General features: G+C 36.5%; 1 protein-coding gene across 1 annotated transcript; it reads right to left on the bottom strand.

Moving 5' to 3' along the window:
- Positions 1 to 22,733: 22,733 nt before the first annotated feature.
- On the bottom strand, positions 22,734 to 138,157 carry LOC150081487 (pre-mRNA-splicing factor RBM22). The gene is made up of 9 exons (XM_090379322.1): positions 138,031 to 138,157; positions 134,194 to 134,247; positions 104,251 to 104,413; positions 82,220 to 82,320; positions 70,191 to 70,363; positions 57,253 to 57,453; positions 50,237 to 50,481; positions 42,609 to 42,737; positions 22,734 to 23,195 (listed from the first exon to the last, which is right to left on the bottom strand). The coding sequence occupies exons 1-9, from the start codon at positions 138,082 to 138,084 to the stop codon at positions 22,948 to 22,950; spliced, it is 1,368 nt and encodes a 455-aa protein (XP_090235448.1). The 5' UTR covers positions 138,085 to 138,157; the 3' UTR covers positions 22,734 to 22,947.
- Positions 138,158 to 144,179: the final 6,022 nt, after the last annotated feature.

The following is a 144,179-nucleotide window of genomic DNA, read 5'->3' as shown; positions in this document are numbered from 1 at the left end:
CCCGAAGAAGTGCAGCCACCAGCCAACATCCATTTACTGTCCAACTTGAGACTCACAGAACAAACTTTTCATCTTCCTCGTTTATTCATTCAACTGCCATTTCCTGGAACAACCTTCCTTCATACGTATTTCCTGAAAATTACAGTCTACGGATGTTCAAGTCCAATATCAACAAATATCTTCTTTCATCTTCTCAACCTCCAACCCAAGCACGATACTAAGTACTATAGGTTATAATACCTCTCGTGTTTGGGGTTTACATAAAAAAAAAAAAAAATCATTTACTGCTATGGTTGAAAATGCTCACTCTTAATTTTGAGAGTTGGACAGACAACTTGAGTAGTTGAGACCCACTAATTTTCGTAAAGTCAGAGAAATGCTAATAATTTATTGTAATTTTTCTCTTTAGTGGATCTGCGATCTCATTATGGATTTAAAATAAACTTTGTGGATTTTTTCCAAAAAGGATAGTATAGGCTATTTTTGGAATATAAAATTTTAGAAATATATATTTTAAGGCAGAATTCTCTTTCCTGGTAATTCTCGTGTACTTTCGAATTACACCTCACCCGGATGCAGCCATTTCTTCAGAAATGGTTGCATCCGGTTGAGGTGTAATTTGAAAGGTGTTGAAATAGCATATATCTGGAAGGTGGATGAAGGAAAAAGCAAGCTTTTGTTCTAAATGTCTCCCTTGCAAGGATTTAGGACAAAAGCTTCCAAAACTCTGGAAGTTTATATTTTAAGGAGACTTCCTTATGGTCCCTCCCCTTCAGAAAATCATGGTGTAAAATGTGACAAATTTTTGAATTTGGGGATTTTTCTAGTTTTGTTTTGAATGTGCTTCCCCTCCCCCCACCCACCCCAAATAGATTTCAAGAAAAAAATAATTTTATCATTTTGGCTGCTCGCCCTGCACTCTCACTGCTTTGTTATAGTGTGTTTAATAGTCACCCTTTCCTTTACATCGTACTTCAGTCAAATATTACAAGTACTAATTAATAAAACTAATTTAATATTTTTATAAAGGTTTCCACAGTAAGAACATGATATATTATATATTTTGTTTTTGCAATTTTTTTCATGCTGTGCATCTAGCTTAACTCTCTGTCAACATATAATACACCAACAACATTAGTAATAATAAATAATTTTTATTTTAAAATAAATATTTTTTGTTTTAAACATATCACTTTTAATTTGTATTTCTTTTTAACTTCTAGAATGTTGTTCAGGCAGAAAAAAAAAAAAAAAAAAAACTTTGCCTATAACATTATAGTGTTTGTGATATGATAATAAGGTATAAATTTTACTGTGTTCTGCTGTAAGCCAAGAAACTTTTATATAAACCCTCATTAACTTATTACAAAACATTAGAATCAAAAATGCATCATAAATATAGAAACATGTTATGTTTACAATTCCTAAAATGGGTGTATATTTTCACTTCATTGAATACAATGGGGGCCAATATTTCAATATGAAGTAATTTTTTTAGAATAAATCCTGAATACTGTTCTTTTTATTTAAACATAACCCCATTCTTTGGCTATTTTTTGTTTTGTCCAGGCAATGCTTGAATACATGATAAAAAAATTCACTACATGACCTTTGATTAATTACCAAGACATCTCCCTAGATCTCATGTAGAGAAACCTGCAATATGTTAAAAATTTGATGATTTTTATCATTCATCTCCTTTAAGTACCACTCCCCAGTCACATTTTTACATTTTAACCTTTGAATAAAATCTAATCTTAAATTTTTTAATTTAATAGATTGTTTACGTTTTTTATTCAATGTACTAATCTAAATTTTAGATAATTAAAGCACATAATAAATAAATTTGAAGCAATCTGAAGAGTCAATCCCTTTGTACATAATACTTTCACAGCATAGAAAATTTCTAGAAGAGCAGAAAAGGTTATTACAGTGTCAAATAGTGTGCCAAAGCACCTCATTCTAGGTGAGAATGAACATATATTGGGTAAGATTGAAAATATTAGCTAGAATTTTTTTTATTCTCTGAACACATTTTTAAAAAATTATTGATTTCCAGCATATTAATTTTTGTTTTTATTTTTCATAATGATCATCAGCTTCATTTTATACCGCGAAATGTGGTTAAACCTTGACAAAAATAATATATATATTTTTTTTTTTCAGAGCTTAAAATGCTTTGTATTCTTATTTATATGCTGAATTATGTATTGGTCCCATGCAGAAAATAATCAATGTCATGAAAATGATGCTCCAAGACATCTATGCTATGCTAAGTAATTTATTTTTTTATATATCTGGCAGATGTATAAAAATATTCCAGTTAAAACTTAGCACAGCAATGGCAAACAAATGGTCCACATATGGAAATATATTGGCACATGGATATTCTTGATAGTTTATATTATTAAAACATTTATTTGAAGACAGTTTTCTCACTTATCTAGCATGAAAACTGATGCAATACAGCCAACAAAGTTCTCATTAGAAACTTTAAAGTATTTTTATCTTTCTGCAATATCAATAAGCTATCAATTTTAGTTTTGGCATATACGAGGGGGTACAAAAAGATTGTACTCCTACTTAGAAATAATAGCCCTAGAAAGGTGAAACTTCACAGGAACTTTAATCCTTTTCTATGTACTCCCCATGTATAGTAACACATTTCTCCCATCTATGGATCAATTGTTTAATGCCTTGATCATAGTAGTCTGCACTTTTTGCCTGAAACCACGATTCCACTTCGTTGATGACTTCCTGAGACGAATCAAAGTGGTGTCCATGCAATGGTTTCTTCATTTCTTGAAACAAGAAGTCTGACGGTGCTAGGTCAGGAGAATAGGGTGGGTGTTGCAGTAGTTCGAAGCCGCACTGTGGAACAAAGTTGGTGGTGGCAACAGCCATGTAGGCTGACAAAGATGGACACCTTTGGTTAACATTCCACGCCTTTTTCACCTTCAACGCATCATGTAACTTTTTAAAAAGATTTCTGTAGTATTCCCCAATAAGCTTGGAATCACGAGGTAGGTAATCCATCAGGATAACCCATTTTCTGCCCAAAACATGGATATCAACTTCTTCTCAGATGGAGTGGTCTTTGCCTCTTTGGGAAGTGTGCTTCCACTGGTGTGACAAGTCTTTAGTCTCCAGATCATACTGGTACACCCAGCATTTGTCACCAACTGATCAAAAAAGTTCTCAAAATCTGCATTACACAAATTCAACAGTTGGTGAGAAGACTGCATTCGACATCAGCAACCTTGGAACTCACCTTAGACGTGCAGATTGTCATGTAAAATGCTGTGGGCAGATCCATAATTAATTCCCACTGCATTTGCAATGAAATGTCACATGTCTGTCATTCAGCACAAGCTGCTCAACCTTTGCAACCATCTCACTGTCTGTGGATGTTCATGGCCTTCTTTCTCTTGGCTCATCAAAGACATTTGTACGACAGCACTGGAACTCCCATTTCCACTTTTTTTATGGTGTCATAGGGTGGACAATTCTGTCTATACACAGCTTTCATTTCTTTGTCAATTTCCTGAGCTTTCTTGCCCTGCAAATGCAGGAACTTGATTACTGCTCGATACTCCACTTTGTCAACCATAGCGGGTTCATATGTTCTACAGCGTATGAACTTTTTGATACCCTTTTGTAGAGTATAAAAAGTTTACCATTGCTGACATGATATGTAATGCTACATCATGGAAATTGGTGAAATAATGAGCACTTAAACCTGAGTGGAGTGTAATCTGCTTTTTAATTTCTTAAAGAATTACAGATTATTCTCAGATGTTTTGTGGTAATTTCTGTATCACTTCTTCAGAGTCTGTAAAAACAGCAGAACCGGTAAATTATGGTTATATGATTTACGTTAAGTTAATTTTGATTTCACATTTATATGTTAAGGTTAATGTTTAGTCTTGAATTAGTTACCAAATAGCTATTAGCAAACATCAGATAAAGAATTAAGTTTTAAATAATTTTACATTAGCTATTAATTTGGTTAATCAGATTAAAAAATCAGTTAACATTAAGTAAACAGATAACGATAAATACTTAGTCCTGTAACATTGTCCTTACAATACCATCAGCACTGCATACCAAGACAGTGGTTTACAGTTCATTATGTACACACGTTCTCTACTGTACTCTTAAATGAAATCTGGAATTAAAACTCAGGTTAAGGTTTCCTGGGGCCAATATAGGTTGGTTTGTTGCTGAGGGTAATTAGAATGAGAGTAAGGATTTGGATGTTGTCAGATTGACATCTGTTTGACGGCTAACCTTTGAGCAGCTTAATTGTGTGGGTGGGTTCAAGATTACATAAGAAGGGGGGGATTGGAGGTTGTTTTTTTTGGGATTTACTTATTACGGTTCTTATTTTTATCTGCTTTTTTTTTAAAATGTGGTTAATGACTATCTGCATGCCTTTGTTTCAGTTAATATTGTTTATACCGATAATAAATGATTCTTTATATAGTCTGCATTTTCTGTATATGTTAGTGGTTAGGACTGAGGTGTTGAAATCCCACTGGTGATCCTTGCATCAGGCAGGAAAGCTCGATCCAATTTTGTTGTTTGACCATAGGCTATTCGTATTTTTGTTCCTTGATTCTTTTGCACAATCTTATACCGGTTTGTCCATTATATGATTTTTTGCAGTTCTTTGCATTGTAAATTGCCACCAAGGATGTTTGGTGGCAAGAGCCTTTGTCAGGAGAGGTTTCTTATCATATTCTTAATGGGATTCTTGTAAACCTGGTACATAACTAATTTTTGGGCTGTTTTTAATCTGTTCACTAATTTGGGGGGATGGAATGGTAATGTACTCATTTTCTGGATCTTTGTTAGATGACTGTATCAAGATTTCTCTTTTGTAGTTTTTTTTTTTTTTCCCATTGAGTTTTTGTGGGTACCCATTATTGCTAAATATTTGGGAAATTCTGTTGATTTTTCAATTGAGTGCTTGATCTTTACATAGTTTTGTCAATTAATCAATTAAATTCATTAATCTTATTAATTTTCATTGTCAATCAATTAAATTGTATTTAAACGGAAATCATGCCCCAGACTAGACCAGCAAAGCAATGGGAACAAGGTAGTGGGAGTGCAGTAGCTTGGGGGAGAAACAAAGGGGCAATTCTCCAACGCATCACAGCCTAAAAAAAATGTGCAACTTGTGAAATGTTTGCAGATTTTCTGGAACAGGGACATTATCTAGCCAAGGAGAATGTCTTTGTGCATGCTAGGTGCAAAGTGTGAAGAAATTAGGTGCCCTCTCAGCATTCTGATGGAAGGCATCTATGAATTTGAAGAGTAGGGTTGATAGCCTTGAAGGAATTAAAATGGGGGCGGGGGCATCAAGTGCTCAGCTGCCCAACTCAATGCCAGATCTCACTCTTGTGCATCAGGCAACACAGAGGCAATCTTAAAGGCAAAATGCACTGGTCCCACAGCAGCTAGTTATTGTCGGTGACTCTATTGGCAGGGAGACAGGAAATATATTGTGCAAAAAGGAAAGGTGGAATAGGACCGAGGTATGTTTGCCAGGGTCTATATACTGGCTGTAGTGGCACTGTGTGTAGTGGCTGTGTTAAAATGTTCTGTTATATTAAAATTTGGTGGTTTAAGCATAAAAAATTGAAAATACATCTTACCATACAGAAGAAGAGGTACAGAGGATTAATTAGACACATTTTATATCTGTGTGGTAAATATTTAGGCTCTAAGATTAAAATAATAGTTTTAACGGTTAGCGCATTTGAAGAACACAGAAGATTATGCAGCAGTTAATGTTATACGAAAGGAGTGTGTAAATTTGAAATACAGGAACAAATATTTTAAAACATAAGAAATGTATTCATTTGGGGTTAAGACTGTGCGGATCAGCACGAAAATATGTTTACGGTAAGGAAACATTTTATGCTTTGGGAGAAAATTATTTTAAAATATATTCAACATAATTAATTGGAAATATTGGACATTAATTATACATCGAAGAAGAGGGATAATAGTGTCACCTTATGAATAAATTCACTAACTGAAGAAATAATAATTACTTGTGCAAATCTAATGAATAATATATATCCGTTTATACATAGACAACCTCTGGAAACAAGACAAAAACCAGTTGTAATCAGCCTTCTGCACTACTTGGGGCTCTGCTGTAGTCACCTTTCCTCTTCAAGAGCATCTTGTGGGATGCACGTTGACTCTTCCTATGATTAAAGCTGGCCCCTTTCAAAATCGGCCATGTGGTAGGCAATGGCATACCACCACATTATCTGACGCCAAAGAGACCATAACAAAACGAACTCCAAAAACTGCTGTTAAAGGAAGACCTGCAACTAGGTGGAAGGTAGGATCAGTGAACTTTTGGGCGTGTCATTTTGCGATGCTGCTCGTATAGCACATGATCGATGGAGGAATTTGTTGGTGGCCACAGCAGCTCCTCAGGGAACTATATGACTGGAAGAAGAAGTCTGTCAGGAGCAAAAGCTGATGACATTGTAGAGCAGATATCTTTTAAGGGCAAAAAAAAAAGGTGATATTGTTGGCACTAAAAACATTAAGAGTAGATCTGCAGACTTACTTAACAAGTACAGGTCAACAGTGAAAAAAAAGTCATGAGTTATGGTTAAATTTGAGTGTCTGCAATTATGCGTAGACACGATTGGAGGGATTATATGATGAACGCCTTGTCAATCAATTTGTCCCTGGAGAGACTGTGACACTAACGTTATGAAAACTAGTATGGTTCTTAAATCTAGAAACTAACCATTACTTGCCATAGAAATAATAAAAGTAAACTAAAAACCCAAGAATGAAGTTCCAATTAGTGAAACTGGAAGAAAAAAAACATTGAACAGTTCAAAAAAAATATCCCCCAGTATAGCTGAAAATATTCTGCAAAAGGAAAGGCAGCACAAAGAATGGATTATGAAAACATTTCACTGTATATGATAATTCAGTGCATGACATTTCGCTATGGCAATTTGGTGAAAGATATCTGGTGAATTCTATATATGAGAATTTGGTGTATGACAAAACAAGACCAAAAATGCAAACCTTATTGTGCTGTAAACGGTTAATTTAGTGATCACGGTAATTTTGATGGTATGCACTCAATACCATAGTTCCCTGTAATGTTTTTCTTCAGTACACAGAATGAGTACTGCTTTGCACACTTACTTCATGCCATTGTGCAGCTGGTCACCATACAAAAAAAAATTAATGATTGTTATGTTATAATTTTTGAAAATAAACAACTTAATCTATAACTATTAGTTTAAAAAGATTTCATAAATATAAAATTAGTGTTATGAAAACCATTCTTGACATTTTTAACAAATTTTATAAATTACAGAATGAACAATCAGAAAGCAACCCTTGAATCACAGAATAAATAGTTACATTAATGCGCTAAAGTCTCAAGTCAAGACGAAGACTTGGAAGACTAGTACTACTTATTTCCAGTAACGCAAAAAAATTTAATTAGACTTTTTAAATAGGAAAGCTTGGTGGGATTTAAAATAAATTACTGAAGACCTATTGACTTTTATTAAGCACAAAATTAGTTTTTTAATAAAAAGTAAGGATAGAATATACACATCAATCTTTCCTTCTATTTATTTAATAAATATTTTCACAGGTTTTATTTTACAAAAATTCCAATTTCATTGACACATTTTAGATGTTTTATACATATGCATGTCATCTGAAATAATATTATATACAGAAAAGTTACTACACGATAAAGGCATAAACATTTCTACCTGTGATTTTTTTATTCACCAAATTCACAAACAGAATTCATTTATTTTATATGCAAATGAAAAATTACAAGTAATAATTTTATTAAAACTCCATACTTAAAATTATCTATATGAAAGAATCATTTATTTTTAATTACAATACCACTTGAGGTAGATGATTCCTGATTTACATTTTTTCAGTAATATAAGACCGTGCGATTTCTTATCGTGAGGGCTAAGGGTACATTTTCCCCAAAAATAATTTTTTGAATTGTTTATGCTCTGGTTCTTTTGAGTTTTCCTACACATATGGTTCCTAACAGATATAAAGTATAATTTATATTCCGAGTAACAGAAATAAGAAAATCTTCAAGAGAAGGAGTCACTGACAGGCTAGGACCCAGGTGAAACATCTGCAGCTGTATTCCAAAATGCAGTTGTATGTGTGTGTACAAAAAATTTATTATGTGTACTCCCAGAAACACTACAGTTTGGAGGGATCCATGCTCACAACCCTAATTTTTGCACCCGAAAAATTAGGGTTGTGAACATATACGTGTAAAGCACTTATTGTTTTCACCATATCTGTCTGCCTGTAATACCACTCCTAGTGGATGGATTTTCATGAAATTTTATATTTTGCCTCTTTAGAAAAATTTGTCAAGCCTTCTCATATTTCATTAAAATTGGACAAATAGAAATCTGACCCCCCCCTCCAAAAAAAAAAAAAAAAACCCAAAACCAATTATGCACCGAACCCCCTGGATACCAACCAATCCACAGACATGGCATAGCAGGAATATGTCTGTCCATATTGCAAAGTTGTTACAGTATGGACAGACAGTCATGATGACGATAACAGGTACATACACACTTTCCAACTTGCCCATGAGTAACATTGGGGTGAATATTTTTACACAAAATAAATTGATTATAAAAAAATTCTTTTCTTTTTTTTCCCTATTATTTTCTAAATTTCTGCATTCCTCCTGTCTAAGTGAACAAATTTTTTCTCACAAACAAAGAAAAATTTTGTTCACGAACCCAAACCTTTTACTTCATCGATTTTCTTAATTTCTGGTCTATACGTGAGCACAGAATTCTCATACATTGAATTGTGTCATACTCAACAAATTTTTCCTACACCACTGTCATTCTGTGATTTTGAAGAAAGAAGAAACATATAAAAAATAAAAGAGCAGAGGAACTCAGAAATGCATACAAGAATAAAGATAAACAGGAAGTATAAAGAAAGACAGATGGAATTTCCTGCATGAGGTATGTAGAGTAGAAGAGGCTGCAGGTAGACAGTACATAAGTAGACTCTTTCAAATAACAAGAATATTATATTTCTAGAAACATAAAGAGTAAGGAAGGAAAAATCCTAATAAACAAGATAGATGAAGTGAGTATTTTAACAAAAATAGTCAATAATAACCTCAAAACATTAGCTATCCCAGAGTATCCCTGTATACAACTGAAGATAATGGATAATATAAGCATAATGAAAATTTGGAGTGCATTAAATAAAGTTAAAATATAATAAGGATAGCTGGATTTGATAAATACACTAGTAGAAATGGTGAAGGCAGATATAAAATTAACCATGAACGATATTTTTTTTAAATCACATATTTTCATCTGTGTTACAGAATTGTAACACAGATGAAAATATGAAGGGAAAAAAAAAAAAAAAAAAAAGAGATAAAACTATGTAAAAACCAGAGAGGATTAATGCTTCTAAGTATTGTAGAAAAAGTATTATTAAGAAAAATACTTGAAAGGATGAAGCCAGAAATAAAACAACAGGTTTTGCATTTATCAAATTGCAACACCGAGAATAACCGAACAGCCACTAGTTTTATTGACTTTGAAATGGCATTTGACAGCATGAATAGGGAAGCAATTTGGAAATTAATGAAATATGGGCTACCATATAAAATTATCAACCTTGTAGAAAAAAAATAATAAGAGTGTTATTAGCATGCTATACTGACAACCAGATTAAATGATTTAAACTTTGCTGATGATATATGCATATTAGCCTGAAAGCATCAAAATATGCAACAAAAAATAAATAAAAGAAAAGATAATGAAAATTAACCCACAAATAAACAGGATGGCAACAACTGGTTGTTGTTGTTGTTGTTTGGTTTTTAGGAGCATTAGCAACTAAGGCCATATTGCTCCGGGATATGCGGTGGTCAGTCCCTGACCTTTCCGCATCCTCCGTATTTGGTGGTGACAGGCTCGAACCCCGGTCTAATCAAGAAGCGTGTGCTACGCACTGCTGCTCCTTCCCACCTGGCTACGGAGGCGCCGCAACAACTGGAGAAGAAACAGTTGAGGAAGTTAATACCTTTATATTTTTGATGTCAGCTTTTGGCAAACACAGAGGTATGGAGAATGAAGTAATGAACAGAATACAAAAAGCATAAGTGGCATATGATATGATGAATAATAAATGAAAGTATTCAATTATACAAGATATAAGTAATAGAAACAAAATTAGACTATTCAATACAAACATAAAGCCAATACTGTTATACTGATGAAGACCCAAAGGATTAATAAGTGTTTGCAAATAAATGTATGAGAAAAGTACTAAGGATATAGTGGACAAAAAAAATTAGTAACAAAAGGCTATGGGGAAAAGATGCCACTCAGAATTGAAATTACAAAAAGGAAATGAACTGTTCATGTGTTAAGAAACCTAGATAAATGGATTGCAAAGGTAGCATTAGAACAGAATTCACAAGGCACACATAAAAGGTGTAGGCCTAAGATGACCTGGAATAAGGAAAGAAGAACAGAATCTAATCCAGTGGAGAGCTGTCCTGGAAGCTCAAAGTGGAATGAAAAGGATTAAGTACAATTATTTCAATTGCATAAAAAATTACCTTGAAAAAGTGTACACAGCCCACAATTTACGCATATAATATTATACAGTTGTGCCCCCGTATCCACTGATTCAGTTACTTGCGGTTAACCACAGAAGAAGAAAAAAAAACACGTGCTACTCACGTGGCCAATACGATGCTTCCCTTTATTTTTTTTTTACAATGTCGCATATGATTTGGTCACCAACATTATAATGGTTCATTAGAGATTTAACAGATGCACCGTTTTCAAACTTTTGAATAATTTCAAGTTTTTGTTTAATTTGAAAGCACAACTCTTGCATTTGCCTATCATTTTCGCGATTTCTAAAAAAAAAAAGTTACTATAAAAAAATTCTGACATTCCTGACATAAATAACGAAACAAAATTTGTCCTTTTGCGGTGCAATGCACTAAATCAAACTAAACATTTGGTCTCTTCTTTTTTTCTCTTTTTTTGTTTGTTTTGAGCGGTAGGTGTGAAGCCAGCGGGGACTGCAAAATAAGAGGTACACTAATCTCCCAATGACGACTTATAACGCTGCTTCTTGTCGCTTATTTACAACTTGCAAAATATCTGTTTATACCTATTCTAGTTATTACTTGAATTTTATGATTTCTCGTTGATTTTTTTTTTTTTTTTTTTAAATTTGGAGTCTTGAAGTATCCTGGTTAAAAAAATCTCAGTAAATCGAGTCTGCTGTATTTTATTATTATCGTATTTAATGTTGGTAATGTCTGTCTGTTTAATTTATCAATTAAACATATTATTATACATAAATACGTATAATAAATTTAATTTATCAATTAAACTTTATTATACGTATGTATGTACAAGAAAATCACGTTATATGTGGGGACAGCAGATGTTTGCTTATTTCTGCAGTTTCAGCCATCCACGGTAGGTCTTAGAACGTATCCTCCGCAGATACGGGACTCTTACTGTGTGTATATATATACATACATACATATGTATGTATGTATGTATACATATATATAGATACATACATTATCATTCCTGACAGGGAGTTTCTTTTAGCCATATACTGTACAGAAGAGCTTTGATCAACAATACTGTTTTCATCTTATTTTTGTTTTCCAGTCATTTTGGGTTTCCATACTGTTCACATACATGACTGTTTGCATGGCTGATTTTTGTTTACTGTATATGTGGGGACAGCAGATGTTTGCTTATTTCTGCAGTTTCAGCCATTACTACAAATCGTATCTTTTTTTTTCCCCCCCTTAATGGACTGAAAAAGATCAAGTGAGTCAGCTAGAGCTAATAATGTGAAGGTGTAAAGCTATCAAAAAACTTTTCACTGGAAAGCAAATTGGAGATTCTAAAAAAAACTGGATTCAGGAGGGTGCTAGATTTACACTACACTTAATGAGTTTAAGTGATCTTAAAATGAACAGTATTGCAAGCTTATTATAAATAATGTAAATACATAAGGTTTGATAATTTTAAGGTAAATTTTCTTGCAAAATTAATATATTTAAAGGTTAAGTGTTTCTGCTACATTTAATATTGTTATATAAAGAAATGATGCTTAAAAATCAGCCAGAAATGTGTGTCACGCAAGCCAGTTACAATTATTTACATTATATCGTGAATAAATCTCTCCCACTTAACGTAGATCCATTTAGCACACTATTTTTATGGCTCCAATTAAGAGTGTTACAAAGTGTGTAATGCTAAGTATGTGATAAGGCATATAGAAGGATAGGTACAAAAGTAATGCCCACTATTTTTTCCCTCAGAAAATTTACTTCCTACAATTATGCCTTTTACATCAATTAATCCTCAATCATTAATAAACACAGTTCCACTAAGTCACCATCATTTTCTATGCACTTCTGCCATCTCTGAGTCAGACGCTGTATTCCAATCCTGTAAAAGTCTTACTCTTGCTCCGGAGGGCTTTGCGAACACTGCTTGAGCTGGTCTGAAAAATGGATTCCATAGAGTGCATCCTTCAGCAGGCTGAAGATGTGATAGTCGAAAGGTTTGTTTGTTTGTTATTTGGTTTTTAAGGAGCATTAGCAACTAAGGCCATATTGCTCTGGGAATATGCGGTGGTCCTTCCCTTGACCTTTCCGCATCCTCCATATTTGGTGGTGATGGGCTCGAACCCTGGTCTAATCAAGAAGCGTGTGCTACGCACTGCTGCTCCTTCCCACCTGGCTACGGACACGCTCAGTCGGAAGGTGCAAGATCTGGGCTATGAGAGGGCCGAGAAAGAACAGTGCACTCCAGTCTGTGCATGATGGCTACCATCATGCACAGACTGGTGTAGAGTCATATGTTGTCATGGAAAAGAAGAACCTCATTAAGATTTTTGTCCGGTTGAACTCTATGGATGCAGGCTTTCAACTTTTTCAATGTTTCCACATATCGATCTGATTTGATTGTGGTGCCATGCTCCAAGAAGTCCACAAGCAAGACCCCATATTTGTCCCAAAACACTGTCACCATGACTTTACCAACAGAAGGATGTCTTTTGAATACTTGTGCAGTAAATTTGATGGTGCCACTCCATTGACTGTCTCTTCGTTTTAGGGTCATATGGTGGATCCAGGTTTCGTCACCTGTGACTGCGTGAAAGGAAAACCTCTACTTCATTTTCTTGTAAATCTGAAACATTCACCATTTGAACTATCCATGTGCTGCACTCACGAGACCAATCACAGTGCCACTCAGCATGGTGAAACTAGAGATCTCTCAGTGACACACGAAATGATCTATGGCACCACATGTGAAAGAAAAAAAATTAGGAGGCATTACTTTTGTACCAGTCCTCGTACATATGTAGCCTGAAAAAGGTTAATAGGCAGCAACTGGCTGGGAACTATTTTTATATGTATAACAGAACTTATACATTGTACCTTTCTTTCTTTCCCTATGTTTGTTAAATGAGAACAATAACATTTCATTCTTGAGTACCACCACATGATAGCAAGTCTGGCTTTTTCATCAAATGTAGGTTTTTTTCAATTTCTGTCATTGATAAAATATTTTAACTGACCAATCAATATACAATTTCTTAAAATAATGAAGATAAACAAAAGCTATTATCACAATTATAGAAATATTTAGTTACGCAATGTGGTTAATAATATACTTATTAAAATACAGTTTATGACTGATTATTAGATGGCCTACAACATGCAAACACCCCATAGTTTCATAATTTTCTTTTGGAAATACTAAATGGAAGCAGTCTGGTCTTCAGACTGTTGTTTCTGATTAGTTACCCAAGAATGCTATTGGAGCTGACATTCGGGTCCCACTTGTACATCAAGTGGGGCTTGAATGATCTGGATAGAAGTATGGTCATTTTGCGATAACCAAATCCTCTGCTAGAACTTTTGTAACTGAATACACCAAGTGCAATGTACAAAACACTGCACTTAGTATACTGGAGAAGACCACACAAAGAAATGACCAATCCTTTCTATCACTGACAAATACTCAGTAGTAGATGACCTTAATCACTTGGTACAATACCACACTTGCTTACTGGAAGTTTGAAGTAGTGAAACTCATGTTTAGTCTCCAGAGCAATGTTCTAGCAAATCCATCTCTTCTATCATGCAGTATAAGTGATGTCCTTTAAGGTTATAATGGGCATTATGGCAAGGTCTAATATTCTTTACATTTCAAGGGTACAGTTTTAAAAGTTTTCAGACTTTCTGCTATACAGTTCACTGGACTGAACCTATTGGTAATCCTCTAAGGAGCACTTGGAACAGCTAGCATATAATCTCACTGCCTCTATTCTGCCAGTAAGTGAGTGGAGGGAGTCTGAAGTAACATGTATGTCACAGTCACATTATATTATATCAAAGAGCTGGGTATAATCTTGCTGTGTGTAACCAATATCCAAAAATTCATTAATTTATACATTCCCCCCCCCCTCCTACTTCTATTTATTGAATAAACCACAACTAATGGAACAAACTTATCTGAAAAATGATAAACCTTGCAAAAAAAAAAAAAAACTTCCTCATTCATTGCACAAATATATATGTAGTCTTGGTTCTAATCTCAATGATGTCCATTTCTACATATAATCTTCCAAGCTTCACGTACAATTCCCTTGTTGAAGACTTCCTCATCTGGACTAACAGTGAGGTAATTTACCCCTGGCGATTTCAAAGTTCACAAATTCAGCTGGCTTCAATTTTCTAGTTACAAGGGCCAAGTTGATCGGAATGCTCGGGCTTGTGTGATTGCTAATGGCATTACACAACTTATTAATCTACTTGACAGAATACCAGACAATCCTAACCACACATCTCTGATCTTTTTCTCACCAACAACCTTTCAAAGTACACAGTCAACGTTAGTGGTCTTTTAAGCATTTTAGATCACAACCTTGGTGATGGTCTCTTCTCCAATGAAGCCTCTCTCTCGCCCATCCTACGCCTTGTGTCATATAGCATTACAACAAGGCAAAATGTGATGGTGCTGTGTGATTTCTATTCCTTGGTTGAATTACTGCTTAAATCTTTTGAATCTCAATGCTTGTTCAGTAAAATTATTCTCGTACAAATGAAATCTTTTCCACATTCCACTCTAAAATCGTATCCTTCATATAAACTTTGGTTTATCAATGTGTTATGGCTGTTCAAGATAAGAATGTAACATGTTGCAGTGGCTTATATCTAAATCCCCAGCTTCATTTTCTGCCTACTCTAAAGCTTGCAGCAATTGTAAAAGTTATTAATCAATCCAAACTTGAGTTTGAAGAGGCTAAGGTAAAAAGTTTGCTTCTTATTCAAAAGGTAGTTGACCATTCTAGTCTCTTGTGAAAGCTACTGGCTGCAACTTTTGTCTGTTTGTTACAACCCAATAGTTCTATTGTATTCTCAGCTAAAGATACAGCATATTTATCAGCATCTTACTTTTTTTTTTTCTGACTCTTGTATCGATGATCTTGGTAAATCGCCTCCTGTCATACAAACTGCACTCCACTCAACGCCTCCTGTGATTTTTTGAAAGGATGTTAGAATTCTGAATGCTAAGAAAGCTGATGACAAAGCAGAATGGTAAGAGAGCTGTCCTCAAAACCTGCACCTTTGAGCCTGCTCCTGTTCTATATCATATTTTTATACTTTCTTATTCCATTGGTGTATTTCCTTCTGCATCAAAATTTGCTCATATCCAAACAGTTCCTAAAAGTGAATGACAAATCCTTTCCAATTATTATTCCATTGCACTTACCTTTACTCTCTACAAAGTAATGGAGAAATCCATCCAGCTCCTAAATTATCTAGAGACCCTCCATCTCATCAATAGGATTGTCATTGTCAATCCACTGGTGATATACTGACTTATGTTACTTCAATGCTAAAGTTTGGTGAAACACTGATGTTGCTATTAACGTTTTTAAGGCTTTTGATCATGTTTAACATAAAGGTCTTATAAAAAAACTCCCATCTTATGGATTGCTGACTGTTTCTTGCAATGGGTAGCCAGTTTTTTCCCTGGCTGCTCACTGTGGATGATAGTAAGTTGCTTTCTATTTTCTAACTTCTTTACTAATGCTAGCATTCCACAAGGTTCAATTTTTTTTCTTACTCTTTTTGCATTGTATATTAACGACTTTTTTCCACTGACTCAAACTCCATCCACCACTAGTTGCTTAAATTCTGATCTTCTGAGAACTTTCCAAAGGGGTGAAGAAAATTTAGTCAACCTCAATCCTTCTAGAAGCCCCATTTTTACCTTGCAAAAAAAAAAAGTCTACCATTCCTATCTCTAATATTGCTTCCTTTGTATAAAAAATAGAAAAAAAAGTTTTCATTTGGCTATTTATTAACCCAATTGCCCTTTCAGAAGAGGGCAACTGGGTAAATAAATGGCCAGTCAATCACAAATTCTCTTCACTTTGTCTGAATGCATATTCTACATATACTTCCATGTTCACTGTTCTGAATTGGCATCTGTAATTCTCCACTCTCTGCCAAATCAGTCCAAATATGTTTCAAACAGTCAATATCCTTTCACCCAACTCCAAACTCACAGAACCAGCTTTTTCTTTCCCTCATACTTCTCTTTACAGAAACTTAAGTCTAGTAATGACAACATAATTGTCTGCTTTTTTTTTTTTTTTTCATGAAGAGGGAAAAAAAAAAGAAAAAAAAAAAGCAGCTAATGTGTTTTCTAGGAACATATCTACGGTGTCATGTAATACATCATCTACCTTGCACTGATAAATTTTTATTGTAGCAATTTAAAAACTACATGAAAACAGAAGCTTAGTTTCAACGTTTAAACCATTATCCCGAGCATAAACAACATATGCATACTGGCATAGTCACATAGTCTATGGTTCTGGTGACAGTGTATACTTCATACTGTCACTGTTCTGGTCATACTGTTACCATTTCAGCAAGTTGATCAATGCTTGCCATCTTTTTCAAATGTTTCTGCTGAGATTGTCTGTGCTACAATTAGCTCAGATATATTTATAAATTACAGCTTCAATGAGTGCCTACTACTTAACACCTTGCAATTTATAACAACATAAGCTGAAGTAATATATGTGTGCCAGAGGTGCCTAACCTTTTCCTGCAGAGTGCCCTATATTATGTTGGAAATCTCACCTAGTGGGGATCCAGAAATACAAGAAATACAAGAATCAATACCCTCTTCCCATACACACCGATCCATGCCTAGTGCCAAGAAATGCTTTTGCTAAAAACATTTAAAAAATGATATCAGTAACTGTTTTGGGGGATGCTTTCTAAATATTTTTGGTATGTGGAGCCTGGAATCTTGCTCTGCCTCATTCAAAAGGCTGCAATTAATTCTCTGCCTGAACTAGAACTGTTGTTCCAAATCATTCCCAAATACATTCAGCTGGATTCAGATTTGTTGTTGTTATTTGGTTTTTAGGAGCATCAGCAACTAAGGCCATATTGCTCCGGGGATATGCGGTGGTCATTCCCTAACCTTTCCGCATCCTCCGTATTTGATGATCACGGGCTCGAACCCAGGTCTAATCAAGAAGTGTGTGCTACGCACTGCTGCTCCTGCCCACCTGGCTACGGAGGCGCTGGATTCAGATTTGGCTCTAGGATGGAAATGGAAAATTCATCACATTATTCTCCTCAAAATACTAGTGCACTGACTGTGCTTTTGTCATAATTATATGGCTCCTCCAAAGAAATGTGATAGTGCCAGTAAGACAGAATTATTCAGAATAACATTAGACAGCTGCATTATAGTTTCATCAATGAAAACCAATGGACCAAGTCAAACCCCAAAACAAGCCTATGTATCATCACATTATCATTATCTGAGTACTATAACTACCGAACTTCATTTCAACTGCAACTGTTCTTTGGGCAGGTGCATCCATCTGATGTCTAGACTGTGTAGCATGATTCATCACTCCATACCATGTTCTCTGCCTGTTATAACACCAAATGCTTTCCCTGTCTACACCAGGTGGTGACACGCTTGAGTGAGAGGAAATCACTAAGGGAAGCCTTAGTGATTTCCTCTCACTATCCATTTCAACTAATGACATGCCTCTGGGGCCATTAATGGTGTCAACCCAGCTTAAGATGAATGGTCGTGATATCTCCCGTTTTCCACCGGTGTACAATGTTCCCAACAGTTGATTTTGGGTATCCTATTCTTTCTGTTATTGGCCTGAAGCCATGCTTGCTGTGTAAAAATCTGCTACTGCACCTATTGTAAAATGACACAGTCCTTTTCGCATCCTATTCTGTTCTGTTTCATCTATTTGTCATTGAGTGATACATACAGTCTTTTATATTCTACTTCTAATTGTTACTGTCAACTATCTGTTACGTGCTTTCTGGAATTAACTATTAATTGCCAGGAATGAGATAATTCAATACATGTTGGAGGATTAAGTGTGTATTTTTGTACTTTTAAATAAGCAGCCATTTCTTTATTTGTGCATATCACTTATGCACTTTTGGATTAATGTGCATTAAAACATAACGCAAGTGACTTCACTGTGATGCATGGTGGTATTTTATTGATTTTGAAAGTTTCTTAATTGGGTTAGCATGCCACTAGAATTTTATTATGAACTGTAATTATTTTTTTATATATTGTAATAATAAAATATAAAATTTCTTTAATGACTCGGTCTTCTTCAGTGTAGAAAGCTAAAACAGGTAAGCAGGTTTTACTTTGAAGCTGCATGCTTGCTGATATCAATGAAACTCGCCCTATGATATTATTGAACAGTTTGTTAATAATCAAATTCTGAGATGATGCATATCTCTCTAGTTGCTCCTAATCACATGGTGGTATTTTACTGGTCTTCAGTTTAACTAGTAAAATACCAACACGAGTTTGAGTTAAAAATAGCTAAAGGTTAAATAAGTCAGTGTGCTGCATATAGTGTCAATATTTACAATGTTCTTCTGTAAATAGTAACTAGATAGTATGAACCAGAGCTCTAATGCTCAATACGTTCTATGTTGATATCAATATTTGTAAAATAATAAGAGAAGTTTACCTCAATATGATACGTAGAACACTTCTGTATGATACTCTCCAGAAATTAAAACGAAAACAATTTAAAAAGTCAAAAAACTTACATTGCAGTCGAAAATAATTAAAAATCAATTGAACACAATTAAAAATCAATTTAAACACAATTAAAAATTAAAAATTCAGTCAAAAATTAATTTAACAAAAAAAATTGCAAAACGATTTTCCTTCCTGAAGCTGACAACGCTTTTCAACCGTATGTCATGATCATAGGAATTTTTCATTCAATATCAATTTTCATTCCTGTGATCACGACACACAGCAAAAAAAGCATTGTCAGCTTCAGGATCGTTTTGCAATTTTTTTGTTAAATTAATTTTTAACTGGATTTTTAATTTTTAATTGTGTTTAATTGATTTTTAATTATTTTCGACTGCATTGTAAGTTTCTCAATTTTTTAAATTGTTTTCGTTTTAATTTCTGGAGAGTATCATACGGAAGTGTTCTATATATCACATTGAGGTAAACTTCTCTTATTCTTTTAGAAGTAAACAGTAACTACAGCCACTCCCCGATTAACGTAAGGGTTGTGTTCTGCAGAACTCTACATAAGTCGGAATTTCCCCCATGCTTGTGTAGCACTTGCTGAATTGATTGAATCAAAAAAAGAAATATTTGATGAACATGTGAACAGAATTATTTATTGTATTTATTCAATTTTTTTTCTCCTGTGCAGGAAAAATTACAAAAGCATGCAATTTAAAAAATTATAAAATTACAAAAAAAAAAAAAAAAAAAAAAAGAGAGGAGACAGGCATAATGTCAGTAAGTTTTACCTCTTGAGCATCGTTGCCGGAATTGACGTCTTCAGCTGATAAGTATGCTGCTGTGGAGGTTGAGGGTTGTGGAGATTTAGAAGGGGTTTGCCACTCAACCTTATGAAAGAACATATTAATGGATGACTGGACGGCTTTTCTTTTCATCATAGATTTCTTTGTAGCAAGCAAGCATATCATTCACCCCTCTGTTAACTTTTAAGAATTGTTCGCTATCAGGATCCATCTTCTCAAACCTTGCCATTGCCGATGCAATTTCACGAAATGCCATTGCCATCTCTCTGGTGATGAAGCGTCTCAGCTCCTCATTTGGTTCATCTTGAGCCTCGTCAGCATTTTCTTCTTTCAATATTGCTGCTTGCCAGTCAGTATGTTATTCGTTAGATAATTCCTTCTCTTCTTCCTCTATTAACTCCTCCACATCTTTGGCATCAACCTCTAACTGAAGTAGCTCTGCAACCTTTACAATCTTATCTGTAACCTCTTCATATGATTCGTCTTTTTCAAACTTTTTGAAGCATTTTATGTGGCATGGGCATATTTTCTTCCATGTGCCATTTAAACAACTTTTAGTAATTTCTGCACAGGACTTATTAATGTTTAAGATGGCATGGTAAATATTGTAAGATTTCCAAAAAGTTTCTTAACGTAAAATTTCTCTCACCATCTACTGCAGACAATGTCTGAGAAAATGTGTGTAAATAATATGCTTTTAAATTCAAAATAACATCCTGAACATAACACCTTCACTCATCCATAGATTGGATGAGTGAAGTCGTGTTTGTCGGTAGAAATATGACTCTCACGTTTGAATTGAATTGAAATAATCTATTTGTGTAGGATGTCCAGGAGCATTATCTAATAGAAGCAAAATCTTAAAAGGATTATTGTTCTTGTCTTTCCAATAATTTTCAACCTCAGGAATGAAGCAGCATTTAAACCAATCCTCAAAGAGAGATACTGTTATCCATGCTCAATGTGCATTGAGCATGGATAACAGCCGAACCGTGCATTTTCGATCTGGTTTGATCGGAAATACACGGTTAGGCTGGCTTTATTGATGCACAAGGATTTCCAGAATGGTACACAAGCAGTGGTATTAATCTGTAATCTCCCACTGCATTAGCCCCAAGCAAGAGCGTGGCCATATCTTTTGAAGCATTGAAACCTGGCATTGTCTTTTCCTCTTTGGCAATGTATGTTCGATACAGCATTTTTTTCCAATACAGAGCAGTCTCTGTATTGGAAAAAATCTATTAATCTCGTCAATGTTAAAAATTTGAAGCATTGAATAGCTGCCTTCATCAATAATTTTTTCAAAAACATCACAACATTTCTCTGCAGCAGCAGAATTGGCACTGGAAACTTCACCGCATACTTTAATGTTTTGGAAACCAGCATGATACTTGAACCTCTTAAACCACCCGTTGCTTGCCACAAACTTGGCTTGGGGTTCGCCGTACTTATCCTTAATACCTTCATAAGTACTTCTTGCTTTTGCTTGAATGGCTATTGGACTCAGGGGCACTTGCTTCTGAATCTGATTTTCCATCCATATTATTAATAGCTGTTTCATCTTCAATATAGCACCTGAACACTGTTTTGTGAGCACTGTTGATCTTAAGTGCATTGATCCTTTAACATGTTCTTTTATATGCACACTGTCCTTTAAAATAGTATTCACTGTTGAAGCAGCAAGACCTAATTCCTTTGCAATAGATGACAAACTTTGTCCTGCTTCGTACTTAAATTATTTTCATCTTCATTTCTAAATCAATTTTGTTTTGTTTCCTGGCACTGCCACCACTTGCACTTTCTGTTGGCCCCTTTCCCTTCATCATTGTAATACATAAATAGGAATGAAGAGCAGTTTCTGAAAACTTGTTTTTTATATGATTGAAGATTTCAGTGAAGAGGAACACATTTTTTTTTCACGATAAAGTGTATCCCTCCATTTATCCCTACAGATGCAAAATACATTTCCATATTTTTTTCAGTTCGCACTGGCTGGCAAAAACTTACATAAAGTTGAATTGGCGTCAGTAGAGTATTACATAAATTGGGGAGTTCCTGTATATTTATTAATATTAAGTTGCAACTTTATAGTTTTTTTAAATTGTAACAGTTAAGTATGCTTTACTGTGAATAACTTGGGAAGCAACACTTGCTTCCCAAGTTAAGTATGCTTTTTGCTTCTCAAACCAGCATGATCATTGCATTTAATAAAACTCGTGCTATTGTATGTTACAGAACAGTTTATTGATAAACTCTTTGATGCAAGTCTCTCAAAATAAATATGTTGGTAATTGCTTCAGCAGCTGTCATGCTGATTGCTGCTGAAGCGATTACCACCTTGACAGAGTGCGCCACTGCTTCTAAATCCTTATAAAATTATAGTATTGACTTCATTTCAAAAACTATTTTTCTTTGATTAAAATCAGATAGCTGAATACTATGTACTTCATTCATTCTAAGAGATATTAAATTAAATAGAACAGTTAAAAATATAAAAGCTCTTAGAGAAAATTATGACAACTGTGTATATCTATTAATACTTTATGGTTAGACTTATTATAACAAAAAAAAAATTCTCTACTCCTATACTAACATATTCACAGGTTTCTGTTACCTCAAAGCAGTTCAAAAAATTTAAAATATAAATGTTTTAAAGTACTTAAAACAGTTATGAGTTTATAAGAAATTTGCTAGGTTTGTTAGTTCAGAATATTTTGTAGAGAAATTATCAATGAGCATCAATAGAGAAATTGAATGCAATGTGCATGCACTGATATACATCTGCAAAACCACTGCTACTTTATTATATAGGGCAAATGCAGCCAGTATTAAGGATTAAAGTTACACAACTTTTGTTGTGTGTTTAAATAAAAGATATTGTTTCATATCAATGTATAACATTGTATTTTATACAAAATTACTGTCTTTTCTTTTTACATAAAAGTATGTATAAAAACAACTAATTTACATTATGATCCACATCCTGCTGAGCCCATACGTTGTGGATCCTGTGAAGGATAATGGATTCCTGGTCTGATGGTACCTGCTAGTGAAGCCTGAATTGAAAGGGAAGGAGCTGGAAGTGGTGGTGGTGGTGGTGGGGGGAAGGATCCAGGAGGACGAAGGCCTGGTGGTGGATTTGGAGGTGGTGGTCCAGGTGGTGGTACACCAGGCGGTCCTATAAATGGTGGAGGTGGTGGTGGTGGGAACCGCAAACCTTCAAGAAATATTTTCATTATTAATGAGTTGGAGTTATGCAATTATTAAAAATACATTAAATTTAATTTAGAGAAACTGTATTATAAGTGATTATAATTCCCCACATGATTAACAGTTAGCTACTGTATACTGCTTATGCCTAATTTGTTTTGTTGTGATTAAAACAAAATGAAATTTTTATGGATTATTAAGCACTAGGCTGCAAAAATTCAAACTGTGACACAAATTATTGCATTTGCATCATTATTATAACATCTCACATTGTGAAATCCTTCACGAGTTGCCTGTCTCTTAAACTTCAAGCAAGTAATGCTTCCCTAATAAAAAGTCTACTGTTATTTATTCTCAGTTGAGTACCACCACCCAGACGGCATTGTTTAATGGCTACTTCGCCATGCATTGGCAGTCGGATAGAGCTGACAACCCAGTCATTATTATTATAACATCTCATATTATGAAATCCTTTAAAACATGAGATGCTTAATATACAAACTTTGATTTTGAAAATTCAACTATTAATTAACGATGCAAATGCTTCATTAATGCAAAATGCTATCACTTGTGTCAGTTTCAGTTTTCATAGTTTGAGAATTTACAGCCTTAAAAAAATTCATTAGTTTAAGATATATACCTTTGGGCATCTCTCATATTGTATAAATAATTCACAATTGGTTTACCAGCTCTTACACCCTGGATAGCTATTTGCCCACCAACAAATAGCCTAGAATATTCGGGGGGGGGGGGGGGGGTATTACTCAACTGATAATATGTAACAATAGACTTCTCTGTTGGAGAACCATTACTTATTCCAAGCATAAGAGACAGGCAACTTATGTGAAGGGTTTCACAATATGAGATATTGTAATGATGCCCAATATACAATTTGTTTTAAAAATTCAGCTATAAAAATAACTTTTTTTTTGTATCAGAAATATAACAAAATTAAACACTACTAACACCATGTATAAAAATTGTTTCAAATAAATGCAAGAAATAATGCTAGAGGTGCTAAATGCAGTCTGCATACAAGCACAAAAACCAAATTAAAGCTACATAGTGAAGAAATGAAATAAAAATACTAAAGTTAACAAGCAAGAGCATCCACACTCCCAGGAGAACACAGAAACATGGAATCCTGCACTGGAAAGGCACAACTGCTGCCTGAAACGATGCAAGGATCCCCACCATAATTAATCTGGGGGGGGGGAGAAGACACCTACTAAGAAAGAAAGATAATAAACAAAAAACAATTTCAGGGAATCACAGTGACCATCAAGAAGTATCAACCACTGTGAAAATTCTCAAGCACTCGCTCAGATTTCTGTGATGGCCTGCTAAATTGGTAAAATGACCATGGATGCCCCATTCTGAGTGATAAAGACAAATTCAACAGAAAACATTCCTTAACCCTTTTTGTTAGTGGATTTCTGGACCATATGCATGTGAGCTAGAGTGAATTTGTAAGTTATTAAAAATTGAAAAAATACATATATAAATGCTTGTATATATTAATTTTTTTTTCCTATTTTGATTTTTACAGCATTAGAGCCATCAAGTTCTGGATCTGAACTCCAGAGAATTTCTTCACTGTTGACTTGTGTAAGCTCACAAAATCCTGAACCTTACTGAAAGGGTATGCCTCCATACACTGATTTTTGAAACTCATAATTATAAAAATGGTTACTGTTACTATTGATGAATTTAAAATAAATGAGTTAAGTCATCAAATGTGTACAATCTAGAGATATCAGAAACATGGTACCAATAAGACATTAGGGATGCAGAATTTGGATATGCTGAGTACAGTGTATGCAGAAAGATGGGGGGATATGCTCTTGGTTAAGAAGCACACAGACTCTATGGTAGTGCACCTGATTGACACAATGTTCAATCATTTGGTATAACATAAGCACTGGAAAAACAAGTGAGAGTAGGAGTTGTTAAGGGTGAAATGACTTTGATGAGTAAAGTGAACAACTATACAGACAAATAGAAGTGGGCCAGCAAATCAGAATGTCTTATAATTGGGCACTTAACTTTCCAGATATTGACTAGAACTTGTGGGTTGATCACTCACATAATAACAGCACATTACTGAATTTATTGGATGACTGTTTTCTACAGCAGCATGTTTAGAAAGGCAACAACAATAGAAAGAAATATTCTTCATCTGATTATCTCTGATCAGCACAATGTAACTTTATATATATATAGATACAGGGTATCTCAAAAATATTGGTACAAACGTTTAGAGGAGGTAGGTAAGATCTAAAGGAATGTGAATCGCATAGGAACCCATAACCGGAAACGTCATCGTAAGTCGGTAGATGGCACGGTAGTCGCCGCACGAAGAGCATGCATCGATATATGAACTGTGAGCTGGCAGACATGCACCTAGCATATGGATTAGCAGAGGGCAATGGACGAGCAGCTCAACGAATTTATGGAGAACGCTTCCCAGACTGACATGTAGCGGACCGCCGTTTGTTTGCGCGTGTGCATCAAAATTTGTGCGATTATGGGTCATTTAGAGGTAACAGGAGTAGTGCGGGCAGACCACGTTCAACGCGAACTCACGCCATGAAAGAAAGTGTGTTGAATGCTGTCCAGAATAATCTTACTACCAGCACACATGCTGTTGCCTCTGCCTTAGGAGTGTCTCATTGCAGTGTACAGCGTGTCTGGCACGACGATTTCTTACACCCTTTTCATATCCAAAGGGTTCAGTTACTGCTCCCCCAAGATCATCCTGCACGTGTGGCTTTTGCGCAGTGTTTCTCCAAGAAAGTGTTCAAGACTTGAATTTTCCAGCCTATGTTTTGTTCACGGATGAGGCTTATTTCACTTGGGAAGGCTTATTCAATCAGCACAATGCTCATGTGTGGGCTCATGACAACACACACGGTGTGCGCCCCCATGCGGCACAACATCGCTTCGCAATAAATGCGTGGGCAGGTATGGTCGGTGACTGCTTAGTCGGCCCATACCTGTTACCATCCCCCATGAATTCCACTAAATATCGGATCTTTCTTGAACAAGTTCTACCAGGGTTACTTGATGATATTCCAGCAAATGTGAGACGCAACATTTGGTTTCAACATGACGGAGCGTCTGCCCATTATGGAAGGTGTGTTTGTGACCATTTGAACAGGCGTTTTGGGCATCGATGGATTGGCCAGGGTGAACCCGTTGCCTGGCCCCCACGCTCACCTGATTTATCGAGCCTTGATTTCTTTCTGTGGGGGGCCCTCAAATCTATTGTGTATGAATTGCCTGTGGAGATGGAAATGGATCTCGTGGCGAGACTCATCTGCGCTGCTGCTACTGTCAAAGAAACTCCAGGTGTGTTCGACCATGTCCGCCAATCCATGCTGCATCGGTGTCACGCATGCATCGTATCTCATGGTGGAACCTTCGAGCATCTGTTGTAACGTCATGAAATGCATCCATCTCATACTCCATTGTTAATATTATGTCAAATAAATGTTTGCCACTAATTGCTGTCTTGTGTCTCTGCTACTACTTTCCCGTGATGTTTCCGGTTATGGGTTCCTATGCGATTCACATTCTTTTAGATGTTACCTACCTCCCCTAAACGTTTGTACCAATATTTTTGAGACACTCTGTATATATATGTTTTAAAGGTAGCAACAGTTTAAAATATTATTAATAATAGAAATAAAAATAAAAAATAATAATAATGGATTATGGACCTGGGACACTGCTATATGCAGAAAGTACCCAACGACCATAATTTCTACATAAGTTAGTAGTCGTGATAGGCAACGTGCTAACGTTACTTGACTGGTAACGCTAGCTATGGAGAACAAAGGGCGAACAGAACTGTGATTGCAATCATGGTGAACAAAGCCAGGAGCTAAGATAAAGGAGAAGTAATAATGAATAATAAGAAATAATAAGAATAACTTAGTGCTGTCCATCCTGTGATTTCAGTACCTTTTTCGAGGGCCAGCCGCAGAAATCAAAGGAGGAAACAGCAATAAGTGGTTATAACCTCTGTTTCTGATATGAAGTACAGCCCCACGTGGTATACTATCATGTAGGTAAGGTTTGTTTAAGCCGGTTGAAATAATTTGTTTAAGTCGGTTAAAATAATTCGTTTAACTTTAATACTAATATTGATAATGCAGCGCTGTATTTCATGGCTGACTCGACAGAGGTTGGAAGTAAAGAATAACAAGAATAAAAGGAAGGAAGGGATAACTTACAAGCAATAAAAGAATAACAAGATTAAAAAGCAAGAAAGGGACAACTTACATGTGGTCGTAGCGATCTGTACTGTTGTGGAGAAATAAAATGTTTAGACTGAATGTGGGGGCTCTGGTATGTGGTATAGGTTAGCGACCCCTGGTGTAAGGAATCGGGAAAGTTTTAAATAAAATAAATTAATTAATTATGTTGGGTTAGTTACCCCTTGTGTTTTAGGTTGGAGATGTATTCAAATGATTTAAATAAATAAATAAAGTAAGTTAAGTTAAATTAGCAAAATAGTAAAATTAAAATTAATATAGCCAAAAATTTTGTTATGAAATTTAAAGGGGGGGGGGGGTGTTACCGAACGCAATACCCGAGATGCTCCTTTTCTGCTTTAAAACACTTTCCTATACAAAGTTCAGCAACTATATACCGCTACTTTGATAGCCATTTATTCCTTTCTATCTTGAGACGCATTCCTTCAAACTTTTAACCACCCCCCTTTAAATTTCATAATAAAATTTGGCTATATTAATTTTAATATTTTGCTAATTTAACTTAACTTATTTTATTTATTTATTTATTTAAATCATTTGAATACATCTCCAACCTAAAACACATGAGGTAACTAACCCAACATAATTAATTTATTTTATTTAAAACTCTCCCGATTCCTTACACCAGGGGTCGCTAGCCTATACCACATACAGGAGCCCACATTCAGTCTAAACATTTTATTTCTCCACAACAGTACAGACTGCTACGACCACATGTAACTTGTCCCTTTCTTGCTTTTTAATCTTGTTATTCTTTTATTGCTTATAAGTTATCCCTTCCTTCCTTCCTTTTATTCTTGTTATTCTTTACTTCCAGCCTCTGTCAGGTCAGCCATGAAATACAGCGCTGCATTATCAATATCAAAATTCAATAAATTATTTTAACTGACCTAAGCTATTTATTTAAACAAAAAATATTTTAACTGACTTAAACAAAAAAAAAATATATTTTAACTGACTTAAACCTTACCTACATTATAGTATACCACATGGGGCTGTACTTCATGTCAGAAACAGAGGCTATACCCACTTATTGCCGTTTCCTCCTTTGATTTCGGCGGCTGGCCCTCGAAAAAGGTGCTGAAATCACAGGATGGAGAGCACTAAGTTATTCTTATTATTTCTTATTATTCATTATTACTTCTCCTTTATCTTAGCTCCCGGCTTTGTTCACCATAATTGCAATCACAGTGTTTGTTCCTTTGCCCTTTGTTCTCCATAATTAGTGTTACCGGTCAAGTAACGTTAGCACATTGCCTATCATTTTATTTAATGATAGGCAATGTGCTAACATTTAATGATAGGCAATAGGCAGTGGAAGCTAGCGCTAACCACTGTTACTTTTGCTTAGACTACCGTGACTGCATTTACTATCAACTACGCACATATGCCTAATAATAATTATAGCTCTTTCTCTAATTTAAATTTAAATTTTGGCTATCCGTCGGGCTAACAGTCATCTTGCCAGCTTACTGCTAAATTTGGGATTAATCAACATAATTTTATTCTCGTCACTACTTTTTGGCTCTATCTTACTATTTTACATACATTTGGACATAGTATGCTGGACGATGACTACAGAAACGGATAGCTCGTTAATTATGGTTGATACATTGAAAGGGTTAGCCCTCGAAAAAGTCCCTTTCAATGTATCTCATTGCCATAATTAACATTTTAATGGTATTTTTTATATATTTTTATAATTTATTGCTTATGTCATGGCATATATTTATATTTTTTCCAGGTCACGTTGGGTACCCGCAATGGTTTTTGGTTTACCTGATAAGCTAGTATATCATATTTTACCTTTAAAAACTCTTACCACTATTAACTTAACTCATATTCATATATATATATAAGTAACCCTTGTATAAAACGGTAGTTAGGTTCCTACAAAGTCTCATGTAATAAGAAACCATGTTATATGAGACTAAGAACCAGTACAAAAAAGGGGATTACATTCCAAAAGCTAACAAAAATACACCATTTTTTAAATAACTATCGGAAACTTAATTTTTATTAAAAATAGTAATAACTGAACAAATGTCTTACAAACTGCGATACATATATGCCAGATAATGTAAGTTCGTTTAATTTTCTTCCTCTTCATCTCTGCTAAGCACAATCAAACAAGAACATTTTCTCTGTTGCAGAATATCTTCACCTTCTGAACTTCTGCTCTCTTTAAAAAAATCAGTAATCTGGGTTTGTTTGCTTTTGCTTGATAGATCTTTGTAAATTTCATGGTATGGAGCAAAGCATTTTTGTACCTCTCTTTTGAACTTTGTGCTCCTTTTAGTCGAGGATCTGCATTCAATAAATAAGATTCTAATTGCTTGGCTGTTTATGCCTTCTCATATTTATGGAGGCACTGGTTAAAGAAGCACTGCAGGATCATTTAGACAAGACTTCAGTTATAGCTCGGACACAGCATGGTTTTGTTAAGGGGAAGTCTTGCCTGACCAATTTGATTGGATACTATGATGCAGTCACAAAAGAACTGGATGCAGGGAATAGCTTTGATATTATATACTTGGATCTTAGAAAGGCTTTTGATACTGTTGCACATGGAAGACTGCTACACAAATTGGAGCAGTGTGACATTGGAGGCAAATTGCTGCTATGGATAAAGGGGTGGTTGAGGGGGAGAAGACAGAGAGTGGTAATCAATGGACACTGCTCATCGTGGACTAATGTTATTAGTGGAGTCCCTCAGGGCTCAGTGTTGGGTCCATTATTGTTTTCTGTATTTATAAATATATTGATGATGGTATATCAAGCTTAATGTCCAAGTTTGCAGACGATACAAAGGTTGGCAGGGTTGTCAAGGACACTACTGACACTATGCTGCTGCTGCTGCAACAGGATCTGGAAAGGTTGAGGGGGAGAAGACAGAGAGTGGTAATCAATGGACACTGCTCATCGTGGACTAATGTTATTAGTGGAGTCCCTCAGGGCTCAGTGTTGGGTCCATTATTGTTTTCTGTATTTATAAATATATTGATGATGGTATATCAAGCTTAATGTCCAAGTTTGCAGACGATACAAAGGTTGGCAGGGTTGTCAATGACACTACTGACACTATGCTGCTGCTGCAACAGGATCTGGAAAGGTTGAGCAGATGGGCTGAGAGGTGGCAAATGAAGTTTAACATTGACAAATGTAAAGTACTACACATGGGAAACAGCAACCCCAGAGCAACGTATTAACTCTGTGGTACTACACTGACAGTGGTAGAGAATGAAAGGGACTTGGGGGTGATTGTGCAGGCAGATATAAAGTTCTCTGAGCAGTGCAGACGGGCTGCAAGAGTAGCTCATGGAGTATTGTCAATGATATACAGGAATTTTTCCAGCAGGGATAAGGAGGTGATTATTCCCTTGTATAAGGCAATGGTCAGGCCACACCTAGAGTACTGTATACAGGTCTGGAGGCCTCATTTCAAGAAGGATGTTGTTATGTTGTTGTTATTTGGTTTTTAGGAGCATTAGCAACTAAGGCCATATTGCTCCGGGATATGCGGTGGTCATTTCCTGACCTTTCCGCATCCTCCGTATTTGGTGGTGACGGGCTCGAACCCCGGTCTAATCAAGAAACATGTGCTACGCACTGCTGCTCCTTCCCACCTGGCTACGGAGGCGCCGTTTCAAGAAGGATGTAGAGCTGCTGGAATGAGTACAGAGAAGGGCAACAAGATTAGTGAATGGAACAAAGGGGTGCTCTTACAAAGAAAGGCTTAAGTTTTGCAAATTACAGTGTCTGGAGACTAGGCACCAGCGAGGTGATCTGATAGAGGTGTATAAAGCCTTGAATGGTTTGAGCATGCTCAATGCTGATGGGATTCTTCCTCTAGCTCAGAATAATCACCTGAGAGGGCATAAATTCAAATTGAGGAAAGACAGATGTAGGACAGACGTGCGGAAATTTGCCTTTAGCCAGCGGGTGGTTGGTTGGTGGAACAGACTTCCATCCCTTGTCGTGGAGGTTGATAGCCTAAATAAGTTTAAGGCTCAGCTGGATAGGTATTTTGAACGAACAGAGGGGTGAAGTGGAAGTGGGTTTTTTTTTTTGGCTGATGCTGCATAAGCTTGCTTTCTTGCATCAAATGCTTCTACTAATGCTAATGCTAATATGCTTTTTAGTGTTAAATTTGGAACTTCAGAATTTTCATCTGCATTATCATCCTCTGAATTGATTTGGTAAACTCCAATGACATTTCCACCAAATCTGCTTGCCAGCCTCTTTTTCTATCTGTAATTCTTGAACATCTTTAGTAGTCATATCATCAAAACCTTCTCCTCCTACTGACTTAGCAAGTTCTACTATCACACCGATTCCATTTTCTGCCGGTTCGACCATATTTCCTGAATGAACTGACTTTGGCCATACATTTTGCCAACACGCATTTAATGTTGACAGTTTTACTTCTTTGAGCAATAAAGCTATGATTCTGATACAGTCCACAATTGAAAAACATTTCCATGCCTCCATCACTTCAATAGATTCGGAATCAATTTTTCCAAAATCCATTGTAACGATTTTCTAATGTAATGGGTTTTGAAGGCAGATATAATTAATGCCTTGATCTAATGGCTCAATTAAAGAAGTTGTATTAGGTAGTAGGAACATTACTTCAATGTTTGGATAACTTAAATCTTTTGGATGGTCTGGCACATTATCCAATAGTAATAAAACTTCAAAATCTAGATTTTTTCTACGTTAAATAGTTTTTCCACATCTGGCATAAGACAATTTAAAAACCATTCTTTAAATAAATCGGCAGTTACCCAAGCTTTTTTATTTACACTTTTCATTGCACAAGGATTAGAGGATCTATAAACTAGCATAGGTTTTATCATATAATCTCCTGATGCATTACTGCACGTAAGCAACATTACACATTCTTTTGATGCCTTAAAACTTGGTGCAGTTTTCTCTTTTTTTTGTAATAAATGTTCTGTTGGGCATTTTTTTTTTTTTTTTCACCAAAGACCTGATACACATAGTATGTGTATCTGTGCTCTTCAATAATTTTTTGAAATTCCTCTGCATTCTTCTTTACAGTTTCATTATCAGCCAAATTCCCTTGAATTCTTATGTTATGTAATGAGAAGGGGTTTTAAATCGCTCAAACCAACCTTTATTGGCAAATAAACTCTGGATTAACAGAAGATTCTCCATTTTCTTTTAAATGGTTATAAATTTTTAGTGCCTTTTGTTTAATTACATTGCCATCTAATGGGATCCATTTTTTTTACTGCTATTGTCAATCCAAATACTGAGTGCTTTTTCCATTTTCTCAATTATTGGTGTTGGAGAGCTGTCATATTTGCAGAAATGAAAGATCCTGCAGCAACAGCAGTTCTAATTTTCTGTTCATTTTTATTGATGGCCCAGATTATTGCTTCATTTAAATTTAAACTTTTTGCAACCTACGATACCTTTTCTCCTTTTTTAAGACGATCCAAAATTTGTATTTTTGATTGTAGAGAAAAAGTTCCTTTTGAGCAGTGCTTTTTTACTTTCCTCAGGCATAATTTAGGGGTGGAATTTAATTCACAACAAAGATTATTCCAATACAGTTTTTAAGAAGAAAGTTTAGTAATACATACCCCCCAAAATTTATAAACAATCAAATAAAAACTAAAATAACCTTACAAAACCTCAAAAGTCATGAACTGCATGCTTCAAAGTCACAATTTTTTATGATCTCAGACAAGCACAAGTTCAATAGCACAGAACCTAACATTGGGATTTCCCAATATTTTTTTTTTGCATAATGGCTAGCAAGTCAACAGCAGTGATTCACATAAAAGAATGGAAATGTTTAAAAATTAAATCCAACATAATAGCAGGGTTTACCCTCACAAAAGCTCAAAAATACCATATTATGCAAGGTTTGTTGCAATTCTCTAACCATGTTATAGTAGTAGTATAGCATGTTATACGAGTTGTGTGTGTGTGTGTGTGTGTGTGTGTGTGTGTGTGTGTGTGTGTGTGTGTGTGTGTGTGTGTGTGTGTGTGTGTGTGTGTGTGTGTGTGTTGTGTGTGTGTGTGTGATGTAAATGTTTTCAAACCAGTTTTGAACACTGATTTCAAATATGTTCTCAGTTTTTTTCTGATACATGCAGTTTACATAGTATGACTGCTAATAATCAGTGCAAGTTAATAGAGATGAATAGAGATGATTTTGTTACAAAGCACGAGGCTAGTACAATTAAATTTTTATCATTTTTACAGTTTCAATCCAATACACTGTATACACAGTTAAAATAATGTAGTACACTATTTTAAAAAATATATGTACAGTGGGGTATGCTAGAATGAATGTAATTGGTTCTAGAACCTTGTTCATTATAGCATACATTGAAATATATGTATTTAGGGGTAATCCATTCCAAGCCCTCAGTCTAGAGCAAAGTTACCATCCAATACAACGATTTAAACAGGAAAAATATAATACAAAATGAAAAATATAAGTGTAAAAATAATATATAAAATTAATTAATTTAACTTTTATACACAGTACATAAAATTTGAAAAGCATAAACTATATTCTCCCAGTGAAAATATAAACAAACTTTCCCTAATAAAAATCATAAAACCTAGAGATTTGCTTTGCGACCTTGTGCACTTTTTATTTCTTCCTTGTTTTTTGAAATTGTACTGATTGTTGATTTAGCCATATTCAGCACTTAGATCTCCTACACTTTTTCCACTTTCTCGCTTGGAAATTATTTCTTTCTTAATCTATAAGTTAATTAGCTTTCTCATGGCTAAAATTATATAGCAGAATAATTAAAAAATATATTTTCACTGCTAAAGGACAAATAAACAGATAGCTGACACTTACAAATGATAACAAAGATGATAACTGATGCTCTAGTCAAAGTGGGAAATTAGAACGGGAAGCACTCTAATCAACACATCATGCACATGTGCGTGTTACGTCGGCTGATAGTATTCCTCCACGTTTGTTTTAGCATATCTGACTGTATTTAAAAAGTGCACTGTACACTTTGTATAACCTGCACAATATCCAATAAAAGTTTGTCAACATACACAAAACAATAACTTTTGTTTCAGAAAACTTTGTTTCCAAATAACCTTGGAACAGTGAGTGTTGAGGTTCTTGGGAAAGAAGGCTATATGTGAATGTAATATATGAATTTTCAGCGATATACAACATCCCACTGAGCAGTTTCTGTACTCCATCTTTTTATGTGTTTACCCACAAATTTACACAAAGATATTTGAAAGCCTGCAATGCATTTAGTTCTAAAACATAGAGGCATCACAAAGATTCCCTCTTTCATAGCACTAATCTTTGAAAATTTCTCACTTAAGTAATGAAATCCAAGACGATTTCATTAATGTGAAGTGGTGAAGGAAATTCTTCAATGGTTCCACTAATGCACAGGTTCCCAACCTTTCTCGGTTCACGGTGCCCTTACTGTCCCAGTAATTTTTTCACGGCACTCCTAGGCCAAAAGAAATACCTAACACAGTGGTTTTCGACCTTTTAATATGTACCTATATAAAAATTTTATTCTTTATATAGAGGTATTAAATAAAGATCAATTATAGATCACCACAAAATTAAAAAGATACGGTACAATGGATATTGTATCGTACCCTTTATATTGTACCCTTTTTATAATGAAATAAATATATAAATAAAAAAAAAATAATAATAGCTTTAAGTAACTTAAACCCAAATTACATGGCACCCCAAGAATGTTGTTGTGGCACACTAGTGTGCCGCGGCACCCCGGTTGAAAACCACTGCACTAATGGAACATGCTGCACACTATTTGTTCCTGGCTTATACATGCTTTGAATTTTCTCTTCTAAAGACAGCAACATCTCATGTAATGGTTTGCAGTAGAACAGCTGTCCCATAAGCATAAAAAACATCAATATTTTGTTAACCCTCCTTACATGCCCATTAACATACCAATAACCATAAGGTCATTGCAGATATTCCATCATTGAAGTGCTTTGAGTAGTGTCTTCAAGTTACAATATATCTCTTTTCTCTAAACAGAGTGGGCAATGGGAATGGATAGATGGCTTTAAGTTCCTCTTAAGCAAGATAACAGCTGTGAACTTCACTATGAGGAGATGATGAAGAGGCACCATTCATTTGCATCATTGTTTCTAGGGAAGTGTGACAATTCCCTTAAACTCCGTTAGTATCATGGCAGACCATTTACTGTGAATACTGCCAAAACTTGGTTTCTTTTTTTCTCATAGAGGTACTTGGGAAGTGTTTTTGCTTTAGTCTCAAGGTGAGAAGTTTGACTTTATCTTTGGAGAGGGCTAGATTTCTAATGAGGTGACTCAACTCATTTTTATTAAACATCTCCGGCTCTTCGTTGTTTGCGTACTCATGATATGGAGGTACCAGAAATGGCATTTTGTCATTGTGAGAAATTGGTCTCATCACAAAATCCAGGTTTAGATAAACAGGCTTGTGCTTATTCTTCACTGAGAATACAGTTAAATTCATATTACAAAAGTAGCAATCAATATTACGGTGTCTTTTTGTGCTCTTGTGTCCTCCATATGGCAAATCACTTCAACTTTTTTCTTTAGTTTGATCAGTCATGTAATTCATTTGAACAAATAACATGTGGTGCCCATGCCTTATTTTGGTCCACTAGAGAACAGCCAAAGTATAGTGGTAAATTTTCTGAATAGCTGTTGTGATTTAGTTAGGAAAGGGGTGCATGCACACACACATACATACACACCAGAATTTGTTAAATTTTTACACTTTTGAGGCATGCTGATATATTCAAACAATTAAATAAACACAAATGTATAAACAATAACAGATAAATAATAGTTATATTCATGTAAGTTGGCTGAATAGGTATGTGAATAATATAATCAGTCTCAGCCCACATTCGTTCACATAATTGGTTCATCACAGAAACTAAACATACTAGGTGAAAACCAAAATCAGGTTTGGAATAAGCATCCAAAGATCTATCTAGTCCACATATTTTTCTTTTTTATGAAAAATCTTTCTTTATTCATGTTATCAGCAGACTCTTCAAACATTAAGTATCTCCAGATAAAGGACCTATTAGGCAGCAGTGATTATAGGCATTATAGCCAGCGCAGCTTATGTGCCACTAAACACATGCATGCACACACGCGCAGTGATCATACTATATTAATATCAGAGTTACTTAAAGGTAACTACTGTGAAGGAATTTTGCTGTTGTAAAAGGTGACTGCAGTGGTCTTAGACAGTTTTTAAATTCCTTTCAGCAGGACCAACTGCAAATTCTAAATGGCAAGCATTCAGCAAAGTAAACAGGGCTCTCTCATTAAGATGGCTTTAATTGCTGGAAGTTTTATTTAAAGATACTTATAATCTGGGCATTGTTAGGGTCTCAGAAAGACTTCATCTCAAAATTTATTTTGTATTTTTCAGCTACTGTTTTGTCTTTTAGGAAAGATGGATCATATGAGATTGATGCACAATGGTGAGCAAAAGATTAAGCAAAGATGTTTGCTATATCCTCAGGAAGAGGTCAATGGTTACAGTAAGGTATCTAATTTTTTACCAAATAATCCTGTATCTGTGTCTTTGGTGTCAGGAGAGGAAAAATAAATCCATGATTCTTCCTTAGCTTTCTGTCCAATGTAATAGGCATGTGCTTTAAATTTCTTGTAATTTATAAGATTGACTGTGGTTGGATTCTTTTGAAACTGATTCCACACTTTGCTCTTTTCTCTCTTAATAGCATTACATGCAGAATTACACCAGTAGTTGATGTGATTGGGTATTTTATTTGAGGTTTGCAGTATGGTAGCAGCTACTAATATTTGTTCTGTAATATGTTCAACGCATCATCTATAGATTGATGCTGAATGAGATGAACATCTAGTATAATGCTGGATGCATGTTTATTCCTGTCCACTTTAGAGAATTTCCATTTGCCTGACTGCTTACTGGTAAGTTATTCCATGGGCAGAGCAGAGCTTACAGATTATAGGGAAAGGGTCACTGTTTAATGGATTGTCTAAAACTCCAATAAGTCTGGAAATAACGTGGGGGAAACATATTAATAGGTCTATAACAGATATTGAGCCTGTCGGAAATGACATAGGCAGGAGAGCTTGTCTTTAACAGTGTGAAGTTATGCTTTTCAAGAAAAGACCATTATGTGTTCCTGGCTGTCTGTCTGTCTTTAGTGGTTCCCATTAAATTTTGCACAACACACAGAAAGGCATTGGTAGCAGTAGGATAAGATTATCTACAAGGTATGGCTAAAAAGAAATGAAATATTTTTTAAACCATTTATTATTTTAAATACAAAAATTTCCACATTTATCCCCTAAAAAAGAACTCTCCAGCTTGTGCCTATTCAGCATTCCATTCATTCATGAGGATCTAAAACAGCAGCGTAAGTACTTGGAAGATACCACCTTTAATTGCTGCATTTGTTTTTCTCAGTATGACTATACTTAGGAGGGTAGGAAAAAAATGTCAGATTTTTAATCACTGATTAACAGTTAATGTGGGAATATTATTTTTGAGGATCACATGACAGGTTTATCCCCACCATTGCTGAGTTAATATAACTGGATAGATCCCATCAGCCTCAGGTGCCTGATTTACAATTAGTTTCAGCAAATTCTTTCACTTTCTTCTGTTATAACAAAAAATCATTTAGCTCCCAGTTAACTAGGTGTACTTTTTGGTGTTCCCACCCCAAAAAACTTCATGTGAATTCAGATGTAAAATATTTATTTAGTTTGTTGGCAACCTGAATAGAATCATCAATAATTATGCCATTAATATTTAGTAGGCCAATGTTGTTCATTCCTTTCCTTCTAGCATTAATATAAACAAAGAATTCTTTGCATTCTTAGTCAAGGATTTCTCATAGTCTGCCTTAGCTTGCCTGACCTATTAGTGTTGTGGCTGCAGACTAGTTTGTACTTTCTGTAGGATTCCATGTCCCCTGATAATTTATAATTACACCAAGCCATGTAGTTTTCTTTGGCACTAGTCTCATTAGTTCATCTGATATCCATTTAGGTCTAAACCTCGGTTAAGACTAATCTTTTAACTAATCTCTTAGTTTATATATAAAGATTGGTAACTTCTTTGATTACTTCCTTGAATAACCCTCATTTAGAATTTGTAGTTGGTAACATCACCCAGCTGGTTCCGCTGAAAGGAATTTAAAACTGTTTAAGATCACTGTAGTCTCCTTTACGAAAGGAAAACCCCTTCCCCTGACAGTATTTATATCTATTTATATCTTTAGGTATATCCCACATCAATATATTATGATCGCTGCCACCTAATGGTTCTTTTATCTGGATATTCTTAATGCATAATTAGTCACTGCTGACAATCAGATCAAGAGTATTGTTTTCTCTTGTTGCTTCTCTAATATGCTACTGTAGAAAACAGTCATCCAGTAAATCCAGAGAATTTCTGCTACAATGTGAGTGACTAACCCACAAGTACCAGTATATATATGGAAAGTTCAAATCACCATTATAACACAATCTAATTCTGGCCTCTTTGTCTGTAAAGCTATTCATTATATTCATCACAGTTGTTAGGCCTATAACACACCAAACTGTTTCAACACTGCATTGGCCACACACACACACACATCACCTGGGTACATTGCCTTAGATTCTGTGCTTCTTAACCAAGAGTATTACCCTTCCTTCTGTCCTTCCTATACACAATTGTACTCACCAATTTCAAATTCTACATCTTTTATGCCCGCGTGGCACCATGTATCTGAAATCTCCATTATATCCACATTTGTTAACTTAACCAATACTTCAAATTCACCAAATTTACTAGTTTATCACGTTTACTATACTCCTAAGCATTAGTGTACAAGCAAGCATATATGCACCTGTTCATGCTTTTAGTAACCTTAACATAACCCAGTGGTCTCAAACTCAAATTGCGTGCGGGCCGAATGCACGATCTGAAAGCAGCTGACGGACCGGAATTTTTTTTTTTAACTAAATGAGAGTGAATATATATATATATATATATATATATTGCACTGTACTTACCCCCTAATGTATGGATACCACCCCTTTATAACCTGGTGTTATGTGTTTGTGTGTGTGTGTGTGTGTGGTGTGTTGCGTGTAAGTTTATAATAAGTTTGGAAATTCTCTTTCTCAACCTGTTCTCTTTCTTTTATTTATTAAATTTTTCTTCGACACACACAGAAAAAATACATATGTTTGTATGTAAATAATTATAAACTTCTTTATTTCTTATTACAACTTGACACTTGATGGCGTTTTGATTCTGATAAAGTTTGTAGCCTTGGAAAAAAATTACTAGAAACTATCTTCATCACGGATTGTAGATGCTCATCGGTCAATCGGGTTCTTTTCTTAGACTTATTAATTTTCGACTGCGAGAAAAACTGTTTACATATAAATGTACTCCCAAACAAAGCGATTATTCTTATTGCAAAAATTTGTAACTGAGGGTATTTATCTTTTGACAAGTACGAATAAAAGTTAATCAAATCTGTATCTTCAAATAAGATTTATATCACATTGTAAATTAATTAGCTCCATTTGTAGATTTTCTGGTGTGTTATTCACGTTTGTTTTTAATGGTAATGAAAATAATGTAAAATCGGACTCCAAATCATTAAAATCTTTAAATCTTTCTTCAAATTCTTGTCGTAATAATGCTATTTTTCTTGCATATTCTTGAGATTTTTCATTTGAAATAATAGGGCAGGATTTAAGATGTAGGAAATGTACGAAATTTTTTGATTCCAGTTGTGTTTCCCATAATTGCAATTTAACTTTAAAAGCTTTAATACAAGCATACATGTCAGTGATAAGTTTATTCTTTCCTTGCAGCTCTTTATTGAGAATATTTAAATGGCCGGTTAAGTCAACAAGAAATGCTAAATCTGTTATCCATGTATCATTATGTAGCTCGTCAATGGTTTTATTTTTTTGTGTCATGAAAATTTTGATTTCATTTATTAAATCAAAAAAAAAAAAAAAAAAAACGTTTTAATACAGCTCCTCGACTTAACCACCTCACCTCGTTATAATAAATCATTTCTCCACACTCACTTTCAATTTCTTCAAGCAATGCAACAAATTCTCGATGATTTAGAGTTCGTCCACAGATAAAGTTTACTGTTTTAGTTACTGTTTCCATAACATTATCCATCTGCAAACCTTTGGCACAAAGTGCTTCTTGATGAATAATGTATAGTGCAAAAATTATTCTGAAATTTTTTTTCTTTCACTATATTTCTTAATTTTATTGCTACTCCATTTTTTTTACCAACCATAGCAGCTGCACCATCACTTGCAAATCCAACCATTTTATCCCGACTTAATTTATATTTATCTATTATAGTTTTTATTTCAGAAAAAATATCATGTGCGCCAGTTTTTCCTTTCATAGGAATTATTTCCAATAATTCCTCAATTACTTCAAATTCATCAGTAACACCTCATACGAAAACGGCAAGTTGTGCTATATCTGTGATGTCAGTACTCTCATCAACTGCTATTGAGAATGCTGCAAAATCTATACTATTTTCTTTTAACTGACATTGTAAATCACTAGCGATTTCGTTAATATGTTCCGCTACCGTGTTGGCTGACAAACTAATATTTTTAAATAATTGTTGTTTGTCAGGACAAAGAAGTTCAGCAGACTTAATCAAACAATCTTTTAAGGAATTCGCCATCAGTACATGGTTTTGATCGTTTTGCAATTATGTGTGCGAGAGCAAAACTTGCGTGAACTGTTGCTTCACTGGATCTATTTGCTTCAGTAAAAAAATTTTGTTGTCGTTGTAAGCCAGATTTCAGAAACTAACTTTTCTTCCCTCAATTTGCCTTCCAACATTTCAAATTTTTCTTTATGATTTGTTTCGTAATGGCGACGTAAATTGTATTCTTTTGGAACTGATATTCCCTTATTACAAATAAAACATACAATTTTATTGCGCAAAACACCACAAAAGTACATAATTTCCCATTTATCTTGAAAAACACGTCCTTCTTCGTCCACTTTTCTTTTACTCTTTGTTAAAGACATGGCTTGCAGTTTAATCTCTTAATTAAAATAACTATTATAATTTTACTTACAACTTTAATTTAACAAGATGAATTTTCGTATGAAAGAAACACTCAAAAGTTATGCACAATTCTAAATGATAGGTATTGATATAATGTAGAATCTACATTATATCAATCTACAATACCTATCTTTTATCGTTAGATCTACATTGTAGACCTAACAACAAGCACAAATAAACAGGTTTTATAAGCCATACGTTAGTTCATCTCCATCTATATAGCAATATGAACTGTGCAGCTGTGATTCCAGCTAACCAACTAGTGACTGACTCAAGGAAAATATATATCAGAAGTACCAACTCAATAGAAAAAATCGGAAACACCAGAATACTGAAGCGCCACCAACTGTTGGCTGGTGAACTAAATTACCGATTGTACCGACGTGGGAAGTTCTCCCACCTTACCCCAGTCACGTGGCCTGGCATACAAGCATACAATGACAAAGACAAAGCCCCAACCTTTTCATTCTATCTCTTTTTCCTTCACGCACATAAGCTTAGCCCATATCTCTAAAACTATAAGCACCGTATTTACAACAAATACATAATTGAAATGTATTCGCAGGCCGTGTAAAATTGCTTCGGGGCCAGATGCGGCCCGCCAGTTTGAGACCACTGACATAACCCATATATTTGCTTGTTGCATAATTATTTCCAGCAGGTCTTGTAATCTTCATACACCACGTTTCACGCTGCTGTATATCCAAATGGAAGCAGTGCAAGAATCACTTTCAGCCTGCCTCTGGCTACTGGTAATCTATTACTATTACTTTATGGCAATAAAGTACTGCCATAAATTTCACAGTTGTATCACAGTATTAGTAATGATAAAGTTAACAAAGTAACATACCAAGTTTGAATTATGTGAAACTTTGAAATAGCCACAGTAAATCCAATGAAAACGATGTTAAATTTATTTAGGTTAACATCAAAAATTGTACTTGTATATATTATGTTAAAATAAATATTTGTTCCCAAACAATGTCAGAAATAGCAGGGAATACTTACCAATTGGAGGAGGAGGACGGATTAAAGCTGGATGAGGAAGTGGTGGTGGTGGTGGTGGTGGTAAATTTGGAGGTGTAGGCGCCAGATTGAAATAATTGTTTGTTAATTCTTCAGGAGGAGGAGGTAAAGCTGAAAAGGAAGCAATATAGAAAATAATTAAACATTAAAAAAATAATAATAAAATAAAATAATAATAAAATAATAATAAATATTCAAATGAACGAAGCTGAAATAAAAGCAATATTGTAAATAACAAACTTAAACAAACAAAAAAAAAACAATCCATATGTTTCTCTTCTTATCTAACAGTCTGATTCCCAATATAATTCATTCCATTCTTCGCTGTGTAGTTCTCAGCTTCTCTTCCATTCTTTTGGAGTGCCAAAGTTTCATTTCCATAAGTCATGGTGGGGAGTATACATTGGTTCATTATTTTATGTTTCAGACAAACTGGGATATTGCTCTTCAGTATTTGACAATATTTCCTGAATACTATCCATCCAAAATTTATTCTTCTCTTGACTTCCAGCCATTTATCATTATTACAGCTAATAACTTGCCCCAGATAAGTATATAACTCCACCTTTTTTTCAATTACTGCTCCTTCAATCATTATGTCCCTTTCTGTGGCATACTTGTTTATCATTACTTTTGTTTTAGCCATATTCATCTTTAGTCCAAAATCCTTACTAACTCTGCATAACTGATTTAAGATTTTCCTCTAATTCTTTGGGATGGTGGCTTATGACTACAATGTCATCTGCAAATCGTAAATGGTTTAGGTACTCTCCATTCACATTGACTCCTTTCTGCGACCAGTCTAATCTTCTGAAAGCTTCAGAGATATTGTGTCTCTTTTTCAAACTCTTTTCTCGATTTGAAATTTCCCACTGTCTTTGTCTAGTCTAATAAAGAAGGTAGCGTTCACATATATTTTCTTCAAAATCATAATATATGGAGTACCTATGCCTTGTCGTCTTTCCAGTGCCCGAAACATTGCCTTATGCTGTATGGAGTCAAATGCCTTTTCATAATCCACAAATGCCAGGCATAATGGTGTTTTATATTCATTTGCTTTCTCCATTAGCTGTGATATTACGTGAAGGTGATCCATAGTTGAGAATCCTGTCCTAAAGCCAGTTTGCTGTTTCAGCTGATTCTCGTCAAGTATTCTTTATAATCTGTTAGTAATGACCCTTGTGAACAACTTGTAGATGTGGGATAACAAGCTAATTGGTCTATAATTTCCAATTTCTGATTTATCTCCTTTCTTATGCAGCAAAAGTATGATTGAATTATTCTACTGCTTAGGCGTCACACTTTTTCTAATGCATTTTGTGAAGAGCCTTGCCATTTTTTGTGTTATGTCTCTTCCTCCCAATTTCTTCATTTTCTTCAACGCCTGTTCTACCTCATCAGGAAGAATATCGGGTATGTCGTATGTGTTGCTAATTTGTGATCCATCTTCCCCTCTACTGGCATCATTCCCTCGCTCCTTGTATAATTCTGTATAGTAGTCTTCTGCTATATGAATTATGCCTTCTCTGCTATTTATAAGTACACCATCGCTGTTCTTCAGCTTCAGTATCATTTGTCTTTCTGTATTACTGCTCATAGCTGCTGATTTAAGTCCTTTGTTTTACCTTAATGCTTGTTCTACTTTTCTTGTGTTAAATCTTATGTCCTCTCTGAGCCTCTTTCTAATGGCTTTGCATAACTCAGTATACTCAATTTTCTCCTTGTCAGTGTTTATCTTGCTCTTCATTTTTCGCCTTCGGTTCATCATAACAAGTGTTTCTTCTCTAAATTTTTCTTCTTTGGATTTCTTTTTCCCTATAGGTTTCTTGGGCTTTATCAATTTCAGAAAGTTGTAATATTCCTCATCGATATCTTGGTCCTGAGCAGTCTGCAGAAGCTCAAACTTGTCCTTAAGTTCCAGTACATACTGCTCTTTCTCGTCTTCTGTTATCTCAAAGACCTTCGTATTATTTACTCGAGTCAGATTTTTCATTTCCTTTCCTAAATCTATATCAAGTGTGCATCTTACCATTCTGTGATCACTTTCAACATTTAACTTATTCAGGACAGTAACATCATTCACGGTATATCTTTTGTTAGTGAGGATGAAGTCGATTTCATTAGTTGTTAATCCATTTGGACTCTTCCATGTCCACTTTCTGTTCACCCTTTTCTTGAAAAAAGTGTTCATTACTGACAATCCTCGAAATTCTGCAAATTCCACAAGTCTTTCACCTCTTTCATTTCTTTCACCAATTCCAAAATTTTCTATAGTTTCCCTTTTTGCACTGTTTTGTCTTTTTCCAACCTTAGCATTGAAGTCCCCCATAATAATAGTATAGTGGGTTTTCTGCTCATATAGAAGACTCTCAATTTTGGTGTACATTTTCTTCAACCTCTTCATCATCATGGCTCGATGTTAGTGCATAAATCATTATAACCTTTAGCTTGTACCTCTTAGAAATCTTGAGTATTAGTCTTGACATCCTTGGTGATGTACTTTTGAATTCCAAAATGTTGTTTTTTATATCTTTATGGACCAGAAACCCAACTCCACATTTGCTCCTTTCACTGTTTTCATTGGAGTACAGCAGATTTCCACTTGATAAACTTATAAGTGATTCATTTCTTCTTCTTGTTTCAGCCAAGCCGCCAATATTCCAATTTACATTTTCTAATTCCTTTTCCAGCTCTATTATCCTGTCTTCACTGGTGAGTGATCTTACGTTGTAACAGGCCAAGTTCAGTTTCCGTGCATTGCAGCCTGGTCGTACCAAGAGATTCTTAGCACCCTCTGCTTCCACTCATCCTCTCGCTGCCATAAGAGGGGGAGTGAAAGCCGCTGGAGACTGAGGGCCATTTGTTTTGTCATGCTGTCGGGTTTGGTCTTTTCCTCTTAACGCTGACCAGGCGTCTTGAAGAGAACCACTCTACATGTTCGTTGCTGCCAAAGTGACGCAACAGGGCTTGCCATCAAGAAAGTGTGCATGAGTAGATTTTAGGGAGGCAGGAAAACCGGACTTCTCCTAAATCTTCTATAATAGAAAGATATTGGATCCATCAGTGTTTTAGTTAAACTTCATTAAATTCAGATAATTATGCAGACCATGAATAATGATAGTTTGTAAATAAAATAATGTATTATGAGACTAACTTCCGTCTCCTTAAATACTACTTAATTTACTTCATGGCTGTTGATGATATAAGGAAAATTAAATTGGAAGTATTACAGTAAACCCCCGCTATTTGCGGGGGTTACGTTCCTGAGAAATGTCGCGAATACTGAGTTATGGCTCCCATAATAATAAAGAGGTTCCGTTCCAAAGTATGAAATATATAAGAAAAACTAGTCTAAAATTTTGTCTATATATGTATTATATGTACCTTCATAATATGACTGTGTATATAGACAGTACATAGTTAAATGCAAGCATATGGCATCGAAATGAAAATAAGAAACAAGTTAATATTAAATGTAATATTTATTAGAAATTTCAAACAAATCTTTCAAACCAGGGCCTTTGCTAGCTAAAAAACTTATCCTGCCAGTGCTATCACCAGTTTCGCTAAAGTGTTGATAAAAAGAGTTTTGCCTTTTCACGAATGATGAGTGAACTTAATGGAATTTTATTTTGAGTTCGGTCTTCTATCCACAGATTTAAAGCCTTTTCCATTTTTTTTTTCTAATTTAACATCACGAGTTACAGAGCAAATTTTTGAAGCAATTAGCGCGTTTTCACGGACACTACGGCGGATTTTTTCTTCCGATTTTTTGATTGATCGTACCGTTGACTCATTGATTTTATAATGTTTTGCCACTGAAGAGACACTTTCACCATTAGAAATTTTGTCTAATAACTCAATTTTATTCGCTAATGTCATCACCTTCTTTGATATTTTCACATTTCCCTTGTTATTCGTAGCCATATTTTTGTACGGGTAAAAAAGAATTATCCATATTTTTGTACGGGTAAAAAGAAAAATAGATTTATCACTTTTATAAGCATATCAATTTATAAATTGATAAATTAATTCAATTTATAAGCATATAAATTAAAAGCAAATGACCAAACCTTCCATGACAAGCGCATAACACATACTGAACAACGATTAGCGAGAAACATCCACACTCGCGATTTTGTCACCCCTCTCCCCCCACATACTGAGCGCGTTTTGACCGGTGTGCAAAACTTAAGGACTATTTCTATAGGTTACAAGTTCAAAATCAAACGAAACAGCCTGTGGCGATATTTGCATAACTGTGGCCATTCAGTAGAAAGCTGGTGCACATGCAAAAATTTGAATCGTGATGAGAGGGCTCAAATAAACAGATAAAAGCAGAAGTTCAGCAGTTATGTGCAAATTACCGAATGGTGAGCACAATTGTTACAGACGTTCAATTGGTTTCATACAGTGCTACAGGCAACGAAATGGCCAGTAGACAACATCTGGATGACTTTACCCGGAATTGAACAATTGGGAAGCTTGAAGTGCGAGGAGTGTGGCTGCAGAGTTCGGTATCGCCCATAGCATCATCTCACGTGCGTGGTCGGCCTTCAGAACGGCAGGTACAGCTGTTCAAAGAAACAGCGGCAGTCATCCACAAAAAACAATGCCCAATGACGACCGCTATATACTACTACAAACTAAATGTGTGAAAAACTTAGAGAGTAAAGCAACAGTAATCTCATTCCAAGAAAGTTTTGTTTTGTTTGTTTGTTGTTTGGTTTTTAGGAGCATTAGCAACTAAGGCCATATTGCTCCGGGATATGCGGTGGTCATTCCCTGACTTTTCCGCATCCTCCATATTTGGTGGCGACGGGCTCGAACCCTGGTCTAATCAAGAAGCGTGTGCTATGCACTGCTGCTCCTTCCCACCTGGCTACGGAGGCGCCATTCCAAGAAAGAACCTTAAATGGAAGCCATGAACAGTGATTACTAAGTAGTGGAAATCCCATCAAATAATAGACAACTGTACAATACCTTTAACACAGACAGGTGCCAAGCAAATTGAAATTGAATTTATTTTTAATTGTAGAAGAAACTATACTGAAACAGTATTTGATGAAAAAGGGAGGTATATAATTATTTAAAAGCTTATTATAAAAAACTTTTATTGCTTTGCTGAAAAGGATATGGTTGCTGCATATATTGGCTAATCTGATAGCTTGAATACAAATAGTACTTTTGTGAATTTTATTGGAAATATTAGATTGCCAATTTGTGAGGTAAATGACCTCAAAGTTAAAGTTGTTTCTTTTGTCATAAATGTTAATAAGATTAGTAACTTCATCATTGCAGAGGGTAATGTTCAGATCAAGGAAGTTGGCCATGCAATTATCAACATTTTCTTTATTGAGTTTAAGTTCAGAGGGGTAAATATCTGCCTCTAAGCGTTCAAAGTTGGAATTTAAAACTAAGATGTCATCAATCAACACAACGGAAAGCTAAAAATTTTTTATTGGGATTGCTAGTAAAAAATAATTCCTCATAGTAGTGTAAAAACAGATTAGAGACAAGGCTGGAAATTTGTGAACCCATGGGAACTCCAATAATTTGTTTGTATGCAAGCTTGCCATCAAAAATAAAGTTATTGAGAATGCAAAGATTAACAAGGTTGTCCCAAGTGCTTTCGTAAATATTAAGTTTCTCATGGTATTTGTTAAACAATTGTTTTAGCACAAATCCAGTAGGTTAAATGGGATGGAAAGTGAACAGGGTTGGAGAAATCAAAAGTTTCAAACAGATTGGTTATTGTTAATAATCCAGGTAGTAGTAAGGTTGCTGAAGATTGTTTTGAGCTGTCTGAAGAATTGTTAGCAGGGTAGGTAGCAGCTACTATTTCTGGAACTGGTTATGAATCTGAACCCTACAGGTTTTTTGTGGAATTTGGCAATCATATAAAGGAAGGGAAGAGTAGAGTTTTGTATTTTGGTGTGCAGTTTTTTATGTAAAGCTATAAGCTTTTTTATTGTTGAAGCGTTTTTTTTTTTTTTGATTTGGTAGTTGTTGGCGCATCGGCTTCTGTGGCCATATTGCACCTCCCAAGGTTTTTGCAGTACTTTGATCCAAGCCCGAGGCGGGAATCGAACCCGCGACCTTGGGGTTGCCGGGCAGGTACTTTACCCACTCGGCTAGCCCGGTCGGCCTTTTGTTGAAGCAGGATTGAGACTGCATGGTATGTATGTGGAGCTATTCTCTATTTCAGATTTTAGTTGGTTGAAGTAGAACTGTTTGCAAAAGATAGTAAAGTTGTTGGATGCTTTGTCAACTGGGGTGATAATAAAATTGTCCTGTAATTCTAAAATATATTTTTTCAGATTGCAGAATGGAGTGTAGTGGTTATTGTCAAGTTTGTAGGACTTGGCAATAGCTATTTTGTTGTCTTGACAGATAATAGTTATCCAGTTTTGAAATGCTTCGTGTGGAATGGTATATTTATAAGGAAGCTTGTTGGCAAAATGTGTAAGGTCTAGATATAGTTTTTTGTTGATGTTATTAAGATTAATTCGATTAATGGGTCTGAATTTGAACCCTTTACTCATAGCTGCCTTTAGGTTACTGTCATTTATGATGTTTAGATTTCCAGTTATATGTCCATAATGTTGATCCACAAAAGGAGCATAAACTGGATTATTGCAATGGCATGGGAGACCAGTAAGAGATAAATTACTTAAATTAGTGTAGAGTTGTTTGTAGTTGCAGATTTTTAAACCTAATGGAGGGTCATAATTGAAACAGTAATGTATATCAAATTTATAGCAGTTGTTGAAAGGCAGTAGGTTATTGTGTTTGTTAAGAATAGAGGACCAAGGTATATTGTCAAATCATTTATGGAGAAATATAATGTTACAATATTCAATGCAGTGAGAAGTAATAGTTCGATTTCTAAAGAGACAGATGTCTTTTATAATGTGTTTAAGCTGTATATTGATAAACTCGAATTTATGGCTGGATGAGACAAGTGCTTTAAGCACAGATTTTTTAATGCTAAAAAGGAATAGGTAAATTTATGCAAATCAAGTGTAGTATGGTCCCATGAACTTAGGATATTAGAGAAGTTGAATTTGATATTTTTATATGGTTTATGTTTCTTGCTACCACGAGCATGTCTGTGAATTTTGTTTTTAATATACGACTGAGGTTAAATAGTTTATAGATACAGTGCTCGGTGTTCAAGGATCTATTGCAGCAGATAATTTTATTAAAGAATTTACTGTATTTTGGTGTAACCAATTGCACCTGTTTAACCTCTACTTCACTTCCACTTTCGACTATCCCTTAAACTTCTCTTAGTTCAGGCACCATATGTACTTTTCATTTCCATTTTCACACACTTTTATTTATTTTACAAACCACACACACACACACACACACACTGAAATATTCCCCACCCCCAAAACTTGCCTTCTAAAATGTGAATGCATTTTATCGTCTGTAAAATATGGCATATAAAAATTTATTCTTCAACATGGAATTCCAAGTGATGGGTACTTGCAGAGCACCAGTTGAGAAACACTGTGTAAGAGGGTTAAAATAATTATATACATAGTAGACAGTTACAACTTAAGCTATACACTATTTTCTGAAATATTAACATAAACTCTTACCACCCGGTAAGCCAGGAACAGGTTCCAATTTTTTCCCTTCACCCTCTTTAGCTGAAAGAACTGGAGTTTTCGCCTGAGAGCGACCCCATTTAATAGTTAATCGCCGTCCACACAGAATTAATTTATTAAATGATTTTTCTGCAGCTAATTCTGCAGCAGTTCTGGTTGTAAACTGAATAAACGCACACTGCTGTTTTGCTAGTAGTGTTATACATCTTATTTCACCATATTGGTAAAAATGATCCCTGTGGGAAGAAAATAAAAACATGTAACCATTTGCAAATTAATTATGAAGTAACTCTATTCACATATATATTACAAATTTATAAGTTTTGTATATACAAAAGAAAACAGGTTATAATGCTCATTATATTATTACTATTATTACATGGATTTTACAGTTACAAGTAAAATATCCAATCAATCTTTGATTAGCAAGAACAAAAAATAAATAATATATGCAAAATAAATAAAAAATAAATAAATACTAATAATACTTACAACCTTAGTAAAGTATAAGAAATAAAAAATATTTCCTACATAGCTAGTTAATTTCAAACTTGACACTACCAGAAAATGCTGTTCAAAATGAGGGCATTTTAGGAGGTATCACACATTCTTTTTCCAAGAATACAATAAATTCAGAAATGCAGATTTAAAAAGTGTGATATGTTATAAAACTTGTTCTGGTGACAGATGACTTTAATAATGGTTAACTGCTGCTTATTACCTTAGGTTGTTTGCTTCGCGAGGGTTTAGTGTCAAACAATGTGAACTACAAAATCATTTTGTAGTAAACATTTTTGTAATTAACCAAGAAAAAGCCATTTGACATTTTCTTGGTTTACTGGAAATTTTCTTATAGCCCAAGCTAACTTGTAAAATATGAGAGCGATACAGCTGTGTGATACGATATGCACTGTTATTTGTATAAAGTAAACCTAAAGTTATCTCAAAACAAAAATGCAATTTTGTAGTTAACACTGTTTGACACTAAACCCTCAAGAATATTTCTGTGGCAATAGTTCCAAGAAAGAATTCTTTGTTTATGGGTTAATGCCAAAAGAAAAGGGATGATGAAATAGACTTCAAGGCCAACAGTGGCAACATGATCAATAAATCATCTGTTGACTACACTCCACATTTATATCATCAGTAAATTTTGATGTCAGATTATCAACAACATATTACCATATAATTAATGAACTCTTAAAATGGAACTGATGAACTGAGCACTTTTTTACATCTACTTTTATATAGGAATGTATCTTTAAACCAGAAGAATCCAGTGTTCACGAGAAATTAGTGTTTATGTGTACAGGTAACAACAAGGTGTCAGGAGTAGATGGGATTGTGTTATGTTTACATATCTGTGGAATATTATGGGACTCCATAGTAATAAGTACCATAAATGTATGCCACATCTAAAAATTTCAACTCATATATAACCCCAAACTTTTGCCACATCTATATCAACGCATCATAAATAATCAATCTATATCAAACTTCTCTATGACAGCAGCCAAACCTCCCAAAGAGCTTCCTTATTTATTTCACAAATATACATGGTCTCTCAGTTCTAATCTTGTTGATGTTCATTTCCATCTGCAATTTACCAAGCCTCACTTGCTTTTTCTGACAGAATTCAATTACAATTTCAGTCAACCTCCCCTCACCCCCAAGTATATCTTCTCCAATATTCCTTGTCAGACTTTCTAATCTGGTATCTCCTCTTCCCTATCTCTTTAGCAAATCTCTTTGTCCCATTGTATAAATTTCATTACATATTTACATCATTCTTCCAATTCTACAAATCACCCAGAACTTTGAATTTAATTCTTTAACATTCTCATCAATCTAACTTTCCTAACAGAGAAGTTTTTTTATTTTATTTTTTCTGAGTTTAATGTTCAAAACACCAGCTGGTTTAAATTTTCTAGTTTTTTTTTTTTTTTTTTATGTAAATCCCAAACACAAGAGGTATTAGAACCTACAGTACTTAGTACCGTGCTTGGGTTGGAGGTTGAGAAGACGAAAGAAGATATTTGTTGACATTGGACTTGAACTTCTGTAGACTGTAATTTTCAGGAAATACGTATGAAGGAAGGTTGTTCCAGAAAATGGCAGTTGAATGAATAAACGAGGAAGATGAAAAGTTGATTCTGTGAGTTTGAAGTTGGACAATAAATGGATGTTGGCTGGTGGTGGCACGTGTTCGGACTGTTTTGAAAGAGAGAGCAGGAATTATAGAAGCCAATTCGGAAGAACAGTGCCCATGGAAGTATCTGTACAAGAGGCCTGCAGCAGAAACAGTATGTCTATGAGACAGCGAGGGGAGAGACTCTGTTAGAGATGAATCATTAATTAACCTAACTGCCCTCTTCTGAATGGAATCAAGAAGCCTGAGAGAGGTTTTGGGGGCACCACCCCAGATGTGGGAACAATATTCCATGGCAGGGCGGATTTGCGATTTATACAGAGTGAGTAGCTGTTTGGAAGAAAAGTAATGCCGAGAGCGCAAGAGAAAACCAAGTTTTTTAGATGCAGAGGAAGCAATATTTGTAACGTGCTTGTGCTCTAGCATACTCTCCCCACCCCATCTCCTTATTTCACTACATCAGATTACAGCAAGCAGCTGAAAGCTAAGTAATATATGAAATGATAATGATTCATGGATTCTCAGAATATTTATTATTTATATGGTAGATTTATGAATTGTGATTCTTAAGCAACTTCAGTTGCATTTGTAAAAAAAATTCTGAACATCTTCAGTTACATTTGTAAAAAAAAAAAATAGTTGCTTATTTTATCATGTACTTTAATCTGTCAATGGTAAACTTCGTTTTCCATCTCTCAGCCCATCTGCTCAACTTTTCTAGATCCTGTTGCAGCAGTGTACTGTCATTAGTGTCATTAACAACCATGACAAACTTTGTACCGTCTGCGAACTTAGACATTAAGCCTGATATACCATCATCAATATCATTTATAAATACAGAAAACAACAATGGACCAACACTGAACCCTGAGGGACTCACTAATAACATTAGTCCACCAAGAGTAGTGTCCATTGATTACCACTCTCTGTCTTTTCCTGCTCAACCATCCCTTTATCCATAGTAGCAATCTGCCTCCAATGCCACACTTCTCCAATTTGTGCAGCAGTCTTCCATGTGCAACAGATCCAAATATATGATATCAAAGTTATTCTTTGCATCCAGTTCCTTTGTGACTACATCATAGTATCCAATCAAATTCGTCAGACAAGACTTACCCTTAACAAACTCATGCTGTGTCCGAGCTATAACTGAAGTTTTGTCTAAATGATCCTGCAATGCTTCTTTAACCAGTGACTCCATTAATTTCCCTTGAACAAAGCAATGCTTCTTTAACCAGTGACTCCATTAATTTCCCTTGAACAAAGCAATGCCTCTTTAACCAGTGACTCCATTAATTTCCCTTGAACAAAAGTTAAACTAACAGGTCTGTAATTAGCTGTGTGTCTCCCTTTGATCCTCCTTTGTGGAATGGGGGTCACATTTGCACATCTCCAGTCCATGGGTACCTCCCCTGAGTCCAGGGAAGCTCTCATAATTATGGCTAAGGGTTTGCTTACTTGCTTTGCCACCTCCTTTAATATAACTGGATAGATTCCATCCACCCAGATGCCTTTCTCATGTTAATCTTCAACAATTTCTCCTCCACTTTACTCTCAGTTATTACAAGATTATCTAGCTTACTGCCAGAGCTGAATACACGTCTGGAATTCCCCTCCCTGAATAACTCCTCATGTGTGAATGTAGAGGCAAAATATTCATTTAGTTTGTTAGCTACCTGAGCAGGATCATCAACAGTTCAACCATCGATATCAAGTGGACCAATCTGATTCATCCCCTTCCTTCTAGAGTTTACATAAGTAAAGAACTCTATGACGTTTTTCTTTACATCCTTTGCAAAAGATTTCTCGTAATCTGCCTTCGCCTGCCTAACCTCCTTTGTAACTTGGTTACAGACCAGCTTATATCTATCATAGGCTTCTGTGTCACATTTTAATTTATATGTATCCCATGCATTTTTCTTTTCTGTCACATGTCCTAATTAGTTCATCTGACATCCATTTAGACCTAAATCTTGAACAATATTTCTTTGTTGGTATGAAAAGTCTAGTAGCTTCCAAGATTAATTCTTTGAATGCTTCCCCCATATTGAATTTGCTGTTGGTAACACCATATAGAATTTAAATACTGTCTCAGACCACCATAGTCACCTTTTACTGAAGCAAAAACCCCTTCCCTTTACCCTTGATGGTAGTTACCTCTTTGAGTAAATCCCACTTCAGCACACTGTAATCACTGCCACTTAGTGGTTCCTTTATCTACAGACTCTTAATGCATGAAGAATCACTACTGATAATCAGATCAAGAGTATTACTCCCTCTAGTTGCCTCCCGAACATGCTGCAGTAGAAAACAATCATCCAATAAATCGACAAAAGCCTTGCTAGTGTGTGAGTGACCAACCCACAAATTCCAGTCAATCTCTGGGAAATTAAAATCCAACATTATAAGACACTCTGATTTACTGGCCAACTGTTTCTCTGCACAATTGCTCATTATACTCATCAGATTCATTTGGGCTATAACACACACCTACTCTCATTTTTCCTTTCCCAGTGCTTATGCCACACCAAACAGACTCAACATTGCATTGTCCACCAACATCAATTGGATGCACTTTCTTAGATTTTGTGTTTCTAACAGCATAACCCCTCCTCCCTTTCTGTCCTGTCTATCCTTTCTGTAAACACTGTACTCCCCAAATTCCAGTTCTGCACTGCTTATCTGTGTGACGCCATGTCTCTGATATCCCAACAATATCTGCCTTTGATGTCTTGACTAGCACTTCAAGCGCATCAAATTTATTAACTATACTCCTAGCATTGGTGTACATGCAAGTATACATGCACCTGTTTCTACTCTTAGTTATCCTAACACAGCCCATGTATTTACTTGTTCCACTATGACTCCCAGCAGTCCTGGAAATCTGCATTGCCTTGCTTTCCAGGCTGCTGCTCAATTGCATTTCAATAGAAGTAGTGCAAGAATCACTTTTACCTCTGCCAGCGGCTACTGGTAATCCATTAGTCCGTGTATCCCCCCAAGCTAGCAGTTTTCCCACCCACCTAACTCTGCCTCGATAGCATCAGCAAATATTCTTGCACCCTTTCTATTTAAGTGTATCTCATCCCTGTAGAAGCAGTCTCTCCTGTTAACAAGCACAGACCAGGCTGAGAAAAATTCTACCTCTTGAGCCATGCACAATCTCTCCATGGCCGAACTGATTGACAAGGCTCTCATCATATACTCCCTCGTATCGTGTCTGGGCAAAATTGCAGACGCTTTCAAATCCAACCCTAACTCACGGCTTTTTTTCAGCATTGACTTGTACTTGTTAAGTAATTCCGCCGGTCTCCTACTCTTAATATCATTAGTGCCAACGTGTACAACAATATCAAATGTAAAGTACTACATATGGGAAGCAGTAATCCCAGAGTAACGTATAAACTCTGTGGTACCACACTGACAGTGGTAGAGAATGAAAAGGACCTGGGGGTAATTGTGCAGGCAGATATGAAGTTTTCTAAGCAGTGCAGATGGTCTGCAAGAGTAGCTCATGGGGGTCTTGTCAATGATATACAGGAATTTTTCTAGCAGGAATAAGGAGGTGATTATCCCCTTGTATAAGGCAATGATCAAGCCACACCTCGAGTACTGTATATAGGTCTGGAGGCCTCATTTTAAGAAGGATGTAGACCTGTTGGAACGAGTACAGAAAAGGGCAACAAGATTAGTGAACAGAACAAAGGGTTGCTCTTATGAAGAAAGGCTTAAGTTTTGCAAATTACAGTGCCTGGAGACTAGGCACCTGCGAGGTGATCTGATTGAGGTGTATACAGCCTTGAATAGTTTCAGCATGCTCAATGCTGATGAAATTCTTCCTCTTGCTCAGAATAATCGCCTGAGAGGGCATAAATTCAAATTGAGGAAAGACAGTGGTAGGATAGATGTGCGGAAGTTTGCCTTTAGCCAGCGGATGGTTGATTGAAGGAACAAACTTCCATCTGCCCTTGTAGAAGTTGATAGCTTAAATAGATTCAAGGCAGAACTTGACAAACATTTGGATTGTGGGGATGGGTGAAATAAGGGTTTCTTTCTTTCTTTTTTTTTTTTTTTTTGGCTGATGTTATATAAGCTTGCTTTCTTGCATCATGTGCCCTTGCTAATACTAATGCCAATGCTAATGAACACAGTTGTTGAAACTCTAAATACATGATCGAGTCTCTATTTACTCCTTCCTTAAAGATAATGTTAGTGCAACAGCACTTAAAATTAACTGCAGGATTAGTTTATGCATGTAAGACATTTTGTAGAAGACTACTGCCATTACTGGATCTGTATACTGATCAAATCTTGCTGCATCTATAGTTTGGTACAAAAGTAATCCAACACAAGAGAGATGGGGTTGAACTTATCTTGCCAACTCCAACTTTCTGTGTAAGTGTTCATTTTATTTCTGTTTTCAGTGGCTTTCATTTTCTTGACATGTACCAATACTGTATGCCAAAAAAACAAAAGAACCATTGTTAATGCAATGTTATTAAGATTATCAGTTAAAGTGTCGTTAAATGCAAATCATCACTACTGGCGATTTTCATTTCATTATGGGAAGTGTAACACTGTTTTCGAGTGGGTTTGAATTCATCTTTCAGTTCTACCATACTCTCCCAACCCCATCTCGTCCATTTCATTCATCAGATTACTGTATTGTATGTAATCCTATGATAAAAGTATACTGCAAAATGATATTATGACTTCAAACAGTTAGGAAATTTATATGAAGGAGAGAGGTAAGATAAAATATTAACACCTCATTACAGACAGAATAATCTGATTTTTTAAATGCCTAATTTAAATTTTAAAAAAATATATGATATTAAAAACAAAAGAGCAGGCTTACTGGAGTTCTTTATCAGTAATTCTGTCTCCAAGATTACCAACGTATAGAGTTGTGATAGTTCTGTCCTCAGGTGGATCCAATTTTGGCATTGCTGCTGCTCTCCGCAGCAATTTATCTGCTACCGGATCACTAATACCATAATAACGATCCTTAATATTTTGATCTGCAAGGGGATCATCAGGATCTGTGGGTTTTTCATGTCTATAATAATAGAAAAACAAAATCATAAATAACTTATCTATTATTCTAGATGCCTCAAAATACAGAATGAGAGAAACATGCAGGCTCAGTTGCAAAATAGAATGTGAAAAACACAGCACATTAATGAAATATATACAAAAATTACAATATGTGATGTATCAGAGAAAAACAAAATATAAATAACTTATCTATAATATTTTACATCTCAGAATACAGAAACGAGAAACATGCATATTTGGTTGCAAAACAGGATGTGAAAAACACTGCATATTAATGAAAAAAATAATGAAATATATATTTTATATATAAACGTGCCAACGTGTGATGTATCAAAGAATAGAAATAATGTCATACAGTTAGGACAGCCAAATCCTTCAACTCTTTTGACATAAAACCATCTAACATGGAAGATACGGATTCCTCTTCATTCTTCAGAGGAATGAAGATTCTTCATTCCTCTCATCACTACATGCCTTTGAATTACTGGACAACTTGAGATTTTAACAATTAACAAAACATTACAGAGTCCATGAATTCAGAATATAACAGAAGAATAGTCTTTGATGAATGTTCTTATAGAAATCACTAAATTAGGTTCTCTTATTAGTATCTTGCTTGGATTGCTCATCTCCTTAAGTTGTGCTGCAGCTTCAGAGGTAATAGTAATAGTGGCATGTGTTGCAAGAAAGCAAGTGTATGAGCTTATGCAGCATCAGCCAAAAAAAAAAAAAAAAAAAAAATACAAAACAATTCCCTCCAAATGTCCATCCAGGCCCTCAAATTTATTCAACCTATCAACCTCCACGACAGATGGAAGCTTGTTCCAGCAATTAACCACCTGCTGGCTAAAGGCAAATTTCTGCACATCTGTCTTTCCTCAATTTGAATTTATGCCTCCTTAGGTTCGTAATCTGAACAAGTGGAAGAATCCCATCAGAATTCAGCATGCTCAACCCATTCAAGGCCATATTACACCTCAATCAGATCACCTCGCAGGTGCCTAGTCTCCAGCTGCTGCTGCTATTTGCAGAACTTAAGCCTCTCTTGGTAAGAGGATCCTTTCATTCCTCTCACCAATCTTGTTGCCCTTCTCTGTACACGTTCAAGCAAATCTACATCCTTTATAAAATGAGGCCTCCAGACCTGTACGCAGTACTCAAGGTATGGCCTGACCATTACCTTATACAGAGGGACAATCACCTCCTTTTCCTTGCTAGAAAAATTCCTGTACATCATTGACAAAACCCCATGACCTGCCCTGCCAGCCTGTCTGCATTGCTCAGAAAACTTCATATCTGGCTGCAAAATTACTCCCAGGTCTTTTTCATTTTCTACCACCTTAAGTGTAGTACCAAACAGTTGGTACGTTTCTCTAAGGTTACTTCTACCAATATGCAGAACTTCGCATTTGGCAATGTTAAACTTCAGTCGCCACTTCTCAGCCCATCTGCCCAAATTTTCTAGATCCTGTTGCAGTAGCACACTGCCATTACTGTCATTAACAACTCTGCCAACCTTTGTATCATCTGCAAACTTCAACACTAAGCCTGATATACCTTCATCAATATCATTGATAAATATACAAAACAACTGTGGACCCAACACCGAACCCGGTGGGACTCCACTAATAACATTTGTCCACGAAGAGCAGCACCCATTAATTACCACACTCGGTCTTCTCCCACCCAACCATCCTTTTATCCATTGTAGCAACTTATTCTTAATACCATTCTGCTGCAATCTGTACAGTAGTCTTCCATGCACAACAGTGTCAAAAACATTCCTGAAACCCAAGTATATGATATCAAAATTATTTTTTGCATCCAGTTCCTTTGTGACCACATCACAGTACCCAATCAAATTTGTCAGACAAGACTTACCCTTAACAAATCCATGCTGTGTCTGAATTATTGCTGCAGTCTTGTCTAGATGATCCTGCAATGCATCTTTAACCAGTGACTCCATTATTTTACCCGGAACAGAAGTTAAACTAACTGGTCTGTAATTACTCGTGTCACCCTTCGATCCCCCCTTTGTGAATTGGGGAGACATTTGCATATCTCCAGTCCGTGGGGATCTCCCCCGAGTCCAAGGATGCTCTTATAATTATGGCTAAGAGTTTGCTCACTTCCTTTGCCACCTCCTTGAATATAACTGGATAGATTCCATCCACCCCAGGTGCCTTTCTTATGTTTAACTTCGACAATTTCTCCTCCACTTTGCTCTCAGTTATTACAAAATTATTAATCACCCTGCTACAATTTGATAACCTTCTGCCATTTTCAAACCTTAATAATTCCTCATGTGTGAATGTAGATGCAAAATACTCATTCAGTTTGTTTGCTATCTGAGCAGGATCATCAACAGTCGAAATTATTTTTTGCATCCAGTTCCTTTGTGACCACATCACAGTACCCAATCAAATTTGTCAGACAAGACTTACCTTTAACAAATCCATGCTGTGTCTGAATTATTGCTGCAGTCTTGTCTAGATGATCCTGCAATGCATCTTTAACCAGTGACCCCATTATTTTACCCAGAACAGAGGTTAAACTAACTGGTCTGTAATTACGCGTGTCACCCTTTGATCTCCCCTTTGTGAATTGGGGATACATTTGCACATCTCTATGGGGACCTCCCCCGAGTCCAAGGATGCTCTCATAATTATGGCTAAGGGTTTGCTTAGTTTCTTTGCCGCCTCCTTTAATATAACTGGATAGATTCCATCCACCCCAGGTGCCTTTCTCATGTTAATCTTCAACAATTTCTCCTCCACTTTACTCTCAGTTATTACAAGGTTGGTTGGTTGTTGTTGGGTTTTTTTGGCGCAAAAGCAACTTTGGCCATATTGCGCCTATCTATTAATGTTTAGTGACAAGGACGTTTCTATTTCTTAAATATGATTTATATCTGGTCAAAATATCCTATTAATTTTAAATATGTAAATATATTTTCAATGTTGGAGTTATCGCCTAGGATTTGTGATAAGGTCAGAGAATTTTGGAAATTTATAGGGAGATGGAAGGCTGATTGTCGCGCCATGCGGTATTGTGGACATTCTATAAGGAAATGTTTTACAGTGAGTTGACAAGAACAGTGAAGGCATTCTGGAGGATTTGCTTTGGTGAGTAAATAGTTGTGCGTAAGATGTGTATGTCTAATGCGTAATCTGGATATAATGACTTCTTCATGGCGATTCTTGCGAAGACTCGATTTCCATGGCTGTAGCTCATGTTTTATTTGAAACAGTTTATTGTTTAATTCATTTTGCCACATTTGTGACCACTGATTGTGGAGAGACTGTTTTATGATTAGTCTGTAATCGGTATATGGAACTTTGCAAAACCTTTGGTTTATGTTTGTAGGATTCTTTGCTGCTTGATCAGCTCTTTCATTACCTTCAATGCCTGTATGTCCTGGGATCCAACAGAATTTTACTTGCCTCATTTTGCTTTTAAGTTTCACAAGGTGAGCTTGTATCTGATAGAGAATGGGATGTGATGGAGTCTGTCTTTGTTGGAGAGCTTGTATTGCACTCAATGAATCTGTGTAGATGAGATGTTTTAGAAGAGGGGAAGAATCTATGTATTTCAAGGCCATTTCTAGGGCGAATAGTTCAGCGGAATAGCTACTGCATTGGTTTGGAAGTTGTTGTGAGAGAACAGTGTCTGGAGATACCACTGCAGCACCAACTTTGGTGTCTGTTTCAGAGCCGTCTGTATATATATGAAGGTATTCCGAGAACTGTGATGCGTGGGATGCATGCATCTGTTTTATGTTGACATTTGCCAGAGTGCTTTTTCCCCATTGTTGAAAATAAGTGTCACAGTTTGGCGTGAAAGTGTGCCATGGTGGAATACTTATGCTATTTTCCTCGTGTACATTTTCAAAGCTTAGGCCCCATTTTGAGATTGTTTCTTTTAGTCGTATTCCGGCTGGTTTATTTACTGTGGGTTTATTGCTGTAGAGGATTTCCCACTGTGGATTGAAGAGATACTGCCAAGTAGGATGGTGAGGAAGACTTCGGATTTTAATTGCATAGTTTAATAGCAGCATTTGCCTCCGGAGATATAATGAGGGCTCATGAGTCTCTGCATATAAGCTTTGTACTGGTGATGTTCTGTATGCACCTAAAGAGATTCGTAAGGCACTATGATGTATGGAATCGAGCCATTTGATGACACTTGGTCTACACGAACTATACACAGGGGTCCATAGTCTAGTCTTGATCTGATTATAGCATGGTATAGGTGAAGAAGTGTAAACTGATCGGCTCCCCACTTCATTGCAGAAAGAACTCTGAGAATATTTAGTTTTTTTTTGACAAGTTGTTCGGAGGTATTTGATGTGTTCCAAAAAGTAAGTTTTTTGTCAAGAATCAGGCCAAGGAAACGTATACTATTTGCTAGAGGTATCAGCTGGTTTTCTAGTTTTATTTCTGGATCTAGATGCATTTTTCGTTTTCTACAGAAGTGTACAGCTATTGTTTTTTGTTCTGATAATCTGTAGCCATTGTTTTTAGTCCACAGTTCTATTTTGTTCACTGCGCTTTGTAATTGTCTTTCTATCATGTTCATGTTTTGTGAATGGCACGAGATAGTAACATCATCTGCATAAAGGAATGTTTCAACTGTTTTTGGCAGGTCTTTTATAATAGAGTTTATTTTGATGACAAATAAGGTTGCACTCAGCACTGAGCCTTGGGTACTCCTTCTTCCTGTGTGTATATTTTTGACAGATCATTTTGGTATTTTACCTGGAAGGTTCTAACTTTCAGAAAATTTTTTACCAAGAGTGGTAAGTTTCCTCGCAAACCAATGCTGTGGAGATCTTTAAGAATGCCGTATCGCCAGGTAGTATCAAAGGCTTTTTCTATATCAAGACTGATCATTATTAGATGCTCATTCCTTAGAAAAGCATTGCGGATATTTACTTCTGCTTTTATCATGAGGTCCAGAGATGATCTGTTTTTACGAAATCCGTATTGAGTTATGTTAAGTACGTTATATGTTTCCAGAAACCAGGTTAATCTGTTGTTCACCATTTTCTCGAGGATTTTCCCAAGGCAACTTGTTAGCGCTACTGGTCGATAATTTGTAGGGATCGTGTGATCTTTGGTTTTGGTAAGGCAATTATAAGGGAGTAAAGCCAGGAATTTGGATAGTAGTTTTCTGTATAAATTCTATTGTATAGCATAAGCAATGCCTTTAGAGATTTTTGATTAAGTTGTTGAATCATTTCATAGTGAACTCCATCAGGTCCTGCTGCACTCTTCCTAGACTTAGCCAGAACTTTTTGTAATTCTTCTATGTTGAAAGGTTGGTTATATGGGAGTTTTTGGTTGGTTTTAAAATTTAGTCTGTATTTTTCAGCTACAGTTTTAGTTTTCTGAAAAGATGGAGTATATGCCGATACTGCTGATATATTTGCGAAAGTAGTTGCCAGTAAGTTTGCGATTTCCTTGGGGTTTGTTATCTCCTGTCCATTCCAGATTATTAGTGGAGTTGGAACTGAAAGAAATTTCCCATTTAGTTTTCTGATTTTGTTCCATATGACACGGGTATCTGTATTTTTGTTAATTGTGGAGGCGAAACGTATCCATGATTCCTTTCTACTTTTATGCTGGAGATATCTAGCTTTGGCTCTGGCTTTTTTAAAATTTATGAGATTGATGAAAATGGGATATTTTCGGAAGAGATTCCAAGCTTTGTTCTTCTCTCTTTTGGCCATACTGCATTCTTCATTCCACCATGCTGTGTCATGTTTATGGCATTTTCCAGATGACCGAGGAACTGTAGCTTCAGCTGCTATTAAAATTTGGTTTGTGACATGAGCTGTAGCATTGTCTATGGGCTGAGTGGTGATTATTTGTTCATCTATTGCTGCAATTGTTTTATATTTAGTCCAGTCAGCTTTATGGAATCTCCATCTTTTTTGGCCATCGTGATGTGCAACATCATTTGTTAGTATTTTGCAGACCACAGGAAAATGGTCGCTATTCAGTGGATTCTTCAATATTGACCATTCAATCAATGGGTATAGGACAGGTGAACATATGGATACGTCAATTGCAGAGGCTGTTCCAGTGGGCAAATGGATGTATGTCTCAGTACCAGTATTAAGGAGAGAGAGAGAGATTTTGCTCTTCCAGTAATTTCTCAATCAATTTACCACGTTTGTCTTGATGACGGGATCCCCACATGGGATGGTGACTATTTAAATCTCCCATAATACAGACCGGAGGTGGAAGCTGGGTTACTAACGCTTCCAAATCTGAAAATGAAAAATCTTGATTTGGGGGAAGGTAGAGTGAGACCAGCGAGAAAGTAAAATGTAGTGAGACTCGAACTGCAACTGCTTCCAAAAGAGTTTGAAGTTGGAGGCGTTTACACGGAATTTTGGAATCAATTAAGATTGCAACTCCACCATGAGCTCCTCCGGAAAATCTTCGGTCTTGTCTATAGGTACCGTAGTGGTTTACTGCTGCATTTATTTGTGGTGTGAGGTTAGTTTCTTGAAGGCAGACGCCTACCGGGTGATATTTATCAACTAGATTGCGAATGTCATCCAGGTTGCTGCGGAAACCTCGACAATTCCACTGTATTATTGTGCGCATTATATTGGCTTTGTATTTGTATTTGTCTCTGACTTTTTACGAGTGGGGGTCTGCTTGGATCGCTCAGGCTTTTTCTCTTTTCTGGGGAAGATTGGGCGAACTTCCATCTCTTCCTCAGCATGTATCTCTAAGATTGGTTCTTCTGGGGCTTCTTTTTCACATGTATCCATATGATCATGGGCAGGGGGTTTGTCATCTTTATCTATGTTTTTAGTATTCATGATTGGCCGTGACATAGACGGCATTGTTGGCGGAATTGTAACAGGTGTATTTATGGCTTGATTAGAAGTTGAGGTTGAAGATGATTTTGCTGATGGAGCTAGGATTGAGCGAGCCCAATCAGAAATAGAGATGTTTGGTGGGACTGTAATGTTGGTTTGAACTGAAGTGGTAGTGGTGGTAACAGCAGTTATCTGTTTATGCTGTTGGACAGTTGCTGCATATGAGCGTGTTATTGTAATTGGTGATATTTGTTTCTTTGCCTCAGGGTAGGAAACTTTGTGCTCAGTTTTATACTTCTGAATCATTTTTTCTTTTTTCCATGTTTCACAGTCTTTGGAGTAAGCGGAATGGTTGCCTCTGCAGTTTGGACACTGCAAGGTTTGTGCAGAACATTCGGTATGGATATGGTCTTTAGATCCACATGAAGCACATACAGCAGTCCCTCGACATACTGTCTGTGAATGCCCAAATTTTTGACATTTATAACATCTGATTGGGTTCGGTATATACGGTCGGACATGACAGTTCAAGTATCCGGCTTTTACAGATGTTGGTGGATTTGGCAAGTTGAAAGTTAGTATAATGTTTCTGGTTGGAAGTAGTGAACCATCCTTTTTGATTAGTATTCTTTTTACCTGAATAACATTTTGTTCTGAAAGCTCTTGTTTAATTTCTTCCTCGGATACATGTAGAAGATCCCATTCTGTTACAACTCCTTTTGAGTAGTTTAAGGTGGCATGAGGTGACACTTCTATGGGAGTTCCTGCAAGTGTTTTCAATTTAAGTAGCTTGTCAGAATGCTTGGATTGTGTTGTTTCAACAAGCAGGTCACCTGATTTTAGTCTCCGAACCATTTTTGGTGAGCCAGCGACATTCTCTAAACTTTTCTGGATCAGAAAAGGAGAAAGCTTGCTGACTGGCTGGTCAGTCAAAGAATGTATTATGAGGAAATGAGGCCAGATATTCTGGTCTGTATCCTTCTTTTGTCTCTTAGCAAAGGAAGGGGTATAATCTTCCTGCTCTCTAGAATGTGATGGGGCATTGATCCCGCAAGAGTCAGTATTGGTATAGTCCATTTTTGCTCCTTTTAGCCCTTGGCAGAGAGACTTTTCTGCCAAGATTTCCGGCCCCGCCACGGGGAGGCAGGAGCAGTGCCTGGTGTGACCAAGCGAAGATTAGTAGGTATTAGTAATATACTATGAGAAAAAAGAAAGGTGGCTTTCCTTCCTTGCTCTGTACAGGGACTTTTGTTACGAGAGCTGTTATAAAATGAATAGATTTTTTAACGATAAGAACAAAAAGGAACTGTAAATCGCTTTCTGGAAATCGCACTGGAAGTACTGAGAAATCGCTTAGTCACAATCGCTTGGCACCCGGGGCCTTATTACAAGATTATCTAGCTTACTGCCAGAGTTGAATACACCTCTGGAATTCCCCTCCCTGAATAACTCCTCATGTGTGAATGTAGATGCAAAATATTCATTTAGTTTGTTAGCTACCTGAACAGGATCATCAACAGTTGAACCATTGATATCAAGTGGACCAATCTGATTCATCCCCTTCCTTCTAGAGTTTACATAAGTAAAGAACTCTTTGCTGTTTTTCTTTGAATCCTTTGCCAAAGATTTCTTGTAATCTGCCTTCGCCTGCCTAACCACCTTTGTGACTTCATTACAGACTAGCTCATATCTGCCATACGCTTCTGGGTCACCTGATAATTTATATGCATTCGTCTTCTCTGTCACGAGTCTTATTAGTTCATTTGACAACCATTTAGGCCTAAACCTTGAACAATATTTCTTAATAGGTATGAAACTTTTAGTAGCTTCCACGATTAATTGCTTGAATGCTTCCCACTTAGAATTTGCTGTTGGTAACATCATCAGTTGATCCCACTGTACAGAATTTAAAAACTGTCTGAGACCACTGTAGTCAACTTTACAGAAGAAAAATCCCTTTCCTTTACCCCTGATGGTAATTATATCTTTAAGTAAATCCCACGTCAGTACACTGTGATCACTGTCACCTAGTGGTTCCTTTATCTGCAAATTCTTAATAGTGATGGTTGCAGGTCTCTATAACATGTACATAGTTTACTGATGTGTAATAATAGAACAAGACAGTAAATTATGTATAAAACTTTATTACTTTGTGTATAATTTATTACTCAGCTGATATACCTGTTAATTTTTATCAAAAGTATTGAAGTTGTAGTGCGGGTGGGTACTTCTATACCTACCAAAAAATATATAATAATATCACTTTGCATACAAAATTTGCACAAAATTACTTAATTTATTGACATAAGGTATTTTTATAAGTAATTTTATGGACATAAACCAAGCAAACTCCTAATTATCATTATTTAACATCTAATTTATTACCCTTTCTCAAGCTATATAAATTTCATGACTTAAAACCTATATATTTTTATACTGCTACCCATATGTAATACTTTGCTAATCAGATTGGATCCTTGTGCACTGGGTGTGGGAAAGGCTTAGACAACCTAGCTGATGTTGCGGATGAATTGAATAGGTACTTTGCATTGGTCTTTACTGAAGAAAGACCCCTCAATGCTGAGAAGAGGCTGTGTATGCAAGGCTGAGCCATATGAAATTAGTGATGTCATAATTATGGGTGATTGTTTATTAGAAAAACTTTTGAGCATAAAGACAAATAAGGCTCCCAGAATTGGTGGAACCCTGTAGTTTTGAGGGAGAGCACAAGGGAGTGTATCAACGTTAAACTTCAATTGCCATTTCTCAGCCTATCTACCTAACTTTTCTAGATCCTGCTGCAGTAGCATAATGTCATTAACTACCCTTATAAATAGAGAAAACAAGAATGGGGTCAACAATGGATTCTGGGGTACTCTGCTAATAACATTAGTCCATGAGAGCAATGTCCATTGATTACCACTCTCTGTCTTCTCTCACTCATCCATCCCATTATCCATAGCAGCATCTTGCCATTAATGCTACAATGCTCCAATTTGTACAGCAGTCTTTTGAAGTGAAACTTCTTTAGGCATGCCACAGGCAGTTTTCACATGGGAGTGACTGGCATCTGTGGATTGTAAAAAATCACCATGAAAATGTAAGATGAAATGATTCATCGCCTCCACCATTGTACTAGGCAATAGTTGGCAATGTTGCCAGCTTCTGGAAGCTGTTCATGGTGATGCAGCAGTTCAGTCAGCTAGCAGCAACACAAGGAGCTGCATTGTGATACTATAGTAGTTCAGTCAAATGTGGGAAGCACACGGCTTCAAGAAGCTGTGTGCTTCCAACCAGCTTTTGGACTACTCAGTTTTGTCAAAAGAAGAAAAGTGATCAAGCTCTGTAACCCCTCTGTCTAAAAAGAGAAGGAAATGTGTCCAGTAGAAATAATTAATGATATTGTTAATCTCTATCTGTGTGTTATTATCTGTATACAATACTGTAAATAGATTGCAGGGTTGACAATAAATTGGCCAAGACCACCTACATTACAAACCTTGATAATAAATAATAATAAATGTGGTTTCTGTGTGCACTGAACTTAGTGTATTCAAATTCTGAATCAACAGTATCAGAGTGGTACCGTGTTTCTATTCCTATAATGTCAGCATTTGATGACTTAACCAGCATGCTTGAAATTCATTAAATTTATTTACTATGTTCTTTGCATTACTGTGTAAGCAGGTAAATGTGTTTGTGTTTTTAGTAACTCTAACACAACCCTTATAATTGCTGGTTCCATATGGTATCCAAGCATGCTTGTCCACAGCATGCCTGCTTCCCAGGGCCACTGTATATCCTAATAGATGCAATGAAAGATCAATTTCACCTCTACTTATGACTGTCATTAAACTATTAGTCTTGAATTGTAAACTGTAATAAATAATCTTCTGTGTTATTGTTTTGTGAAATTATAATACATGTAGTCACTGATACTGTATGATCAGAGATAACTTTGATGAACAATATGTAACCAGAATTTTCATGCTGCTGCTACCATACCGTACTGTGATGTTGCTGATGTTCAGAAGTAAAAAAAAATGTTGGACACCAGAATGGTATCAGTCTTTGGTAAATTAAAATTATTAAATTTTTTTTATAAAAATTAAATATAAAAATAAAAAATTATAAATTATTAGTAAATTAAAATTATCAGTGTTGTAAATTTGAAAGGGCAGTTGCATAAGTTAACTTGCGAAGAAGAAACTTATCATGCATGCACCTACAGAAACTTAGAAGAACAAGTTACTTAATATACACAGTCCATTATATTTCAGGTGTGTTACAAACAGTGATAATTCATTACTCTGATAAAAAAATGATGATTAATTGAATTTTGTTGATTAACTGAAAAATGTTGACTAATTCATGATTCATTATAAAAAAAAAAAAAAAAAAAGAGGAAAAAGCAACAGCTGTTATGCACAAACTGAGAACGTTTCATTCCTGCCTGAATATCCACCACATTGTTCATTCACTCCTCCAACCAGTGCATGGCAACAAACAATATCCAGTGCCTCAGCTACAATACATGGTATACAGATAGCCCATGTGATATTTATGGAAAAAAATAATAATAATAAATATAAGAATAATAAGGTTCACTAAAGGTTCACAAAGTTCAATAAAATTTGGCAAGGCTTGACAAATCATTCTAAAAGAGTGAAATATAGAATTTCATAAACATCTATCCACGGGAGTCAAGTTATTACATGTGTAATAACTTGATTTGATAACTTGTAATAACTCAAGTTATTACAATAATAAATGGGAGATTTGGATAGCTAGAAACCTTTCTAAGAAGCCCAAATATAAAATTTCATGAAAATCCATCCACCAGGAGCCAAGTTATTACATGTGGATGAATGGGCAGGCGGAGGGAGAGCACACATGGCAAAGACAATAGTCACATTATACACAAGAGGCAAAGCCTGGCAACTAGACAGACATCTTGGTGGGTTGGGAGGGGGAATACATACTTGGGGAGAAGATACGTTCCCATTCATTGTTTCTCCTATCACTAAGATGATACGTTTCTCATTCATTTTACTTATTCCCTTCAGGGAATCAGTAAAATGAATGTGCAATGTATCTTCTTAGCGATAGGGGAAACAAATGCATCTTAGGAAGTAGCAGAAGACTGGATCACACAAAATTTATCTTTGGCAATATTCATGTCAGAACCAGATGGGCACTTTCTGGCATTGAAAAAATATTTAACTGGAGTATTTATTTTATTTGTGGCTGATGCAGAATAAGTTTGCATCCTTATATCCTTCGATATAAGGAAGCAAATATTTTAATACTAATAAAATCTGATGTGTCATTTTGGAAAAGATGCTGCATATTATAATTGTCTACTTCACTATATTTTCATTTTGTATACATATACAGTAATAAGTATTTTGCAGCATTTGGTGACATTCTTGGGAATTTTTGGTGCATCAACTACTCAGGTCATAATGCACCAATTACAGAGAAAAGCTACAAGATCTGACAATTAATTTGCAGGACAGAGCCATTTCATTCACATCAAAGCATACAGCACCATGAGGTACACCACGGCAGCTGACCTGTGACTACTTCTTTTTTCAAACTGTGTAACGAGTGAATCTGAACTTCTGGTTAGGATAACTAATGCTGACATAACAGGGCTAACAGAAATATGGATGCCGAGTTCCACTACAGCAGGTATAATGTATTTAGGAAGGATAGGCAAAATAGCAGTGGGATAGGGATCATGCTGCTTATCAAAAGCAGCCTGAGAGTGACAAAGACTTTCCCAGATTCAGACTCAAGCAAGCTGCAAAATCACTCCCTTAGTAACAACCACTGCACTAAGTACATTTGAAATGTACATAACAATTTACACATACTGTATTGTTATATAAACTTACCTATATGGACATTCTTCTCCACGTTTACATTCACCTTTAACCCAAAAGCTGCATATGTGAGGTCTATTGCGCTTGTAATATGGAGTGGTGCGTGCCAACTTCATCAATAAATCACTTGGTGCTTGTGTTTTACCTAAAGCCCCATATGGATGGCTACTGTCAGAGTTCTGAACCTAAACAGTAAATAAGAAACATTTATTCATAATTTCCATTCTTAGAAATAAGTATATAAGAAGGGGGGAAGCTTTTTTCTCTTTCAAAGTCACTCTAAATATATAGACAGAGTGGATATCCCACCTCCCCCTCTGAAGGGGTAACCAAAGAAACTATATGCTAGTAAACTTGATATACACTATGTGACAGTAAAGTCTATGGTAGGAAAAATCATGTAGTCAGGGACACACTGCTTTAGTACTGTAGAAGACATGGTATATTAAAGGTGCTTCAGTATGGGCTCATAAGTGGGAAATCTTGCTTGACTAACGTGATAAATTATTATGACATTCTAAAATAGTAAAGGTTGCAAATTATATTTCAATACTTGCATTGAAATATAACTGAATGTCGTATCCATCTGTGCTTTAATTTCAAAAATTCTGGGCACCACTGTGACAGAATAGATTCAGACAAAGTGGATTCGCCTTTTGGTGTTGCTATTTGCACGAAATGAAATTATGCAATTCAGGTCAATTCATTTATAATCATGGTCATGGTGCCCATCACAGCAGTACAAGTCCATGAAAGCTAAAAGTTGGTCTGTCACTGCTCCCCAAGACAAAAATTGAAAATGTGCAAAATTTTTGAATAATATTATAACACTGTCATAAAGCAGTTGGATGCAAAGAACAATTTTAACGTACATATCTAGGTTTCAATAAAGCATTTGACATTGTCCTTCACAATGTGAATGTTGTACAAACTGCAGGGACAGAGGGTAGTTGTAAGTGATCAATCCTTCTTCATGGGGAACAAGATAACAGAAGTCTCTACATTAATTTATTTAGTTATATATATATACAGGTGTATTAATGTCAGTTTGAGAAATCATTTGGCAATGTATATTGATATCTGATGTAGTACAACTCAATATCCCATGCTTGGTTATATTGCAGTTTCAGATGTAGTGCAAGTGTGATCATTTCAAAAAAAAAAAAAAAAATCAGTCAATGCAATGACTTCCAAAATTTGGTCTACTGCATTCTTCTTTTCTGCAGTACATTGCATCAATTAGATGATTAAATTTTTATAAACAACAGCAGTTATCTGAGAGTAATAACTAGATATTCAGTTTCTTCCCATCTTGCCTCAATTAGAGATGCAATAAAAATATATAAATGAAATACAGTCTGTCCTCGTATAGCACGATAGTTGCGTTCCTAGAAACCCTCGTGCAATGCAAAATCGTGCAATATAAACAACAGGCCCTATGGGAAAAGTAGGGTTATGTGCCGACCACCCAAGATTGAACACACATTTGGAACCAAAACATTACCAAAAGATTTTAATCGTTATAAAATACGTAAGTATTTTATAACGATTAAAATTATTTTTATTACGTATTTATTATTTTTATTACGTATTAAAATACGTAATAAAAATAATATTATATTATAATAAAGTATTTTTTAATACTAAAAAAGTATTTTTTACGGATAAAATATGTATTTTATTCGTAAAAAAATTATTATATTAAATAAAATAGTCGTAATAAAATACGTATTTTATAATACGTAAGTATAAATTATAATACGTAAGTCGTAATAAAATATTGCTAATGCTTTTGCTTCTATCGTAAGCAAACTTGCTTTTTGTTTAATTTTCTATCCAAAGAGATGACAGCCGTTCCATCTCTTCCAATTCTTTGTGTCTTAATCTAATGGATTTTAATTACACTTTGAGTTGTTCCCGCTATGAAAGTTGTTTTTATTTTCTCTGCATTCTTTGTAATTCTCGGCGTTGCCTCATTTAGGTCTGTAGCAAGTGCAATATCACATGGTCTTTCATTTCGCTCAAAGCGTTTCACAATTTCATATTTTTTCTCTATTGACAGAAGCGGACTGGCCATAAGCCTTACGGGGGAAACCACGGTGGGCCGGAGGCCGGTGTGATTTTGGCCATAAACCATAGTATGAGGCCACTACAAATTTTCCCGGGTAAGAATTTTTGACCCAGTCCGCCTCTGTTTATCGATATTGCTTCTTTTTTTTTCTCTCTGAATCTGCAGTGTCTTAGCCAGGACGCTTCCTTTTCACACCTTTTAAGTATTTTACTAATTTTTAGGGAATAAAGCACAATTACAAACGAGGTGGGACACTTGATACACAGAAACAAAGCTGCGCGCGTGTAGCAACTGAATAAACAACACCGTCAAGGCCGAGATACACTATTAACACCTCACATTTTACTAAAGCACATTTCTGGGGGTTACTACCATAAAACAATAAAAACAATTTCCAGTTGCGTTTCTGCTAGTGGAATCTGTTATAAACTGGTAGTAAACTCCATCTAATTGCATTTGAGATTATATCGATAGCTGGAATTGTGTTAGTTTTTACGTTATTATGGTGAAATATGTTTCCCCTTCACTGATATAAAACACATAAATACATTTTCAGAATCTTCTTCATTCCTATCGTGTTGCGTTCGGTTGGGGTGATTCCGCGTTCGACTGCCATTTCTTGTAAACACAAAGGCGAATTGTGTATAAGCGAATTCGGTTCATGTTATATAAGATAACGTTCCCCTATTTATAAATCGTGTATGATCGAATTCGTGTAATGCAAACACGTGTTATACGAGGACCGACTGTATAAGAATTAGTAAAAATTTTAGAGCTGTAAGGCTCAATAACTTCCAAGATTTTTCAATATATTAAAAAAAAAAGTAAGACATTACCTCAATCTTTTTCGTGTAGTGCTTCCAGTCAATTCTCTCCAAATGTGACGAATAATATAAGATGAAAAAACGAATTAATGAATTCCCTCACTCATAGAGATACAACCAAATTCTACAAGCAACAGAATCGAAAGCCCCAACCCGACCACAAAACACATCAAACCACCGCAGCAAGACCATGAGTGTGAGAAGACATTGTGTCAGAATAAATAATTAAAACCAGTTCCGATAATAAATATTTAAAATCACAATTAAAAAAAGATTAAAATCACAATTAAAATTTGGATGAACACACAAATTAAATGAAATGCACAGCTGTTTCCCTACCTTAAGCAGACCACGCTTTTCGGCTTGATTTCGTTTTAAGAGCCAAATACACACACAAACACTTTGCGATATTCCCATCCTATGAACATGGCGATCAGCTGAAAAGCGTGATCTGCTTAAGGGAGGAAAACAGCTGTGCATTTTGTTTAATTTGTGTGTCCATCCAAATTTTAATTGTGATTTTAATAGTGATTTTAATTATTTATTATTGGAAGCAATTTTAATTATTTATTCTGACACAATGTCTTCTCACACTCATGGTCTTGCTGAGGTGGTTTGATGTGTTTCGGGGTCGGGTTGGGCCTCTCAAAATAGGCCACTTACAAAATAAAAAATTTTCCTGAGGGAGAGAGTGAAACAAGCTACCATATTTTATTAGTTGCAAAATTGTTATACACTAACAGTGTAACTGAAACTTTATTAAAATAGAAATAATATTATAATATAAGACTGGATCAAATTAAAAATGATAAAATAAAATACATCGATTGTACAATAAAAGTAGTAAAATAATAAATAAAATATAAAGAATAGCACTATACGGAATACAGGCGATAAATTTAACTGTAGCTTTCAGAGGCGACTGCCTCCTTTATCAACAGAAAGACTTAACTTGTCATGTTACATCATGAAATACCTGCAGTAAAAAAATAAAATATAAAGAATAGCAATTACACTATATGGAATAAAAGTACATTTAACCATAGCTTTCAGAGGTTTTTGTTTATCAACAGAAAGACTTAACTTGTCATGGTACATCCTGAAATACCTGCAGGATCACATTACCTCAGTATCCTCCACACATGCACGGAAACAGCTCAAGAGTGTAGACAGAACAGTTCATCCGATCAAAGAATTACAGTTTCGAAGAGGGGATGAATACGGATTCCCCTGTCTCTTAATGGTATTATTCTCAGAAGAGCAAATCCACAAACTCTCGAGCCATTTGCCATAGTCGATCGTGTGAACAATCAACTATGATGGCATCGCCAGGCGAAATTTGGTGGTTCTCCTCCAAAAAATGTTTGGTCACAGCAGACTTCCCATAATCTGCTGTGGCCATTAATGCAATAAAGGCCTTTACTGCATTACTATGCTCCCCACATGATCTTTGAAATGCTGTTTTGTCTCACCAACACAGCACTACCCAAAATCTGGGCATTTAATCACATATATGACCCCACTTGTATCATTGGTATGGGATCTTTAACCTTTGACACAACTGTGTGCAATCTTTGCCCTGGCAGTTGCACACAGCGTGTCTGGCAAGTACGTAATACTCAGGAGATTTGCTCAGTTAATGTATGAAGTGGCAATGGGTGTGAACGGCTCCGTTCATCCCTGTTCCACTTACCGAACATATTTATCCAAGACCTTCTGGGGTACTTGCATTTACTGAGATCTGCCGTAGCGCATTTAATCTCCTTTCTATCCTAGGAGGCACTACAATGAAACCCAGCCCTATCCAACGAGGCCCTAATAACACTATTCTTGTGATTTTTGGCTTGTGCCATGTTATAATGCATATATTGCCCACGGCACATGGGTTTCTATATACACTTGTTTTCACTCTGGGGCAATCTCTATGATATGAATTTTCGGTAGGCCATAAAACCTAGGCATATCCTGTGACATGAGTGTCCAATTGGCGTTTTTGGAGATCTTCTCAACTTTCAACCAACCCTGTAGGATTTTGCTGATGTGCCGTTCCAATCCTACCAGGGGATCCCTACAGGTAACCCTATAAGTAGTCCCATAGTTCAACAGTACCAAGGCTTTGTTGGAGTAATGTGGTAATGCGGGTACCCTCAGAAGATCTTGGATAAATATGTTCCGGAAACAGAACACAGATGAAGTGAGCCATTCACACCCATTTCCAACATCCCTACTATCCAAACTTAACTAAGCGAATCTCCCAAGTATTCATACTTGCCAGACACACTGTGTGCAACTGCCAGGGCAAAGATTGCACACAGTCGTGTCAAAGATTAAAGATCCTGAAAGGTATAAGTGGGGTCATATATGAGATTAAATACCCGGATTGGGGGAAGTGCTATGTTGGTGAGACAAAGTGCTGTTTTAAAGATCATATGGGGGGCATATTGACGGAATAAAGGCAACAGATTATGGGAAATCTGCTGTGGCCGAACATTTTTGGGAAGAGAACCACTAAATTTCACTTGGTGATGCCATCATAGTCGATCGTTCACATGGATATTGGAACTGCAAATGGCTCGAGAGTTTGCAGATTTGCTCTTCTGAGCATAATACCATTAACAGAAAGAGGGGAATCCATATTCATCGCCTTTTTGAAACCACATAATTCTTGGATGGAATGAATGTTTCCACCTGGCACGCTCTTGAGCTGTTTATGCACACATGTGGAGGATACTGCCCATGCTCCTATGATAACACGTGCTGCGAGCCATGATCTCGCAGGTATTTAAGGATGTTCCATGACAAGTTAAGTCTTTCTGTTGACAAAGGAGGTGGCTGACTTGAAGCCTATCCACATCATCCTGAAGGAGTGCTACTTGGTGCTGATCATTAACCACTCTCCCAACCATCTGCAAATTTTGACATCATGTTCTCTATCCCTTCATTGATGTTGTTCATGAAACTAAGAAACAACAGTGGTCCAGGGATCAGTTCTTGGTTCAAGAACCAATCCTTGGAGACCATACTTCTAATATAAGACCGGTGACATAGCGGGGGGGGGGGATAAGGCAGTCCACCCTGGATGCCATCACTTGAAAATATGAGAAGTATTAACTTTAACAAAATGATTTCACCTTTTTTTTTTTTTAAATTCATCTTTCTCCACTTAAATTTACAATTGTTAGTTGAAATTTCTATTTGACACAATTTAATTAACTACAAGATACTTTGATTTTTATATTAACCGCCTGTGACTGTAACACTTGCATTTAAATTTTTGTTATGTTATTAAGGCACATAAAACTGGGGATCAAAACAATATTCACCCTTTACAAATGTGTTTAGTTAACCACATTTTTTTTTTTTTTTTATAAAGTTCGTCTTTCAAATCATTAAGTTAGCACCACATTTTTGGTGAGCAGATTTATATGAGGTATACAGGCGAGCCTTTGTATTTCCTGAAAATTCATTGTTCATTTTGATTTCTACTTATTTTATATTTTACAGATATTTTCCATTTTTTAATTAACTTCTTTATATAGGTCCCTACATATAAGTACAAAATGAAGCAAAATCAACCCAGCGGATTTCAATAGAGAAAAGCAAAGAAAGAAAGAGAAGAAGTTATTCAAGAAATGTCTGGATCATACTTGAAGTATGTTACACCTTCAACGTCTAGTGCAATAGATATTCAACATGATAAATCAGAAAAGCAAGTACAAGAGTCATCTTCTCAAGAGGATCTAATAGAGAAAGTTGTTCATCCATTGGTGGAGAAGAATATAGAAGATGCTTATTCATCCACGTGGAGAAGAATCTAGAAGGTGCTTATTCATCCACTGGTAGAGAAGAATCTAGTGAAAATACACGAGCAGAGAGAGGATTCTAAAAAGGGAAGAGGAAATAAACATATTTTTAAGGTATTCCCATATTGCTCTTTGGCCTATCCAGGTACCAGAAAATCTGAAAATTTATTTTATTAAGAAAGGCAGTGAATATTTTCAAAATAAGGATGAACCTTTTGACACTGTTGAAAGAGCAGGAGAAAAAAATAAAGGGAAATGTCGACAGCTAACAACCTCTGGTTTATAAGACACTGCCAAATGGAGAAAAAATTTTAAGAACATGGATGGTTTATTCGCCATCATAAGGAAATTTATTTTGTTTTTGCTGCAAACTTTTCATTGGAGAATAAAGAAATCAAAACATCCAACTTTATTACAGGATTTAAAACTTGGCGGAAATTAAACCCAAAGGTCTCTGACCATGAAAATAGTGAACAGCATCTCACGTGAGAAGTGGAAAAGCTTAAGAGTAGGGCTGCTGTTTCAATAAACTATTGACCACGTTCATCAGACAGTACTGGATAAAGAAAGAAAGAAATGGAGAGATTTTTACATCAGCTTTTAGATGTAATCTTATTTCTGGCTTGTCAAATCTTCCTTTTCGTGGACATGATGAATCCACATTTTCTACAAATAAAGGAAATTTTAAAGAAATGATAGAGTGGCTATCAAATTACGAACCACTTTTAAAAGAATGTATTTTTAAGTATCGAACGTTCACCTGATAGATAAAAACCTTCATATTTATAGCCAGAGATTATGAGTTTATTAACATTTCAGGAAATTATGTGAGAGAAAAAATAGTATCTGATAATATAAAACAAGCTAAATATTTTGGAATTCTATTTGACAGTACACCAGACATATCTCACAATGACTAAATGTGTGATGTAATTAGATATGTGCACATTGTAGATGACAAGGCTGAAGTGCAGGAGTCATTTTTATGCTTCTCCCCCATTGTTGGAAAGACCACTGAACTCGCAAAAGAAATTTTGAATAATTTAGAAAAGGATGGATCGGATATAAATCTGTGCTGTGGTGAAGGTTACAACAATGTGGCAACCACGGTAGAAATTCATGGTGGGGTCCAATCTAAAATCAAGGAAATTAATTCCAAAGCATTGTTTATGCCCCGTGCAAACATTTCGTCATGCGTAACGTTCTTTGGAACTTTGGAAAACCTTTATGCTTTCTTTTCAGTCTCTCCACACTGCTGGAAAATAATGAAAAAACATACAGGAATGACAATCAAATGACTTGCCCAGACAAGGTGGTGTGCACATTATAAATCTGTAAATATGGTCAAAATGAATTTCGAAAAAATAACAACTTGCGCTCTACAAACATTGTGTGAATTTCAAGAGAGTATAGATACTAGAGGGATTGCTAAAATTTTATTATCATCCATACATGATTTTTCTTTTCTAAGTTCTTTCTTTCTGGCACAAAATTCTACAAGAAGTTACCCTTACACAAAATATTTACAAAACAGCTGGAATAAGACTGAAAAAATTTGTTGTAAAGTTACAGACCTTAAAATTGTAGAAAGGGCTCCTCAATTTGCAAATACAACTTGTGAAGAAATGGATATTTCAATAGGAGGAAGAATAAGGATAAAAAAAAAAAATGCCAGGAGAAATGACAAAAGATGCTGGATAAGTTTTGTTGAGAAATGGAGGTTTGTTTGAAAGCAATGGACGAAATGCATATTTCAAAGCTGACCAAAATTTTCGATGAATTTTGCCACAAAGAAATTGTATTAGAAACTGGCTGACTAAGATGTCACTTACAAGCTGCAAAAATAACTGTTCAGGAAGTAAAACGGCGGACAGCTTTGCAGTTTGTAGAATTTATTATAAAGTGTGATTTTTCGGAATCTCTACCAAATTTATTATTATGTTTAAGGTTCTCTTTTTTTAACAGCATGTGTTTCTATAACTTCTTGCGAAAGAAGCTCTTCCAAATTAAAATTAATTAAAAATTACTTCTGCTCATCAATGGTTCAGACTAGATTATCAAATCTAGCTATATTACCTATTGAAAATGAATATGCCAGTAAAATTAATTTTAATCAGGTTATCGATAAATTTGCCTTAATGAAAACACAAAAATGGAAACTATAAATCTCTTTTGTTATTGGTTTTCATATTTTGTATCTCTTTTTGTTATTATATTAAATACAGCAATTTCTTACTTTATGTGTGTTTAAATTATGCAAATTTAAAATAACGAGTGGCAACCATATTTACGGAAAGCACCACGAGAGAGGGGGGGAGTACATACCTAAACAGATATTTGACCTGGATGAAACAAGTTTATATTGGAAAAAAAAAAAAAAAAAAATGCCTGATTGCACTTATATTTACACTGTCTGCTGTTGTCATTTGGTTTTTAGGAGCATTAGCAACTAAGGCCATATTGCTCCGGGGATATGCGGTGGTCATTCCGTGACTTTCCGCATCCTCCGTATTTGGTGGTCACGGGCTTGAACCCCGGTCTAATCAAGAAGCGTGTGCTATGCACTGCTGCTCCTGCCTACCTGGCTACGGAGGTGCCTCCACTGTCTGCATGGGTAGCAAGCTATTGTTACCGTCCTACCAATACTAGGTGGAAAAGGACCAGGTTCGAATCCTGTCGATGATGCGAGGAACTTTAATGGGCTTTTTTCACTCCGTGGCAGAGTTAGTTGGTCTCAGGCGTAGATAGCAATGTTTTTTTCATCCAGCAAAACAGGTAAATCGACCAGAGAACACACGTAATTTACAGACACGATACACATGGGTATATGTAAGAAATTACCTGTTGATCCTAATATAATAGTTTAATAGTTTTTATATTTCCATTGCTGAAAAGACTGCGCCTGGCTTAAAGGTGAGGATCGGCTAACGTTTCTGTTTGGTGCTAACATGGAGTGTCATAAACACCTGTTGCATTTGCCACTATCAAAACCCTCATGCTCTTAAAGGTTACGGCAGTTGTACACACGCCCTTGTACTGGTACTCAAACCCTAAAGGGTGAATGACTGCTGCTATTTTCAGAAGTTATCTTGGATCTCAGTTACAACCAGAACTGGAGTTTATTGCAAGGCAGAAGGAATTCCGTTCAACATCTTACTTATTCTTGATAATGCCAAAAAAAAACCCATCCGCCAAGTATTGTTGATGTCTGTTCGAATTTCAAGATTGTTTTCTTCCCAGCAAATACAAACTCAATACTCTGGCCTATGGGCCAACATGTGATTAAATCTTTTAAGGATCAGGATCAGTATTTAAAGTGCATTCTGGCTGATCTAATTGACAAAACCGACCACGAACAGATGAGCATGCAGCAATATTGGCAAGCCTTCAATACAAAAGATGATTTAAAATTCATTGATGCTGCATGGTGTGAAGTTCCATATATCACCAAATCTATTCAAAGTTCGTGGCATAAGTCATGTCCAAATCTTAGCAACTCCTTTAAAGGCTCTGATTCTGACGAAGTTTTTGCACAAACTAAAAACAAATGCGTGAAACTCGCTAAAAAGATAGGGTACACTGAAGTGGAGGCAACTGATGTTGATGATTTAATTGATTTGCATCATCAAGAATTATCAAATGAAGATCTGTCTGCAATGCAGCAGCATCACATTCAAGAGGAGAAGGTAGCAGCGAGGAAAAGCCCAGAGGTTAAAGAACAACAGAGCCTGACAGTGAAAATCATATCAAAAGTATTGAATCTTACAGATGGTCTAAATCTGTAAGCTGATGAAGACCCTAATTTTGAATGAAGCTCTAAAGTGCAACGTAAGGTTATGCTAGAATTTGGTTGCTACTATGAGTTGTGTGAGAAGAGGCAAAGTGCAAAGCAACTAACTCTGGATTTCTTTTTCAGGAGCTCAAGGGAGCAGTCAAGTGAACCCTCCACTGCCAGGGTTAACATAACACCCCCACCGCACCTATCTGGTTCGAATCCAAGGGAATGGAATCTGACCATGATGATCCCTCTCATGAATCTGACCAAGGCTTCCCTCCATCCCAATCTCTCTAGCTCTCTCTTAATTTCTGTTTGTGTTGTACTGTAAATGTTGGTTATAGTGAACGTACTTAATTTATAAAGAAATTAAGTAAATCGATAAAGATGAATGAATCTCTTTGGTTGCTCATCATTTTCTTTAGAGTGCCCAGTCTTTCAACCAAAGAAAATTAATGCTATCTACTGGTAGGGGTAACTTAGCTAGATGCAAGCCACTCTCATAGGCCTATTATCACATTTTTTGGTGATTATTTACATTACTTGTGAATTTAAATTGCGTGAGACACTCTGTAATGCAACCCTCGCGTAATTAAGAAGTCACTGTACGATGTAAATACACTATACTTTATTCACTGAATTTTTAATGTTCTTTAGCTTTCGGCGATTTCTTAAAATCAATTAAGTTTTAAGACTTTTTTTTTTTTTTTTTTTTTTTGAGTTGATAACATTATTTAGGGGGTGACACTAGAAGGATCTGCCATGGGTGCAAAAGACTGTAGCTACACCGCTGTAAGATCAATCTAAAGAGTAATCACAAACACTTTTCTCCTGCCCTACAGCCACTCTGCGATTCATCTGAGAAACTTACTCATGATCATATGTTCAGCTTATACAGTAACCTCTCACTAGGGACTGAGTCAAGTGCTCTGCTAAAATTCAAATAAACGAAGTTAAAATTATTTCCTACATCCAGCTCATGATTATTATTTCCTACATCCAACTGCAAAAAATTGCTTACCTGGTTAGTTAAACATGATTTTCTGTTAACAAAATTGTGTTATGTAGCCTTCAGCATTCCATTTAACCCCAGGGGCTCACATCTGGTAAGTATGGGCTTGGAAAATCCAGGGTCCTGAGCTGGATATCATCATTCTTCTCTTTCTTGGTGATTCCTCTCTCTCTCTCTCTCTCTCTCTCTCTCTCTCTCTCTCTCTCTCTCTCTGTGTGTGTGTGTGTGTGTAACTGGGGAGTTTTTTTTTGGCTGGTGCAGCATAAGCCTCAGGCTTCCTTGCACAACATGGCTAATAATAATAATAATTTCTATCTAAATGTTCCTGTATCATTAACTGCATGATTTTTCCTACCACTGAAGTCAGACTGATTGTAGTTACCCACTTTGCAATAAAAACATCCTTTATATATTGGGTGGTACAGTGGCAGTTTGGAATCTATCCCAAATCCAATGACCCCCATAATCATTCTAAATGGTTCAAAAAGTAATTATTAAATATAATGTGGCAAACAAAATAAAACAGAAAAACTCTGTAATTAAATAATCAAAATACCTCACGTTCCAAATTCTGGGAATAGTATTCTCTGTTAACTTCAGATCTAGGAATTTCATCTTTAAGATTAAGAGCATAGTCACGAACCTGAACAGGTAAACCTGTTGAAAAGAATAAAGCCCTTGTTATTTTAAGGCATTTGTAAATATGCATAAATATGAAAATAAATTTGAATCATGTGCAATTCTTATAAAATTTGATTGTATGTATAGTCAATAATTTACAAATAAAACATGATTTAGAATATTTTCAGTGCATGTGAGCAGCCAAGCCAGAGATCACATAGTGCAAACAAATTAACACAATTCATGCAAGATCAAATCACCAAAAACAATATACAACTAAAGCAACATTAGCCAGAATATATACATATCAGTGAATAGGACAGCTGCCTGATTTTTTAAGTCAAAAGATGCCTGCTTTTGAAAAAGTAGCATCTACCACCAAAACTGAAATGCTTCATGCTGTTAAAAGGCACATTAATCAACCCCAATTGCCAGAACAAGTGACGTACAAATTTGATCTATTATAGTCACAAAACATTTGAGTGGTGATGAAAACATTTGAGCACTAGCACAGATGCAAATAAAATATCAGTGAAATGAGAAAACTGGTGCACAAAACCAAATTTTTCAAAAAATTTCTCAGAGAACAGAAGAAGAATTTTAATTTGTGTCTGTATTAAATTAACAGTTTTATAATACCTGTATATATCAAAAAATTTTAATTTTTATTAGTTTTCTATGTTAATGATCAGGTCACAACAAATCCTGGGCAACAAGTCAACTGTGGTACCTAGTATTTTCTACTAGTATTATTCTAAAATTTTCTGTCTTGACATACGGAACATTTTTAAATTTATTCCTTGTCCAAAATCTAAGATGTCTGATGATAATTAACTGCACACCATTAGAGATGCTGATCTATTGGTCAAAGCTCTCTTGGTGTGATGAGGAATAACAGCTTTACAACCACTGAGATTCAAATTTTGTTATGACAATGTAAAAACAAATCACTTATCTGAAATATATTCTTATTTTGTATTGTAATACAAGTAGTGAATCTGATAAATGCTTTTTAATTTATTCCCTCCTACATAAAATGCATACTGCATTTAATTAAACATAATTTATAAGAGCAATAAAAAATTAATATATAGTATTTCAAAACAAAGAAAGGGGCACTGCTGATAACTTATACATTCTTAACTCCTATAAAAATGTAAGCTATTGGAAGCACTCTGTAAGAGTCCAGGACTCTTACAAACTTGCTGATGTTGAAAATGTTTTAAAACAATTAAAATATTAGCATTAGCATTAGCATTAGTAGAGGCATATGATGCAAGAAAGCAAGCTTATTCAGCATCAGCCAAAAAAAAAAAAAAAAAAAAAAAAACAACCCTCTCCCATTTCACCCCTCCGTTCGTTCGAAATACCTGTCCAGCTGAGCTTTAAATTTGTTTAGGCTATCAACTTCAACAACAAGTGATGGAAGTCGGTTCCACCAACCAACCACCCGCTGGCCAAAGGAAAATTTCCGCACATCTATCCGACATCCGTCCTTCCTCAATTTGAATTTATGCCCTCTGAGGTGATTATTCTGAGAAAGATGAAGAATCCCATTGGCATTGAGCATGCTCAAACCATTCAAAGCCTTATACACCTCTATCAGATCACCTCGCCGGTGCCTAGTCTCCAGACTCTGTAATTTGCAAAACTTAAGCCTTTCTTCGTAAGAGCAACCCTTTGTTCCATTTACTAATCTTGTTGCCCTTCTCTGTACCCGTTCCAGCAGCTCTACATCCTTCTTGAAATGAGGCCTCCAGACCTGTATACAGTACTCAAGATGTGGCCTAACCATTGCCTTATACAAGGGAATAATCACCTCCTTATCCCTGCTAGAAAAATTCCTGTATATCATTGACAAGACACCATGAGCTACTCTTGCAGCTCGTCTGCACTGCTCAGAGAACTTCATATCTGCCTGCACAATTACCCCCAAGTCCTTTTCATTCTCCACCACTGTCAGTGTAGTACCGCAGAGTTGATACATTGCTCTGGGGTTACTGTTACCCATATGTAGTACTTTACATTTGTCAATGTTAAACTTCATTTGCCACCTCTCAGCCCATCTGTTCAACCTTTCCAGATCCTGTTGCAGCAGCATAGCGTCAGTAGTGTCCTTAACGACCCTGCCAACCTTTGTATCATCTGCAAACTTAGACATTAAACTTGATATCCCATCATCAATATCATTCATAAACACCGAAAACAACAATGGACCCAACACTGAACCTTGAGGAACTCCACTAATAACATTAGTCCACGTTGAGCAGTGTCCATTGATTACCACTCTCTGTCTTCTGCCACTCAACCATCCCCTTATCCATAGCAGCAATTTGCCTCCAATGCCACACTGCTCCAATTTGTGCAGCAGTCTTCCATGTGCAACAGTATCAAAAGCCTTTCTAAGATCCAAATATATAATATCAAAGTTATTCCCTGCATCCAGTTCTTTTGTGACTACATCATAGTATCCAATCAAATTGGTCAGGCAAGACCTGCCCTTAACAAAACCATGCTGCGTCTGAGCTATAACTGAATTCTTGTCTAGATGATCCTGCAGTGCTTCTTTAACCAGTGCCTCCATTAATTTACCTGGAACAGAAATTAAACTAACAGGTCTATAATTACTTGTGTCAGCCTTTGATCCTCCTTTGTGAATTGGGGTTACATTTGCACATCTCCAGTCTATGGGTACCTCCCCTGAGTCCAAAGAAGCTCTCATAATTATGGCTAGGGGTTTGCATACTTCCTTTGCTGCCTCCTTTAATATAACTGGATAGATCCCATCCACCCCAGGTGCCTTTTTTATGTTTATCCTCAACAATCTCTCCTCCACTTTCCTCTCAGTTATTACAAAATCATCCAGCTCACTGCCAATGTTTACTTTACCTACATCATTCTCCTTCCTGAATGACTCCTCATGCGTGAATGTAGATGCAAAATACTCGTTTAGATTGTTAGCCACCTGAGCAGGATCCTCAACTGTTGAACCATCAATATCCAGTGGACCAATCTGATTCATCCCTTTCCTTCTCGAGTTCAAGTATGTAAAGAACTCCTTTCTGTTTTTCTTTGCATCCTTTGCCAAGGATTTTTCGTAGTCTGCCTTTGCCTGCCTAATCTCCTTTGTGACTTGGTTACAGACCAACTTATATCTATCATAGGCTTCCATGTCACCCATTAATTTGTATGTATCCCATGCATTTTTCTTCTCTGCCACATGTCTCATTAGTCCATCTGACAACCATTTAGGCCTAAACCTTGAACAATATTTCTTAGTTGGTATGTAAAGCCTGGTAGCCACCAATATTAGTTCCTTGAATGCTTCCCATTTTGAGTTTGCTGTTGGTAACATCATCAGTTCGTCCCACTGTATAGAATTTAAATACTGTCTCAGACCATCATAGTCGCCTTTACGAAAACAAAAACCCTTCCCTTTACCTCTGATGGTAGTTACCTCCTTGAGTAAATCCCACTTCAACACACTGTGATCACTGCCACCTAGTGGTTCATTTATCTGCAGGTTCTTAATGCATGAAGAATCACTACTGATAATCAGATCAAGAGTATTGCTCCCTGAGTGATGCTAATATGAATTTTGGTATTCCTTCAGTATAGTTTTGGTAGGGTACTCTTACAAAAAAAAAAGGTGTCAGTTCTGCAAATTGCAGAGCCTGGAAACTAGGCACCTGCACCTGCAAAGAGATCTGATTGAAGTGTTTAAGACTGATTGGATTGAGTAAGCTAAATGTTGATGGCATACTTACTCTTGTTCAGAGAGCATACATAGGGGGGCATAAATTTAAATCGAGATACGAGTCTGAGTGGTGATTCAGATCAAAATATCCTGTAAGAACAGATGTGGCACTGAAAAACCAGATTTTTTTTTTTTTTTTTTCAAAGAGTAAATAAGAAATGAATTTTAGTTTTTTAAAAACTCGTGTTGTTAATGTTCTGAACATTATAAACACAGATCAGTTTTTGTCTAGAAACTTAATTTCTTAATCTGTGGAAACATTACAGAATCAAATGGCACCTCCGTAGCCAGGTGGGAAGGAGCAGCAGTGCGTAGCACACGCTTCTTGATTAGACCGGGGTTCGAGCCGGTCACTACCAAATATGGAGGATGCAGAAAGGTCAGGGAATGACCACCGCATATCCCCGGGGCAATATGGCCTTAGTTGCTAATGCTCCTAAAAACCAAACAACAAACAGAATCAAATCAACTAATCTGAACTGTTTAACATATTATGAACTATCAGAAATATTTTTATCTACTTATTTTAGATTCAGGGCATTGGCTACAGCAAATCTGCAAGTCTAAATCAAATTTACTAAACCATTAAACATTAGTTATATTGTTGCAACTCTAATCTGCAAAAGTCTTGCTAAGTGTGTGAGTGATCAAACCACAAGTTCCTGCCTATATCTGGAAAGTTAAAATCCCCCATTATACTGGCCCATTCTATTTCTCTGTATAATTGTTCATTGTATTCATCAGAGTCATTAGGCCTATAACAAACTCCTACCCTTATTTTTGTTTTCCCAGTACGTATGTCACACCACACTGACTCAACAATGCTCTGTCCATCTATGTCAACTGGATGCATTTTTTTTTTTTTTTTTTTTGTAATTCGTTCCAAGACCTCAAAAGTTGAAATTTTCACTCTATAACTAAGCTATTTAACTCTCTAAAAGGTAATTTTTATAGTGGAAATTGTAATAGCTTTTTATAAATTTATGTCTAAGTACAACACAAAAATCACTTTTAACTAAAGGATGCAAAAACAAAACATGTTTACAAATACTACTATTGGCTGAGAGGAAGGGGCTATGCGGTCCAGGTGGAGAATGCCCTACACTTTCATCATTATCATATGTTCCGTTGTAAGAATCAATTTTGAACACCTCTGTGATATTTTTCCAAAGCACATTTCTGGGGATCAACACCATAAAACAAAAACAATTTGCACTTTCCAGTTTATTGGACTTTCTGATAGTGAAATCTATTCCGTAGCTGAGTGGTCAGGCACATTCCACAATCTATTCCGTAGCTGAGTGGTCAGGTCGTGCCTTAAGTGACCGGGGCTCAAGCCGGTGACTACACTTTCATCATTATCATATGTTCCGTTGTAAGAATCAATTTTGAACACCTCTGTGATATTTTTCCAAAGCACATTTCTGGGGATCAACACCATAAAACAAAAACAATTTGCACTTTCCAGTTTATTGGACTTTCTGATAGTGAAATCTATTCCGTAGCTGAGTGGTCAGGCACATTCCACAATCTATTCCGTAGCTGAGTGGTCAGGTCGTGCCTTGAGTGACCGGGGCTCAAGCCGGTGACTGCTGAATACGGTGCTGTTTCTTGTATTCTCTCTTCCTTGTGAACTCCTGACAATTTGGTCTTCCCGGAGAATAAACAGAAAATTTATTATAAACGGGTAGTAAACTTGATCTTATTGCATTTGAAATAATACTGATAATTAGAATTGAGTGGGCTTTTACATTATTATTGTGAAATGTGTTTCCCCCTTCACTGAAATCTTCAATCATATAAAAAACATAAGTAAATTTTCAGTTTCTCTTCATTCCTATTTACTCATTACAATGATGAAGGGAAAATGACCAACAGAAACTGCAAGTGGTGGCAGTCCTAGGAAATGAAACAAAATTGATTTAGAAATGAAGATGAACATGATTAAGAAGTAAGAAGCAGGACAAAGTTTGTCATCTACTGCACGGGAATTAGGTCTGGCTGCTTCAACAGTGAATACTATTTTAAAGGACAGTGGGCATATAAAAGAACATGTTAAAGTATCAACGCATTTAAGATCAACAGAGATCACAAAACGGTGTTGAGGTGCTATATCGAAGATGGAAATGCTATTAATAATATGCATGAAAATTAGAAACAAGTGCCCCTGAGTCTAATGGCCATTCAAGCAAAAGCAAGTAGTATTTATGAAGATATTAAGGATAAGATTGGCAAACCCCAAACCAAGTTTGTGGCAAGCAACAGGTGGTTTAATAGGTTGAAGCATCACGCTGGTTTCCACAATGTTAAAAGTAAAAGTTTTGTAATTGCACACTATAGTAATTTTGAACAATTTTGAAATTTTTCCTGCACATGAGAAAAAAAATGTAATAAATAATTCTAATTACATATTCGTCGAACATTTCTTTTTTGTTTCAATCAAATTGAGTGCGCGTAGCTGCATAAGCCTTTAGGGAAATTCCAACTTACATAGAGTTTAATGGTAAAATTTAACCTAATTTGGCATGCTAACAGAACAGAAGCTATAGTAGCTTTCTGTAGCCTAAGTACACATAAAAAATGTATCCAAGTTTACAAAGAAGGAAAAAAAAAGCACACATTACAGAAAAATAGCAATAAAAATGTTCTCTCACATCAAGAAATATTTCATAACTTACAAGTAATTCCCTTCAAAATAATTGCCTTGGGCTTGCACTCACACTGTTCCATAAGTTTTTTCCAAGCATAGAAACATTTCTAGAAGTCATCTTCTGCAAGTCATTTAACACTTCAGTCATTTTCTGAATGTCTTCAGTGGATTGAAAATGGGTTACCTTAAGTACACCTTCCAATTTGGAGAAGGAAAATAGGTCACAGAGACTAGGTCTGGTTTCTGGCCAAAAAACAATCCCCGCATGTTCACACACACAGAGATTGTTTTTTGGCCAGAAACTGGCGAACAGAGAGCACATTGTGTACTGGAGCACTATCTTGATGGAGCATCCAATCCATCTTTCCACAATTCTCTCTTCCTTTTGTCATGCAGCTTGTTTGTTTGTTATTTGGTTTTTAGGAGCATTAGCAACTAAAGCTATATTGCTCCGGGGATATGCGGTAGTCATTCCCTGACCTTTCTGCATCCTCCATATTTGGTGGTCATGGGCTCGAACCCTGGTCTAATCAAGAAGTGTGTGCTACGCACTGCTGCTCCTGCCCACCTGACTACGGAGGCACCAATGTCATGCAGCCCTATCACAACTTCAATGTAGTATGCTTGGATGACAGTCTGATTTAGCGGGATATATTCAGCCATAATTCTTTTAATATCAAAGGAAACAAACATGGTTTTTTTTTGATCTTGACATTCTTGCTATTTTTGGTCTGGGGGAATTTTTGTCTTCCACCTTCCTGCACTGCTGTCTTTTAAGTTTCTTTTTCTTATGGGAACAGCCCACTTTCGCCGCAAATAATTACAGTACAGTTGTGCCCCTGTATCCGCTGATTCAGTTACCCGTGGTTAACCACGGAAAAAAAACAAAAAAAACTTAACACATACTACTCGTGTGCCCAATACGATGCTTACCTTTATTTTTTACGAAGTCGATTTTAAATCGAATAGCTTCCCTTTATTTTTTTACAATGTCACATATGGTTCGGTCACCAACATTATAATGGTTCTTTAGAGATTTAGCGGATGGTCCGTTTTCAAACTTTTGAATAATTTCAAGTTTTTGTTTAATTTGAAAGCAAAATTAGTATTAGTATTAGTATTAGTAACGGCCGTATGGTGCAAGAAAGCCTATGGCTTATGCTGCACCAGCCAAAAAAAAAAAAAAAAAAAAAATCCGAACAAAACAATGATAAAAACAAAAATTAAATAAATAAATAATAATAATTAATAAATAAATAAAAATAATAAAATGAAATTAAAAATTAAATAAAAAGGAAATTAATCCTATCATCCTATGCGCTTCCCTTACCCGAAAGTACTATCCAGATGACCTTTGAATTTCCCCAAACTGTCGGCCTCTACCACCCATGAAGGCAACTTATTCCAGTAATTTATAACTCGCTGGCTAAAATAAAACTTCCTGCAGTCCAATCTAAACATTTCCCCGCGTAACTTGAATTTATGTCCCCTAGTTCTAGCATCATTTATAATCTTGAAAATTTTGTCCTCATTCATTTTACTGATGCCTCTCAGAGCCTTAAACACCTCAATCAAATCTCCTCTAAGGTGTCTAGTTTCCAAACTCTGCAACCCACATATTCGAAGTCTTTCTTCATAAGGACGCCCTTTTGCCGATCTCACCAGGCGAGTTACCCTTCTTTGCACCCTTTCAAGAAGCTCGATGTCTTTCTTTAGGTGCGGTCTCCATACTTGAACACAGTATTCCAAGTGTGGTCTAACATAGGCCTTATATAATGGGATTATCACGTCCCTATCTCTACTTGCAAAAGTTCGATAGATCATCGATAGGACACCATGGGCCTTCCTTGCAACCTGTTTACAATGCTCAGAGAATTTCATGTCTGACCGTATCGTAACACCCAAGTCCCTTTCCTCCAGTACTGGGTTTAGTTGAACTCCACCAAGTGAATAAGTTATTTTGGGATTACTGTTTCCCAGGTGTAATACCTTACACTTTGTTGGATTAAAGCACAGCTGCCATTTTTCTGACCATTCTTGAAGTCTATCTAGGTCTCTCTGAAGAAGCTCAGCTTGACAGTGATCATTAACTACTCTACCAATTTTAACATCATCTGCAAATTTAGACATCACGCCCTCTATCCCTTCATCAATGTCGTTTATGAAAATTAAAAACAACAGTGGTCCTAATACTGATCCTTGGGGAACCCCACTTCTTACATCAACCCAATCTGAGGAATAGCCATTTATCACAACCCTCTGCCTCCTGCCCTGAAGCCATCCTTCTATCCATCTAAGGATTTTCCCAGTGATTCCAACCTGTTCCAGCTTATAAAGCAACCGCTCATGTGGGACTGAGTCAAAAGCTTTACTGAAATCTAAATAAACAATGTCGAAATTATTTCCTAAATCCAGCTCGTGAGTGACCCTTTCGTAATAGCGAACCAGATTTGTTAAACATGATTTTCCCTTTACAAAACCATGCTGAGTATCCTTGAGAATTTCAATTCTATCCAAATGATCCTGAATTCCACCCTTGATCAATGCCTCCATGATTTTCCCTACTACTGAAGTCAGACTGACAGGTCGATAATTTCCCACTTCACTTTTAGAGCCACCCTTATGTATGGGAGATACATTTGCACTTTTCCAATCCAAGGGAATCTCCCCAGAGTCTAGTGATGCTCGCATAACCAGCCTCAGTGGTTCAATGCACTCGCTTGCCGCCTCTCTCAAGATTATAGGGTATATTCCATCAACTCCAGGAGCCTTACTAGTCTGTAGGCTTGAAAGTTTTTTCATTAAATAATCTTGCGAAATTTCAATATCATTAATTACATATTTTTTAACTTCGCTCCCACAATTTCCCATTGCCACAAAAGGCTTTTCATTTGTAAATATCGATGCAAAATAACTGTTGAGTTCATCTGCAACGGCAGCTGGTGTATTTATTACTATCCCCTTTCCCTTACGTAAAGGTCCGATCTGGTTTGTCCTGCTCTTCTTGGCATTTATATATGTGAAGAATTCTTTATCCCCCCTCTTTGCTCTGTTTGCTAGTGATTTCTCATAAACTGCCTTTGCCTGTCGAACCTTTTCTGTGGCTCTATTACACATCACCTTGTAGCTGTTATAGGCTTCAGTACTTTTTATTGCTCTGTAACGTTTCCATGCCACCTTTTTCTGCTCAAGTAATGTGGCAACTTCACTATTCATCCAACTTGGAACCCTTCTCGTGGAGTATTTTTTTAATGGTATATACGCATTCAAGGCATCTGTGATTAATGTTTTAAAAGCGTACCACAGTTCAATTGTATTCATTCTCTGCGCGATATCTACCCAGTTAATAGAGGCCATGTAGTACCTTAAGGCATCGTAATTTCCTTTTCTGAAATTAAAACCCATTCCTTTGCCTTTTACTTCTGCTACCTCTCTCGTCATCATCCACCGTAGAACTCCGTGATCACTTCCTGCTACTGGTTCCTCTACTGTCAGCCCTGTTATGTCATCTGATTCATGTGTGATGATGAGGTCTAGGATATTCTTTTCTCTAGTACTTTCCCTGACATGTTGATACAAATAACAGTCATCTAGTTGATTTAAAAATTTTGTTCCCCATGTCGAGTTTCCTTCCCATTTACTCCAATCAATTAGAGGCAAATTGAAATCACCCATAATAAGGCATTGACGCTTACTTGCCCATTCCATTTGCATGTAGAGGCTTTTGTCATAGTCTTCACAATCACCTGGTCTGTAGATTACGCCTACTCGCATTGTACCTTTGTTTCCAACTTCTTCCGTTTGCCCATCATTTTCACAATTTTTAAACAAACCAAAAAAAAAAAGTTACTATAAAAAAAAAAAAAAAAAAAAAAATCCGACATCCCAACATAAATAATGAAACAAAATTTGTTCTTTTGCGGTGCAACGCACTTTTTTTTTTTTTTTTTTAAGGAGCATTAGCAATTAAGGCAATATTGCTTGGGGATATGCAGTGGTCCTGACCTTGCCGCATCCTCTGTATTTGGTGGTAACGGACTCAAACCCCAGTCTAATCAAGAAGCGTGTGCTACGCACTGCTGCTCCTTCCCACCTGGCTACGGAGGCACCTAACAACGCACTAAATCAAACTAAACATTTGGTCTCTTTTCTTTTTGGTTTTGAGTGGTAGGTGTGCAGACAGCAGGGGTTGCAAGATAATCAGTATACTAATCTCCCAATAATGACTTATAATGCAGCTTCTTGTCACTTATTTAGGACTTGAAAAATATCTGTTTATACCTATTTTTCTGTTTATACCTGTTTAGGTATAAAATATCTGTTTATACCTAGAATAGTTATTCAAGTAATAACTATTCTAGTTATTACTTGATTTTATGATTTCTAGTTGATTTTTTTTTTTTTTAAATTTGGAGACTTGAAGTGTCCTGGTTAATCCAATCCTGGCAAATCGAGTCTGCTGTACTTTAAATCACATTATATATGGGGTCAGCAGGTGTTCGCTTATATCTGCAGTTTCAGCCATCCACGGTAAGTCTTGGAACGTATCCACCGCAGATACAGGGATCTTACTGTACTCAGAAAGTCTGGATCTTCAGTTTTTTTCAAAACATCTTCGCAAACTTGCACTCTTCTCATTCAAAATTTTTGGCACCATCTTGGCACACACACACACACCTTTTCTTTAACAGGAGAGAAAGGGTGCAAGAATATTTACTGATACTATTGAGGCAGTGTTAGGTGGATTGGAAAACTAGACTTGGGCGGGGATACACAGACGGATAGGTTAACAGTAGCCACTGGCAGAGGCAAAAGTGATTCTTGCACGGCTTCTATTGGAATGAGCAGTATGCTGGAAAACAAGTTTCTGGGAATTTTAGAGACTGCTGGGAGTCCTTGCGGAACAAGTAAATACATGGACTGTGTTAGAGTAGCTAAGAATAAGAACAAGTGCATATATACTTGTGTGTACACTGATGCTAGGAGTTTAGTAAATAAATTTGATGAATTTGAGAAGCTTGTCAAAATGTCAAAGGCAGATATTGTTGGGATATCAAAGACATGGTGTCACAGCTGAATAGTTGGTATCATAGTTGAATTCTAGTAGTTTGTACTAGACTAATAACCAATGTGTCATATTTTGAATTTTACATAATTTGAGGCTTTCTGCCTTAACATTTTATTAGGTTAAACACTGCTAAATGCACTGTACTGCATTTGGACATCAGGAATCTCAGAATAACACACAATTTAGATAGCACCGAAGTGAGGAAGTTGACAAAGAAAAAGATCCAGAGGTAAATATAGAGTCTGACTTGAAATTCTCTGAACAGTGCAGAGTGGCTGCAAAAACACCTCATGGGATTCTGTCAATGACATACAACTTTGTCAGCAGAGACAAAGAAGTGATTATACCCTTGCATAAAGCAATGGTTAGGAAACATTTTGAATACTGCAATGAAGTTTGGAAATTACATTTTAAGAAGCATATTAATCTGCTGGAAAGAGTTCAGAGAAGAGGCAAGATTAGATTGGAAGACACAAAAAGGTTTTCTTACTGAGAAAGACTGGGTTCTGTAAACTGCAGCATCTGGTAACTAGGCATCTTGTTTTCCATTTCTCTTTCAATTCCTTTGTTTTTAATTAGATTTAGAAAACAAAATAAAATAATATCCAAAAACTTGTTACTATACTGTTTTCCAAGGAAAAGAAAAGAACAGGCATGAATTGGTTACTAAGCTACAGGATAAAACATAAATTTAACTTAGATTAATTAATGAGTCATCTCTAACAGAGTCTCTCTTTCACTCCCTGTCTCATAGACCTTCTGTTTCTGCTGCATGCCTTTTGTATAGATACTTCCATGGGCACTGTTCTGAATTGGCTTCTATAATTTCCACTCTATCTTCCAAAGCAGTCAGAACTCGTGCTGCCACCAGTCAACATACTTTTACTGTCCAACTTGAAACTCACAGAACCAACTTTTCTTCCTCCTCGTTTATTCCTCAAACTTCTATTTTCTGGAACCCTTCCTTTATACGTATTTCCTGAAAATTACAATTTACAGAAGTTTAAGTCTAATGTCAACAAGTATCTTCTTTCATCTTTTCATCCCCCCCAACCCATGCACAGTACTAAGTAGTACTAGTACTATAGGTTTTAGTACCTCTCATGCTTGGGGTTTTACAATCTCTAGATAATGGGGAGGAGTGCAGTGGTTAAGAACCACTGCACTCCTCCTCATTCGGACTATTCCAAAGAGAGTATTTCTAAAAAATACTAAAACAATTATCTGTACTTGGTATTGGGATTTCCTTCTATAATACTTCATGGCATCAAGTTTGTGGATCTAGATGCACAGATCCAAAAACTTGTTTCTGTTTGTTGCTGAATTTCATAAAACAGGGCATTTTAAATAATTCACACAACAACTGGAATAAAACATCCAAGATTTACTTATTGAAAAAAGAAATTCATCAGTTATATACAAGTTATAAAGGAACTCAATCACAGTTCATAGTGTTAGCAAACAACTTTATCTAAGCAGACATCACTAGTTAAATCTATAAAAATTAAGTGGTCACTATTTAACTATTAATGCTAAATCGTTTCCCTAACATTAGACACTTTTGAAATATTCACAAGGTTTACATTAAAAAAAAAAAAAAAAAAAGGACACACAAACAGATTTGCAAGTTCTTTAGAGTAGTTAACTTTCTATAATGCCGCATATTATACACAGTGGATTTCAGTTCTTTGGGCCACCGGTTAATCGGGGCAGCCATTTAGCATTAGCATTAGCATTAGTAGAGGCATATGATGCAAGAAAGCAAGCTTATTCAGCATCAGCCAAAAAAAAAAAAAAAAAAAAACCCACTCCCATTTCACCCCTCCGTTCGTTCGAAATACCTGTCCACTTGAGCTTTAAATTTGTTTAGGCTATCAACTTCAACAACAAGTGATGGAAGTCGGTTCCACCAACCAACCACCCGCTGGCCAAAGGCAAATTTCCGCACATCTATCCGACATCCGTCCTTCCTCAATTTGAATTTATGCCCTCTCAGGTGATTATTCTGAGCAAGATGAAGAATCCCATTGGCATTGAGCATGCTCAAACCATTCAAAGCCTTATACACCTCTATCAGATCGCCTCGCCGGTGCCTAGTCTCCAGACTCTGCAATTTGCAAAACTTAAGCCTTTCTTCGTAAGAGCAACCCTTTGTTCCATTTACTAATCTTGTTGCCCTTCTCTGTACCCGTTCCAGCAGCTCTACATCCTTCTTGAAATGAGGCCTCCAGACCTGTATACAGTACTCAAGATGTGGCCTAACCATTGCCTTATACAAGGGAATAATCACCTCCTTATCCCTGCTAGAAAAATTCCTGTATATCATTGACAAGACACCATGAGCTACTCTTGCAGCTCGTCTGCACTGCTCAGAGAACTTCATATCTGCCTGCACAATTACCCCCAGGTCCTTTTCATTCTCCACCACTGTCAGTGTAGTAACGCAGAGTTGATACGTTGCTCTGGGGTTACTGTTTCCCATATGTAGTACTTTACATTTGTCAATGTTAAACTTCATTTGCCACCTCTCAGCCCATCTGTTCAACCTTTCCAGATCCTGTTGCAGCAGCATAGCGTCAGTAGTGTCCTTAACGACCCTGCCAACCTTTGTATCATCTGCAAACTTGGACATTAAACTTGATATCCCATCATCAATATCATTCATAAACACCGAAAACAACAACGGACCCAACATTGAACCTTGAGGAACTGCACTAATAACATTAGTCCACGTTGAGCAGTGTCCATTGATTACCACTCTCTGTCTTCTGCCACTCAACCATCCCCTTATCCATAGCAGCAATTTGCCTCCAATGCCACACTGCTCCAATTTGTGCAGCAGTCTTCCATGTGCAACAGTATCGAAAGCCTTTCTAAGATCCAAATATATAATATCAAAGTTATTCCCTGCATCCAGTTCTTTTGTGACTACATCATAGTATCCAATCAAATTGGTCAGGCAAGACCTGCCCTTAACAAAACCATGCTGCGTCTGAGCTATAACGGAATTCTTGTCTAGATGATCCTGCAGTGCTTCTTTAACCAGTGCCTCCATTAATTTACCTGGAACAGAAGTTAAACTAACAGGTCTATAATTACTTGTGTCAGCCTTTGATCCTCCTTTGTGAATTGGGGTTACATTTGCACATCTCCAGTCTATGGGTACCTCCCCTGAGTCCAAAGAAGCTCTCATAATTATGGCTAGGGGTTTGCATACTTCCTTTGCTGCCTCCTTTAATATAACTGGATAGATCCCATCCACCCCAGGTGCCTTTTTTATGTTTATCCTCAACAATCTCTCCTCCACTTTCCTCTCAGTTATTACAAAATCATCCAGCTCATTGCCAATGTTTACTTTACCTACATCATTCTCCTTCCTGAATAACTCCTCATGCGTGAATGTAGATGCAAAATACTCGTTTAGATTGTTAGCCACCTGAGCAGGATCCTCAACTGTTGAACCATCAATATCCAGTGGACCAATCTGATTCATCCCTTTCCTTCTCAAGTTCAAGTATGTAAAGAACTCTTTTCTGTTTTTCTTTGCATCCTTTGCCAAGGATTTTTCGTAGTCTGCCTTTGCCTGCCTAATCTCCTTTGTGACTTGGTTACAGACCAACTTATATCTATCATAGGCTTCCATGTCACCCATTAATTTGTATGTATCCCATGCATTTTTCTTCTCTGCCACATGTCTCATTAGTTCATCTGACAACCATTTAGGCCTAAACCTTGAACAATATTTCTTAGTTGGTATGTAAAGCCTGGTAGCCTCCAAGATTAGTTCCTTGAATGCTTCCCATTTTGAGTTTGCTGTTGGTAACATCATCAGTTGGTCCCACTGTATAGAATTTAAATACTGTCTCAGACCATCATAGTCTCCTTTACGAAAACAAAAACCCTTCCCTTTACCTCTGATGGTAGTTACCTCCTTGAGTAAATCCCACTTCAACACACTGTGATCACTGCCACCTAGTGGTTCATTTATCCGCAGGTTCTTAATGCATGAAGAATCACTACTGATAATCAGATCAAGAGTACTGCTCCCTCTTGTTGCCTCACGAACATGCTGATGTAGAAAACAATCATCCAATAAATCCACAAAAGCCTTGCTAGTGTGCGAGTGACCAACCCACAAATTCCAGTCAATATCTGGGAAATTAAAATCCCCCATTATAAGACTCTCTGATTTACTGGCCCACTCTATTTCCCTGTACAATATCTTATTATACTCATCAGAGTCATTAGGCCTATAGCACACTCCTACTCTCAATTTTGATTTCCCTATGCTTATGTCACACCAAACTGACTCGACACTGCCCTGTCCATCGATGTCGACTGGCGTCACTTCCTTGGACTTTATGTGTTTCTTAATTAATAGCATAACCCCTCCTCCCCTCCTGTCCTGTCTATCCTTTCTATACACATTGTATTCCCCAAATTCCAGTTCCGCATTACTTATATCTGTGTGACACCACGTCTCTGATATCCCAACAATATCTGCCTTTGATGTTTTGAGCAATACCTCAAATTCATCAAATTTATTTACCAAACTCCTAGCATTGGTGTACACGCAGGTATACATGCACCTGTTTCTATTCTTAGCTACCCTAACACAACCCATGTGTTTACTTGTACCGCAATGACTACCAGCAATCTCTGAAATATCCTGCATCTTGTTTTTCAGACTTCTGCTCATTTCAATAGAAGCAGTGCAAGAATCACTTCCACCTCTGCCAGTGGCTACTGTTAATCTATTAGTCCTTGTATCCCCCCCCAACTAGCAGTTTTCCGACCCACCTAACACTGCCTCGACAGCATCAGCAAAAATTCTTGCACCCTTTCTATTTAAGTGTATCCCGTCCCTGTAGAAGCAATCTCTCCTGTTAACAAGTACAGTCCAGGCTGAAAAAAATTCTACCCCTTGAGCCTTGCACAATCCCTCCAGGGCCGAATTGATCGACAAGGCTCTCATCATATACTCCCTCCTATCGTGTCTGGGCAGAATTGCAGACACTTTCAAGTTCAACCCTAATTCACGGCTTTTTTTCAACAGTGACCTGTACTTGCTAAGTAATTCCGCCGGTCTCCTACTTTTAATATCATTGGTGCCAACGTGTACAACTATATCACCTTTTGTGCCCTTAAAAGATGATATCCGCTCTACAACGTCATCAACCTTTGCCCCTGGCAGACATACCCTGGTCCTATTCCACCTATCCTTTTTACAAAGCATGTTCCCCGTTTCCCTGACAATAGAGTCACCAACAACTACTAGTTCCTGTGGGACCAGCGCATTCTGCCTAGGGGGCTGCTTCTGTGTTGCCTGATGACCAAGTGCAAGCTCTGGCGTTGATGTGGGCAGCTGAGAGCTTGATGGGCCCCTCAATTTATTTCCTTCGAGGGCATCCACCCTGTCCTTCAAGCTCTCATAAAGACCCATAACAACGCTGAGTTGTCGCCTGATTTCCTTGCACTCCTTACATCGTGCACACACAAAGACATCCCCCTTGGCAGTATCATGTCCCGTACCCGACTGCTCCGCAAACATCAAGCAAACAGTGCATTTTAATAGACTGTGATTCAGAGGGCAACTGCCCCCCTCAGTTCTCCCCTGAACCACAGCACTCCCATTAGCTTGAGCCTTTTGCTTTGCTGCTCTGGTCAGAGTCATGATTCCGATTTAATTCAATGAAATTCAAAACAAAAATTAAATCCTTAAGTTATATCCCAAAACAGTTATGTTATATATATATTTTTTTTCGGTATCTAGTGTTTTCTACGAGTTCCCTTTATACAACTTCCGTATCACGTGTACCACTATAGTTATGTATTAATTATTTGTTACGATTAAGTCGTTATATATATTTATAGAGTTAAAAATACAATTTAATTGACAATAAAGTTTATCAAGATTAATAGATTTACTGATTAATTGACAATATTATATTATGCACTATACTACACTAAGCTTATGCTATCGTGTAAAAATGGCGGGAATTCACGAATGGTATTTCTACGGACTCGTAAGTATTGATTAGCTTCCAAATCTCGCTATCTCAATTTAGAATAAACTAAGTATCCTGATTAGGTCTATAATCTACTTATAGAAGATAATTTGATATAACAATTGGTTAATAAATCGACTAAATTTGGTTAAAAAAAAAAAGACCTCTCGTTCAATTTGTGACACGTGGATTTGATACCGTTACCGATACTAAGTAATATCTACAAAATCTCTGTCTAAGTTAAACTTTAAACTAAGTATCGTAACTAGGAATATAAAGCTACTCTAGAAAATAAGTTAATATGACAATTTAAACTAATAAAGCAGAAAATAAATCAGGAAAAACTTCTCTGTCTGAAGAGCTTTAAGGAGCAACGTCTGCACAGGCTAACCTCGCAACCAGACACTTGGGACAAATCTTAAAGAACAGAACCCAATCGAGAAAATAGCCAGGGTTTATTTCGCTTAATTGGGACAACACGCCGTTTAATAGGGGCAGGAGACTGCAGCACTGGAGATTACCCTACGATTGTCAGAGACAATCGTAGGGTAATCTCCAGTGCTGCAGTAGGGTGACTGTACCTTGGTAAGGTACAGTAACCCTACTGAGGTGCAGTCAGTGGTGGTAATCTGCGGTAGGGTGCTGTATCTCGTGGTTCGGCCAGATTTCTGGAGGTCACAACCATAAAACAATAAAAACAATTAGCAGTCACCTGTTTATTGGGCTTTTCTGTAGTGCAATCTATTATAAACAGATAGTAAACTCGATCTTACCGAATTTGCAATAATATCGACAGCTGGAATTCTGTGGGTTATTATGGTGAATGTGTTTACACTTCCATGAAATCTTCAATCATATAAAAAAATTAATTTTCGTAATCTTCTCTTTATTCATATTTTTAAAGCTTCGAAACTTGTTACTCCGTTCTCACTTGCGCATATCTTGTTACTTGCAATTTATGCGTGCCGTGTTCTCTGTTATCTGATTGCTTATCTTTTTACTGTTTTAAACTTTAACCACCACCCACAAATGTAAGTGAACAGAAATGTGAACTAGTTAGTATGTACATATTACAGTATGTATTAATTATTCCGATTATCACGTATATCCTTCCAATTTTCATGTATCATTTAATTTTTTAATTGGTAAGGTAATAAAGGGTAAATCTGTGCTTAATATATCTTTACTTTTATAGACTGTGGATATATTCCTCCTATTTTTGCTAATTAGAATCGCTATTTAATAGAATTAAAATTCAATTCACAAACGTGATCACAATGACTGGCGCTTACTACACATCGTACAGTGAACAGTACTTTATGGTGAGTTCACTGTAACGTGATTTGATCGTACAGTGAACCAACTGTAAAGCAGGGATCCACTGTATTTTTTAAATATTTACGTGAAACTTCGCAAAATTGGGGCAACTGCTTAATCGGGCCAAAATGCATTAGTCCCGATGTGCCCCAAATAACTGGAATCGACTGTATATGATTTACGAGATAAATCTATTTTTTTTCGTGATACTCACTTGTTTATTTTAAGGCTTTCAAAAAATTCTAGTGGCCCATACAAAGGCTTTTAAATAGGAGAAATTAAACTCAGTGTCGAATGTCTGATTTAACTTTAAATTAGCAAACTGCTGACAAGCGGTCAATTTCCAAGTATGCTTTAAATAACAAAAAAGGTTCCTACCTCTGTATACATGAAATTTTAGAGTAAGAATTCTGAGGTTACCTGCATAAAACTAGTGTACTGTACCAGTTTCATCAGATGACTTTTCTTCCGTCACTTTAAAAGGAACAGTCTACTTCTTGTCAATATAAGTTATGTATTCTTGCAAAAAAAAAAAAAACCATTATTGGTCATTTAAACTGAAAATTTGATAATTAACTTTTAGTACGAGAAAACTTTTTACCCTTTCCTTTATGCTTCAGTAATGAAGTAACTTCAGCAAATATCCTCAGAAATTATTATTACAGGTAGTGTAAAACAAATTATACCTGTTTAGTTTTTTTTTAGTTCTCTATTTGTAACTCGCTCATACTCGTTCTAAAATCACAGCCCTCTTCAAAAATGTAATGGTGAAATTTAAAAACACTCACATTTGTGTGTATTCACACAAACACAATGAATTTTGCTACACTGGTTGTGAGAAAAGTGAAAAATTTATTAATAAATAAACAATAGCTAATCTTTGTATAGACAGGCAACCTCCGTATAACACGATACTTCTGCAACACAGTTTCGCTCTAACACGATTTGAGAAATGTGACAATCCTTACACAACACGGTACTTCTACAACAAGGTTTCGCTGTAACACGGCTTGAGAATTGCTGGAAATTTTCAACAATTTCATTCCTTTTTGTAAATCCCTGCTGTTGACTCGCTAGTAGTTATCACCTTCGTGATATTTTTCTAAAGCACATTTCTGGAGGTAACTACCACAAAACAATAAAAACAATTTGCATTTTCCGGTTTGTTGGTCTTTTCTGTTAGCGTAATCAATTATAAACTGGGCCGGCCGGGCTAGCTGGGTGGGTAAAGTGCCTGCCTGGCAACCCAAAGGTCGCGGGCTCGAATCCCACCTCAGACTTGGATATCATGATATCCAAGTCTTATATCACAATGGTACCGCACTATCCGGTTGGACCTCACAGCCATGATACATGAAGTAAGCAGGAAGAAACTGGTTCCTTCGTGTATTGCTCACATCATATGATAAAAAAAAAATTAAAAAAAATAAATTATAAACGGGTAGTAAACTCGATCTTCTTGCATTTGCAATAGTGCCAACAGCTGGAATTCTGTGGGTTTTCATGTTATTATGATGAAATTGTTTCCCCTTCCATGAAATATTCAATCATATAAAAAACATAAATAAATTTTCAGAAACTCATTACTCCGTATCGTATTTGTTGCAACTTGTGTGTGTGCCATGCTCTTTGTAATTAATTGCTTATCATTTTTACTGTTTTAAATTTTACAACAAAAAAAGTCAGTGAACAGAAATATCAATTAGTATGTACATATTACATACGTATTAATTAAGTTATGTATATAAGCGTAAATTTATTTTTATTTTGCTAACTGGAAAATATTCTTCTGATTTTCACATATCATTTAAATTTGTGTTTGCAAAAGTTAAATTTGTGCTTTATACCTAAGCGGAAGTCCACTGTATTTTGTTGGGAGATTCCTGGGTTAGGTTCTGTGCTTGTTTGAGACCATAAAAAATTGTGACTTCGAAATGTGCAACTTGCAGATCGACAGAGAGCAGAAGGTACACAAAATCTAGATGCATGCTGCAGAAGAGATTGTGCTTAGTAGCAATGAAGAGGAAAAAAATTAAATTAACGTACATTATCTGACATATTATTATTATTAGCCATATGGTGCAAGGAAGCCTGAGGCTTATGCTGCACTAGCCAAAAAAAAAAATTCACAAGTTACCCTGAGAGAGAGAGAGAAGTAGAAAGGAATCAAGAAAAAGAAGAATGATGATGTCCAGCTCAGGACCCTGGGTGTGCCAAGCCCATACTCACCAGTTGTGAGTCCCTGGGGGTATATAAGTATCACAGTTTGTAAGGTAAGATGTTTGTTCAGTTATTACTAATTAAGTTACTACTATTATAAAAATAAAGTTTCCAACAGTTAAAAAGAAAAAGAGGAGTATTTTTGTTAGCTTCTGTAATGTAACCCCCCTTTTTACTGGTTCTTAGTCCCGTAAACATGGTTTTGCATTACACGAGATTTTGTAGGAACCAAACTACCGTGTTATACGAGGGTTACCTGTATATAAAATCTATAACACAAAAGGTAAGGATATATCATATTTGTAATAATTAATAATAAATGTATTTGACAATAATAAATTTAATGGCATAACTGCCACATTTTCCAAAAATGTTTTCATTGCCATTAAGTCTTTTCAAAGTTAAGTAAATTAAATTAAATAAAAAAAAAAACCTAATATATAATAAAAAATATATATAAAAAAAAAAAAAAAAAAGATTTTTTTTTTTTTTTCTGAAGCACAGTCATTACAATCTGCATGGTGAACTAACTGAAGTGTTTAATGTTTTAAAAGGGCTAAGTAAACAAAATATCGACAACATCTGTACTCTCTCTCAAAAAAAACATGAGAACAAATTTAAATTACAAAAAGGATGGTTGCAGAAATTTGCTTTCAGGTACAGGAGAATAATTGATTTCTGGAAATAAACTTCCAACTAATGTTGTGGATAGTGGGTAATTGAATAACTTTAGGGAAGACTGAACAAATAATAAAGTACTTTTTTTTTTTAGCTGATGCTGTATAAACTTGTTTACTTGCATTATTTAAGTTAAGCAAGATTTCCCTGTACTTGCTTAAAATAACTAAAACGCATGAAATGTTCAAGAATAATATAAAAATGAATTATGTACAACTCTTTAAACCATATCTATCTATTAATTTCAGGAAAGATTCCATACACTTACCATATTCTAAATCCAAAAGACATGTCTGGCAAACATTCTTCTGTTTACTGCATGTCTGACACACTTCTGTCTTTTTAAATCGCATTCTTGCACCAGGACACCACCGAAAGACAGTGAATGGCCTTAAGCATATTTTACATTCTTTGCCATATCGTTCTTTCGTCTAAGACAGAATTTGTGCAGCATATAAATAAATATTTTCCACATTAAATGAAAAGTAAAATTTGTCTAACTAAAAAACAAGAAACATTTACATCCATATTGTCTTTTTAATATCAAGTCAATTATTCCTGTAAGTTTCAGTTTAGATTAATTAAAACTACTATATGTAAAAAAAAACAAAAAAAAAAAAAAAAAAAAACACCCTTTTTTAAATTTTTATCTTAGTTCCACTCCTATCAATAACTTAAGTTTTTTCAACAACCACTTGCAAATTAATACCTCTTAAACTAACATGAAACATGAACAACGTTAATTAAACCATGTAAAAATAGAACCACTTAATAATTAGTGACATTTCTTGAAGCCAAATGTTGAATCATATCATCAGCCTTAATCAGGAAAGATGAAAGCTGCGACTAATTGTAGAAGGAGTTTATTGGTCTAAGTCTGACAGGATTCAACATGTAATCCCGGGATGCCACCATTATTAACCTGCGGATGATAGGTCACCTGACAAGCTATCATTAAAAATAGCTTTCTTGTGTTAACTATTAATCAATGATTAAAAATCTGAAAATTTTTCTGCTTTTCTAAATATAGTCAAACTTTTGACTATATTTAGGAAACTAGTGATTTTATTTTATGATTTTTGCACAGAACTTGTGTGCAAGAACCAGTCAGATGACCTGCCACTATCTTTGCAACTACTAGCTTTCTGTTTGAAGAGTGGCACAGTACTGTACAAGCACCAACGTTGCATTTGTTTATAATTTCAAGTTACTTGTTTTTCTTCTCACACTAGTTCAATAAATTTCTAATCTTATCCTAGTTGTTTCTGAAAGATTTATTGTTTTCACATAGTACAGATGAGATTGCAAAACAATATTCACTCAAGGTTGACACTACTCTGTGGTAAGCAACATATGTAATTTTGTATTTTGTTAAGCATGCCATGTTTGAAATAAAATTCAAAATGTAAATAACAGTATCCGATATATATATATATAATCTTATAGAATAATAGAATGGAGAAGCTATTGGTATATGCGGGAGGGGGGGGTGTAGGAAATTAAGATTTAGATAAGCAGTATTACGATAACATGAAATATGGATCAGGGTCACTGCTAACGCAAAAATACCCTACAACCATATTATGAATGACATCGCAATGCTATTTCCACCTTGGTCGTCTCTTCAAAATTCCATTTGGTTTATTTTTTCTTTTGTTATATTTATTTTAATTTCAATTCCTATCTTTCCCCCCCTTCAGTCAACACGTATATCGCTCCCAGGGTACACAGTATTTTCATTAGTCTAATTCTAAGCATAAATATCTACCTACTATATTTTACACTAATAATAATAATTCTTTATATATATATATATATAGGCAAAAACAAATGTACAAAAAACTGTAAAAATATATGTAAATACAATTTGATAATCCCATTGTAGGCATATTTCGTAAGAAATTAACAGAAAACCAACCACCCAACAACTAAATAAACCCCCCACACAGCAGACATTAGCATAGGATGTTGGGACCTGAGGCTAATACACCAACGACACAGTATAAAGCAAGTGCGACTGCGCAGTAAAATGCTTCACTACCTATATAACAATTACAAGGCGGGAAATAAACCCCTTTCTAAACTGCAACTTCCTCAGGACAGTAACAGTAGGTAAGAGCCTTCACAATATCGGATATATACCCGTTGGGCTTTGTGTCCCCTATCACAGTTTGCTGTAGAGAACAATCATAAAAATTAAACTAAAATAAAAATAAGTAAATGAGATATTTAAAATGTAAAGTTGAAAATTTTAAATTTAAAATGTAAATTTGGAAATAATAAATTTAAAATGTAAAATTGAAAATTAAAATTGGAAACTTAAAATGTAAAATTAAAAGTAAATTAATATAACAAAAAGGCAAAACTGGTATAGGGACAACAGAAACGGGTAGGTATGAGACACATCAGATGGGCTGTCAATCCACTCAAAGCCGCCGAAGAAGTAGGGGATTGACGGCCATGTGATGGAAAGTACTATACAGGCATACCTCGAATAACGAAATAGGATGCGTTCCACGAAATTACTTCGTTAAGCGAAACTTCATTTTCAGAGGTAAAAATACTATGGCCAGAATAGGGATACGTTCCTACGTAAAGAAAATGAAAAGCTTTTTTTTCAAACAAAGAAAAGTTTTATTAAATAAACAGTCAACTTACATACAAAGTGAAATCACATTTTAAAATATGAGTCTAAAGTTGATTGTTTATGCTCTTTTTCTCTTTCATTTAACAATTGCCTATACGGAGTTATTGCATTTAACACTGATCGCTTAAAAAATAACACTTCTTCCTAAATCAGGATCATTTTCACTAAAAAAATTTAAAACGTTTTAAATGTCATTTAAGCACCTTTTTAAATCTTTGGTTGTTAACACTTTTTCGGCAGGAACTTCTTTAACTTCGTCTTCATTATCTTTGTCTTCGTTGCTAACAAGGTTTTCTAAATCTTCCACTGAAAAACCATCATCTTCTGCATTCAATAAATTTCTAACATCTTCTTCATCGACATTTTCGAAACCTATTGATTGAGCCATCTGGATAACTTCATTTCTAATTTCTTGGATGTTATTTTCTTCTTCTAGTACAACTTCTGGCCATATTTTGCGCCAAACTCCATTTAAGCATTTCTTAGTGCCTTCTTTCCAAGAACTATCAATGTTTTCAATTGCGTTTTTCATGGTGTAGTTTTTCCAAAAAGTTTTAACTGTCATTTCCTCTTTATCCTGGCGCCTCCGTAGCCAGGTGGGAAGGAGCAGCAGTGCATAGCACACGCTTCTTGATTAAACCGGGGTTCGAGCCCGTCACCAACAAATACGGAGGATGCGGAAAGGTCAGGGAATGACCACCGCATATCCCGGAGCAATATGGCCTTAGTTGCTAATGCTCCTTAAAAAAAAAAACCAAACAACAAACTCTTGATCCTCTAGTTCAGTTAAACTGCTTAATGCTCGACGCAGATAATAAGCTTTAAATGATGCTATTACTCCCTGATCCAATGGTGGAATCAGGGAAGTTGTGTTTGCTGGAAGAAACACAACTTTGACAGGAATGCATGTGACCAACGTGTTAAGATCAGTAGGATGTCCCGGAGCATTGTCTAACAACAAAAGAGCTTTTTCTTCAAAGTTGTTTTTTTTTTTGACAATACCGTTTTACTTCAGGACAAAAGTGGTTAACAAACCAATCAGTAAATAACTCCTTGGTAACCCACGCTTTTCTATTTGCTTTCCATATTACAGGTAAATTCATTTTTATGTTACCTTTTAACGCCCTCGGATTTTCTGAATGGTAAACTAATAACAATTTTAATTTATAATCGCCAGAGGCATTTGATCCAAAGAGTAACGTTAAACGGTCTTTGGCTGCTTTGAACCCAGCAGCTGATTTTTCTTCAATAGAAATGAAGCTTTTTGTTGGTAGCCGTTTCCAGAACAAACCGCTTTTGTCAACATTGAACACCAAATTTGGAAAATTTTCACATTCAATTATTTCCTTTAATTTTTCTGGAAACTTATTTGCAGCTTCTCCTGTTAATTTTACACTATGAATCCTGGCCCGTTTTTTAAATTTCTCGAACCAACCACGAGAAGCCCCAAAGGTTTCCGTAATTTCTTCAGTTTGTTTAGATTTCAGGTGATTAAAGTGGAATATTTTTTTTATGTTAAATGGGGCTTGAAATTGCCGACTTCGTTATATCGAAGCTTCGTTATCAGAGGTAACGTTAACCGAGGTATGCCTGTATTATAATTAGCATTAGCATTAGTAGAGGCATTTGATGCAAGAAAGCAAGCTTATGCAGCATCAGCCAAAAAAAAAAACCCACTTCCACTTCACCCCTCTGTTCGTTCAAAATACCTGTCCAGCTGAGCCTTAAACTTATTTAGGCTATCAACCTCCACCACAAGGGATGGAAGTCTGTTCCACCAACCAACCACCCGCTGGCTAAAGGCAAATTTCCGCACGTCTATCCTACATCTGTCTTTCCTCAATTTGAATTTATGCCCTCTCAGGTGATTTTTCTGAGCTAGAGGAAGAATCCCATCAGCATTGAGCATGCTTAAACCATTCAAGGCTTTATACACCTCTATCAGATCACCTCGCTGGTGCCTAGTCTCCAGACACTGTAATTTGCAAAACTTAAGCCTTTCTTCGTAAGAGCACCCCTTTGTTCCATTCACTAATCTTGTTGCCCTTCTCTGTACTCGTTCCAGCAGCTCTACATCCTTCTTGAAATGAGGTCTCCAGACCTGTATACAGTACTCTAGGTGTGGCCTGACCATCGCCTTATACAATGGAATAATCACCTCCTTATCCCTGCTGGAAAAATTCCTGTATATCATTGACAATACTCCATGAGCTACTCTTGCAGCCCGTCTGCACTGCTCAGAGAACTTCATATCTGCCTGCACAACCACCCCCAAGTCCCTTTCATTCTCTACCACACACAGTGTAGTACATATAATATATGTAAGTAAATGTATTGATTTTAAAATTAGTATTGAATTAAACATAATATTAGCCGAAGGTAATGAAAATTCATTATCACATACTAATATACTTCATAAAATTAATATGTATAGGCCATGCTGGATTAAGTTAGCCTAGTTGGGCTAACTTGATTACCAGATTCGGAAGCACAATAATACTTATATGTCATAGCGCTATTAAAAAAAAAAAAAAAAAAAAAAAAAAATGCGCGCGCACACACACGCACACGCGCACACACACACACACACACACACACGCACACACATATATACAGGATTGTTAAAATTAAAGTATCCCTATGTAGAGGGCTCTGGAGCGAGTTCTAAGGCTCATACTGAAGAGAAATTTGGACAACAGGTACAATAAAGAATGCGATAGCAATTTATTGAAAAAAAAAAAATTAGTTACAAAATTTGTCACTATATGGCACTGTGTCAATACAAATCACTTGAACAGCACTACAACTGTTCAATGTGTCCTCCATTTTGGTCAACAACAGTTTCCATTCAAAGAACAGCATTTTCTACAGCAGAACGTAACATGTCAATTGTAATAGCCAGCACATGACATCTAATGCTGTCCTTCAAATCTGCCAGAGTTTGACATTCTTCCTGATACATCTGGTTCTTCAAAAAACCCCACAACCAGAAGTCGCATGGGGTGAGGTCTGGTGATCGGGGTGGCCAAGATGTCTGGAAACAATGACAGTAAAGTTCGACAGTAAAGTGTTGCTTTAGCAATCTTTGGACACAACGGTGGATGTGGGGTGGCGCATCATCTTGCATGAATATGGTATCCTGAAGGCACCCACGTTGTTGCAGCTCTGGTATTGCAAAATTTGCCGTTTCATAATATCGCTGTCCAGTGACGAAACAGGTGCGAGGTCCAGTCAGTGTTACCTGTTCAAAAAAAATATGGCCCAATCATAAATGTGCCCATAAATCCACACCACGCTGCCACTTTTGGAGAATGCAACGAGACCTCTTGGATAACTTGAGGGTTTTCTGTTGCCCAAATGCGACAGTTGTGTGTATTCACTTGTCCATTTAAGCAGAAGTGAGCTTCATCACTCCAAAGGAGTGATGAAGCCCACTTCTGAAATTGTCCATTTCTGCTTAAATGGCCAAGTTCCATGGCCAAGTTATAATTAAAACAGAAGTGATATCCACTGTCATTTGTGCCAGAAACTGAAGTGCATATGTGAAACGAATATCTGCATCACCATGCTTTAGCTGCTGTAGCATGTGCATCATGTAAGAATAGTACTACAACACTTGACGCATTACTAGCCTTACAATGGAATATGGCATGTCCACTTCACAAGAAACAGTTGGCACACTTGCACTACCAATGGAGATTGACTTGATAAATCCATGACAGCCATAGCCACATTTTCAACACGAGAGGAGTCCACTCGTTTTCGACCCCTGCCTGGTTGAACATCAAGATGTCCTGTCGCTTCAAATTTTGCAATCATTTTGTGGACAGCACAAACAGTCACAGGTCGACACCTTATGTGCTTCTGACGCTGGAATTCTCTGATAGCCGCAGTTGCATTGTAGCTGTTCTGATAGTACAGCTTCACTAATAGCACCTTTTCCTGCAATGCTATTGGCACTGTTGCTGTAGTGCAGGCAAACATCTACTGTATGATTTTAAAGAGACTGCTTTGCTTTTATACAGTACAGTAGAGCTGACTAGTGGCAATAACTTACGTTATTTGCATAATCGTAACTAAGATAGTTACGCACCATACAGTGACAAATTTTGTAACTAATTTTTTCCCCCAATAAATGCCGAGTGCATTCTTTATTGTACCTGTTGTCCAAAAAATCGAGGCACCAGCTTGTTGAGCACCCACAGTCCGTCCTTTATCGAAGTCCGATAAATCCTTCCTTTTACCCATCACGCTAGGAATTTTACTACCCACAGAATCACTGACTACCTTATCTATGCTATGTAGGTTGACTAACTCTGCACTCTCGTACTTCACATGGTCAACGGTTTGCATTCAGTTTTCATAGGGGTGGTCATAATTCAGTGATCACACACTAGCTGAAACATATAATCATGTACATGTTTGAAGATTTGTGTAATTAATGGTCTTTTATAGCATCTGACAGATGCCACTTTTTAAAATTTTCCTGTAATTTTTTTAAATTTGTAAATTAAATCAAACATTTCTGTGTACCTTTGTTTGCCAATATTCTCTAATTATAAGTATTTTATGTTTTCATTTCAATATACTATGAATTACATGACATTAATTTTTTGTTTAGTATTTAACAAACACCAGGTGGTAAAAGCATCTATCTTTCTTTAGGCAATTCCTAGTTCCACTTGGAGTCTGTGAAATGAAAGTGTTAGGTGTCTAATTTACCATGGAGCTTTGGTTTTACCAACTTAATGCAAACAGCTGGCAAAAATACATATTCACATTTGTGTCTGCCAGAAGCCACACAACTGTCTGTTTAAATCCAGGGATGAGTGACCTTAAATATTCGAAAAAATATGACAAAAACTTTATTATTGGTTTGTTTGGTATTTTTTAACTAAGTTTAGCACATCATAGCTAATAGATCGCAGTTTTAAATTTAATAAAAAAACTAAAAATAATTTTTTTATAATTAAAACCCAAAAGGGATGTCTCATAGATGCCACACAAGCATCTTTGCTAAATTGAAAATTCTGGAATACTGGCGAGACTGATGTTTATATTTTTTGTCCAAAACATTTAGACAAAAGATAGAAACATTCTTTTGTAATTTTTTGTAACTTAATATGAATGCCATTTAATTGGAAGAGGAAAGTGGGAATAATGGTTAGGGTCTGAGGAAACTGTTTCTAGGTTTCTGGGAATAGTTTTAAATGTGCAGAAACTGATGTAGATGGTACTGGTTTTGCCGATGTAGATGGTATTACTACTTTCTTGAAGAACATATCAAGGGATGTACAAACAGCTCTTCTTTTTCTCCCCACATATGTCTCTCTCTATGGAAGGCAACAACAGCATAAATACCTGCAGAAACCTCTGAAAACATTCAACATTGGGGTCTTGGTTTTCAAACACAGCCAAAGCTAAAGGAGTTATCCTTCTCAAACAGGTTAACAACTTTAGCGATATCCTTGCAAATGAATCTTTTCAATTGTTCTGTTCACCTCTTCTCCCCTGATTGACTTCTTCACCTTGTTATTTTGGCAGATGTTTCATAAATTTATGGCTGGTAAGCTCCTTTCTGTGTCTATCTATAAATTCCTGAATATCAGTCCATTTCCAAATCCAGTTTCTTACCACTCTCCACACTCTCTTCAGATACTTTGAATCCAATTATAAACTGCGGACACAATTTCTTCCCCACGATGTTCATATCAGTTTCTTTGATTTCATTCCAGGCAGCACCAATGTTCTTTACAGTTTTTAAAATTTTATAGTCTTTCAAAAACTTTTTTTTAATATTACACCACTATTTCCTAACACCTTGTCTAAATGCTGCTATGAGATAGGTCTTAAATGTTGCAATGATGCCCTGATCCATAGGTTGAATGAGAGATGTCATATTAGGTAGCAAAAGGGTAGTGATTATCATGGAAATGCTCAGGATCATTATCAATCTCAACAAGATCTTGAAAAGCAACATCTTAAGTGTTACAATACATTTCCACCTTGTAAGCAAACTGTTTGTAAAATCAGTCCTTAAAAATTGAATGAGTCACCCAGTTTTTAGCATTAGACTTCTAATACGCTGAAAGAGTAGCTTTCAGTGTATTAGAAGTCTCCTTTGAGAATCCACACTCCTTTGAAGGCCCTTGGATTCTCTGAGTGATAGACTAACACAAGTTTGCAATCATCAGTTGCATTACTGTTCAGGCATGTTAGCCTGTCTTTATATACCTTAAAACTTCTTTGGCAACGCATGTTCTCTCAGGTATCCTTTTCCAGTGTAGACCCATTTCTCCAAAAACAATGGTCTAGCAGCAGTAATGAAGAAACTGATGACAACTGGTCATTTGAAGAATGTGTGCAAAACTGGAGACCAAGCAAAGGTAAATATTTCATTCAAATGTTTTCATTTTCTGTTTCCAAATGCATATTTCTGTTGGGTTAAGCAAGTAATCCAATACCTGAACTTAAATTTTTCAGCTGTTTTTTACCGATTTTTTCATAGAAATTTTAAAAGAAACAAATAACTATGCCAAGAAAATGCTTTCAAATAAGATACTGTTCCATATGGCATATCTTTCAATTTCACTAAATGAACTAAAGCTGTTTTTTGGGTGTTATTATCAACATGAGACTAAATGAAAAAAAAAAAAAAAAAAAAAAAAAAAACATGTAAAGGAATACTGGTCTGAAGATTGGACAGAGATTTTTCATGAACGTATTTGGTAGCAAGAGATTTCTGCAGCTATTTTGGAAGTTTATCTCTGCCCACCTAAAAAGCAAACAACAGGAATTCAAAGTAGGGCTCTAAAGTAAAAAATATTGTTGATTATTTGGATGGAAAGTTCAGTGAATATTTTGTTTCAGGAAAAAATATTGCATTAGATGAAAGCACTGTCCAAGAGTAGAATTTTTCAAATGTTATAACCATCAAAAGACAAAAAAGGTGTGGCCTTTGTGTATTTGTTTAGCTGACTCAGAAACTGGTTACACGACAGCTGTTAGGACATATTTTGCAAAGCCTACTACTGATAGCTTGATAAGACCAGCCTTGATTTTCACCTCAAGGGTTGTACTTCTAATCCAAAAACTGCTTCACAGTATTCAGCTTAGTGGATTCCATTTATTCACTGAATAATTTTCCAGTAGTATTCAACCAGCAACTTCATTAAGTAAATATACACCTAAGGCAATGTTATGGGAAACAAGAAGGGGTTACCGCTCACCACTAGAAATAAAGACTCAAATGAAAAATGAAAAATACAGGATCACTGGTTTTCAAAAAAGAGGATCAAGTTCAAGTGTTAGCATGGAAAGGCAAAAGAACAACTTATACTTTCTATAATACTGAAACTGAAGTAACAACAGGAAAACTTTCAACTTGAAAAGGTTGTTGTTGCTATTTGTGAATACTCAATAAATGTGGGTGCTGTTGACAAAACTAACCATTACTTAGGGCTTACAATACTGAGATTCCGGGATCCCGGTAATTTTTTTTCCGGTATTCAAATCCCGGTATTGATACAAAAATACCAGTTTTTCGGTACTAATTAAAAAAATAATTATCATGATTTATTCACATAAAGGTTATAGAATCGACAACAATAAATCATTAATACTCTAGCAGTAAGCTAGGGAATCTTGTAATAACTGAGAGCAAAGTGGAGGAGAAATTGTTGAAGATAAATACAAGAAAGGCACCTGGGGTGGATGGGATCTATCCAGTTATATTAAAGGAGGCAGCAAAGGAGGTAAGCAAACCCTTAGCCATAATTATGAGAGCTTCCTTGGACTCAGGGGAGGTACCCATTGACTGGAGATGTGCAAATGTGACCCCAATTCACAAAGGGGGATCAAAGGCTGACACAAGTAATTATAGACCTGTGAGTTTAACTTCTGTTCCCGGAAAATTAATGGAGGCACTGGTGAAAGAAGCACTGCAGGATCATCTAGACAAGACTTCAGTTATAGCTAGGACACAGCATGGTTTTGTTAAGGGGAAGTCTTGCCTGACCAATTTGATTGGATACTATGATGCAGTCACAAAAGAACTGGATGCAGGGAATAACTTTGATATTATATACTTGGATCTTAGAAAGGCTTTTGATACTGTTGCACATGGAAGACTGCTGCACAAATTGGAGCAGTGTGGCATTGGAGGCAAGTTGCTGCTATGGATAAAGGGGTGGTTGAGGGGGAGAAGACAGAGAGTGGTAATCAATGGACACTGCTCATCGTGGACTAATGTTATTAGTGGAGTCCCTCAGGGTTCAGTATTGGGGCCTTTATTGTTTTCTGTATTTATAAATGATATTGATGATGGTATATCAGGCTTAATGTCCAAGTTTGCAGACGATACGAAGGTTGGCAGGGTTGTCAAGGACACTACTGACACTATGCTGCTGCAACAGGATTTGGAAAGGTTGAGCAGATGGGCTTCGAGGTGGCAAATGAAGTTTAACATTGACAAATGTAAAGTACTACATATGGGAAACAGCAACCCCAGAGCAACGTATCAACTCTGTGGTACTACACTGACAGTGGTAGAGAATGAAAGGGACCTGGGGGTGGTGGTGCAGGCAGATATGAAGTTCTCTGAGCAGTGCAGACGAGCTGCAAGAGTAGCTCATGGTGTATTGTCAATGATATATAGGAATTTTTCTAGCAGGGATAAGGAGGTGATTATTCCCTTGTATAAGGCAATGGTCAGGCCACACCTAGAGTACTGTATACAGGCCTGGAGGCCTCATTTCAGGAAGGATGTAGAGCTGCTGGAACGAGTACAGAGAAGGGCAACTAGATTGGTGAATGGGACAAAGGGGTTCTCTTACGAAGAAAGGCTTAAGTTTTGCAAATTACAGTGTCTGGAAACTAGGCACCAGCGGGGTGATCTGATAGAGGTGTACAAAGCCTTGAATGGTTTGAGCATGCTCAATGCTGATGGGATTCTTCCTCTAGCTCAGAAAAATCACCTGAGAGGGCATAAATTCAAATTGAGGAAAGACAGATGTAGGATAGATGTGCGGAAATTTGCCTTTAGCCAGCGGGTGGTTGGTGGGTGGAACAGACTTCCATCCCTTGTCGTGGAAGTTGATAGCCTAAATAAGTTTAAGGCTCAGCTGGACAGGTATTTCGAATGAACAGAGGGGTGAAGTGGAAGTGGTTATTTTTATTTATTTATGTTACTTTTTTTTTTTTTTTTTTTGGCTGATGCTGCATAAGCTTGCTTTCTTGCATCAAATGCCTCTACTAATGCTAATACTGCTGAATTTGCAAAGGATGGATTGTTATACACAGTACAAATGCAATGGAAACCTGAAAACATCATGAAACCGTAAGACAAAATCTTACAAATATATTTCTCTTAGTAAGTATAGTGTGTGTGGAAGTAAAGCTTAAGGAACAACGAAAACATCATTACATAAATATTTCCATTAGCGGCAGTAGGCCTGGTAGTGCAATTAAGGAATATGGTGAACAATGGTATGGCAGGTGCGGAAAGGTTAAAATTAAAAGCTTCTGAACAATAGTTTAATCCCTCTATTACACCACTACTTGAGGATGCGACACAGTGAATTTTGGGAAAGGATGTTGGTATGGAGCAGTTCAAAGGTATTGTGAACAGGTGATTTTGAAGTAAAAGATGAAAGCTTTTCATTGTGTGGGAAAAATATTCTGTTTTTCCCACCAAAGGAAGAAGAGTGAGTTTAAAGAATAACACCATGATTGGGTCAGGTTTAAATTACTTTTTTATAAGAAAGCTTATATGCAAATCCCTCTGGGGTTTGCACATAAGCTTGCGTATAAAAAAGAAGTACAAGGGGCAATTGTAACTTGCAATCAGTTCAATAAATAAATAAATAAGAAGGAAATAAATATGGTGCTCGCACCAAAAGAGGGGTTCGTGGTTGTTGTTCGAAGGGGTTGCAGACTTCCAGTGGTAGTTCTGGGAGTGTCCAGCTGAAGTTGAATAACAAGCCAGTCAGATAGTGCCCTGGTTTCTACTACTGCTGTGGTAATTTTTAATTTCCTTCGGTATTAACAGAGAACTGTTCTTGAAATCCTGAAATAAGACAGTACTGGAAGAACTATACAGCAGAGATGCAGAGTTCAACTGTGTGAGAGAGAGAGAGAGAGAGAGAGAGAGAGAGAGAAAGAGAGAGAGAGAGAGAGAGAGAGAGAGAGAAAAAATCCCAAGGAATCCCACCGTGAAAGAGAAGGAAGGTAAATCTCCTGAACCGTGTTGTTTTGGAAATGATACTTAGATAAAGTGGGAGATTATTTTAGAGTAAGGTTGAAGTTGAAGAAACACAAGAAATAAGGAAATGTTTAGCATTGAGTTGGTTTATTGGTTGAAGTTGTAAAGAAAATTTATATTGCTAAATTAAGAGAGATAACATGGAATTGTTAGCATCTTATGGATTGCTGTTGTGAAGAGAATTGATATTGGTGATTAAGAGAAATATGAGGAAGTGATTAAGATTGAATTAGTTTAGTGTTTGAAGCTGTAGAGAGTTTAGATTGTTAATTGAGAGAAATTTTATGGAAATGATAGCACGTATTAACAGATTAAATGAGAAAAATGAATAGATTAGATGTAAATGAACACCAGTTATATATTGTAAGTAGATTTGTACGATAAATGACTTTTGTTTCATACTTGTCATTGCTCTTAGGAAACTGACAGCTCACATATAATATATATACTTGTGTGTGTGGAGGAATATCCCTTAGCTCCTGGAAATTCTCATTTTTTTAACGCAGTCAAGTAGCTTGTGGGGCTTAGTGCTTGAGGGGAGTTGCTGTACGAAAATCATAACAATGGCCATTGATGGCGATACTAAGGTACAGGGAAATAAAAATTAATAAATAAATAACCCCCACAACTTAGATTTGGTTTCCCCACCAAGCTTAACTGTCAGTCCCTTTCTTTCGTTAATACGAAAGAAATATCTTATCATCATCAGCCATTTTCAATCCACTGCAGGATGAAGGCCTCTCCAGCAACTTTCCAGTTCCTTCTGTTTTGTGCAATGGCCATCCATTTACAAAGGGTACTAGGAAAGTTTTGCAATACATCTTTGTTTATTTAATTTTTTCAAAGTAATTTCCTCTACATTCAATACACCTCTCCATCCTCCGAAACCAATCTTTAAACCAGTTCTGCCAAGTTTCACTAGGGAGTAAAGCACACTCGTTGTCCCAAGCCCGTAGAAGGTCCTCATCACTGGAAAACCGCCTCCCTTTTAGCTTCATTTTCACATGCGGGAACAGTGCAAAGTTGCGGGGAGCAAGGTCTGGACTGTAGGGAGGGTGCTCGAGAAGTTTCAGTCCTGTCGTGGTCAAATATTCAGTGCAGGCTTTGGCGCGGTGAGCTGGAGCATTTTCGTGATGGAGGTACCAGGTGTCCATTCTTGACTTTGGCCGCAGGTTCTTCATAGATCCAATGACTTTAGGCAGGCATTGTTCAGTATACCACTTAGCTGTGACTGTCTTCTGCGTGTCCAAAACGACACGTTCCACAATTCCACTCGATTTGAAAAATACAGCTATCATTTTCTTCTTTACAGATTGGGATTTTCTGACAATTACGGGTGTGTCGTCATCATCAAAGACCCAAACTTTGTTTTGAGCCTTGGTCGGCAGATTGTAATAGTACAGCCAAGTCTCGTCACCTGTCACGATGTTGTTCACATACCGAGATTGTCCCTTATCAAACTTTTTTAACATCTCCCGGCACCAAGTCACACGTCGTGTCATCTGCTCTTCAGTCAGTTGATGCGGCACCCAGAGAGAACAAAGTTTCTTCACGTGCAAATGATCTTGCGGAATCGAACGAATTGCTGGTGCATTTAGGCCCAAAGTATTCTCTATCTGTTGGTAGGTCACTCACCTGTTTTCGTCAGGCATTTTCCTCACAGCAGTAACGTTTTCCTCCGTAACTGACATTCGTGGCCTTCCCGGCCTCTCAGAATCCTCCAGAGTGAAATTTCCCCTTTGGAATTCTCTATACCACCTGAATATCGTTGTACGATGTGGACAATCATCATCTAGTGAAAGAGTCATTTCTTCTAAGCACTGGTCTATGGTTAAACCACGCACTAAATTATACCGCAAAACTGTCCTTATCTCATTTCGTGACCACGATGCCATCGCAATCACTTTACACTCACTACTAATGAATAACTGAGCCCATGGACTTGGCGCGGTGGCTACTATGCACGTATGAACATGTCTCAACATGCAGCAACAAGCAGCTTCCTGTGATTCATTGTTGCGTCATATTGCAAAACTTTCCTAGTACCCTTTGTACTACCCACAAACTCATGAATTTCATCCGTCCATCTCCGTTGTTGTCTTACAGGTTTTCTCTTAGCTCCTCTTGGGTACCATTCTGTTATTTTCTTAGTCCATCTGTCATCATATCTTCGAGCTACTACTACTACTACTACTGTGGTAATTTTTGTGTACTGCCCAAGACCATTTTAGTTCTTTAGTTTTGATAAGAATGTCCTTTACTTGAGTTTGCTGCCTAATCCGTGTGTTTCTCTTCTTATCTAACAGTCTGATTCCCAATATAATTTGTTCCATTCTTCGCTGTGTAGTTCTCGGCTTCTCTTCCATTCTTTTGGTAAGTGCCCAAGTTTCACTTCCATAAGTCATGGTGTGGAGTATACATTGGTTCATTATTTTATGTTTCAGACAAACTGGGATATTGCTCTTCAGTATGTGACTATATTTCCTGAATGCTATCCATCCAAAATTTATTCTTCTCTTGACTTCCAGCCATTTATCATTATTACAGCTAATAACTTGTCCCAGATAAGTATATGACTCCACCTTTTCAATTACTGCTCCTTCAATCATTATGTCCCTTTCTGTGGCATACTTGTTCATCATTACTTTTGTTTTAGACATATTCATCTTTAGTCCAAAATCCTTACTAACTCTGCATAACTGATTAAGATTTTCCTCTAATTCTTTGGGATCGTGGCTTATGACTGCAATGTCATCTGTAAATCGTAAATGGTTTAGGTACTCTCCATTCACATTGACTCCTTTCTGCGACCAGTCTAATCTTCTGAAAGCTTCCTCAAGGGCAGCAGTAAACAGCTTCGGAGATATTGTGTCTCCTTGTCGAACTCCTTTCTCAATTTGAAATTTCCTACTGTCTTTGTCTAGTCTAATAAAGGAGGTAGCACTCTCATATATTTTCTTCAAAATCATAATATATGGAGTATCTATACCTTGTCTTTCCAGTGTCCGAAACATTGCCTTATGCTGTATGCAGTCAAATGCCTTTTCATAATCCACAAATGCCAGGCTTAATGGTGTTTTATATTCATTTGCTTTCTCCATTAGCTGTGACATTACGTAAAGGTGATCCATAGTTGAGAATCCTGTCCTAAAGCTAGCTTGCTCTTTTGGTTGATTCTCATCAAGTATTCTTTTCTAATCTGTTAGTAATGACCCTTGTGAATAACTTGTAGATGTGGGTTAACAAGCTAATTGGTCTATAATTTCCAATTTCTGATTTATCTCCTTTCTTATGCAGCAAAACTATGATTGCATTATTCACTCCTTAGGCGCCACACCTTTTCTAATGTATTTTGTGAAGAGTCTTGCCAGTTTTTGTGCCATGTCTCTTCCTCCCAATTTTAACAACTCTACAGTAACTTCATCTTCCCCCGGAGCTTTCTGATTCTTCATTTTCTTCAACGCATGTTCTACCTCATCAGGAAGGATATCAGGTATGTTTTATGTGTTACTAATTTGCAATCCATCTTCCCCGCTGCTGGCTTCATTCCCTCGCTCCTTGTATAACTCTTTATAGTAGTCTTCTGCTTTGAATTATTGCCTTCTCTGTTATTCATAAGTACACCATTGCTATTCTTCAGTTTCATTATCACTTGTATTTCTGTATTACTGCTCATGACTGCTGATTTAAATCCTATGTTTTCCCTTAATGATTGTTCTACTTTTCTTGTGTTAAATTTTCTTATGTCCTCTCTGAGTCTCTTTCTAATGGCTTTGCATAACTCAGTATTCTCAATTTTCTCCCTGTCAGTGTTTTTCTTGCTCTTCATTTGTCGTCTTCAGTTCATCATGACAAGTGTTTCTTGACTGATTTTTTCTTCTTTGGATTTCTTTTTACCTATAGGTTTCTTGGGCTTTACCACTTTCAGAAAGTTGTAATATTCCTTGTCGATATCTTGGTCCTGAATAGTCTGCAGAAGCTCAGCCTTGTTCTTTAGTTTCGGTACATACTGCTTTTTCTGCTCTTCTGTTATCTCAAAGACCTTTGTATTATTTACTCGAGTCAGTTTTTTCCTTTCTTTTCTTACTTCTATATCAAGTGTGCATCTTACCATTCTGTGATCGCTTCCAACATTTACCTTGTTCAGGACAGTAACATCATTCACGATGTATCTTCTGTTAGCGAGGATAAAGTTGATTTCATTAGTTGTTAATCCATTTGGACTCTTCCATGTCCACTTTCTGTTCACAATTTTTTGAAAAAAGTTTTCATTACTGACATTCCTCTAGATTCTGAAAATTCCACAAGTCTTTCATCTCTTTCATTTCTTTCACCAATTCCAAAATTTCCTATAGTTCCCCTTTCTACACTGTTTTGTCTCTTTCCAACCTTAGCATTGAAGTCTCCCATAATGATAGTGTAGTGAGTTTTCTGTTCATCTAGAAGATTCTCAATTTTGGTGTGCATTTCTTCAACCTCTTCATCATCATGGCTCGACGTTGGTGTATAAATCATTATAACCTTTAGCTTATACCTCTTAGAATCCTGAGCTTGACACCCTTGGTGATGTACTTTTGAATTCCAAAATGTTGTTTTTTATATCTTTATGGACCAGAAAGCCAACTCCACCTTCACTCCTTTCACTGTTTCCATTGGTGTACAGCAGATTTCCACTTGATAAACTTATAAGTGATTCGTTTCTTCTTCTTGTTTCAGCCAAACCGCCAATATTCCAATTTGCATTTTCTAATTCCTTTTCCAGCTCTAGTATCCTGTCTTCACCGATGAGTGATCTTACGTTGTAACAGGCCAAGTTCAGTTTCCGTGCATGGCAGCCTGATCGTACCCAGAGATTCTTAGCACCCTCTGCTTCCACTCTGATCCTCTTGCTGCCGTAAGAGGGGGAGTGAAAGCTGCTGGGGATTGAGGGCCATTTGTTTCGTTGGTTATACAGATATAGTGCCATAAAAAGTCAAAAAGGAAATAAGATTTTTTGAAGATGAGGGAATGGGGGGGGGTTAAACTGCTACTCGTCTACGACTATCTCAGTACAAAGCACCAAACAGTACAGAATCCAAAAGGACGTTTTCTGTCACAAATTAAATATGTACTAAAATTAGATCCAGTTTAAACAATAACACTATTGAGTTTCTTAAGAGCTCACCTTATTCGGACAGGTAGTGTGGATGCTTATTTTTTTGTTTTTAGAATAACTGTATGTTTAATAATTTTTTGCTAGAATATTTATTGTAATAAAAGTTTTATTTAAAACGTGAATTCACGTAATTACTTGTTTTTTCCTTACTTTATTGCACCTAACTGTCATCAGAATTTATTGTGAAAAATGTTTTTTTGGAATACCGGTATCCTGGTATTCCATAAATTTAAAAATACAGTACTGAAATACAGGTATTAAAATTTTGACCGGTATTGTGAGCCCTACCATTATACTATGCTAGATATTCATTCAGTTGAAAATCATCAAAATGATGGAGGAGGATATTTTTCTGGCTTTTAGCAATCTTGATTATGAATAGTTTCACCTTGATGAAGATGGTAGAACCACCTCAAAAGAATCTACATCAAGCAGTTTCAAAACAAGATGCTTGTTCAGCTAGCAGGAGATGTCCGAAATAAGAACATTCTTTCTAGAAAAACATGTTCAGATGTAGAGATGGTTGTCCTTGCCAGAAAATCAGGATTGCACCTCAGGAGTTGTTCAAGAAATACCACACAGCAAAATCATATAAATAATTAACCATATCTCACTCATGCCTTTAATTTCTCAGATGCCCACATGGTGTCTGGCAGATGCAATGTGAACATCTGTATTTTTGTTCACTGTTCTTGTTTAGCTGATGAAATTAATCAAAGCTCTGTAGAAAGATCAGACGCCTGTAGTTGGTGTCTCACAATGTCACATGGGATTTGTCTAGAAGAAAGATAGATGCTTTTGCTCACCTGGTATTTGTTAAATGCCACACAAAAAGTGTGTGTGTGTGTGTGTGTGTGTGTGTGTGTGTGTGTGTGTGTGTGTGTGTGTGTGTGTGTGTGTGTGTTATTTATAGGGTATATGTGTTTTCTGTATATCTACTTACCTATCTTGCAACTGGCTGCAAAGATAGAGCTAGTTAGTATAACCTATATATATTTATATTTTTTGTGTTTTGTGGTTATAGTTAATTGTATAGTGGTTTAGCTAACAGTAGGCAAAATTAGGTAAGCAATTAGGATAGAAATAGACACTCCTGCCCTAGTATTACACTAATAGCCCAGAGTGTGGAAAATTTTAGTTGTAGGAAAGTTAACAGCATATGACTGAAGAATATAAAGTTAATGCTCGAGTTATCCGGGAGCATGATTTCCTGTCCGTGCCAGTAACAGCCCTAGACGTGGTAGATGTGTGTATATGTAGTTGTATGTATACAAATATGTAATAATCTTATAATTAATCTTCTACTTAATAATATTGCCTTATCCTTAAACTTTTACTATTATACTTATGTAATACGTATTATGATTAAGAGTATTATTAGTATTATAAGAAAGATATAATACTTATGTATACAAATATCTACGATGTCCTCCAGGGCCATTACTAGCATGGACGGGAAATTGTGCTCCCAGATAACCTGAGCACTAACTTTACATTCTTCAGTCAAATACTGTTCACTTTCCTACAACTAAAATTTTCCCCACTCTGGACTATTAGTGTAATATGAGAGCAAGAGTTTCTATTTCTATCCTAATTCCTTACCTAATTTCACTTCCTATTAGCAAAACTGCTATATAATTACCTATAACCACAAAACACAACATGTGCACAAAAAAATTAATAAATATATATTTTTTTGTTTAAATGAGGCAGGATTATGGTTGAGAAAACAAGATATTTAAATCCTTGATGATATTAGACTTGAATTTCTGCACATTTTCAGGAAATACATGTGAAGGAAGATTGTTCCAGAAAATGCAGTTTCAAAACTTGCACATGGGGTATAGCCAGGGTTATTAACAGTCACATCATCATGAAGGTACAAGAAGAGAATTTGACTGTTACAGAACAACTGGATTTTACCAAATTTCAGTTCACTTGACTCAACGAATGCTACCTGAATAGCAATTCCATCAGCATTATAGACTTGCAGGACGGAAGCACTAACATGCAACGAGAGAAAGTATATGAAGAGCCTTGGGGACCATTGTAATTCATAGTATATCAAAATGAAAACAGAAAAATACTGTACAATCAGTTAGAGAATATTAAGGGGAAAAGTACACAGAAGAATCTTATTTCATTTATAATTCCATACTTCCATGGTTAGTATGGCATCTGTCAGATGCCATACTAGCCATGGAAGGTTAACATTTAATTTTGTTGAACATTACTGATAACCAATCTTTGATAACAAACATTTGATATCACAAACTAAAGCACCGAATTATCAATCCCATTTCATTTTACCCCCCTTTATTTCCTAAAGATAAATTTATTATTGTGCATGTGTTCTTTTTTCCTTAAACTCCTATTTCAGAAAATTGTTGCTTTCCATCCCAGAATTTATTTTGTTAAAAATAATTCTTTTGAATGTTATTTTATCATTATTTGCAAGAGGAGGTATAACACATAACTGTCCTTGTACAGCCAGCTGTTCAACACAGTTAAATACATCTGTCAAAAAAGCAACCGTCACTTAAAAATGTTATGTTCCTTTGTTTTTTTGATTCAAATAAGATCGGTTTACATTCATTTCATAAGTATACCAATGATGTTTTTAGACTAAACCAAGGATGGGGAGCAATTTTCCCCCTTGAGTAGAAAGCAGTTTGATCAGGCAATTTAAATTTATAAATCATAAAATCTAAAGATAATACTTAGTCCAATTTTAACAAAAAATATAGAAATTTATTTAAGACCAAATATGACAAAAAAGGTTCTAATGACAAACAGTCTAAAGCTAAAAATAAACGAGACAGACCCTGGTGCATTTAAATTAAATGCCCTGTATAACATTCCAAAAAAAAAAATAAATAATTTTTGAATATCATTTTTTTTTTCTTCTTAAGAGCTGGATTGCATTGGGAAGACAGTGAAAATAAAAATGGAATGCAAAGGGTTAAATCACATAAATCTACCACAACTAACAATCTATCTATGTTTCCTCACTCGAACTTTCATTTAATTTAACCATAATATCATCACAGAGACTTGGAGGGGGAAAAAAAAAAAAAAAGGCTTTTTCCTGAATTAACTAAAGGCATATTGGCTAAATATTTCTTATTCCAATCTTCCAACTACAAAATGAAAAAAATTTTTGTATCTCATCTGTTGCTGTATATCATCGCTTTGTAGTAACTGAATATTTCATCGGTGTAGAAGCCTTAATATATTACATAATTCATACCGTGTCCTTAATAATCATTGCAATATTCAAACAATTTACTCCAAAGCTACAAGTAACTTCCACTATTTTCTTTTCTCCATTGTTGCACTATTTCATTATATCCATTTTCTCCTCCATGGTTATAGATTGCGTCTTGTTTTTAAGTAAAAAAGCACCAATTTTATGAAAAGAGAATAAAACTGGATGCAGAGCACATTCACACAGTGTGATATCAGAAACTAAGCAGGCAACATGTTTTTGGGGGCAGGTCAAACAATTCTTATAATATAGTAAACTTTCATATATCAGATAGCATTCTCCCCAGAAAATTTTGCCAGCTGAGTGGCATTATGATATAGCTGGGTGGGGAAGTGTAATACTTCACAATATTATAAAATTTTCTGTTATTTATAAATGTGACTTAAAACATCCAGAGTAAAAATTAATTGCACAATTTAACATTATATGCTCCTGTCGGTCTGTAAGTATTTTACATCTCCTGTAAGTATTTTGCATCATTCATACACACAAGGAATTTTTTAGGGATGAGGATGCCAGAAGTGTATAAAATTGTAATAGAGAGCTGAATAATTCTATAATAAATGAGGTAAGCTGAATATAAATTGTTGAAGCTATACATAAAAATGGCACATGGGGTGGATGGGATCTATTCAATTATATTATGGGCAAAAGAGGTAAGCAAACCTTCAGCCATGATAATGAGAGCATCCTTGATTCAGGAGAGGTCTGTATGGACTGAAGATGTCTAAATGTAGCATCAATCCATGAAGGGGAATCAAAGGGTGACATGAGTAATTACAGACCAATCAGCTTGAATTCTGTTCCAAGATAAATACTGGGTCATTGGGTCTTGTCAAATATATACCGGAATTTTGCTAGTAGGGATAAGGAGGTGATTATCCCTTTGTATAAGGAAATGGTCAGGCCACACCTTGAGTACTGCATGTCGGTTTCGAGTCATCATTTTAGGAAGGATGTAGAGTTGCTAGAATGAGTATAGACAAAGGCAACAAGATTGGTGAGGGGAATAAAGAGGTGTTCTTACCAAGAAAGGCTTAAGTTCTGCAAATTGCAGCATTTGGAGACTTGACACCTGGAAGGTGATCTGATTAAGGTGTACAAGGCTTTGAATGGTTTGAGTAGGCTCAATGCTGGTGGGATTCTTCCTCTTGCTCAGATTACAAACCTGAGGGGGCATAAACTGAAATTGAGGAAAGAGACAGGTGTAGAATAGATGTGTGGAAATTTGCCTTTTGCCAGCAGGTAGTTGATTGCTTCCATCTGTCATTGTGGAAGTTGACAGCTTAAATAAATTCAAGGCTTATTATCGAGGAAGACTTAGCAGGAAATGCTTCAGTTTTATAAATTTGCAACATCTGGTGACTAGGTACCCCTGTGAGGAGTTATGAGTGAAGTGTTTGAGGCTTTGAATGGATTGAGTAAACTCAATGCCAATGAAATCCGTTCTCTTGCTCAGACTACACACTTTAGAAGACACACTGATGAGCCAAAACATTATGACCACGAGTCCTTATGCAAATCGAAGCAACTGCAGGTTAACTATGGTGTGTGCACGGGTTGGGCCATGGTATAAAAAACACCTGATACTGAGCTCCATTAATCAGTGTTACTATTGTTCTTCAGATGGGAAAGGCAGAGGACTTAAGTGAGTTTGACAAAGGCCAAATTGTAATGTCCAGATGACTGGGTCAGAGCATATCCGAAATGGCACGGCTGGTGGGGTGCTCACGGTTAGCCATGGATAGTACCTACTGAAGGTGGTCTGATGAGGGGGGAACCCACGAACCACCGGCGAGGTGCTGGACGACCACGGCTCATCGATGCTCGAGGTGAGCGAAGGTTCTCCCAGATGGTACGTGGCAACAGAAGGGCGACTGTGGTGCAACTTGCCGGTAATTGGAATGCTGGTGACGGGAGTAATGTGTCACACCACACAGTACATACATCGAACCCTGTTGAAAATGGGACTGCATAGCCGCTCCAAGTGCCCATGCAAACCACGGTCCACCGGCGACAGCGTCTACAGTGGGCACGTAAGCATCGAAACTGGACCTTGAGTGATTGGAAGAAGGTCGCCTATCCAATGAATCATGTTTCCTGTTGCACCATGTGGATGGCCGGGTACATGTGCATCGTTTATCTGGGGAAGTGATGGCACCCGGATGCACCGTGGGACGAAAACAAGCCGGTGGCGGCAGTGTCATGCTTTGGGCAATGTTCTGCTGGGATACCCTGGGTCCAGTCATCCATGTGCCGGGCACTCTGACATCTACCACCTACCTAAACATCATTGCTGACCAGGTACACCCTTTCATGGCAACAGTCTTCCCCTCTGGCGGCGCTGTCTTTCAGCAGGATAATGCACCATGCCACACCACCTGGATTGTTCGAGACTTGTTCGCAGAACATGAGGAAGACTTCCAGGTATTGCCCTGGCTTCCAAATTCCCCAGACATCAATCCCACCGAGCATCTGTGGTTTATGTTGGAACAGCAACTCCGATCTGAGGTGTCTCAACCATGGACCTTATAGGAGTTAAAGAATATGCTGGTTACGTGTTGGTACCAGATACCACAAGACACATTTAGAAATCTTGCAGTGTCCATGCATCACTGAGTATGAGCTGTTTTGGCTGCACGTGGAGAACCAACATCATATTAGGTAGGTGGTCATAATGTTTTGGCTCATCAGTGTTTGGCTTCAGTTTGATGAACTCTGGAAATATTTAGGATTCAAAGCCAGAACTTGAATAAACAATTGCATTTACTTTAATCTATGCGAAAAGGGATGCTTGCAGGACTCTCTTGTCCTTTAAATTGTTTTTGCTGCTGTAGGATTTAAACCGTAGATAATACAGTTTAAATCCTGTTTTTGGTGATCTGGGATATGTTTTCTTATTTTTTTGCTATTTCCTCTCTGACATCATTAGACCAATTCTGTTCACACAGAAGTAATCTCATGATACTTTCCAAGATAATTTTTTTGCCAGTTTCTTATTAAAAATTTTAAAAAATGTTAAATAGGCTTCTATAGCCGAGTGGTCAGGAGCGGTAGTGCAGTAGCACACACTCTTTGAGTAGATGGGGTTCAAGCCCCTGACTGCTAAATATGGTTGATTTGCCGATCCACATCGGACCAGCGTGGCAGATTATTGTCCATTTTCCTCCACATGAATCATTCAGGAGGCTTCCATCCTGCAGTGGCTTGATAATGGCTGCAGTTTACCCTTTTACCTTTTTTAGGATAAAATTATGCTAAAAGTTGTCAATATCATGTATGTGATTTCAGGCAACTGCCAGTGAGATAAATTAATTCAAGAAAGTTGATTTTTATGCTCTTTTTCATCTCATTAGGCATCCTTTAAGCAAAATTTTTAGTCAGAATTCAGTCGGGGATTGGATATGTCTATTCCTCAGCTGCTCTGAAGAATGCACATTATGTTTTTTTCCCTTTCGTTTAGATTTTTTAGTCAGAATTCAGTCAGGGATTGGATATGTCTATTCCTTAGCTGCTCTGAAGAATATGTCTCATATGTCTATATCATATGTATGTCTCATATCAGATCTCATATGTCTATGCCTCAGCTGCTCTTATAGTCTATGCACTTATTTGTAGTATTATTTAATGCCATTACATCCATGACATAACTGGTTTCAAAATATGTTCAAAATTGCCCCAGCCCTTCTGCAACAAAAGTATTACAGAATCCATGGATTTTTTGCATCAAATCAGCTTGAATATTGCCAGAAACATTTCAGATTTTTGATTACAGTTCATCAAGAGACCTTGAGTGGGTTTTTAAACTTTTTCTTGCTCTAGTCTCAAATGAAGATGTCATAAGATGTTCCATCTGAACTCCTAGCAGGCTGTTCAATTGGTCCATGCCAGCTAAGCCACTTTCCAAAAAAGAGATTGCTCCACCATGCAAAGACAGTGCAAAATGTAGAAGAATGGTCCTGCATCAGTTTTTCAGTATTTACCCCATTGTAAAATGGTTAACTACACATTTTCAGGCATCTTCGTAATATCTGTCTTCATAACGTTGGCCCGTATCTGTCAAAGATCTCCCATCTGTGTTAGATGGATGGGATCTATCCAGTTATATTAAAGGAGGCAGCAAAGGAAGTAAGCAAACCCTTAGCCATAATTATGAGAGCTTCCTTGGACTCGGGGGAAGGTATCCATGGACTGGAGATGTGCAAATGTGACCCCAATTCACAAAGGAGGATCAAAGGTCAACATAAGTAATTACAGACCTGTTCGTTTAACTTCTGTTCCAGGGAAATTACTGGAGGCACTAGTTAAAAATAACACAGCAGGATCATCTAGACAAGACTTCAGTTGTTGTTTGTTTTGTTTATTTGGTTTTTAGGAACACTGGCAACTAAGGCCATATTGCTCCGGGGATATGCGGTGGTCATTCCCTGACCTTTCCGCATACTCCGTATTTGGTGATCACGAGCTCGAACCCCGGTCTAATCAAGAAGCGTGTGCTATGCACTGCTGCTGCTCCTGCCCACCTGGCTACGGAGGCACCATACAAGACTTCAGTTATAGCTCGGACACAGCATGGTTTCGTTAAGGGGAAGTCTTGTCTGACCAATTTGATTGGATACTATGATGTGGTCACAAAGGAACTGAATGCAGGGAATAACTTTGATATCATATATTTGGATCTTAGAAATGCTTTTGATACTGTTGCACATGGAAGACTACTGCACAAATTGGAGCAGTGTGGCATTGGAGGCAAATTGCTGCTATGGAAAAAGACAAGAGAGTGTTAATCAATGGATACTGCTCTTCATGGACTAATGTTATTAGTGGAGTCCCTCAAGGTTCAGTGTTGGGTCCATTGTTGTTTTCTGTATTTATAAATGATATTGATGATGGTATATTGGGCTTAATGTCCAAGTTTGCAGACGATACGAAGGTTAGCAGGGTTGTTAAGGACACTAATGACAGTACGCTGCTGCAACAGGATGGGCTGAGAGGTGGCAAACGAAGTTTAACATTGACAAATGTAAAGTACTACATATGGGAAGCAGTAACCCCAGGGTAACGTATCAACTCTGTGGTACTACACTGACAGTGGTAAAGAATGAAAAGGACCTGGGGTTACCCCCAGGTCCTTTTAATTGTGCAGGCAAATATGAAGTTTTCTGAGCAGTGTAGACGGTCTGCAAGAGTAGCTCATGGTGTCTTGTCAATGATATACAGGAATTTTTTTTGCAGGGATAAGGAGGTGATTATCCCCTTGTATAAGGCAATGGTCGGGCCACACCTTGAGTACTGTATACAGGTGTGGAGGCCTCATTTTAAGAAGGATGTAGAGCTGTTGGAAAGAGTACAGAGAAGGGAACAAGATTAGTGAATGGAACAAAGAGTTGCTCTTACGAAGAAAGGCTTTTGCAGATTACAGTGTCTGGAGACTAGGCACCTACAAGGTGCCTAGTCTCCAGACACTGTAATAGGATTTTTCCACTTGCTCAGAATAATCACCTGAGAGGGCATAAATTCAAATTGAGGAAAGGCAGTTGTAGGATAGATGTGTGGAAGTTTGCCTTTAGCCAGCGGGTGGTTGATTGGTGTTAGAGACTTCTTTTGTTGTGGAAGTTCATAGCCTAAATAAATTTAAGGCTGAGCTGGACAGGTATTTGGAACAAATGGGAGCGTTTTTTTTTTGGCTGATGCTGCATAAGCTTGCTTTCTTGCATCGTACGCCTCTGCTAATGCTAAAGTATAAAACCTTAACAAACTTTTAGCATGATATTTATTATTTTAAAGTTCAAATTTATGCCACCAGGTAGCAGTTATGTCCAGAAGTCAGTTTCCTAAGCTTTGCATGTTAGGCCTGCTTCAATGTTTTGCTTTTTCTGGCATCTTTTAAAGTGTGTGACATTATTCCTAATGCATTTATCGTTGCAATAGACAAGTGTGCTTCCATCGGAAAGGGAATATTAAGGATTGAAAGGTATTGTAGTTTATTAGGTCTGCTGTAATTTATTTACTTAAAATGGGAAAGCTATCTGACCAAGAAAAAAAGGACAGATAGAGTTGTTATTGAAGAATTCTGAACTTACACAATCTGAAATTGCTAAGAAATTGTCTGTTTCACAACAGTCTGAATAATATAAAAAAATTGCCGAAGTTAGGGCAAAATATCACACCAAATATAAAAGGTCAATGTAGGAAGAAGAGGATTACTTCACCTCAAGATGATAGCTGCATTGTGAAAATGTGTCGAAATAATCGGAAAATGAACTCTCGACAGATAACTTCTATGGAAATGAGAAGTGTGGGTATATTCTCATCAACAGTAAGGTGCCGCCTCCTCAGTGCAGGTTTTCGAGCATACTGACCACGGAAGAAGCCAAGGCTTACATTTGTAACGAAAGAAAAACGTCTAAAATGGGCTAAAGAGTTTCAAAATTGGACTTCTGAAGATTGGGAACATGTTTGCTTTTCAAATGAATCTATAATAAAGATTTTAGAAGACAGAACCAAATATATTCAACAGCGACCTGGAGAAGAATTTGATGACAGAATGTATCATAACAGTAAAATATGAAAAAGTGATGATATGTAGTGTGATATCTGCAAAAGGACCAGGCCATCTTTATAAAGTCACAGAGATGATGAATCAAGAACAGTACAAATCTCTCATAGAAACGCGGCTTTTACCCCAAATTTGAGAGTGGTATCCAGATGGAAACTGTCTTTATGCATGACGGGGCTCCATGCCATTGAGCAAAGACCACTGAAAATTTTTTTTTTTAATTCCATCGGGATGGAGGTTCTTCCCTGACCTGGCAGCAGTTCAGATCTTAACCCTATAGAGGGAATCTGGGAACTACTCAAAAAAAAGAAGTTATTATTTATTATTATTATTAGCTATATGGTGCAAGGAAACCGAGGCTTATGCTGCACAAGCCAAAAAAAATAAATCCCGAGTTACCCTGAGAGAGAGAGAGAGAGAGAGAGAGAGAGAGAGAGAGAGAGAGAGAGAGAGAGAGAGAGAGAGAGAGAGAGAGAGAGAGAGAGAGAGAGTGTGTGTGTGTGTGTGTGTGTGTGTCAAAAGTAGAAAGGAATCATCAAGAAAGAGAAGCATGATGATATCCAGCTCAGGACCCTGGGTGTGCCAAGCTCATACTCACCACATGTGAGCCCCAGAGCTTCATAACGCACAAATACAAGAATGCTGATTGAAAGAATCATTCAAGTTGGTGATCATCTGCCAAAACTAATTTCCAAATACATAAAAAGCATGCCAAATTGTGTCAAAGCAGTCATTAAGGCCAAAGGAGGGATTACTAAATACTGAATTGGATTAGATTTAAACATACTACTTAGCAATTACTCAAAAACAAGATAATTTATTAGTGCTGTTAGGAAAACCAATCTTAATGAAGATGGCAATGTAGCCATTTTGTAGAAAATTTTAGAAATAACTTGTAAAATCATATACCAAATTATACAATAATACTTCTGATTGATTCAAAGCATTTAATAAAGCCACAGATTATCTTTCAAATAAGTTTTATTTCAATTGTATCTTCTGAGAATACATAAACACACTAACATTATAATTTGCACAGTAGTTTAATTATTTCTTAAGAAGAGTTAATTTTTTTATCCTTCAATGCAAAAATATTTTTTTTATGAAGCACATTTCATTGATATTTTCTGTTAGGCATGAATTTAAGATCAATATTACAGAACTAGCACCACCCTTTAGTCATTATAAATGTTTACAGATGTAAATGCATTCATTTGTTAGCACTTAATATTCATTAAAATGTGATTCTCCAGTACTGCTCAACCACTAGATATAATCTGGAAACATTTAAAAGCCTGCAACTCTCAATCCCTAAAGATGCAGGATTTTAAATTTTATTACCAGTGCTGGACCAAGGTATTTTTGCTGCCCCCTTTACTAAAGATATATACAGTGTCTCAAAAATTTTCAAAACTGATGGTCAATAATTTAAAAGTGAAAAGTACAAACTAAAATAAGCAAAAAAGTCCCAGTGAACATCGGGCGGCAAATGAACCGTTTTTGAGATAATGCACATTTTCTGTTAAGTTCCACCACTGACTATGTGAGCACTCTGGGAGGGTAGTCTGTATCACTGAGACCTTGTAAACTCTGGATATGGCAGAGGTACAGTAATTGGCGATGTAAAATTTACCACACACTATGATCCAGTACACGTTCTTGTAGAGCAACCCTCCTTGTCAAAATTCATTCCTGGATTTTGTTCTATTCTTTCTAACACCCTTTCCTCAACATCAGGTGCCATGCTACTGGGCCTACCTGCTCATACTCCATGTTCTCTAAGGCATTCATGTACCCTGATGAATGCGTGCCTGTTGAGCTGCCTTCGGCGGGGAAATGCTTCTTGGTACAAACATGCAGCCTCGAGTGCACTGTCGTTGGCTTTACTATACACAAAGAGTATGCATGTCCACATACTCTTCATTGCTGTAACCTCTTTCCATGTTGATTATCCTTTGACAAGTATTATCCTCAGACATTGGAAAGGGAGAGAAAGAGGGGAAAGGAAGAGAATAAGCATAACCTAACCTAAACAAACAAGTCAGTGGTGGATCCCAAATGGAAATGTGTAATATCTCGAAAACGATTCACTTAAGGATCTGTGTTTACTAGGCTTTTTTGCATATTGTAATCTGTACAGTTCACCTTTAAATTATTGACCATCACTTCTGAAACACTCTGTATATATTTTTCATGATTTGTAAAATTTGGCACCCCTTAAAGAATGGCACCCCAGACAAGGGCCCTGCTAGCCTATGCCTTAATCCAGCACCGTTTATTACGACATAAAAATTGAGCACATTATCTCTAAACAATCTTACCATTCTGATATATGGATTATCACCAAGGCATGTCTGGCAAAGGATTGGAAATTCCTATAAAAAAAGATAACTTCAGTTACAAGAGCAATAATATAATATAAAGAACAAACTGGCATTTTATTCTTGTTTGTTATCAGTGATATAGGAAAACAAATCACTAATTACAAACACACAAGGGAGTAAATTTAAATTAAAAAAAGGATGGTTCCAAATGGATCTGCAGAAATTTGAATGCACTTCCACCTAGCATTGTGGAGTTGTGTGGTTTGAATAAAGTTAAGCAAAGTTTGGTCAAATTAATGGATGGAATGGGTAATTGAAGTTTTTTTTTTTTGACTGATGCTGTATAAGCCTTTCTTAATTTCCAATACTAATACTGAATACCATCTAATGATATAAAGGCATTAATTTATAGCAAATTAGCTTGACTACTCAACAGTTGGCTCACCAACATAACCCTTGCCCTCCCCACTTAAACTATAAAGATGACTAGCAGCAATTCCTTTGAAATGGGAGAACTAGTGTAATCTTTTCTCTTCTCATAAACACACAGTACATTATGGTTGTTCAATGCAGTGATCATGGTGTCCTCTATAAAGTCAGGTGACACCTATAAGCTGGCAAACACTTTTCTGAGAAAGTGTAGTTTGAGAAAATTCTAGGGCATAGTACAGTAGACTCCCGATTAAGTGGGAAGGTCAGGAAATTAATTTTCCAAGGTAACCGATTTCATGGATAATCCACAAATTATCCAGAAAAAAATTAGGATTTTGGCAAAACCAAGTCATTTAATTCCATTTAAAGGAGATTTCTTAAACCTCTTGAAAGACAATATGAGCTCCAAATGAAGAAAAACAGTGGTTTTATAGCACAAAATAACTCTGAAAAAAAAAAATGGGAATCAAAAGGACACACACACACACACACACACCTAACTACCTACCTACCAATGGGCAAAACATAGAAAACGAAATTCAGAATTCAATTTCAGATCCAGAATACTCACTATTCAGAAATGAGTGAAGAGATATAAGAATGCAGCCAGAGTACTCATCATCAGCCATTTTCAACCCACTGCAGGATGAAGGCCTCCCCAGCAACTTTCCAGTTCCTTCTGTTTTGTGCAATGGACATCCATTTACTACTCACAAACTTGTGAATTTCATCTGTCCATCTACGTCATTGTCTTCCAGGTTTTCTTCTAGCTCCTCTTGGGTACCATTCTGATATTTTCTTAGTCCATCTGTTATCATGTCTTCGATCTATGTGTCCTGCCCAAGCCCATTTTAGTTCTTTAGTTTTGATAAGAATGTTTTGAGTTTGCTGCCTAATCCATGTGTTTCTCTTCTTATTTAACAGGCTGATTCTTAATACAATTTGTTCCATTCTTTGCTGTGTAGTTTTCTTACATTCTTTTGGTGAGTGCCCAAGTTTCACTTCCATAAGTCATGGTGGGGAGTATACACTGGTTCATTATTTTATGTTTCAGACAAATTGGGATATTGCTCTTCAGTATGTGACTATATTTCCTGAATGCTATCCATCCAAAATTTATTCTTCTCTTGACTTCTAGCCATTTATCATTATTACAGCTAATGACTTGTCCCAGATAAGTATATGAATCCACCTTTTCAATTACTGCTCCTTCAATGATTATATCCCTTTCTGTGGCATACTTGTTCATCATTACTTTTGTTTTAGCCATATTCATTTTAAATCCGAAATCCTTACTAAATTTGCATAACTGATTAAAATTTTTCTCAAATTCTTTGGGATCGTGGCTTATGATCACAATGTCATCTGCAAATCATAAATGGTTTAGATACTCTCCATTCACATTGACTCCTTTCTGCGACCTGTCTAAATCTTCTGAAAGCTTCCTCAAGGGCAACAGTAAACAGCTTCGAAGATATTGTGTCTCCTTGTCGAACTCCTTTCTCGATTTGAAATTTCCTACTGTCTTTGTCTAGTCTAATAAAGGAGGTAGCACTCTCATATATTTTCTTCAAAATCATACTATGTGGGGTATCTATACCTTGTCTTTCCAGTGTCCGAAACATTGCCTCATGCTGTATGGAGTCAAATGCCTTTTCATAATCCACAAATGCCAGGCATAATGGTGTTTTATATTCATTTGCTTTCTCCATTAGCTGTGATATTACGTGAAGGTGATCCATAGTTCAGGATCCTGTCCTAAAGCCAGATTGCTCTTTCGGTTGATTCTCATCAAGTATTCTTTCTAATCTGTTAGTAATGACCCTTGTGAACAACTTGTAGATGTGGGATAACAAACTAATTTGTCTATAATTTCCAATTTCTGATTTATCTCCTTTCTTATGCAGCAAAACTATGATTGCATTATTCCACTCCTTAGGCGTCACCTTTTCTAATGCATTTTGTGCAGTCTTGCTTCTGTGTCATGCATTTTGTGCAGCTTCTGTTTCATGTCTCTTTCTCTCAATTTTAACAATTCTACAGTAACTTCATCTTCCCTTGGGGCATTCTGATTCTTCAACGCATGTTCTACCTCATCAGGAAGGATATCGGGCATGTCGTGTGTTACTAATTTGTGATCTGTCTTCCCCACTGCTGGCATCATTTCCTCTTTCCTTGTATAATTCTCTATAGTCTTCTGCAATTTGAATTATGCCTTCTCTGCTATTTATAAGTACATCATCTCTATTCTTCAGTTTCAGTATCATTTGTCTTCCTGTATTACTGCTCATAGCTGCTGATTTAAGTCCTTTGTTTTCTGAGTACTAAAGACTGGCAACTACTAACTTAAGATAATCACACAAGAGTACCCTTTGCTAATATTGGTTGTTATTTTTTGCTGAGGTTATTGAGTAGTAAATGTTATATGTAACAATCCTTATTATGTCAGCAATGCAACAAGACCACAGGCACAAAATTAAAATGGTTATCTACCTCTCATAAGCCAAGTTTTACAGTGGCCCAAAAAGCCATTAAAAGCTAAACAAAATTGCATACTTTGGCCTTGCATACCAAACATAACCCAACCCAAGAAAGAGAGGGTCATTTCTAAACAATCAATTATAAAGCCACCTCCAGTTTCTTTTATACTACTGACTGAAGTCTATCTTAAAGCATTTTTCACTTGCTTTATTATTATTTTTTTAATTACTTTCTACATTAAATTAGTTTACTAGAGTTACAGTTTTCCTAGTTTCTTAGATTTCATTATTTATTTTTTATTAAACTTAAAAAAAAGAGCTTGTGTAATTTTATGTTTATTATTTGATTAAAACTAACCTTTCGGTACAATGCAAGTCAGTGGGCAATGTTTGGGTGAAGTTAAGACAGACAACTTTCGTGAGTATCAATTGAGCTATTAAGCCTTAATATATATACACCCAACTTAATAGATTAATAAAATAACCATGTGATTACGGTGTCCGGGTTATTTTGCGAATGGCGGGCGACATTCGCAAAATAACGTAACAGACTGACATTCTGGGCACAATTTTTAGTAACAACAAATTGTTATAAATTCTGATGGTGAGATACAAGACAAGCGTTAGTCAACATGCACATCTTCTAATAACATTTTATTAGTTATCATTATCAGATAATTAAAACGCCGTGTCACAAACGGAAATAGAAATAACACGTACGGCTCAATTATTGTATAGTGTTTTCTATATACATTCAATTTAATTTCAATTACATGAAATTAAATGTAAATACAAAACACTGTACAGTAAACAAGTCATTCGTGTGTCATTTTCTTCAGCGGCGTTTGTGATACGATAAAACCAATTCAGAAACACAACTAAACACTTTTTATCTAAAACATGTCCAGACAGAAATGTTTACCGCATCTTCCCAGTTTAAACGATTATATGTGTTGCTGCCTTTCGAAGTAGCCATGATTCTCTTCTATTTGTTGCTTGCAAATATGATCAATGAATCCACGCTAAACACTACAACTATGTCAATTACAGCACACATACAGAACTTGAGAAGCAGTACAAAACATGATCGTTATTATTACTCACTAGAAAACCAAAATTTCACCGAACGGAACAATTTGTAATTACACGTTAAATGAAGCCTACAAATAGCCAACAGTGGCTCGAATCACATAATTTTACTACAGTACACCATATAAGCCAGGGGAATTCACAATTAGCCAACCAGTTTGGTTTTCACGCATTTAGTCGTGATTCGTTCGAACACGGTCAGTTCACACGCGTGTACTACTGCAGTCCTGAATATACCACTCCTATGTGGAAATGTATATAAATATGATCTCAATTAAAAAAGCCTTATTGCATTCACACATCAGCTTTTGGACATCACAGCTAGTAGTCTTACAGAGTTGAAACACAAATGAGAGAAAGTAATAAAATTTGAATTCGTATAAAACATCAATTATGGAGAGAACTCTTCCAGAATTGTCCTTTGGCTTAATTTAGCGTAAGGTATAAAGTTTATAATATCAAATTGATAGCGTAAAATATAAAGTAAAACTAGATAGCGTAATACGATACACTGTATTAGGAATCTGTTGGCTTATTATAGTATTATCAATTAATCAAAATTTTTCTTAATCTTATTCAATTTCATTGTTAATTAAATTGCATTTAAACGAAAATCAAGGCCCAGATTAGACCTGCGACACAAAGATCACAGACAACTGAGAGTGCTGTGACTCGGGAGAGAAACGAAGGGGACGATTCTCCAAACCATCACAGTCTCAAAAATGTACAAACTGTGAAATATTTGCCGACCTTTCTAAAACAGGACATGATCAAGATAAGGAGGATGCCTTTGTGTGTGCTAGGTAGTAGTAGTAGTAGTAGTAGTAGTAGTAGTAGTAGTGGCACTTGATGCAAGAAAGCAAGTGTAGGAGCTTATGCAGCATCAGCCAAAAAAAAAAAAAAAAAAAAAAATCACACCATATCCTCCAATTGCCTGTCCAGTTCCTCCTTAAATTTATTTAACCTATCAACTTCCACAACGACAGATGGAAGTTTGTTCCAGCAATTAACCACCCGCTGGCTAAAGGCAAATTTCCGCACATCTATTCTACATCTATCCTTTCTTAATTTGAACTTATGTCCCCGTAGGTTCGTATTCTGAACAAGTGGGAGGATCCCATCAGAATTCAGCGTGCTCAATCCATTCAAGGCCTTATAGACCTCAATCAGATCACCGCGCAGGTGCCTAGTCTCCAGCCACTGCAATTTGCAGAACTTAAGCCTCTCTTGGTAAGAGGATCCCTTCATTCCCCTCACCAATCGTGTTGCTCTTCTCTGTACACGCTCAAGCAAATCTACATCCTTCCTAAAATGAGGCCTCCAGACCTGTACGCAGTACTCAAGGCGTGGCCTGACCATTGCCTTATACAGAGGGACAATCACCTCCTTTTCCCTGCTAGCAAAATTCCTATATATCATTGACAAAACCCCATGACCTGCCCTAGCAGCCTGTCTACATTGCTCAGAAAACTTCATATCTGACTGCACAATTACTCCCAGGTCTTTTTCATTTTCTACCACCTTACGTGTGGTACCACACAGTTGGTACGTTTCTCTGGGGTTACTTCTACCCATATGCAGTACTTTGCATTTGTCAAGGTTAAACTTCAGTTGCCACTTCTTAGCCCATCTGCCCAAATTATCTAGATCCTGTTGCAGTAGCACACTGCCATTACTGTCATTAACAACCCTGCCAACCTTCGTGTCATCTGCAAACTTCGACATTAAGCCTGATATACCTTCATCAATATCATTGATAAATATACAAAACAACAGTGGACCCAACACCGAACCCTGTGGGACTCCACTAATAACATTAGTCCACGAAGAGCAGCACCCATTGATTACCACCCTCTGTCTTCTCCCACTTAACCATCCTTTTATCCATTGTAGCAACTTACCCTTAATACCATTCTGCTCCAATTTGTACAGTAGTCTTCCATGCGCAACAGTGTCAAAAGCTTTCCTGAAATACAAGTATATGATATCAAAATTATTTTTTGCATCCAGTTCCTTTGTGACCACATCATAATAACCAATCAAATTTGTCAGACAAGACTTTCCCTTAACAAACCCATGCTGTGTCTGAATTATTGCTGCAGTCTTGTCTAGAGTGTCAAGATATTAGGGGCCAAATCACCGTTCTGATTGGCGTCTATAGGAGCTTGAGGTGCCCTCGAAGAAATTAATATGAAGGGCACATAAACAAACCCTTAGCCATAATTATGAGAGCATCCTTGGACTCAGGGGAGGACCCCATGGACTGTGATGTGCAAATGTGACCCAATTCCACAACGGAGGATCAAAGAGAGACATACAGGTAATTACAGACCAGTTAGTTTAACTTTTGTTCAAAGGCAATTAATGGAGTCACTGGTTAAAGAAGCATTGCAGGATCATCTAGACAAAACTTCAGTTATAGCTCGGACACAGAATGGGATTGTTAAGGGAAAGTCTTGTCTGACTAATTTGATAGGATACTATGATATAGTCACAAAGGAACTGGATGCAAAGGAAAACTTTGATAAAATATATTTGGATCTTAGAAAGGCCTATTATACCGTTGCACATGGAAGACTGCTGCACAAATTGGAGCAGAATGGTATTAAGGGTAAGTTGCTACAATGGACAAAAGGATGGTTGAGTGGGAGAAGACAGAGGGTGGTAATTAATGGGTGCTGCTCTTCGTGGACAAATGTTATTAGTGGAGTCCCAGAGGGTTCGGTGTTGGGTCCTCTGTTGTTTTGTTTATTTTTCAATGATATCAGGCTTAGTGTCGAAGTTTGCAGATGATACAAAGGTTGGCAGGGTTGTTAATGACAGTAATGGCAGTGTGCTACTGCAACAGGATCTAGATAATTTGGGAAGATGGACTAAGAAGTGGCAACTGAAGTTTAACCTTGACAAATGCAAAGTACTGCACATGGGTAGAAGGAACCCCAGAGAAACGTACCAACTGTGTGATTCTATACTTAAGGTGGTAGAAAATGAAAAAGTCCTGGGAGTAATTGTGCAGTCAGATAGGAAGTTTTCTGACAATGCAGACAGGCTGACAGGGCAGGTCATGGGGTTTTGTCAATGCTACATAGGAATTTTGCTAGCAGGTAAAAGGAGGTGATTGTCCCTCTGTATAAGGCAATGGTCAGGCCACGCCTTGAGTACTGCGTACAGGTCTGGAGGCCTCATTTTAGGAAGGATGTAGATTTACTTGAGCGGGTACAGAGAAGGGCAACAAGATTGGTGAGGGGATTGAAGGGATCCTCTTACCAAGAGAGGCTTAAGTTCTGCAAATTGCAGTGGCTGGAGACCAGGCACCTGCGCGGTGATCTGATTAAGGTGTATAAGGCCTTGAATGGGTTGAGCACGCTGAATTCTAATTGGATCCTTCCACTTGTTCAGATTACGAACCTAAGGGGGCATAAATTCAAATTAAGAAAAGACAGATGTAGAATAGATTTGCTGAAATGTGCCTTTAGACAGCGGGTGGTAAACTGCTGAAACAAACTTCCATCTGTCGTTGTGGAAGTTGGTAGGTTAAATAAATTTAAAGAGGAACTGGACATTTGGAGAGAATAGTGTGATTTTTTTTTTTTTTTTGGCTGATGCTGCATAAGCTCATACACTTGCTTTCTTGCAACACATGCCACTACTACTACTACTACTACTCTCTCAGCTGCCCAACTCAACGACAGAGCTCACTCCTGTCTCCTGTGCATCAGACAACACAGAGGCAATTTCCAAGGCAGAATGCGTTGGTCCCAAAGGAACTAGTTACTGTTAGTGACTCTCCCAGAGTATATAGAGTCACCTCTAGTGAATATGGGCTTGGCACATCCAGGGTCCTGGGCTGACTTCATCATTCTTCTCTCTCTCTCTCTCTCTCTCTCTCTCTCTCTCTCTCTCTCTCTCTCTCTCTCTCTCTCTCTCTCTCTCAGGAGTAACTCAGATTTTTTTTTGGCTGGTGCAGAGGCTTTCTTGCACCATATGGCTAATTACAATATATAATAATATTGTCAGGCAGAGGGGAATATACTATGCAAGAAGGATAGGTGGAACAGGACCAGGGTATGTCTGCCAGGTGCAAAGGTTGGTTACGTTGTAAAGCAAATATCATCTTTTAAGGGCACAAAAGATGATATTTTTGTACACGTTGGACCTAATGACATTAAGGGTAAAAAATCTGCAGATTTACTGAACAAGTACAGATCAATGTTGAAAAAAAGTCGAATGTAAAAGTGTCTGCAATTCTGCCCAGACACGATAGGAAGGGAGAAAATGATGACAGCCATGTCAATGCGGCACTGAAGAGATTGTGCAAGGCTCAAGGGGTAGAAATTTTTCAGCCTGGTCTGTGCTTGTTGACAGGAGAGACTGCTTCTACAGGGATGGGGTACACTTAAATAAAAAGGGTGCAAGAATATTTGCTAATGCTATCGAGGCAGTGTTAGGTGGGTTGGAGAACTGCTGGCTTTGGGGAATACACAGACTAAACGATTAACCGTGGCCGAACGCAGGGGAAAAAGCGATTCCTGCATTGCTTCTATTGAAACAACCAGCAGCAGCCTAGAGAGTGAGGTACTGGGGATTTCAAGGGCTGCTGGCAGTCATCATGGAACAAGCAATTATATCGGTTGTGTTAGGGTAAGTAAGAGTAAGAATTGGTGCATGTATACTTGCATGCACACCAATGCTAGGAGTATAGTTAAATAAATTTGATGAGCTTGAACTGCTAGTCAACACATCAAAGGCAGATATTCTTGGGAAATCAGAGATGTGGTATCACACAGATATAAGCAGTGCAGAATTGGAAATTGGGGAGTATAAGGTGCACAAAAAGGATAGACATGACAGGAAGGGAGGAAGGGTTATGCTGTTAGTTAAGAAACACTTAAAATCTAAGGAAGTGCATCCAAATGATGAGGGTGCATAATGCAATGTTGAGTTTATTTGGAGTGACATAAGCACTGGGAAAGTAAAAATTAGAGTGGGTATGTGTTATTGGCCTAATGAAACTGATGAGTATAATGAGCAATTCTGCAGAGAAACAGAGTAGGCCATGAACCAGAATGTCTTATGATGTGGGATTTTAACTTTCCAGATATTGACTGGAATGTGTGGGTTGCTCACACGCACACTAGCGGGACTTTTGTAGATTAATTGGATGATTGTTTTATACAGCAACATGATCGAGAAGCAAACACAGGGAATAATATTCTTGATCTAATTATCAGCAGTGATTATTCATGCGTTAAGAAATTGCAGAAAAAAGGAACCACTCGGTGACAGTGACCACAATGTACTGATGTGGGAGTTACTTAAAGATGTAACTACCATCAAAACTAAAGAGAAGGGTTTTGCTTTCGTGAAGGTGACTACAGAGGTCTCAGACAGTTTTTAAATTCTGTATAGTGGGATCAACCGATGATGTTACCAACGTGGAATTCTAAATGGGAAGATTTCTGGTACTTAATCTTGGAGGCTAGTAGGCTTTCCATTCCAACTAAAAAATACTGTTCAACATTTAGGCCTAAATGGATGTCAGATGAATTGATGAGGCTCGTGGATGGGAAAAAAACTGAACGGGATGCATATAAAGCATCATGTGAAACAGAAGCCTACGACAGATATTATTATTATTATTATTATTAATATCCATATGATGCAAGAAAGCCTGAGACTTATGCTGCACCAGGAAAAAAAAAAAAAAAAAAGTTCCCGAGTAACCCTGTGAGAGAGAGAGAGAGAGAGAGAGAGAGAGAGAGAGAGAGAGAGAGAGAGAGAGAGAGAGAGAGAGAGTCAAAAGTAGAAGGGAATCACCAAGAAAGAGAAGAATGATGAAATCCAGCTCAGGACCCTGGGTGTGCCAAGCCCATACTCACCAGATGTGAGCCCCCGGGGTAAAATAAACTAGTCTATAATCAAGTCACAAAGGAGGTTAGCCAGGCGAAGCCAGATTACGAGAAATCTTTGGTAAAGGATGCA

Source organism: Mastigoproctus giganteus, chromosome 8 (genome assembly GCF_048544385.1).
Source record: "Mastigoproctus giganteus isolate SK-2022 chromosome 8, ASM4854438v1, whole genome shotgun sequence".
NCBI classification, from domain to species: domain Eukaryota; kingdom Metazoa; phylum Arthropoda; class Arachnida; order Uropygi; family Thelyphonidae; genus Mastigoproctus; species Mastigoproctus giganteus.
This window is presented reverse-complemented; position numbering and strand designations above follow the sequence as displayed.

Coding starts and splice junctions, on each gene's coding strand:
- LOC150081487 (XM_090379322.1), bottom strand. CDS start 138,084: ATGGCTACTTCGAAAGGCAGCAACACATATAATCGTTTAAACTGGGAA. Junction 50,482..57,252: donor ATTACTGATAAAGAACTCCA/GTAAGCCTGCTC, acceptor TTCTTCCCACAG/GGATCATTTTTACCAATATG. Junction 23,196..42,608: donor CCGTCCTCCTCCTCCAATTG/GTAAGTATTCCC, acceptor TATTTCTTGAAG/GTTTGCGGTTCCCACCACCA.